At 42.8% G+C, this 121,896-nt stretch overlaps 1 protein-coding gene across 1 annotated transcript; it reads left to right on the forward strand.

Moving 5' to 3' along the window:
• The first annotated feature begins 45,961 nt into the window (after window positions 1-45,961).
• SLC1A4 (solute carrier family 1 member 4) lies at window positions 45,962-114,655 on the forward strand. The gene is made up of 8 exons (XM_082249753.1): window positions 45,962-46,694; window positions 82,364-82,406; window positions 91,404-91,466; window positions 96,114-96,280; window positions 103,326-103,559; window positions 108,775-108,969; window positions 109,761-109,895; window positions 113,764-114,655. Exons 1-8 carry the CDS (start codon window positions 46,165-46,167, stop codon window positions 113,996-113,998), a joined length of 1,602 nt encoding a protein of 533 aa, XP_082105879.1. The 5' UTR covers window positions 45,962-46,164; the 3' UTR covers window positions 113,999-114,655.
• The last annotated feature ends 7,241 nt before the right edge of the window (window positions 114,656-121,896 follow it).

Here is a 121,896-nt window from a genome sequence, read left to right on the forward strand (position 1 = left end):
TTGAAGTTCAATTTTCTTGAAGTTAAAAAGAACATGAACGATCCCTTCCAGTGATAAAGTGCCAGCAGTGCAAGGGTTACCTGCAATTTACCTTGTCTTAGCCTCTTCTATCCTGACAGAAAATGCCATTCAGCAGCGGGGTGTGCCTCCTCCCCCTCCTCCCCCCTCCTCCTCTCCCTCCTCCTCTGTGTACAGGAAGTAAACATCACAGCTTAAGGAGGAGGGGCGGCTTCAATGTACTCCGTACATACAGTGAGAAGTGAAGACTGGAGGCAGCTGGGGAGACATCCCGGGCCGGTGTCACCCCTCTGGCGGGTGTCACCTGGTGCGGACCGCCCCCACCGCACCCCCATAGTGACGCCACTGGCTGTAATAAAGTGTAGCCCTGCCCTCTTGAGGGTGGCTGGATTTCCCACCTTTTCGGGTCCCCTGGATTACCGATAGCAACTGCATTCAGAATCTTAACACTTTACTTTCTTGGCTCAGTCAATGAACAAGCAAAAACAAAAAGCAAAAATTGGGACTTTATATGAGGCGTGGCCAGCAACAGATAAATTGAGAATACGTCATAAGAAAGACCAGAGGGGTAATAATACATCTGTTTATTAAAAATCTATAGACCAGTTAACAGTAAAACTATAGTGTTCACAAATATTATGTTAACCCATGGTAATGGGATAGACATAAGTGATACACATGTAGGTGTACATGGTCCAAGATAATGATACAAAAAAATGTATACAGTGTAACCCTGGTACATCCTGATACCTAGTAAACAAGTAAATTAGGTCATAGAATACAATACATAATAGAAACTGGTAATGATTGGATTTGCCTATGTGAGACTCGACGCGTTTCGTGAAGATTCACTTCCTCAGGAGTATACATAGCTCAAATATCTAGGAAAAACATATATTCATAAAAAACAGTATATCAAATATATACATATACCTCAAAAACCTAACAAAGATGTAACTTACAGTAGGTATCAAATGTATTGTGGTCATGTTTGAACCGGGGGCAAGTCCACCATGGGCACTGAGGGAGCGAGGCCTGGATGCGCAAAGCAGATATAAGAGATATGAAGAGGGTGATATGATAACGATCTCCATGAGAGGATCTCAGAGCAGGACCATACAATTGACCATACAATTGTATTTCTAAAGAAATAATAATAAAATGTATATGTATAATAATATGGTAATATAAGTAAATAAAAGAGTATAACCATAATGGAGATCCCGGGAACCAAGGCATAAAGATCATGAAAAAGGAAGGAAAAAAAGGGAAAACACATGAATGTGTGGTAATAAGTGGGGCAACCACATGGATAATTGGTAGTGATAGTGAAAGTAACAAAATATAAAATTACGTGAGTCTCATAGATTACCATCAAAGAAAGAAAATTAGGGTGAAAAGAATTTAAGGTGCCGTATGATAGATATAGTGAACCTGGTATAAGCCATAGAAAGGATAGTGTCCTGAGGGTGGTACTGTAATGTTCTGGTACCTCTGGTACCCTTGTTCCATATTTCTCTCTTACTAAATTGCGTCCCATCTTGTTATCCAAGAGACGCATACACCTTTAAGACCGGATGACATCATTGCTGAGCGCCGCTATGAGTGGCTATTTCAATCGCCGGCTTTCTCTCACTCATTGCTCGTTCAAACCACATGTTCACCGCACCTTCTCCTGTGAAGTTGGAGCTGCTGACATTTCCCTTTGCTGAACTGAAGCCGGAACCTCGCTGCTGATCCGTATCTCGCTACGGGATAACCTCTCTCTAAAGGACACTGTTACTACTAACCTATCTAAGTGATAAATACCCCACAGGGGATTCCTTACTAACCAATCTCCTACTGTCATCTACTGCAATTACCAGGACTATCTGTATCTATCTATTGCCTATCATCTGCATAGACAGTTAGCTCTTGGGACTACCTTCAACTATCCTTGCACTAGGTTACTCTGTCTAAGTATACTCCATCTGTGTCCTCTTACCATCTGCACTATACTTGACATCAGAACCTATCTGCTTTACCATCACCTGCAACTCTCCTAATACTACTCTTAGTGCTCACCATACAATAGCCTGTCTCTCATCTATACATTCTCATATATTCTATCCCTCCATTAAACATCTGATTGAGTATATGTATATTGCATAACAGGCTGTGCACTGTGATGAAGTCCTGAGAGTTGGATATGTTTGTTCAACAGAATCTCTACAAGGCTACTGAGTGTAATAATTCTGCAGCTGTAAATCCATCCACTAACAAAAACGCATGAACGTTACAGATTGAACGAGCCTTAAAAAAAAATATGGATTCAGCAGAATTACCCACTCATGTACTACAATTAAAACAGCAAGTAGATGCATTGATCCTTGCACTTACAGAGGTACAAAACGAAAATCAGACCTTGAGACAGCAGGTTGGCCGTCTCACACAGCTTTCTGCTGCTCAGCCCCATGAGCCTAAGATAAACCCTCCTCTAGTGTTTTCTGGTGATCGGAGCAAATTTTGTGAATTTAAAAACGCATGTCGATTGCTTTTTTTGTTAAAACCTCTAACCTACACCACTGACCAAATTAAGGTTTGTACCGTCATCTCCTATTTAACGGGTGAACCCCGGGCCTGGGCAGACGCTCTCTTTGAAAAGGATGATCCACTCCTTAATTCTTACCCTTTATTCCTAGCACAACTCGCTAGTTTATATGAAGACCCCAATAAGCAGAGTACCGCTGATACCCAATTACGGGCCTTAAAACAAGGAAGGAGACCTGTTGAAGATTTCGTGGCAAATTTTAAAAGATGGTCCCCTGATTCAGGGTGGAACGACACATCTTTGCGAACGCAGTTTAGACTCGGCCTATCTGAGGCCGTTAAAGACGAGCTCGCCCGAGCGGATTTACCTGGCACTCTAGAGGGACTGATACAGACCAGTATCAATATTGACAGACGACTACGAGAAAGAAAGGCTGAGAAGATGGGCTCACCATTTTCCAGTCCTTCTCGGATGTTGCCTGCTGACCCTACTCCTATGGAAGTAGGAATGATACGCCCACCTCTGACCCTTTCTGAACGTGCCAGGAGGAAAACCGAACATCTTTGCATGTACTGCGCATCCCCGAATCATTTGATAAGCGGCTGTCCCCTTGTCCGCAGAAAAGAGGGTGAGTGTTCAAATGTCTTGCTAGGGGGACTCACAACTTCCTTTTCTAATCCTTATCTTTTTGTTCATTTAACATTGCAGTGGGACCAAACTAGGATCACCACCAAGGCTATGATCGACACAGGATCTTGTGGAAACTACATTGACATTTGTTTTGTCTCCCTTAATAAAATACCTATTGTTTCAAAACCCAAACCTGTCTCCGTTAGTTTTATTAACGGTACCCCTTTATCCTCTGGTCCTATCACCAGTCAGACACAGGCACTCCTTGTAACTGCTGACGAGTCTCATGTGGAGACCACCACCTTTGATGTATTAACTTCACCACATTTTCCAATCATTTTGGGACTTCCCTGGTTACACATACATCAACCAATCATCGATTGGAAAACAAGAACGCTAGCCTTCTCTTCTCACTATTGTGAAACGACGTGTAATCTCCCCACATATGATAGGATCCTGTCTGTAGTGCCGGATGACATTATACCCAAGTGTTATCAGGATTTATCGGAGGTTTTCCTTGAGAAAAACGCTCAAATGCTACCTCCCCATAGGGACTATGATTGTTGTATCGATCTACTCCCTAATAGCAAGTTGCCTTTCGGACATGTTTATCCTCTCTCACAGGATGAACTCTCTCATCTTAAGGAGTATCTGGATGAGAACTTGGCAAAAGGATTCATCCGACCTTCTACTTCCTCCACTGCTGCTGGACTCTTCTTTGTCCGCAATAAGGATTCTAGCCTTAGGCCTATCATTGATTTCAGACAATTAAATGCCATTACAATAAAGGATCGTTATCCTTTACCTCTTATTCCTGAACTTATCGAACAGGTGCGTGGAGCTTCTTTCTTTTCAAAATTGGACCTAAAAGGGGCATACAATTTAATTCGAATCCGTAAAGGGTATGAATGGAAGACGGCATTCAGAACCAGATACGGACTGTTTGAGTACCTTGTAATGCCATTTGGGCTATGTAATGCTCCCGCAGCCTTCCAACGGTTTATAAATGAGATATTCAGAGACTTGCTTGATGTTTGTGTTGTAGTATATTTGGACGATATACTTATCTATTCTCATTCCTTACCTGAGCACATAAAACATGTGAGACTTGTGTTGTCAAGGCTACTTGCACATAACTTATATGTTAAATCAAAAAAATGTTTGTTTCATAAAGAGGAAGTACTATTCCTAGGATATATTATATCTAAAAATGGAATCAAAATGGACATGAGCAAAATATCCTGCATTCTGGATTGGGCTGTGCCAACCACTCGCAAAGCATTACAAAGGTTCCTAGGATTCTCTAACTACTATAGGAAATTCATTAAGAACTTCTCTGCGATTTTGAAACCTCTCACACAACTCACAAGCACGAAGAAACCATTTAATTGGTCAACAGAAGCAAATGGAGCATTCTGTCTGCTGAAATCAAGCTTTACTACTGCCCCCATACTATGCCATCCAGACCCATCCCTTCAATACATCTTGGAGGTAGATGCGTCAAATATGGCAGTAGGAGCAGTTCTCTCCCAACGACCAACAAACACCTCACCTCTTCACCCAGTTGCTTTCTTCTCAAAGTCATTAAGCAGCCCCGAGGTGAACTACCCAGTAGGTGAGAAGGAGTTACTAGCCATAAAACTGGCGTTAGAGAATTGGCGACATCTACTTGAGGGCAATCAATTGCCAATCCTGATATATACTGATCACAAAAACCTTCAATACCTTCAGACTAATAGAACTCTTTCCCACCGGCAGGTACGGTGGTCATTATTCTTTCTGAGATTTAATTTTTTAGTGACTTACACGCCCGCAGACAAAAATAAAAAAGCGGATGCACTTTCACGACTAGCCGAGAAAGATTGTACCGAGGTTCCCTCAGTTCCTATAATACCACTTGAACGTATTATCGGTGTCGTTCGCTCCCTGAAGGAAGAGATTTTGCACAGCATAGGACTGGACTCACCTCCACCACAACTAACTACTGACGCAGAAGGCTTCCTCTACTACAACGATAAATTATACATACCCCCTACTATGCGAACCAAGATCTTGTAATTGTCGCATGATGTACCTATGGCAGGACATATGGGTATGACTAAAACTTTCAATCTACTTACTAGGCAGTTTTGGTGGCCAGACATGTAGACAACCGTAAAAAAGTTCGTTTCATCTTGGGATATCTGTGCAAGGTCTAAAATTGACAACACGAAACCATCGGGGTTACTTTGTAGTTTACCGATACCCCAGGTTCCGTGGGAAGTGGTATCCTTAGACTTCATAGTGGAACTACCACCTTCCAAAGGATTCAACACCATCTTGGTGTCAGTGGACCATCTGACCAAGATGGCACATTTCACTCCTATCCGAAAACTACCTTCATCCAAACAAACAGCGGAATTGCTTGTGAAACATGTCTTTAAGTTACATGGTATTCCAAAAACACTGCTGTCTGACCGTGGTTCACAATTCATCTCAAAGTTTTGGCTAGCTCTATGTCAGATACTACGAATAGAGCGTAAACTTACTTCTCCCTACCACCCTCAGACCAACGGACAGACAGAGAGAGTTAACCAGTGCAATGAACAGTATCTGCGTTGCTATACTTCGTATCTACAGGACGATTGGGCAGATCTCCTCCCGCTAGCGGAATTCGCCTATAACAAGGCGACTCATAGCACTACTAAACAAAGTCCATTTTACCTAAATTATGGGTTTCATCCCACACTCCTTCCTCCACGTATCTTGCCATCAAGTAATCCAGTGGCATCTGATTATCTTGCCCAGATAAAGGATTCTCTGGGATTACTCAACAATACCATATCCCATGCTCATAGCCAACAAAAGAAGTACTACGACCTCCGTAGGAAACCCTCTCCCCAATATGCCATTGGGGATCTTGTTTGGCTTTCTACAAAAAATCTGAGATTAAAAATCCCTAGTAAAAAACTTGGACCTCTATTTCTGGGACCTTTCCCAATAGAGAAGCTTATTGGAAAAGCTGCAGTACAACTCACATTACCAACGGACCTCAAGATACATCCCATCTTCCATGTGTCGCTACTGAAGCCCCATGTTCCTAACCAAGGAATAAGGCCTACTATCTCACCTCCACCTCCTGTACAAGTGGAAGGTGGAGAAGAATTTAAGATAAAAGAGATTTTGGATTCCCGTTTCCATAGAAGAAGACTCCAGTATCTTGTACGATGGAAGAACTATGGGCCCCAAGATGACACCTGGCTGGATACCTCCGATATACATGCCCCTAGACTGATTCGCAATTTCCACTCGAAATATCCAGAAAAAACAGTTCTAGAGGCCTTCCGGAGCCGGCCTTAAGGGGGGGGTACTGTAATGTTCTGGTACCTCTGGTACCCTTATTCCATATTTCTCTCTTACTAAATTGCGTCCCATCTTGTTATCCAAGAGACGCATACACCTTTAAGACCGGATGACATCATTGCTGAGCGCCGCTATGAGCGGCTATTTCAATCGCCGGCTTTCTCTCACTCATTGCTCGTTCAAACCACATGTTCACCGCACCTTCTCCTGTGAAGTCGGAGCTGCTGACATTTCCCTTTGCTGAACTGAAGCCGGAACCTCGCTGCTGATCCGTATCTCGCTACGGGATCACCTCTCTCTAAAGGACACTGTTACTACTAACCTATCTAAGTGATAAGTACCCCACAGGGGATTCCTTACTAACCAATCTCCTACTGTCATCTACTGCAATTACCAGGACTATCTGTATCTATCTATTCCCTGTCATCTGCATAGACAGTTAGCTCTTGGGACTACCTTCAACTATCCTTGCACTAGGTTACTCTGTCTAAGTATACTCCATCTGTGTCCTCTTACCATCTGCACTATACTTGACATCAGAACCTATCTGCTTTACCATCACCTGCAACTCTCCTAATACTACTCTTAGTGCTCACCATACAATAGCCTGTCTCTCATCTATACATTCTCATATATTCTATCCCTCCATTAAACATCTGATTGAGTATATGTATATTGCATAACAGGCTGTGCACTGTGATGAAGTCAGCAAACGTGTAGGGAGAGAGCGAACCGCTCAGGTGAGGGGATGATCCAAAGCACATCCAGCACAGGTGCAGGCAAGGATCCGCAATCCAGAACAGCAACAATGGGAGGAAGCAAGGAGCCGCACAACTAGGAGAAGATGTAAATTGTAAAAGTCCAAGTTTTATTGAATTCCAAAGTTAAAAACACATTCAAAGTGTGACCACAGCAGTCGGAGACATGGAAAAAAAGCACGGCGGTTGACGCGTTTCACGGACTTTACCGCTTAGTCGTAACCATGCTTAAACAATACAAAACAATGCTTTAAATAGGAAAAAATCATCTCAAGTGCACCTCCCAGATCTCACTTGATTAGGCACACACAGCTGTAGATAGTAATCCCCAATTGAGGGCTCACAGAGCAGCAGAAATTGTTTGTATGTTTTGAACACAGAAAGAAAAGGGAAAAAGAAAAAGAAATGAAAAAAGGAAAAAGGAAAAAAAAAAAAAAAAAAGAAGAGAAAAAAGAGAAAAAAGGACAAAAACTACACCGAATGTATACATAAAAAATATATAAAATATTACAATAATAACATATATATATTGACTGAAATGAATATATAAAAAAGGAAAAAATATGTATACATATCTGGTGTAGGGATGAGACCCAAAACAAAAGAAATAGAGTAGACTGAAAATATGAAGATGAAATAAAGATAATAAAAGAAGCAAGCAGTGGGTGAAGCCTAAAAGAATATAATGAATTATATCCACATATATATCAAGAATATATATACATATGTATAAAAGAATATATCTATGTCGTATAGCTCCATATATTGAGAGACATGACCACAGCTGTATGTGTAGGCAAGAGTTGACCTGAGAAGAGCCCCACATATTTAGTCCGACATAAAGGAGTGTACATGTATAGAATTCTCAATAAAACAGATGCATAAATATGGAATATACTGTCCACATGTAAAAAAAAAAAAAAAAAACAACACAATGTATTGAAAAAATAATGAAAGAAATATATTGAAAAAATAATAATAATAATGATAATGAAAAAGGGGTATTCACACAGCTGTGTAGATATATGAACAAAGACATGTATATAAATGCATATATGCGTGTATGTGCGGGACATCACTTTTAAATTTATAATGTCGCCCGATAACCATCAAACGAATGATGAATATATATATGCAGAATACTGGTACGGACCGCACACATATTCAAGCATATATGGAAAAAGAAAACAAAACAAATTATGCCTAGAACATGCCCGATGTGGGTATATATATATATCTAAACAAAGGAGACAAAGAAAAAACCTAAAAAGAAGAATAGCAAATGTAAATGGTCTTTGAGCACATAGGATTGGCCTATAATTGCAGGCTATTTATATCCTCAATTTTGACTAAAGTAAAAAACATAAAATGTATATATATACATGTGGACAAGTACATTCCTTTACAAATATCACATCACATATATATGTATTAACCCATCCGTAAAACATCTGTATATGATAAACAGAATATTCTTGATATTATAAAACATGTATATAACTATAAACAGAGACCAACTGAATGGTCCATTACACGTGTTGTCTATAAGTAAAGAATATCTTGGCTGGGCTAAATAGACTGAATCCCGAAGATTTAAAGCAAAAGGATGCGCACAAGAAAAAGGGAATAGAAAAAGGGGAAAGGGATGAAAGTGGGGGAAGTAAAAAATAGATAGAAAGAAAATAAGCGCTAGGAAAAGTGAGAAGACACAAAATGACCGATCAATAATAAAAAAGAAAGAAAAAGAGATACATGTATGCCAAAAAATGGAATGGAATGTGTATACCGCAAAATCTAGATTATTCTTGTGTATAAAAATGTGTAACATCCCATTCAAAATTTAAGCCCCCAGGTAAGCGGGTCTGGAGTCTATGGATCCAGAAAACTTCCCTCTTACATAGGAGGCGGAACACATCCCCCCCTCTTGTAGGGGCTGTGACACGTTCGATGATTTGTACCGATATTAAGGATAGGTCACCATTATGTTCCAAATTAAAGTGTCGAGCCACATTTGTAGATTTCTGCAGTCTGACATCACTAAGATGTTCTCTGAACCTATCTTTAAGTTTACGTGTCGTGAGACCTACCTACATACTGGACAAGACATTCCCTACAGGTGATAAGATAGATTAAAAATGAGCTGTTACAATTGAAAAACTTATCGATTTTGTATACTCTATTTGCAATGGAGGATCTGAAAGTATCTCCACCCAAAATATGGGGGCAAGTAATGCAGTCCCTCACACCACATTTAAAGTTGCCCTTTAAATGCAACCACGTTTCAGACGTCTTTTTATTGCTGCTAGTAAAAAGACTAGGAGAAAGATAATTACCTAGTGTTTTTGCCCTTTTAGCTACAATGTTCACTCCCCCCTCTAGAATTTTAGCACAATCCTTATCTCCATACAGGATAGGAATATGTTTGTTGATAATGTGTTTAATCCTATTAAATTCTAGACTGTATGGGATGGTAAGATTGATGGAATCACTCTTGCCATCGGTTATAAACGCTTAAGATTCTTTGAATTTTTTAGATTTTTTAAAGGATTTCTTTGGCAAAAGCAAACTTTTTCTATCTCTATTGAGGGCAATAAAATATGCCCTGTCCAGAGTCCATCTAGGGTACCCCCTAGCCAAAAAACGTTTGTATAATTGTACCGACTCTTTATTAAAGACAGCCAAATCACTGCATATCCTCCTAATACGGAGGAATTGGCCTACTGGAATACCTTTACGGGTATGGAAAGGGTGGCTGGAGTCAGCATGTAACAGGCTGTTGCCCGCTGTGGGCTTCCTATAGAGGCTGGTTTGACCTATTTCTTCCTATTTGACCCTGTCGATGTTCCAAGGTGACATCCAGAAAGTCAATTCTATCGGCACTGAATTGACCCGTGAATGTCAAATTGTATTCATTGTTGTTGAGATAGTTCAAAAATAAATCAAACGGGAGACCTTGTCTGCAGATGAAAATCAGGTCATCTATATACCGAAAAAACATAATGATATGGTTCCTATAGGGGTTTCCATCTCCAAAGATGTGGGTCCTCTCCCACCAACCCATATACAGGTTGGCTAGGGAGGGTGAAAAAATAGCCCCCATGGCTGCCCCACACCTCTGGAGATAGAAAACCCCATCGAACATGAAATAATTGTGTTTTAGAAGATATTCCAAAACCTCCAAGATGTACAATTTAATCGTTCCAGTTAGATTGGTATATTGGGTTAATGAAAAATGAACCGCTATTAGGGCCAAATTATGAGGGATTGAGGAGTAAAGACTCGCCACATCACACGTTAACCACTGATAGTCTGACTCCCAATGAATCTCATCTGTAACACGTAATAAATGCATAGTGTCTTTGAGATAGCTGGGCAGATTTTGTACAATGGGTTGAAGTTGGCCGTCCAACCATTCACCCATACGTTCATTGAGAGACCCAATGCCAAAGACAATGGGTCTCCCCTGAACTGGGTGAACCCCCTTGTGCACCTTGGGAAGGTGGTGGAAAATCGGGGTAATGGGAAATTCCGGCATGAGTTTGCCCGATTCACTGGGAATATATACACAAGAATAATCTAGATTTTGCGGTATACACATTCCATTCCATTTTTTGGCATACATGTATCTCTTTTTCTTTCTTTTTTATTATTGATCGGTCATTTTGTGTCTTCTCACTTTTCCTAGCGCTTATTTTCTTTCTATCTATTTTTTACTTCCCCCACTTTCATCCCTTTCCCCTTTTTCTATTCCCTTTTTCTTGTGCGCATCCTTTTGCTTTAAATCTTCGGGATTCAGTCTATTTAGCCCAGCCAAGATATTCTTTACTTATAGACAACACGTGTAATGGACCATTCAGTTGGTCTCTGTTTATAGTTATATACATGTTTTATAATATCAAGAATATTCTGTTTATCATATACAGATGTTTTACGGATGGGTTAATACATATATATGTGATGTGATATTTGTAAAGGAATGTACTTGTCCACATGTATATATATACATTTTATGTTTTTTACTTTAGTCAAAATTGAGGATATAAATAGCCTGCAATTATAGGCCAATCCTATGTGCTCAAAGACCATTTACATTTGCTATTCTTCTTTTTAGGTTTTTTCTTTGTCTCCTTTGTTTAGATATATATATATACCCACATCGGGCATGTTCTAGGCATAATTTGTTTTGTTTTCTTTTTCCATATATGCTTGAATATGTGTGCGGTCCGTACCAGTATTCTGCATATATATATTCATCATTCGTTTGATGGTTATCGGGCGACATTATAAATTTAAAAGTGATGTCCCGCACATACACGCATATATGCATTTATATACATGTCTTTGTTCATATATCTACACAGCTGTGTGAATACCCCTTTTTCATTATCATTATTATTATTATTTTTTCAATATATTTCTTTCATTATTTTTTCAATACATTGTGTTGTTTTTTTTTTTTTTTTTTACATGTGGACAGTATATTCCATATTTATGCATCTGTTTTATTGAGAATTCTATACATGTACACTCCTTTATGTCGGACTAAATATGTGGGGCTCTTCTCAGGTCAACTCTTGCCTACACATACAGCTGTGGTCATGTCTCTCAATATATGGAGCTATACGACATAGATATATTCTTTTATACATATGTATATATATTCTTGATATATATGTGGATATAATTCATTATATTCTTTTAGGCTTCACCCACTGCTTGCTTCTTTTATTATCTTTATTTCATCTTCATATTTTCAGTCTACTCTATTTCTTTTGTTTTGGGTCTCATCCCTACACCAGATATGTATACATATTTTTTCCTTTTTTATATATTCATTTCAGTCAATATATATGTTATTATTGTAATATTTTATATATTTTTTATGTATACATTCGGTGTAGTTTTTGTCCTTTTTTCTCTTCTTTTTTTTTTTTTTTTTCCTTTTTCCTTTTTTCATTTCTTTTTCTTTTTCCCTTTTCTTTCTGTGTTCAAAACATACAAACAATTTCTGCTGCTCTGTGAGCCCTCAATTGGGGATTACTATCTACAGCTGTGTGTGCCTAATCAAGTGAGATCTGGGAGGTGCACTTGAGATGATTTTTTCCTATTTAAAGCATTGTTTTGTATTGTTTAAGCATGGTTACGACTAAGCGGTAAAGTCCGTGAAACGCGTCAACCGCCGTGCTTTTTTTCCATGTCTCCGACTGCTGTGGTCACACTTTGAATGTGTTTTTAACTTTGGAATTCAATAAAACTTGGACTTTTACAATTTACATCTTCTCCTAGTTGTGCGGCTCCTTGCTTCCTCCCATTGTCACTGTGATGAAGTCCTGAGAGTTGGATATGTTTGTTCAACAGAATCTCTACAAGGCTACTGAGTGTAATAATTCTGCAGCTGTAAATCCATCCACTAACAAAAACGCATGAACGTTACAGGTACTGGCTAACTCAGCCAAGGACAATATAAATGACTGATAAATGAGAAGTGATAAAAGTGATGGAAAATAGGCCAAGGAAGAGTGTATACCTGCGAGAACGCCGTAACCAGAAACCGCTCCCAGAGTCACGCTAATGTTGGAGGATATGGGATGGAGACTCAATTGGTCACGAGTCTCAATTAAAGTCCCAAGTTTCTTCTCCCCCTTTCTCAGTCAATGAACAGTCTAGGGGTTGTTGTTTTGCTGTTTTATTTTATATGGGGATGGGAGAAGGGATGAGTGGGATACTCCAACACTTGAACTATTCACAATGCTGAGCACTTTTATCTGAGAATGCAGCAAGGCCTCAGTTTCATCCTGCCACTAAATGAATCTGAAATAATGTTCTTTAGCACTTATCTTCAGGGCACTCACCTAGTACCCCCTTTCTATCCACCAGCTGACACTGGTCCTCTGACTACTATACTCCAGAGTGGCCCCCTTCCTGGTCAGGCCCATAGACACGATCCCCTGTACTCACGATACCACTTTTCAGGTTCTCCAGTGTCTCAACTCCTCCTAGTCAGCTCCCCTGGACCTCTGGGTTCAGCTCCACACTTCTGGCTCACCAGGCCGACCGCCTGTGACCATACACCAACCACTGCAGAAGAGGAGGCAGCCGCCATCCTCCTTCTGGAACTCTGCTCACTAGCCAAAGACCTTGAGCACATGTGCTCCTGGCATTTTATATCACACCCCACAATGCACCGAGACAGCAGTCTGTGCCAATCCCTGAGGCTGTATCAAAGCCTGTGTACTCATTGGCCAGGTTTCCTCCACTATTCAATGTGCCTCCTCATTGGATCAGTGGGGAAACTCCCTCAGACCACATGAATCACACACTGAGCACATTGAGCAGACCTAACTCACAGATCCTGCTCCCTGTTAAGCAGAGAGAAATATAGAATTTACCTGCTGCTCCTCTGATAGGCAGACAGAGCCAAAAACGATACTCAATCTCTAGCACCTACCAAGGAGGGTGCTACAAAAGCAATAAAGATTTTCAGCAAATATTTTTAAAGTGCGGTAGCCAATGATAGAGAATACGATTTTAGATTACTATAGTCAATGGTGTAATGTTTATATGTTCTAGGCTAATGCACTATGCATGTTACCACTGCATAATTCTTCTTAACACTGCTCCACTTTAACTGCAAAAAATAAAAAATAAAATGCAAAATGAAAATGATAAACTTGCTGTGTACATTATGGGTCCCAGAAATACATGTTGGGGTTCTTTTCATGGAAACAAAAAGGGATCGTCTGCAGCATTTCAATAGAATTCTTGGAAAACTGTGCAGAAGAAAAAGGCCTAGGCATTATTCAACTGTTGCATAACTATGTAAATAGGCATTCCCTTGGCAACCACTGCAAAAATTTTCTTGGACAGAGCCCTATTCTTACTTTAGTTTATGGATGGTTAATAGGCCTGGTACTCTTACCAATGTTTAACAGCACAACTTTGAGCATTTGAACATAAACTCAATGTGGAACGATGCATTATATAAATATTTGCAACAAATATATTATATCAGAGAGAGGTAGTTTTCAGCATATAGGACATCAGGGAAAATGTATTATTGTTTCTTAAAAACATATAAATCTAACTAATTAATTATTATGGGTCATGACTTGTTTAGCATTGACCGCAGCCCAGCACCCTCAAAACATTGAAATTTGTCTGTTGCCTGTCTGCCTTCCTAAAGCAAGAGGCAGAGAGTAACAGTGTCCAGGTTGCCCAGCAGCATGGAGAGCTACACACACCTGGTATCGGAGCCAGCTGCTGAACGGAAGTGAACTGTGTGAAGGGGGTATAGAGATGATTAGAGATGAAAGGGAGGTACAAGGGTGATCAATGCTAAAGCAGGAGTGCATGGGATAATGGGGATAAGATGAGCAGTCATGGATAAGGGGTGCAGAGGTGTTTGGTGTTGGAGGATGGGTGCATGAGGTTAAGAGGTGACCAGTGGTAGAGAAGAAGTGCAGAGGTGAGCAGTGTTGGAGGAGTGCAGAGGATAAGAAGTGAGCAGTGGTGGAGGAGGGGTGCAGGGTGTTCAGAGGTGATCAGTGCTGAAGAAAGAGTGCGGAGGTGAGCTGGGTTGATGGAGGAGTGCAGAGGTGAGCAGTGAATGAGGAGGAGTGCAGAGATTAGTCGTGCACATGAGTTGCAGACATGAGGGATAGAGAAGAGGTGCAGAGGTAAGCAGTGACATTCCTGACTATTTTAATGAAGCTTTTCTTTATACCACTTAACCTAAAATTGACCCCCCTTCATGACCAGGCCATTTTTTGCTATACGGTTACTTTAACTGACAATTGTATGGTCATGCAATGCTGTGCATAAATTACATGTATGTCCTTTTTTTTCCCCACAAATGGAGCTTTCTTTTGGTGGTATTTGATCAAAAAAATTCTGACAATTTTGAAAAAAAAAACACTTTTTAAAAAACACTTTTTACTTTCTGCTACAAAACATATCCAATAAATAAAAAAAAGTAAAAAATAAAATTTCTTCATAAATGTAGGCCAATATGTATTCTGAGACATGTTTTGGTAAATCCCAATAAGTGTATATTGATTGTTTTTTTTTTATACTAGTAATGGCAGCAATCAGCAACTTATAATGGGACTATGATATTGTGGTGGACAATATGACACTAACTGACACTTTTGACACTTTGTGGGAACCAGTGACACTAATACAGTGATCAATGCTAAAAATATGCACCATACTAATGACACTGGCTGTGAAGGGGTTAAACATCTAGGGCTATCAAAGGGTTAAATGTGTGCCCAACCAGTGTTTTTGTGTTTACTATGTTGGGCTTTTACTCAAAATCTAGCACACCCCACTGACAGGACATAGTTCTGCCTTGTTTACATAGGCAGAGCTCTGTTCTATCATTTTCTTTGCCGATCAGCAGGCGCCAGCAAACATCCATTGGCTGGCACCCGCTGATCGGCTTCTGCTGTGACTAATCATAGCAGAAGCGGCGCACGCACATGCCCCCTACCAGGAAGTGCGGGATCAGGTACTAGGTACATGACCCTGCACAGGAGAGCCACTTTGCTGCCGTGTAACGTTGTTATGCTGTCGGCAAGGGGTTAAGGTAAGTTCATAGCATTAGCTCTCTATCTATATTGTTTGCAGAAAAGCACATATAATGGAAGAGTTTCAGTTTTTAAAAAGTATTGTGCTGAGGTTTAAATAAATGTTTATCAAATGTATCAAATAAACTTTTGTTGTGGTGTTCTATCAGAAAATGCCTCTACCCATCACATTGTGCAACGGAAGTGACGTTCGGAGCAAAAAACACTTACTATGCATGCGCAATGAGGGGTAGCAGTAATCTGATAGAACAGCCATGCGGAATCTTACTACACCCAGTTACGTCTTTCATTTCAGAGTAATTTTAGCAAATAAAGTGAGCGTATATAAATAGATATAGTTTACATCTGTGATGCTGTTTGAATGTTACATTTTGAAAGCATAAAGTGTTAGCAATGATCAGTTTGGAAGGGGAGGGGTGGGGGGGACCAACATGGCCTCTGCCAGCTTCCTACTGGTTATCAAGCAGCTTGCTATGGGGGCATGTCAGCCGAGCTGCTCTGTGTGTCCATTCAGACATGGAGCCATGGTTCGGCCCCACCCCCCTCTCCTCAATGGCTCACTGAGTTTGATTGACAGCAGCGGGAGCCAATGGTGCCACACTGCTGTCTTAGCCAATTAGGAGGGAGAGTCCTGGGCAGCTGAGAAACTCCTGCAACATCGCATGATTGAGATGGGTTTAGGTAAGTATTAGGGGGGGCTTCTGCACACTGATTATAATGCATAGAATAGTAACTCCACTTTTGTTGAGAAAAAAACATTCCCGTCTGGGTGATCCATGTACATTGCATGGATTATAACAACCTTTGCTGCAGATTCCAACCTTTTGTTATTCTAAAGAAATCCCTCTGTGTTTCTCTGTGCCCCTGTGGGAAAATTAATCTAATGGGAGTGGTTTCATAATTATCAATCAGCTGTGCACCTGCCGAGCACTAATGAGGAAATCCACTGGGCCTGCATCCCTTTAGACGTGTTCCTATTGGGAGTATCTCACCAAAAATGACATTTTTGTTGCAGGGGATGTCTGAAATCTGACATGTATCTTAGGGAAGACTTCCGGGAAAATCGGTGAGCCAATCACACAAGCAGAAAATTATGTTTCTGGGGTGTGTTCAGTACACATTCTATTCTGTGTACAAAACAGCTCCAGGTAGCCATATTGCATTGCATTGTCAGAAAATTACAGCGGCTGCAGATTGAAAAGGAAAGGAACTTTTAATAACATTCAATTACAATATGACTTGTGTCGCAATTGTATATATTATTTTTTCTTTATTTGCTATTTTTTTTCCCCATGAAAGTGGAGTTACCCTTTGGGATAAAAAAAACCTTCTGACTGTACAACCACTTTAAGCACTTCTGTTCTGCACTTCCACTTCACAGCAGTATATATGCAATGTGAGAACATCTATGCCACTGCTGCCTTTGATTGCTAGTCTCATTCACTAATTGGAGTGAGATTTGGCAATGTCACTAATGTGCAGTTAACTGTTCTACTCACTGAAGAGTAAACTGTACCTGAGGACCTGCACTACAGGGATGTCCCAGTTTTTGCTTTATTCATTCTGTGATCTGTCTTTTTATGAAATGGTTCTAAAGTCAGAAGGTTATAAATGTTACAGTGATTGTAAAGGTGCGTTTTTTTTTTTTTAAATAACAAACATATTATACTTACCTGTTCTGTGCAAGGATTTTGCACATAGCAGCCCTTTTCTGGCGCTCCTGGCACCTCCTCTTTATTGGGTGCCACCACGAAAAGCCGCTTTTCATGGAGGCACTCATGCAGGCATGCTCATGAGTTCTGCTGCTGCGTCCATTGACACAGACAGCAGGACTCGGCCTGGCCCCCGGCTCCCGTGTCACTGGATTTCCTTGACAGCAGCAGAAGCCAATGGCTCCTGCTGCTATCAATCTATCAATGAGAACCTAAGACAGCGCCTGGAGCCACTGGGCTCGTGCTCGTTGCTGAAACGATCGGGTTCAGATAAGAAAAAAAGGGGGGGGTCTGGGGGGAAGTTGAAGTTGTATAGATATAAAAGAAAATTATACAGGTAAATACATTTTTTTTCCTTTTTATAAGGGATCATATTCCCTCTGTTCTCAGCTGCATAAAAGCTGGGGGGGGGGGGGAAGCTGCAGTTTCCCAGTGACAGGCTGTGCAGGGGACATCATCCTACCCTCCAGCCCCCCCTTCTGATACTTACTTGAGCTGATGTCGATCCAGTGCATTGCCGCTCTGCCTGTCTCTCATCACCAGTGGTGTATTTTGGCTTTGTGCTGCCTTGGCAAGACTAAAATTGGGCGCCCCCTCCTGTGTAAATTTGCTCCACCCCTTCCTGTTTAACAGATGTGACTCCCTCCAAAATTGAAGGACTACAAGTCCCAGCAAGAACCCCTTAGATCTCATGAGAGGGGGGGTGAGAGAGGGGGGGAGAGAGGAAGGGGGTGGGTAAGGGAGGGAGAGGGGGGTATGAGAGAGAGAAAGGGGGTGGGAGAAAGAGAGAGAGAAGGTGTTGCGAGAGAGGGGGGGGAGTGAGAGAGAGAGAAAGAGGGTGGTGGGAGAGAGACAGGGAGGAATAAGAGAGAAAGAGGAGAATGAGAGAGGGGGGATGAGGGAGAGAGAGGGGAGATGAGAGAGAGGGGGAGATGAGAGAGAGAGGGGGGATACGAGAGAGAAGTTGGATGAGAAAGAGAGGGGGGATGAGAAAGAGAGAGGGGGAGAGAGAGGGGGGAGTGAGAGAGAGAGGGGGGAGTGAGAGAGAGAGGGGGGATGAGAGAGAGGGAGGGATGATAAAGAGAGGGGGGATGAGAGAGAGAGGGAGGGCGGGGGGAGAAAGAGAGGGATGGTGTGAGAAAGAGGGAGGGAGGTGTGAGAGAGGGGGGTGGGAGAGAGGGGAATGGAAAGAGAGAGAGGGTGAGTGGGAGTGAGAGGGGGTGGGAGAAGGGGGGGGTTGGAGAGAGAGGGAGGGGTGATGGGAGAGGGAGAGGGGGGTAGGAGAGAGAGGGAGGGGTTGGGAGACCCCCTATTCCAGCCTGCAGTCCCTCCTGTGCCCCCTGTCTGTGGGTAGGTGTGTGTGATGCACCTACCTCCCGCCCGTCCTCGTCCTCTGGGCCCTCGGTCAGCCTGTCTTCCTGTTGATATCCCAGCTGGGAGTGGAGAGGAGGTTTGAGAAGGAGTGCAGGCTCTTGGAGGCGGCAGGGATGTTCCATTACTTCCCCATTGATATCCCTATCGGCCTTTGGCGATGTGTTGGTCACCGTATTCAATTTTACTGCAAATACTGAGTTTAATCTCTAAATTCGCAATTGTACTGTATATTTATTACAACTATCAATAATGATCTTTTCTAGTATCCTGTATTTTTAATTGTAAATACTTGTAACTTTTTTTCTACATTTCCATTGAGGGCTGACATTTTCTCTAATCGATCCGCCCTCCCTGGGAAATCCGAATGACCTCCATAGGGGTGAAGTAATCCTTTACCTTTTTTCCAGCAAGGACATCTAGTGGCCATTAGAATTTATTACCTGCCATCTATATGCTAATTTGGACACAGATGCACCCAATTACTGGCCTCTATAAGATACCCGCAGGACACCCCCATCTCCAGCTCTGAGGAAACCGGTGATACGCCGGTGAAACGCGTCAGCACCGCGTCATTTGGAATCTGCCAACAGGACTTTGATCACGCTGACCTTCAGGCGCCCTACGGCCGCATCGGGTGTTCCCCGCCTCCTACGTCCGGCGTGAAGTCGGGCCACTATCCATTAGCCTGCCCACCTACTAGGAAGCTCCGTGGAGAGAAGGAGAACCGCCGAGAACACCAGGCCGGGCTGCACCGCTGCTGAGTCTGCTGTGTCTATCTTCCCATCCCTCTTAAACCTACCTTGTTTTCAACACATACGGAACTGTCCCTGTAACGACTTCACTACTCTCACATGCCATGCAGTTTTTGACTGCTGCTGCTGGGACTGTGTACTATTGTAACTTGGAATAGCATTTTCTGCTTGCTTAATCACACACAACCTCCACTTCATCTCCAATCCAGCTAGTTTTTAGCACTCAACTTGGGTTGATATTTTTGTCCTATTGTGCTTGTCCTGTTTTTAATTATTTTTTATCTGTGAGTCATGCTACACTTTGTATACACCATGTTTGATGAATTTCAGCTACTTGTGCATTAATAAAGTTATTTTTTCTTTTTCACCCAACCTTGGTGTCCCCAGTTGATCTTTTCAGGAGTACCTCTGTGTCTCCTAACCTCAACGGTCACCAACGTGGTGGGTCTGGAGGGGCTCAACTATTTTTCCTGCCACTAATCAGGAACCCCTATCCAGCGGCAATACTTGGGAGTCCACCCCCTTATCCTCAATTTTGCACCCATTGCTGCTCAGGACAGGGTGGCACCATGGCAGTGGAGGTCTTCTCCCTCCTGGGCTCTCACAAAGTGTAGAACAAGGCATGGGGCAATAATGAGGAAAAGATCAGTTGCAGGGAGCCTGCAGGTATTACTTGTACCTAATTCCTTTGCCCTCTGCTTGCCTTTTTGGGGCATTACTTTCACAGTACAGATCCTCCATAAAGCTTAGCTTCACTGTGACAGACCCAAGTGGGACAGGGGCTTTTGGAGGGGACTATGGGATTGCCTTCTACCCACTGATTGTGGCCCATGGAGAAGACCTGGGATTTTGTCTGCTTCTTTTGGTCAGAGCATGGAGGAACTGAGTCCTGAAACTTTTTTACTGGCCGGGAGTATCTACCGGGATTATACGGCCAGGAAGTACCAAGAACAGTGGTGCATCTGCGGGAACATTATGTCGGGCAGATCGTGCAAATTCCCCTTTCCTCAAGAGCTGCATAATGCAGGATTTGCCCATTTTTCCCCTGGTACTACGAACTTTATATTAACTTTCTATACTTTTTGCGCCAAAGATGTGCCATTTAGTAACTAGATCCGAGCTGGATCTGGGGTGGGACATTTAAAAGCAAGTGGTATAATAAACTTTATGTTCTTTATGCATATATTGAAAACTGTTTCTGGGCATCCTGGTGGATACGCCCTGGCTATCAAGACTTACCGTGGCCAAGTTTCCCAGCACATAGACAAGGGAGGCAGGGTGGGGAATTTCTGTGACTACTAGCCATACTTATAATACTTATAAGACTGGTCTAGGTGCCTAGCCGTTAATTAGATTAGTGTTTAAAGGTTGCATTGTCATGTTTTTACTGGTTGTATCTCTTATATCTATGCTAATGTCATCCCCAAGAGGGAATGCTTGGGGTAAAGGGCTGGTATTAGCTCCCAGTCTTCTGGAATTGTTTGGAGGGCACCGCTTGGAGGAGGCACCCAGACAGGGAGGGGGGGGGGGGGGCAGGTGGCTGCCACATTCACCCACACCTTTTTTTTTCATTTTGGATAACCTGTGGAAGAAGAAAGTAAAAAACTTTCTCTAGGTTGGGTGACAAAGGCCTGAGCATAAGTCCACCTTAATGAACCCCCCTTCTTTCCAGAGTCATCAGTAACTGCAAAAGGAATCTGTGAAGAAAGGCCTACTGGTGGTTCAATCAGCAGAGGCAATCAAAGTTGTATGTCTAAGAATAGGTAGGAGTCCTCTGTTGAAATATATATGTCCCCTCTTGTGGCCTCCATGAGTTCATCCATCACCAGACGACATCATCTCTGCATAATGGACACATTTACCCCCTTCCTGCCCAGGCCAATTTTCAGCTTTCAGCGCTGTCACACTTTGAATGACAATTGTGCGGTCACGCAACACTGTACCCAAATGAGATTTTTATAATTTTTTTCACACAAGTATAGCTTTCTTTTTCAAACAAATAATCAGCCAAGCGCTCACTCCGAAGGGGAAGACTGGCGTGCTGCTCTCCTCAGGCAGGGAACTCCAAACGGATGCATAAAAGAAAAGAAAAGGAGGCGCAAACACCTAGTGCATTACCCGTGGTACTGTTAAAATTGGTTTAATAAAAATGCTGAATGCATACTCACAAACATGAAGAATAAAAATCGTATTGCAAATTCCCGTCACCCATGTGTTGGACCATGTCCTGGAAATTGCGACATGTGTTGGACCATGTTTCGGGAGTCAAGCTCCCTTCCTCAGAGCTGGTCATGTCATAGCAGATTGAAGTTTATATAGAGAGTAGCTCAGTGTACCTCTGCCTCTTCCCCTCCCATGCTCCTCCCTCCCCCCCGGGAAGGAGGGGGCGGGACCATCCAGTGTCAACAAAAATACTCCTGATGGGCCTATGTCTCAGTCCTCATATCTCTATGGCCTCCAATAACATGTTTCACGCCTCTTACCACACATCCAATGGAGACTGTCACACAAGTACACAGCCACAACCTGCACATGTCACAACAGATGCCAAAACAAATGCTACAACACAGGGGACCCCAAGGCTGGGAATACGGTCCAGGAGCAACACCTGGACAACGTGCACACAAATGTCTCACGCTGTCACACAAGTCCGTGTACACTCCAGACATGCCCCCTCCAACAGGACCTGCAGTGCATGCACAACTCACCAGAACTCCCCTGCGAACACTCGTGTCCGATTGCACTGGAAGCGATAGCAGTGTCCAACTATTGGCCGCTCGCATCTTCATCCTCAGGGCCCTCTCAAGCCGGAATGTAGCTGGTAAAACTGATTGAGTGCGCCATGGCTCCTCAGAAGCCATGATTTCCTCGAGGGATTGTGGCTTCCTGGTCCCGGAACGCACGCCATCTCCTCTGCGTTCCAGGACCTGTGTTGCATCGTCATCTGTAGAGCGGGGCGGAAGCTCTATGTGAGGCCCGCCCCCAACCGTATCCATGGAAACGTGTATGCAGGCTCGACTGGAGCCCTGGTTAAATACACTGCCATCTAGCGGTCAAACTGAAAACTGCACTGCTCATATTACTTGTTGAAACTTGGACAACCCTGTCCATACGAACGGTTGTGTCCCCCAAGACATCATTGTCCCAGGTACCAAAATAAGGGCCACATCTGTTTGAAATTGGGTCCTATGTTGGTTAGTGGCCCTATTTACCCTCTGTATGTGAATGATGTTACTTAAAAACGGCCGTGCTATAAACTTGTGTACTTGAAGTACTAATTAATTTGAAAAAATGTGTTTATATTGTGTTTATAAGAGAATGGACATGAGACTGCGCATCCAAAATAGTTTCGTTGTACACTGGACAATCCCTCCTTATAAGGCCTCCTTATCGGATCTACTGGAGTGCAGGATTCCCAGCATCTCCAAAGGTGTGGGAACCTGATGCTACTCGCTACTGTGAACATCTCTTTAGACATACAATGTAATATACAATAGTAAAAATATATATATATATATATATATATATATATATGTATATATATAAATCTAAAATGGCCTATGTATGGCCGAACTCCTAATAAAATACCTGATGAAATGCATCCTTTAGACACATTAAATGATGAGTCTACTGTACACTTATTTCACACAACTGCTGACAGTGTCATGTTCAACAGTTCATATACTAAAATGGTACAATGAAAAAATGAAAAAGATAGAAAAAATAAAGAAGTAATGAAAATGGAAGAAAATGTGTGGTGCACCATGTACGTCCAATATTTTCATCCCTAGCCTCATAACCAATGGCCTATCTGGTAGGATGGGTGCTCCTACCTGTAAAGGTGACCACAAAACCTCGCCCTTATCGCAATTTCCAGGACATGGTCCAACACATGGGTGACGGGAATTTGCAATACGATTTTTATTCTTCATGTTTGTGAGTATGCATTCAGCATTTTTATTAAACCAATTTTAACAGTACCACGGGTAATGCACTAGGTGTCTGCGCCTCCTTTTCTTTTCTTATAGCTTTCTTTTTGTAGTATTTAATCACCGCTGTTTTTTATTTTTTTTGCAAAATAAATGAAAAAGACCAAAAATTTTGAAAAAAACAAATTTTTTTCACTTTTAAATTTCGATCAATCCTGATGTACTGCCGGCACATTTCCTGAGGCCTGAAAATACTAGAACAGTAAAAATATCACCCAATTTACCACTTATTGGAAAACAGACAGCCCAAGGCATTTAGTAAGAGGCATGATGAGTTTTATAAAGTTGTACTTTTTTGTCACAATTTTTTGGAAAATTAAGAAATTTAAAAAGATTTTTCCCACAATTTTTTACATATTGTTACCAGTGCAGTACAGAGTCATCATACGACTGGTGTGGTGGTTATCAGGGACACTGATTGGTGACAGTATGTGAAAAAAAAAAAACGTGAATAATTTTTAAATTTTTTTTATTTTTTATTACTTTTTTATTTTATTTTACAATTTTATTTTACATATAGTGACCAGACCGTTACACACTAGGTTTGCTTTCAACTGTGCATTTTACAGTTATAAGCAACCTTTTTTTCTGAATGAAAACTACTCATTCAGTGTTTTCTATTGTAAAAAGCTGTGATTAGCCACAGCTAATCACATGGTACAGATGGGATCTGCTTGGCCCTGTCTGTACCATGTGATGACTGTGATCAATCACAGGGCTCATCACAATGGTACACAATGAAAGGCATATAACAAAGCCTTTCATTGTGTACAACTGTCATGTGATCTGCTGTGATTGGCCACAGTGATCACATGGTACCGACAGTGGGCCAATACAATGATCTATCAGTGGCCGTGTCCGGTGGACACGGCGGGTAATAGATTGTGCCAAAATGCGGCCCGTGGGAAGTGCGGGAGGTGCAATTCTGAACAACAGAAGGGATTAAAGCCGTGAAACAGATTTTAAAACAGATGACTCCTACCTATTCTTAGACATAAAACTTGTGTCACCTCTGCCATTCGGAGCACCCCAGGCCTTTTTTCCACAGACTCTTCTTGCACTCACTGATTCCTTTTACCCATCTGAGAATTCCTAAAAAAATCTAGGATGGGAACCCTTGAAGCATAAACAGCGACCATCTTGATCCTGTGTGGAGACAGGTTTTCTCCACCCGCGCACTTGGAAGGTTGTGTCTTTCCCACCCATTTAGGTGACTGCAACCTCAGCAGATGTAAATCATTTTTTATCTCTCTTTATACCACTCCCCATGGTTTTTCCTGTTTTGAAGCAATTTGCTACACTATAAGGGCTCTCCTGCCTCCCTCTTTTCTTTTCCAGTGGACACCCTGAGCTATACCAGAGACTCCTGGCCAGCTCTTCAGAACTGAATCCTTCAGATCATGGTTGATCAATACAACCTAGGGCCATGCACCCATATCCACTTATGCCGCCCCTGCACAGCCTTTGCATATTGGCATATGAAATAGTGTACTGTGTACTTTCAGTTCATCTACTATGTGTTCAACCAACTAGAAGTGAAATAGTAGGGTGATAAATATCCGGGTTCCTCTCAACAGAAGTTCCAGGTGTACGAGTGCAATGAGATCAAACTGTTTCAGTTTCTGCTGCCAGCCCAATGTGGAGGTATGTATGTTTCAGATGGAGGGGGGGGGGTGGTGACAGTTAGCCTAGGGGGCAAAAATATAACTATGACCCTGCTGATAAATATAATCTCCTTTCTATTTATATTACAGAAGTGAATACCGAATTGTGTAACACAGTTATCCCGCTGGTGGCATGCAGAGCTATAATTACTTTAGACTTGGACTAAGCGTCAATAATAATGCTCTTTGTTTCTGTTTATCCTGTGAAACATGTGCCTGGCATTTTAAATATTTAATATAAGGAGACACAGAACTTGTCATTCAGCTGCAATAACATTTCCCTCCTCCCATACACCCCTCAGTATGAATTACCCTTAATCAGCAAATTTCAGTCTGGCAGAAAGCTTGGGAAAAAAGTATTTGTGTATTGTAAGGCTCATACTAAAGAAACAAAAAGAGCTGATGGTATGGTGGCAGGTTAATTAAACAGTATTAGACATTACATGGGACGTCTGCAAGGTTGATCATCTACAGTATTTATGTATGTTTTGAGAGGCCATCTGAAGTTGGTAAAATATTTGTACATATTTGAAGAATGCAGTTAATGCAATTTATGTGTAAAGTTAAATGCCACCAAGGGGCAGTTGACCAACCCTGTATTCTATATAAAGTGCCCATAGATACGTTTTTCCCACTCTGGTTGCTTTGTCCAGGATCAGTTGATCACCTTGAGTTTATGATTTCTGTAGGCAGCCATGAAAAAACATTATTTTGACAAGCCAACAGCGTTTCTACTCATCCTGTCCTTCTCCATTGACATAAAATTTTATGTTTGGCTGAGCCGAATCTACATGTTTATCAAGTGGTCTGAGGACAAATTTACCCCTTCCTGCTCACCCGACGTCTGGGGGACAGGGATGACCGTTGGTCGTGTGAATTCTCCTTCAGTGGTCAACTTATCGGAAACTGGTCCCGCTGGCTACCGATCTGTAGTCCGAACCAAGAGCTGTCTGCGAAAACCCAGTCTTTGTGCTCAAAGCGCACAGTAAGCACACTCTCAGCACATAAACAACAGTCGTCCAGTGACGCATTTATGTGGTGTGTGGGTGTTATTGCCCATCCTTTTGTGGTCTTATGGATCATGATAATATATTTTTGTTTGAAAGCTGATATGACTCTTACCAGTCAAGATGGTGCTGGACAGATAGCTGAGCTCTTTTTGTTTTATTGGAAACAAAAGGGACACAGAAACAGAAAGTTACATCACAACCATGTAGTTCCACATGGGAGAACAATGCATTATAATACTAATCATAGTATAATATATGAGAATGGTTGTTGCACCTGTGTCTGTATAAACAGTATGATAACAGACTGACTGCCCACCGAAGTCTATGGGTTCTTTTGAGAAACTCTGTCACTTTCCCCATTATGTAACATTCTGGCATCAAACTTCAGTAAGTCAAATTACTACCAACTAAAGTCTGCAGTAAAAAAGATCACACAAAGCAGTTGAAAACTACACTGCAGTAATGCTAGATTCCAACGCAGCACTGTTGTCATTTAAAGTGCTATTTGCAATTAAACCTGGAATCATAACAGCCCAAATTCATACTTCAACTCCACTTCACCCTCCAACCTCCTCCCAAAAGCCCTCTCCCATTATACATACATTTTTTTTTCTCTATACTTCTGGCTAATCTGGTGACATCACAGGTTCTTCCTGTCCTTCCTTGGGGACGGCAAGGGATTGTGCTTATTCCTAACCATACGGTACTGATGTGTTTAACCAAACTGTTCAAGAGTACTGTGAGCCCAGGCCGGCATAGTGTGTTTATAATGGCCTAGAAGCTATTCAACTTGGAAAGTGGTGGCATCTTGTGGTAAACAAGAGGTTCTGCTGGGGAAAGCTCCATATTGAAGTTGATTATTGCAGGCATAGTTGGGTTATTTATTGTTATACCCAATAGGCCTCACGTTTAGCTAACAAAATATAAAAGTTGGAAAAGAGCTTTAAAGAAACAAAAATGATCACAGGGTATAGGATACACTATGGGTAAGTTTCCATAGTGTATCCTTTACCCTGTGATCCATCTAAAATAGCACTGACCCAGTAGCAGTAAAAATTGGTTCTGACGGACATACTGTAAAGTGTGTTTTCCTTCAAAGATGCAAATCTGTGATGAAAATATAGATTGGGTGGACCTTGTCCTGGTCCTGGGCTGTTATCTCCCTGATGCCGACAAAGGGAGTCTCTCTCAGAGCTGTTAGGAGACACTAGTCTTTATCAAGCTCTGTCACAGGTCCCCTAGTGCATTCCATCACAATTCTATTAACATTGACTGCTCAAGTCCTAAAGAAGGGGAAGGCTTTTTCCCTGAAATGCGTTGACTGTATTTGACGTTCCTAAACCATTCAACAAAAAGGCTTTTAGGTGGAATGAACGTTTGTACCAGACACACTCAAGTACACCTACAACTTCTTAGTTACATCTGAAAGCTTTCAAACAATTAGAAGCTGCATGAGACCACATCTCTTCTCCTTCAGCACACCATGACTCCAGCAGGTCAAACCAGGAAAGACATTAGTTCCCATAGTGTATCCTATCTGTTCTAAACAGATCCTTATTTGAAAACAAACTCTTGGTTTCTATTTTAGGCCAGAGTTTTTTAAATGTAGAATTCCACCAAGAATAATACAATATACTGTATACAGTATAATACTAGGGCACTGGCACTGAATAATATTAAAGGACTTGTACAAGTTTTCATTATAGGCTAAATGCATAAACAGCATATTGTAATAGGGTCCAAGTATTTAATGTACCAATGTGTGGAAAAAATTGCACTATAGAGAACATCGAGATAGCAAGAGCTCTAGGAATGCACTTTAGGCTACATCAGCTGGGAAATTTAGAGTCAGATGCAGTAGTTCACATGGCATCCTCATAAGGAACAGGGAAGAACTTGGCTGATGTAATTTAGAGCCAAAGTTAACTTTAGGCAGTCTGTATTTGGCATCACTTCTAAAGGCTTGTAAAGGAAAGCACAAAGCAGGATGGGCAAGTTAACCTTTAGATACACGTGCCTCTCATAAAATTAGAATATCATCAAAAAGTTAATTTATTTCAGTAATTAAATTCAAAAGGTGAAACTCATATCGTATTTTATATAGATGCGTTACATATGGAGTAATATATTTCAAGCATTTCTTTCTTTTAATTTTGATGATTATGGCTTACAGCTAGTGGAAACCCAAAATTCAGTATCTCAGAAAATTAGAATATTACATAAGACCAATTAAAAAAAAGGATTTTTAATACAGAAATGTTGGCTTACTGAAAAGTATGTCTATGTACAGTATAGTATGCACTAGTGATGGATGAACATCGGCCGGGGCGGGTCGCGAACGTCAGCCGCAAGTTTTCTTAAATGTCCACGAATCGCAAGTTCGCGGCGGGCCCCATTGACTTTAATGGGAGGCGAACTTTAAAAACCTTTAGGTCATATTTGCAGCCACAAAAGACTTACTAGCTGTGCACAAATAGTCCCACACATGGACAATGTCATAACAAAAGTATTGCGATTGGAAAAGTTGCCCTAAAAAATATATATATTTTTTTTTTACAGCAAAAAAATGTTTTTTTTTTTCCTAAATCAAATACAAACAGGGTCCATTCACACATCTGTAAAATGGGTCCGCATCCATTCCACAATTTGGCGGAACGTTTACAGACCCATTGATTTTCAATTCCAGTCTGAAAAATTAGGCATTCACAGGATAAAGAAGTAAGTGTCAGCCATTCCAGACCCCAAAATTTAGCCTACATGCGTTTATCTTACAGCTAAGAACGTTGTATTCTGTGGCTGAAGGTACATAAGGCATTCACGGGATAAATAAGTAAGTGTTGGCCAGTATAGGCCCCAAAAATTAGCCCACATGGGTTTACCTGACAGCTCAGAATGTAGTATTCTGTGGCTGAAGGTACATTAGGCATTGACAGGATACAGAAGTAAGTGTCGGCCAGTATAGGCCCCAAAAATTTGCCCACATGGGTTTACCTGACAGCTAAGAACGTAGTATTCTGTGGCTAGAGGTACATTAGGCATTGACAAAAAAAATAATTGTAGGCCATGAAAGGCCCCAACAATTAGGCATTCAATGGACATGAAATGCCTTTTATGCCACTGTATAGGTGAGTGTGCTTATCGCTCACGATCCCCCCTGCTGCGCTGAACGTCCTTTCGGACAGGACACTGGACGGGGGGAGAGCCAACAGTTCCATTGCAAATTGTGCAAGCTCTGGCCAGAGGTCAAGCCTGCCCACCCAGTAGTCCAGGGGTTCATCACTCCTCAGAGTGTCCACATCGGCCATTAACCCGATGTAGTCGGACACCTGTCAGTCTAGGCGTTCCCTGATGCTGGATCTGGAGTACAGCTGTCGATGGGACAGAAAGAAGGATCTCATATCTGAAGTGACCAACACATCTTCAAACCGCCCTCTTCATGCAGGCGCTGTTGGATTGCTACCCACAACTGTCTCTCTGTGACTGGAAATTCCTCTGCCATTGCACGCAAAAGCAGAATGCAGCATTTCTTGCAGCAAGGCCTGGAAGTGCTGCATTTTGAGCGCCCTCTGTGATGGTGGTAACATTTCCGCCATTTTTTGTTTGTTCCGGGGGTCTAAGTACGTTGCCACCCAGTACTGGTCCTTGCCCTTTATGCTTTTTATACGGGGTCCCCCTTAAAACACTGGAGCATGAAGGCCCCCATTCACACTAAACTGGAAGCGATGTAGTGGCCTGGCTCCAGCTCATCATCCAGGATAATGTCATCCTCGTTCTCCTCCCCCCATCCACGGATAACCCTAGGGATCCCAGAAATGTTTAAAGCATGCTCTTCTTGCTCCTCCTCATCTCCCCCCCCCCGGCACCATCCTCCTCTGACTCCTCTTCAGACCCCTGTTGTTGACTTGTCTCAGATGGAGTCCCCCGGGAATTCATCCAACATTGCGACTTCCTCATCTTTCTGCTCCTGCTCCTCGACGGCTTGATCAATGACACGACGCAATGCACACTCCAGAAAGAAGGCGTAAGGTGCAATATCACTGATGGCGCCCTGGCCGTGACTGACCAGTTTAGTGATCTCATCAAATGGCCGCAGAAGTTAAAAAAAACCCAAGCTCCCCAGAACCTGTCCTGCCGCAGAGTTCGTACAGGTAATCGTTAACTGCACGTTTCTGCTGGAGCAGCCTATCAAGCATATGCAACGTTGAGTTCAATTGTGTCGGGCAGTCACAAATAAGACGCCTGACGGGCAGGTTGTATCGCCGCTGAATGTCAGCAAGGCGAGTCATGGCTGTGTAAGATCTTCTGAAATGGCCCAAGATTTTCCTGGCCTGCTGCCAGACATCCTGGACCCCAGGGTATTTGGCAATGAATTGCTGCACGACCAAGTTCAGGACATGTGCCATGCATGGCATGTGTGTTATTTTGCCCTGTTTCAGCGCGCTCAGCAGATTGGCACCGTTGTCGCACACCACTTTACCAACTGTCAAATTGAGCGGTGTCAGCCACTGATCTGCCTGTGAACGCAAAGCTGAAAGGAGTGCAGGACCAGTGTGGCTCTTGGCTTCCAGGCACAACAGACGCAGCACAGCATGGCAACGTCTTACCGCATGTGGAAAAGGTTCTGGGGATCTTGAGCGGCGCAGCGGAAGAGACGGTAGCAGCAGAAAAGGAGGAGTCAGCCAAGGAGGAGAGGGAGGATGGAGGAGGAGGAGAAGAAGAGGCAGGCCTGCATGCAAACCGTGGAAGTACAACCAAATCTACACGGGTGCCATGGGTTACATGCTTGACGGCCGTCAGAAGGTTCACCCAGTGGGCAGTATAAGTGATATACCTTCCCTGCCCGTGTTTGTTAGACCATGTGTCTGTGGTCAGATGTATCTTGGCACCAACACTGTGTGCCAGAGATATATTCACTTGCCGCTGAACATGGCCATACAGCTCTAGAATGCCCTCTGCGAGAAATATTTCCTGCCTGGGACCTTCCATTGTGGTGTTCCAATGGCCAAAAATTTCTCAAAGGCCTCAGAGTCCACCAGTTGATATGGCAATAGTTGGCGGGCTATCAGTTCCGACAAGCCAGCAGTCAAACGTTGGGCAAGAGGGTTATCCGGCGTCATCATTTTTTTACGCTAGAACATTTGGCCCCCGGAAGCCTGCCTTTTTCCAGAACAACGTGACAATGGCATCATGGAAGGTGGAGTGGAGGACAATTGTGAGGAGAGAGGAGAAGAGGCTGGATGGAGAGAGCCTGGAGTGTGGCTATGTGGGTTCTGATGGTGTTGCTCCCACTGGGCTCGGTGATGGGAGTTCAGGTGCCTTCTTAAGGCGTTCGCCCCTAGGTGAGTGTTTGGCTTACCGCGACTTATGCGCTGACTGCAAATGGCCATACTGTTGTCAGCAGTGGACACATTAAAAAAGCCCACACTGCGGAGCCATGTGCTGGCGTCCTGGGACCGCCAGATGTGACTGTACATGGTTGATGGCTCGCTCCTGATACATTTGAGGTCTGCTTTGTACCTCTTGTGCATTGCAAGTTCCGCCTGCTTCTCCTCCCTATCTGCTGGTACATCTCTCCCTCTGAACTTCCCTCCTCTTCCTCTCTTGTGGCCACCCACGTGATGTCCATAGACACGTCATCATCCACGTCACCTTCCCCACCACTAACATTCGAGATCTCGGAGTAGGCAGCAACAGCGGGGACCAACCTCCTTGGGCTGATCTGCGTACTGTCATCAGACTGCTAGGAAGACTAGGAAGGATCGCTATGACACATGGAAGGCAGGAAGGAAGGATCACTATGATACATGGAAGGCAGGAAGGGGAGATAATTATGGTACATTGAAGGCAGGAAGGAGGGATCACAATATTATGTGGAAGGAATGATTAGATGAAAGAAAGAATTCACTCATCTGAGGCTTGCTGGTCTCCAAAGGCTCAAGCAGTAACATCTGCTCAAGGCTCAAGCAGTAACATCATGTGCAGTGCTTTGTGGGTGGACACAGGGGGACATGGGAGCAGGTGGAGCTGACCAAGCCCACCTCCTCTTTCATTCGTAGGGGATGCAGAGAGGGCTGGCGAGCCGGCGGGCCGGTGATATGGGGACAGTGCTGGCTGGGCACTGAGTGAATCTCAGACTTGCCAGTTGCCAGCTGTAGCACGGCACGGTGCGCACCTGACAGGCCGGTTCATGGAGTCAAGTGCCAAAACTTGTTCCAGCACTGGGCTCCACTGTGGGATTCAGCCCAGATTCACGTGACTCAGGGATTTAATTGCAATCCCGGGATGATCCTGGCGAATCCAGGACGGTTGGGAGGTATGCTTTAGAAGGTACTGATCTTTGCTGCCTTTCTAATCCCAGGCTGAGTGACTGCCCTGCTGCATGGTGATTACATGATTGTTCTCTGATTGGACAAGGTGGAGAGGCGGGATGGTTATATCATGATCTCCACCTTGTCCAATCACAGAATGCCTTGCATTCACTGAGAAGAATGCAATGCGTCCTAGGAATGATGCCTTAAGTTAGCAGCAATGACTATAGTGTACGACAATCATGACAGATGCACCACATCTTTAGATGCCTTTAAAATAATGTCACCTGAAGGCACTGATATCCGATTTGATATTTTAACAGCGTATTTGAAATTGCCAGAAGAATTAAGGCGATTCCACCTGCTATTCAAAATGCCTATGTGTAAACGGAGCCTTAGAGATGAACGTACACCATGTACATTGGCACTGCAACTGTCCTCTAGTTAACCACTTGCCGACCGCCCCACGCAGATTTACTGCGGCAGGGCGGCTCAGCTGCCCACAATCACTTAGATCTATGTGATTGTGTGCATGCGGTTTTGTGATTAGACGCAGCAGGAGACAGACTGCGAGAGGAGCGGGCTCGATCGTCACTGGCCTCCTGCGATCTTCGGCAAAACTGACAGGAGAGCCGTCTGGTATGTAACCAAAGCAAGACGGCTCTCCTGTCAAAGAAGCTGGTGAAGATCGTGTGACTCAGCTAAGCTGATTTACCTATCTCTCTCTGCCTCTGTTGAATCCATCCCCAAAACAGTTAGGAAGCACATATAGGGAACAAGGGGCAATTTGTGGTGCTGAATCTAAAAGTGATGGTTCTATGAAAAGAAAATAATAACTAATAAATATAGTAAATATATATGCATAAATAATATTAAATAGTTCAACAATTCATAAAGTGCAAAAAATTCATACAGTGCACAAATTACATAATATATAAATTTAGCATAAAATCCAGTACTTTGGCGCAGGGAATATACTTTGTATATATCTTTCTACATAAAATCCAGTAGTCCATAAAGTGCAAAAATTCTTCCAGTGAAAGTATTCACCACAAAAGTGACAAAAAAGGTGCTGAGCAGAACTTCTTACTTAAAAAGTGCCCGTGCTTAAATTTTTCCTTCACCCACGAATGTGAGGGTGACTCACCAGAAATCAAAGGGCCTCCAGGACCCAGCTCACTCAACAATTAACAAATCGCCTCCTTAAATGAATGGTGTAATTTTGATGGATAGCCTCCTTGGGTTCAGAATGGTCTGGTTTACACTTGTCCCCCAGTCAGAATGATTAAACCGCTTCCCAAGAAAGATAGAAACATAGGATTGCGCAATAACGTTTTATAATTTATTGAAAGCAATACTAATCCAATGCATGGTACACTCACATTTAGAATTCGGCACATACAGACAGCAGAATAGCCAAGATTCCCGCTTGGCATCAAATATAAGCCTGAACTTAATATCAGCGTGCGTTCCAAGATGCGTTCCAACCGGTTGGAAGTGACGAACCAGAAGTAGTAGCCGGACCAACCTCAATGCATTTCGCGAGACCGGGTCATCACTTTTAGATTCGGCGCCTCAAATTGCTCCTTTCTCACATATTTTTGATTCATCCAAAATTGATGGCAGCCGCATCTATTTTTTTAGGCATATATATGTAGCAATATTTCGAGGCCTTGGGCCTGAGGTGGGTCTGCCATCGTTACCGGTAACACTTCCAACACATTTAAGTTATGAACCCAAGTTTGAGAACTGAGACAATGACCATTCCGGCATCTTTGGATTGTTTTGTTTATTGTATATTGGGGATGGGAGAAGGGAATGAGTGGAATACTCCTCTGGCTCTTCTAGGCTTAACTGGGACAAAGTACAGAAAAATGCCTGTTGGCGCTGTCTTAACGCCAGCTGGATGCCGGCCAACGCTTCCTGGCGCTTAAGGATACTGATTTGCTGAATAGTGCTAGAACTTCGACTTTAACTTGTTTGTTAACTCAGAAGGCATAGCATAGAATGCATTAAGATAAAAAAACCTTATGCCTTTACAACTGCTTTAACTCTTGGCTCCTGTGACAATGTATATGTCCTCTAAATGTAATGTGCATTTAGGAGGGACATGCTGAGCTCTGTCCATATCCACCTGTCCAGCATTTTCCATTACTACTCCCCAGTATCGGAGTGGGCCCCTTCATGCACTCTGCGCAGGTTGCACTTAAAGGGATTGTAAAGTCTTGTTTTTTTTTGTTTTTTTTTTCTAAATAACAAACATGTTATACCTACAGCATCTCACAAAAGTGAGTAGTACACCCCTCACATTTTTGTAAATATTTTATTATATCTTTTCATGTGACAATACTGAAGAAATTACACTTTGTTACAATGTAAAGTAGTGAAGTACAAAAATGTGAGTGGTGTACTCACTTTTGTGAGATACTGTACCTGCTCTGTGCAGTTGGTTTTGCACAGAGTGGCCCAGATCCTACTCTTCTCAGGTCCCTCTTCTGTGATCCTGGCCCCTCCCTCCTGTTGGGTGCTCCCACAGTAAGCAGCTTGCTATGGGGGCACCCGAGCCCAGTCTCAGCTCCCTGTGTTCATTCAAACATGAAACCTTGACCCGGCCACCCGCTCCCTCTTTCTCCTGATTGGCTGATTGACTTTGATTGAGAGCAGCGGGAGCCAATCGGGCCACACTGCTCTCTCAGCCAAAGAGGAGGGGAGTGGATGAAAGGTTTAGCGCTGCAAATCACTTTTTGAAAGATAAAAAGTGCATTTTATATACCAATATATAAATCAGACCAAAATGAGGGACAAATGAGGAGGAAAGAGGGACAGAGTGACTTTTTTCAAAATCAGGGACAGTCTATCGATATCAGGGACAGTCCCTCGAAATCAGGGACAGTTGGGAGCTATGATACACACCCACATACAGTATATGAGCAGGAACAACAAATAAATTCTAAAAAGTTTGCTACATCCCATAGCATAGCTGTAAAAGGTAAATATTAACCATCTGAATGTAAAATATAACATGACATAATCAAGTATCGTAGTATTTCCCCCCTCCTCCATTTTTCTCACTTTCCCTTTTATCTGATGATATATGTTGTTACAGTGCATACCGTACATTGCAACTTAAAATGTACCTGTAATAAAAAAAAAAAAAGTTGTGTTATCTTTCTTAGTTTTATGGTGCATTTCCCCTGTGAAATAAACAGGTGTGTTCTAATGGTTTACTGACCCTGGGCTGTCAGTATCACTCATAACGCACACTGCTTACTTGTTATAACCTGATAGTAGAGGTGAAACTATGAAGATGGAGTCTATTCGTTTAATGCCTGTTCGAAGGGATACCTATTTTTGAGACTTCAGCTGAGCTAGGTTACTTGCACACTGTAATGATGTATGAATATCAGATTCTTGGCAGAAAATTCCTGCATAAAAATTCAAGGATGGGCTTTGAGCTACATTTAGATAGGCATACAAATTTTACTGATCTTTTTATGCATTTTTTTTTTTTTTTTTAGCACAAAAGTAATGATCAGTGTGACAGAACCGTTTGGTACTCTGATTAGTTGCTTCCTTCCACCAAACAGTGCCTCCTGCCCTCCAAACCATTACTTCAGACCAAGAGCTAATACCAGCCCTGTTACCCAATCATCGCACACAGACAAGATGTTGCGGTAAACTCCAAAAGAATTGCTGTTTATTGAACAGAAATACAGGTCTTTATACACTTCAAAAGTAGGTCAGTCACCACATGAACAATAAAACCAAATATTTACCCAAAACATCACACAATAGTTTAGATAACGAGGTAGGTTCCATCATAGGAACCTCCCAAGAGTTAGGCTACGTTCACATGTGGGCATAGCGGATTACGGGCAGAATCACCGAGATTCTGCCCGCGACCCAGAAATCATTGCAAATCGCGGGACGCCTGTGCATTGCCCGTGATTTGCAATGGCACCCCAAACGCTGTGCGATGTTACTGCAATTTCCGCCTGCCGAATCGCGGTAACATTGCACAAACAAAATCGCGGGACGCATGACGCCCCAAAGAAGCTCTTGTACCTTTTTTGGGTGTCATGCGTCCCGCAATTTATTTTGCGTAATGTTACCGCGATTCGGCAGGCGGAAATCGTGGCAACATTGCACAGTGTTTGGGGTGCCATTGCAAATCACGGGCAACGCACAGGCGTTCCGCGATTTGCAATGATTTCCGGATCGCGGGCAGAATCGCTGTGATTTTGCCCGCGATCCGCTACGCCCACATGTGAACGTAGCCTAAGTCAAATTAGCTAATAGACAGAAACAATAGGTGAATGGGAATTCACACCTAGACAATGCCTTAATTACCGAATCCCAGACTGAATCCCAGACTGTCCAGCAACAGTATTCCAGAAGACCCAGGGCTATCCAAATCTCAATAAACAGCTTTTTTTTCACATACATCTGATTACTGAATTTCAAGTTGGCAGAGACCACTGTGGCTTCCTTGACTGTTAAATGTAATAATGTCCTCCTGCATTATATAACAGGACATCTTCCTAAATGCTTATAGCTCCTTCGAATACCAGGGCCCACCATAGTCAGTAGGCAAGAGGCTAGTCTGCAGTCCCCTCCAAAAGCCCCTGTCCTGGTTGGGTCTGTCACATTTCTCCCCCATCAAAAAAGAACTAACAAGGTCCCAGACCTCAACCTGGTCTGGACCTGCATTATGAAAATGTGGAGCCGCACACAGATAGATGAAATCAAAAAGGGTGTCTTTATTCTTCAAAATCATCCAGGACAAACAGACAGTTTGAGGAACAGAATATGTCCAAGGAAACGTGCCGTGAAACGCGTCTACCTTGGACATATTCTGTTCCTCACACTGTCTGTTTGTCCTGGATGATTTTGAAGAATAAAGACACCCTTTTTGATTTCATCTATCTGTGTGCGGCTCCACATTTTCATATGTATCTTTCCGGACGGCGGATCTAGCCAGCACCAGATTGGACGCACACCTGAGCGGCATTCCCTGCCCCTTCCCCCTTCACACTGGACCTGCATTAGTCAGGCAGAGTAAACCCACATAGGTGGTCCAAATGATCTCTATTCTGGGCCGCAGGGAATAGTTGTCATCAGTAGGTGTCGAACAGAGGTTGTGGAGACCCTAAAAACAATGGAGACACTATAGGTGCTAGGTAGAAGCCAGCTGAAATCTGCCCTGTTTCCAGAACTTCAGCTGGGTGGTCTTTACTGTTTCGGGTCTCGATTTGCTGCTGGGGAGAGGGGCCCACTGCCCCGGCTCCCTGAAACAGTTTAGACACTGTAGGTGCTAGGCAGAGGGATTTGCTGCTGGGGAGGAAGGATGACCAACTTCTCTCCAGAACTGTGTATCTGCCGCTGAGGAGATGAGCCGGCTGCTCCATCTCCTGTACCCTCATATGGCTGCTGAGACGACATTTGTCTGGTACTTTCTCCCAGTTGCAATGATCCTTTCTGCAGAGGTAAGACAGTTTCCTCCTCTCCGGCTGACTGTTGGGGAGGGACAATGGCTTCCTCTGCTTCCTGGTCCTTTATTCTGCCGTTAAGTAGGGGGAATGGCTTCCTTCCCTCCCTGCATCTCTGACTTCCGCTGGGGAAGAAGAAACACCACCTTTTATCCTGGGCCCCTAAAACGACTGCATGTGTGGGACAGAGATCTGTTGCACTCTGCCCTGATACCAGTGCTTCTGCTGGAGGTTCACCGGGTTGTTCCTCCTCTAGAGAAAAGTCTATTTAATCCCTAGTCTCTGGAAATGGTCACTGAAAATCTGGGGCATGGGCAGGCAGCACTTTGGCCCAGTGCCATCCTCTAATGAAAAGTCAACTAAAGCCATGCTTTCTGTGATCTGTGGCTGGGAATTGAGGATGGCTTCCTCTTCTGCCGAGTCCTTGAACTGCAGCTGGGGAGATGAGCCGGCTGCTCCATCTCCCGTACCCTCATCGTGCTGCTGGATGGATGTATTCCTCCATCTAAGCTCATCCTGTGCAGAATCATGCTCATCAAGGGGAGTCAGCACTTGCTGCTTCTGCCATATAAGCTCTGCTTCCATAGCTGGAGGTGGACAAAGCATAATGTTACTTTCCCCATTGCCAAGACTTCAGCCAGGATTTCAGAGCTGTCGGCTGGTACTTCCTGATAGTCCCAGGCAAAGCGAACCATGCCCTGCTTCTGAGCAGAGTCTAGTAGCCATCTGTAGGCAATCTCCAGCTTCCATTCCTGAATGGATAGAAACTCCAAGTCTTCCTGTGCCCAGAGCACTTCTGAGACATTCAGCCTCCAGTCTCTGTACTCCATGATTTCCTCCAAACACCACTCCAGATCACTCCCAAAGTCAGGGTCCTTGAGCAGCCTCAAGTACAACAGCCCAAGGCCACTATAGCCAAAGCCTTTCATTGGGCTGTTGTTTGCTGTCCATGGGCACACTTGGGCTACATACCAGTGGAGGGCTCAGTAGCTCTCGTCCAACCGCATTTCTGCCTAGACCAGCCTCCTAAACTCAGCTGTCCACTCCTTTTGCAATTGTTTCCTCAATAACAGCATTCACACTATGCACTGCGACCAGTACCTTTTCTGGATGGTGTTGAGAATTCTTACATGGTGGGACTGCTCACAGGTTAGCACTTCCTTCCAGAGTTGGACAGAATCATACCATCCTAGCTAGACCTGCACTGACATTGGTCCCCTGTGCTTTATATGCATCTCTCGCAGCCTCCTTCCGAATTTTTCATCCATAGCGGCTGGTATCTGTACCTCTGTATCCCCTGTGGTGGTTTGGATGTCCCAAACTGCAGGAGGCATTCCACTGCTTGCCACCAAATGTGACAGAACCGCTTAGCATCCTAATTAGGTGCTTCCTGCTGCCAAACAGTGCCTCCTACTCTCCAAACAGTTACAGCAAACCGAGAGCTAATGACAGCCATGTTACCCTAATCATCCTACACAGACAAGATGTTGAGGGAAACTCCAAAAGAATGACTGTTTATTGAACAGAAATACAGGTCTTTATACACTTCAAAAGTAGGTTAGTCACCACATGAGCAATAAAACCAAGTATTTATTCAAAACATCACACAATGATTTCGATAACATTGTAGAGCTGACAAAAAACTAATCCCATCATAGGAACCTCCAGAAAATGGTCAAATTAGCAAACAGACAGAAACAATAGGTGAATGAGAATTCACACCTAGACAAAGCTTTGATTACTCAGGAATCCCAGACTGTCCGGCAACAGTATTCCAGAAGACCAAGGGCTGTCCAAATCACTATAAACAGCTTTCTTCTCACATGCATCTGCTTACTAAGTTTCAAGTTGGCAGAGACCATCATGGCTTCCTTGATTGTTAAAAGTAATGTTCCTAAATGCATGTAGCTCCCTCGAATGCCAGGACCCATAGTCAGTAGGCAAGAGGCTAACCTGCAGTCTCCTCCAAAAGCCCCTGTACTGGTTGGGTCTGTCACATTCAGTGAATAATTTAGTGCAATTGTCCTGTTTTTCCAATACCTGCATCTGTCATACGTGTATCTGTATGCCCTGAGAGGCAGATTTCTGGATTTTCTCTTATGGATCTGAATGCAGTGCATGTTTATACATCTGTGGGAATGTCTCATTGAAACAAATGCAGCTGCCTTTAGATCTGTAAAAAAAAAAAAACAACCTCATAAAAATGCCTTTTTGATGGCCGTGTGAATAAAGGCATAAGCCATAAATGAGCATAATTGCATGTAAAAGCTCTTCTAGCTTTTCTTGGAGTGCTGATCTAAGAAAAAATTTCCATCAAGTCGGTTTGAGTGAAATCCATCATTAGATCAACTTCTCTGGAATGGGAACAGTCATAGATAGATTGAAATTTGGCCAGTCCCAACTGAACCACCTGAAGTTCAATCCATCTATGGTCAGCTTAAAGAGGAGCTCCAGTCTGTAAAAAAAAATTAAAGTCAGCAGCTACAAATACTGTAGCTGCTGACTTTTAATATAAGGACACTTACCTGTCCAGGGATCCCACAATGTCAGCACCCCGAGTTGATTCGTCAAACGGCTTTGTGTGCCGGCACTGACAATGTAAGTAAGGGAAACCGCTTTAAAGTCAACACAGTCAATTGATTCAGCACTCAGCGTATGATGGAACAAGGTAAAGTTTAGTCCAAATTTAGAAGAAAGATGTATTTAGAGGCAATGTGATTAATCACACACAGTCAAAGTTAGCTTCTCAGGATGGATCGGGACATCCCACGTGGACATGCAAAAGATAGATGAAGAGGGCGCCAGATCAGCATGGATAAAAACAGCACTTTAATTTAATAGCCCACTTCTATGTAAAACTCTGATACCTCAATCCGGTGTGTGTGAGTCATGTCACTACTATGGTCAAGTGGATGGAGCAATGGCTGGAGAGTGTAAGTAGGGAACAGCAGCCCGAGCAGGAACGGCGGCGGCATCTCAAGCCTTCACAACACTGCTGACAGGGATTGAGATGGACAAGAGGGGGCCGGCCGCAACGCGCTTCCAAGGCCCGCCTCCTTCATCAGGCAAATCAAAGAAGCAAAGGGATTTCCAGTCACTACTTACCAACCAGCCAGCAACCAGCCAAATGAACCTGTCTAACAGTATGCGTTAAAAACAGAGGTTTAGTTGCACACATTTGCAAATACATGCGTAAGCTGCAGGCCGCGACAAGGCACCCTGATATCTGCAGTCCCTAACTCTACCTTTAAAGAGTCTCCACAGTGGGAGCACATGCATTCTGATGAGATAGATGGAGGACAGGTGACTGGAGGGAGCCCACCCCTCCTTAAAGGCACAGGGTCACACTGAACACCCAGCACATAGCACAATGGCAGCAAAGGTGTCAGTGCGTTGCCTGACCAATATAAACGTTTTAGCAAAAAGTGGTCACCTCCCCCACCTATAACTGGTCTTAATAGTAAGGAGCACTGGAAGGGCAAATGCAGATCAAAGAAGCAAAGGGATTTCCAGTCACTACTTACCAACCAGCCAGCAACCAGCCAAATGAACCTGTCTAACAGTATGCGTTAAAAACAGGGGTTTAGTTGCACACATTTGCAAATACATGCGTAAGCTGCAGGCCGCGACAAGGCACCCTGATATCTGCAGTCCCTAACTCTACCTTTAAAGAGTCTCCACAGTGGGAGCACATGCATTCTGATGAGATAGATGGAGGACAGGTGACTGGAGGGAGCCCACCCCTCCTTAAAGGCACAGGGTCACACTGAACACCCAGCACATAGCACAATGGCAGCAAAGGTGTCAGTGCGTTGCCTGACCAATATAAACGTTATAGCAAAAAGTGGTCACCTCCCTCACCAAAACTGGTCTTAATAGTAAGGCTCCATGTACACGGGACGCTGGAAATGGACGTTTAGGAGCAGTTGGGCGTTTTTTTCAGAAGTCCCTGAACGCAGCTCCATGTTATCTTATCTGTCCATGTACACATGGTAGTTTACAGTCATTTGCAGGCAGTTGCGTTCAGGGACTTTTTTTAGAACGCAATTATATTGCGTTTGAACGTGTGTTTCCCGACGTTTCAAACGCAGAAACGCGGCCGAACGTGACTAAACGTGACTGAACGTGATGAACCTACGTTCAGCCACGTTATACGTTTTTTTTCTTCCATTCAAAATCAATGGTTCCCTATGGGAGCCTATTGATTTGAATGGAAGTCGCACCGCAAGTCGGATCCGACTTGCGGCGCGACCTGCACTGTGAGAATCTTGAGGGGGAACTCCACGCCAAAAATGGGAAAAAAAACTGTGTGGGGTTCCCCCCCAGGTTCCAAACCAGGCCCTTCGGGTCCGGCATGGAATTTGAGGGTAGCCCCACGCCGAAAAAACGGCGTGGGGTCCCCCCCAAAATCCATACCAGACCCTTATCCGAGCATGCAGCCCGGCAGGCCAGGAAAGGGGAGGGGACGAGCGAGCGGCCCCACCCCCCCTGGACCACACCAGGCCACATGCCCTCAACATGGGGGGGTGTTGGTGCTTTGGGGCAGGGGGAGCTCTGCACCCCCCACCTCAAAGCACCCTGCCCCCATGTTGATGAGGACAAGGGCCTCATCCCCACAACCCTGGCCGGTGGTTGTGGGGGTCTGCGGGCAGGGGGCTGATCGGAATCTGGAAGCCCCCTTTAACAAGAGGGTCCCCCAGATCCCGGACCCCCTCCCTGTGTGAATGGGTATTGAGGTACACTGTACCCCTACCCATTCACCCCATAAAAGATAGTGTATGTAAATAAGGACAGGAGACGTTTTGGAAAGTTTATTAAAAATCTTCATCCGGCTCTTCGGGGTCTTCTCCCCTCCGGGGGTCTTCTGCTCTTTTGCTGTCCGCCCTTCTGCTGTCCTCTCTTCTTGTCTTCTCCTCTCCGGGGGTCTTCTGCTGTCTTCTCTCCGTGGGGTCTTCTGCTCTTTTGCTGTCCGCCCTTCTGCTGTCCTCTCCTCTCCGGGGGTCTTCTGCTGTCTTCTCTCCGTGGGGTCTCCTGCTCTTTTGCTGTCCGCCTTTCTGATGTCCGCCCTTCTGATGTCCTCTCTTCTTGTCTTCTCCTCTCCGGTCTTCTGCTCTTGTGCTGTCGGCTGTCGGCTCTCCTTCTTCCTCCGGTCCTCCTCCGACGACGTCTCCAGCGATTATGCCGGCCTCTGGTCTCTGCAGCTTATTATATAGCCATTAGGGGCGTGGCCGCCAGATGACATCATCGGGAGACCACGCCCCTTGTGTCACATGTGACGTCACATGTGACACAAGGGGCGTGGTCTCCCGATGATGTCATCTGGCGGCCACGCCCCTAATGGCTATATAATAAGCTGCAGAGACCAGAGGCCGGCATAATCGCTGGAGACGTCGTCGGAGGAGGACCGGAGGAAGAAGGAGAGCCGACAGCCGACAGCACAAGAGCAGAAGACCGGAGAGGAGAAGACAAGAAGAGAGGACATCAGAAGGGCGGACAGCAAAAGAGCAGAAGACCCCACGGAGAGAAGACAGCAGAAGACCCCCGGAGAGGAGAAGACAAGAAGAGAGGACAGCAGAAGGGCGGACAGCAAAAGAGCAGAAGACCCCCGGAGAGGAGAAGACCCCGAAGAGCCGGATGAAGATTTTTAATAAACTTTCCAAAACGTCTCCTGTCATTATTTACATACACTATCTTTTATGGGGTGAATGGGTAGGGGTACAGTGTACCCCAATACCCATTCACACAGGGAGGGGGTCCGGGATCTGGGGGGCCCCCTTGTTAAAGGGGGCTTCCAGATTCCGATCAGCCCCCTGCCCGCAGACCCCCACAACCACCGGCCAGGGTTGTGGGGATGAGGCCCTTGTCCTCATCAACATGGGGGCAGGGTGCTTTGAGGTGGGGGGTGCAGAGCTCCCCCTGCCCCAAAGCACCAACACCCCCCCATGTTGAGGGCATGTGGCCTGGTGTGGTCCAGGGGGGGTGGGGCCGCTCGCTCGTCCCCTCCCCTTTCCTGGCCTGCCGGGCTGCATGCTCGGATAAGGGTCTGGTATGGATTTTGGGGGGGACCCCACGCCGTTTTTTCGGCGTGGGGCTACCCTCAAATTCCATACCGGACCCGAAGGGCCTGGTTTGGAACCTGGGGGGGGAACCCCACGCAATTTTTTTCCCATTTTTGGGTGGAGTTCCCCCTTAAGATTCTCACAGTGCAGGTCGCGCCGCAAGTCGGATCATCCTGATCTGACTTGCGGTGCGCCTTCCATTCAAATCAATAGGCTCCCATAGGGAGCCATTGATTTTGAATGGAGGCAGAAAAACGCTGCTAAAAGCAACGTGGCCAAACGTGCAATAACGCAAATGGAAAAAGCTACTGAAAGCACGTTTAACAGCTGCTTTTTCCCGGCGTCAGAAATAGCTTTGCAGGACGTTTTTTCTAACGTCCCGTGTACATGGAGCCTAAGGAGCACTGGAAGGGCAAACGCAGATGAAAGAAGCAAAGGGATTTCCAGTCAGTACTTACCAACCAGCCAGCAACCAGCCAAATGAACATGTCTAACAGTATGCGTTAAAAACAGGGGTTTAGTTGCAACTAAACTCCTGTTTTTAACGCATACTGTTAGACAGGTTCATTTGGCTGGTTGCTGGCTGGTTGGTAAGTAGTGACTGGAAATCCCTTTGCTTCTTTCATCTGCGTTTGCCCTTCCAGTGCTCCTTACTATTAAGACCAGTTATAGGTGGGGGAGGTGACCCCTTTTTGCTATAACTCCTTCATCAGGCAAGCCTGCCCAGGGAAAAAGGGAACACTTAACTCTGGGTAAGATCGGAGATCTTACCCGGAAGTGGGAGCGGGTAGCTGTCAAAACCAGGCAGTGGAGGGGGGAGGGTGCGAACAAGTGGAGCTTCCCCTTTTGGGTAGAGGTCCTCTTTAGGAAAGGGGTGTGTGGCTGCAGAACTTTGTTGACCAGTGCTGAAGTTAGCCGAGAATAATACATTAAACTATGCATCGCTGCTCAGTGTACATTCTAAAAAAGATTGCAAATAGGCAGATACGTTTGTTTTACTGTTTCTTCTGCATTAAAAATCTGTCTACTTGCTGCTTTGATTTGTTAACTTTAAGCTAGCCATACGCATGTTGAAAGTTATTCAGTCCAGCAAGAACCAGCAAGTTAAGATTGGTGTGTAGGTTCCCCCGCTTGACTGACGTTGATTGTTTAATTGACTTTTGTCGAAGGAACATGCTGGAAAATTTTCCACTGATCAGTGGCTACAGCCAATCAGCTACAGCTGTTAATTAGTGTATTCTTACGGTTACTGCTGTCAGAACACAATGTCCTGGTAGGGAGATTCCTTCATTGATGAAGAAATCTGTTTAACAGGCTGAACGAAAAACAAAACTAACAGTGTGGACAAGTTTTGTTCTGCTTTAGGTTCTATTCCAGTCTCCTGTGAAATATGTATATGCAAATCAATACTCTGATTTCAGATATCCTGAACATCTGTAAAAAAAAAAAAGTGATGCAACAAAGCAATAAATGATGTATATTGAGCAGTGCTGAGATCCTGTGCATGGTTCTGCTTCTACCTTCCAGTAAAGGTGTGAGCAGCCCATCACCTGCTCTATGCCTGCCTTGCTCAGCCATTCTGTCCCTCGTCCTTCTGTAGTTGGGTACTGCATATGTGAGAGGGCAGCAAGCCAGACAGTGAAGAGCGAAATCAAGGGGTGATGAGGGAGATTTGGCACACACAGTGGCCAGGAGGGAGGGCTATACAGACACATTTGAGGGTGGGAGGGAGAGGAGGGAGCTCTGTTGCATCAGCTGCAGCTTTTTTAGATGATGTGAGAGCCCCAGAGTAGAGCAGTTAGAGTCTGGAAGCAGAGAGAGCACAAAGCACTGTCAGCAGCTCCCTCTCTGCCATTGTGTGCTGAAGCCTCTCATACCTATTACACAGCACAGCGAGCTCCCAGCTCTAATCATCATCACCTCCACACCAAAGTGTCACCAATGATGGAGAAGCCTTGCGAAACCAATGGCCACATTGACAAATATACTGATTTCAACATCTACCCAATGGAAGAAACTAGAAAACCTGCAAAGAAAAGTGCAGGTGCAAAATGTGCCCAGTTCCTGAAGAAGAATGCCATTGTCATCCTCACAGTGTCTGGGGTGCTGGTAGGGGTTGGTTTGGGCACAGCAGTGAGGACCATGAACTTAACCAAGGCTCAGATGACCTACTTTGCCTTTCCTGGAGAGATGCTGCTGAGGATGCTGAAGATGATTATCCTTCCGCTGGTGGTGTGCAGCTTGATCTCTGGCGCTGCCAGTCTGGATACCAGGTCACTGGGCAAGTTGGGTGGCATTGCTGTGGCTTACTTCTTAGTCACCACTCTAATGGCTTCTGGGTTAGCTATAGCCTTAGGCTTCATAATTAAACCAGGAGCTGAAGCAAGTGCTCTGAACTCTAATGCCCTGGGTATTGAAACCACAATCAGCACCAATAAGGAGACAGTGGATTCATTCCTGGACCTTGCCAGGTAAAATCTTTTCTCTACATTAGCCTTTTTTCATTAGGATCCTGTTAACCCTAATGTCCCTTCTGAGGTGTTTAGGGGTTCCTTAAGCAGTAAGCATTGGCCACTAATTTTAAGGGAAGCCACAACTTTTAGTGTCTGCATTCCTTTTCTGTTATTTATGTAATTTTATGACTATTACTTAAAATGTGGCTGTATAGAGTAAGAGGTTGTAAAAAACTATCTGCCCTGGGTGTCAAATATACAGACTATGCCTTATTAATTATTCTTATATTTAAAGCATTTTACAATTTAGTGATCATGCTAATGTACCTCGACCTGTAGGTAAAAAAAAAAATTACCAAGAGTTCCCCAAAACCAAAAAAATATTTCAAGGGTTCCTCCGAGGTAAAAAATGTTGAATAAGGCTGCTGTACACTGTCACTGAATACTGAGGGAGAGCTATGCTGTTGGAGAAGGAAATCAATTTGAATTATGATTTCAATTACTGTATGTATACATATATGTTATTAGTACGTGCCAGGATTTCTTTAATAGTAATAGTCCTAGATGAGGAAACGCCTTCTAGAGTATATTTTAGTTGGTAGTATTGCCAGGAGTTGAAGATTTACAACAGCTGGATGTCGGTTGTGTAATTTGGCCATGGGCAGGGAGATCTTCCATTGATAACTATACTTGGGTAATCGCCAAACTCATAGGGACAATTTCTTCCGCTTTTTTTTTTATTGAATTTAATTTTATTAGGGGTTTCACAGATTAACAGAAAAATGGATCATATAAAGTGTCATAAAGTGGATGCATGGTATGGATTCTAACAGATAATCTAGTACAAGCTGGTAAAAATAAAAAAAAGTTTTCCATTGCCCCTATTTTTTGCACTTTATCTGTATGAAAACGTCTAGCCAGTGAAAATATCTTCTTTTTCCTTTTGTCGCTATTGACTGGTTCCAAAAAAGTTATACTACAATTTTCAGCTTCTAAACCTAAACAGGTTCTTTGCTTGTAGAATTAATGTAATTCTTATTTTTCAAAGAATATTTTAGGCAAAAAACTTTTTTGTTTTCTATAGAGTAGGGTTAAAACCCTGGTCATTTATTTATATATATATATATATATATATATATATATATATATATATATATATATATATATATATATATATATATATATATATATATATATAACATATGTGATGAAATCTCTCCAAAGGAAGATCCCCTTTTAGGATTGCCATACAAGTTACAATCTGACGATACGATCTATGTACAATCAACTTTTAAAAAACATTGTTAGAAACATCAAACTATGGATTTAGTAAGCTTTCCCACATTGGGTAAACATGTGCTGTACTATATTTCATGGTATGAAATTCACATGGATGTTTATACATTACTGGCAGGGTAGGTATTTGTTTCTAACCATGCTTCCTTATATATTGCATTATAAAATTGAATCTCACTGTTTTACATTGGCGCACCCTGTAGAGTAATATTCTGTATGATTTCCATATAAAGCAATGCACCAATGCATGGTTAGCAGCATCCTCATACATTTAGCGCTTCCAAATAAAGAACTTACATTAGCAGGGTTATAGCTGCTCTGATATGATGCAATCCCACTACAGGTTTGCATGTATATAGTGGGAGCACAATGCATATGTATTACTCATAAGCCACTTCGAGACTTTTGAACAACCGTTCACAGTGCTGATAAAACAATCATTTAAATTCATCAGAGCTGATGTATTTTACTGGCACATAATTACAGCTAAACCGATCCAGGGACAGAGAGCAATGATCAGACACGTGTTACAATGTTACATGGTTTCAGTGCTGAATTCCAGAAGTCCAACAAACAATTTAGCAGTAAATATATACATTTTCTGCTTGAATGTGTATGTATTCTAACATAATTTTTCTTATTTGCTTCCGTTTGGTCTGTTAAATATACCATTGATATCAATTCATTACATTTGTTCGAAAAGTGCAAATAAAAAAAGCCAGAAATCTTGTGAACTGATGACTCCCTGCATTTTCTTCTTCTAGGCTGTTATTAGTTAGCATTGTTCTCTGCTATCTAGACTACAAAACACTTTCCCTGTTATGGAGATGAGAGGGAGGTGTTCAGTGGCTGACTGGGAAAAACTTTCGGCCCAGGGAGCAAGTACAAATGGTGCCTCTTCCCACTCTCCCTCTTCTGTGCCTTCTCCTGACCCCCATTCCAGGCTGAAGCTCCACTCCAGGTACTCTCTACTAACTGGCCGAATCCTGGTTCCAGACCTGGCCACCAGGGTGGAGCTGAGACAGCTCAGTCGGGGCTGGCCAGGGGAGGAGAGTCTCCAGTGGGGCATGGAACCCGCCTCAGCTCAGACACAGTTTACACTCTCCATGTTAGGGGGGGAGGCCTGCGCTCTGTCATGTCTTCATTCCACACTCAGTAGGTCAGTGGTGGGAAATTTTTACTTCTCTTCACCAGGAATCCTTTAAACATGTCTGTGGCAGAAGCAGTGCAGCCTTTTTAGGGGGCATCAGAGCTGTCCGGGGGGGGGGGGCAATTGCCCCCCTCCCCCATGGCCCAGTCCTCCCTTGGAGGTGTTAGGTATGTCTTAACACACTCCCTTTCCTACAATAACAACATTACTAAGTATGGTTGGCACCCTAGGACAGGAAGTGTGGTAGTGGCACGATTACTAGGTTAAAATAAAGAAAAAACGTGTGGAAAAAAGAAAACTAACACAGCCACCACGTCTAAGGATAGGTAAGATGCAATCCTATCAATTTTTTTGTTCTTGTGTTCAGATACTTTTTAAGCTTTATTTTCCTATAAGACCTTTACTTCCACTTGGGGGTGGTAAAAAACAGCTCACATGCCACGGTCAAAAACTTGCTTTTGAACCGCTTTAAAGCAAATGGAGCTGTGCCACAACCACCCTGCATAGTGAAGGTAGAGTCAATCACAGCCCCCACATTAAATTGCTGATGAATTGGATTATAAGCTTACCACTATGTTTATTTGCACTGGAAATGGAAAGGTTCACTGTAATGCACAGCCAATCCATGTAGCCACTGGGAGGAATCAGAAAGTTCTTTGTAAGCAACAAGTTGCTGTATTCAAAGCTTACACAGGTAGATGGAGTGATTGGCCAAGCGCTGTCACATGGAGTCACATGCTCCTCCATACCCAGAAGTATTAGGTATTTCCTTTGGTCTCTAGTGCTTAAAAGGGACAAACCTGGGTCATTGCTGAACCAATGAGCTGTGGGGGGCAAATTCTCCTCTTGCAGCTGAATATAAACAAAGAGGTGGGGCCATATGTCTATAATAGGTCAATGATGTCCCAGGTGTCTTTGTGTACATCAGTTGTGTGGCGGGGAATTTCCTACATGCAGCTCATTGTCCTGGCAATGACAGCTAACTTCCAGGGAAGGATTGAACCCAAACTCATCATTAGTACTGGATAGACTGGCAGGGAAGCAAAGAAAAAGTAGGCATGTGTGCCTGGTGATTGGGAGATAAATTAAAACCTGTTGCTTTTCATTGAATGAGTAAGGGCTCTTTCACACACTGTGTCCGTCAAACGGACTCCGCTTTTCTCAGCAGGGGAGACACAGCTGTCAGTTCCCCATGCATCTCTATGGGGGAAATCAGATGGGAACGGACCGCCGGTCCGTTCTCATCCGATCCCATCCGATCTGCTGGACGGATTGAAAATAGGGTTTCCATCCGTCCAGATTTGACGGATCGGATGTCAGCGGACATGTCTCCGCTGACATCCGATGACCCATAGGAATGCATGGGGGGACCGTTGAGATCCGCCAAAAAAACGAACAAGCGGATCTGAACGGTCCGCCTGTGTGAAAGGGGCCTAAGTCTCTGTTCACACCAGTGCAATTTGCCATGCAATTTGGCAGTTCCAAACCGCATGACAAGTGGCACCTCATTGTTGGCAATGAAACCAATGAAAAGGTTCCAGCACTACTTTTTGCCTATTTCATTACAACTTGCATAGACGTCTGTTGTATGAATTCACAAGCCGGAAGGAAATCGGCAGTGAAAGTTGCACTGGTGGGAACGGGGGCTTAATTTTACTTTAGTGTTCACATGCAGGAATATTTGAGGAAGTACACAAAGTGTTATCTTAATGAGAACAGTAAACAGAGTATACCTAGCATTGATCAGAATATTCTTTGTTAAAAGAATTTACGTAATATAACATGGCTCATCAAATAATGAAATGCACAAAGCCCTACTAAGAGCTCAACAGTGAGTGGCTTGATAGCAAATAAGAACTTGCAGAACCTCCATATCGTTTTCTTCATCCCTCCCTACTACAAAGCACTCCGTGTAGCAGTACAAAGCTCCCTATTCTGTTCAGTATGCTGCCCTAATGACTTCCAAGAATTCCTGAATTGCTTACCTGGGGCAATTATACATACTAGTAAAATGAGATCAAAGTGAAGTCAAATATCATGATGAACATGCTAGCATAGTGATGCTCAGTACTGAAGCAAATGGATTGAAATGACATCCAGGCTACTAGCATTAGCAGTAAGAAGACAGCAATGGCAGCCGCTGGAAGGGTTTTTCCAGTTCATCATTTTTTCATGCTGTGAAATCCTTTCATTTAACATACTTCCTCTTCTATTTTTGTATAATTGGAATTGTTAAACAGAGCCATGCTTTTCTCATTTCAAGAGAAACTCTAAAGCTGGTCATACACTGTGCGAATTTCAGCCAGTTCCTAAGGAACCGGAAGAAGTTCGCTCAGTTGGTGGCTGTGCGGCTCCACTCCGTTCAGTGAAAGTCAAAAGTTTGAATGGATTTGTCCATCCATGTAGCCATTGTACGGTAATTTCATAGCCAGCCCAACCGTCTGTCAAAATACAACAGCTGCTGCAAGAAAATTCATTAATTCACACTGTATGGCATAGATAGAGGAGATGCTTATTTTTTTATATTCAGCCTGCAGGTCAAAGGAAAAAAAACTATCAGTTTATGGTAAGCTTAAGGCACCTTTCATAGGCAGTTCGTTGACATTCGATCGTTCATAGAGGAGCTGCGTCTGTGTCTGCTCTGCATAAGCGGAGCGAATATGGACCTGTCATCCACCTGCACAGCGGGGACCAGTGGCCCTGTGTGAAAGGACCCCAGGGTCCTAGGCATTGCAATCAGATTCACCTGTTCCCTTGCTGATTGGTAGGAATGCCACCCATGTGACAGGGCCTTAAGGTCAGTTTCACATGGGCTTCAGCATGTATGCAAGCTTTTACAAAGCATTTTTCAGAGCTTTCAGGAAGCTTTGTTGAAGCTTTTAAAATGGCCTTCTGCTCCAGTTTGTAAATGCTGAACACAGATCCTAATGGGAGTGCTAAAGGCCACTGTAAACAAGCTTCTAGCAGATTTCTTTACTACTTGAAGCATGTTGAAAACCCAATGAAGCCTGCTAGCAGCTTCTTTAACCACTTGCCACCTGCCTACTGCACTTTTACTGTGGCAGGTCGGCTCTATTGCGCAAAACAAAAAACCTGTACGTCATTTCCTGCAATAGAAACTGGGGGGGCTCACGCGCATCTCTGGAGGAGCAATCGCATGCTGATTGGACACAGGGGATGCCAATCAGCAACCCCATGTCCGTCGACTACCTGCGATCATGCCCGAGACAGGAAGAATGGTGATCTGCCTATGTAAATGGCAAATCGCCCTTCTGACAGGAGAGAAGATAGAGATCTTGTGTTCCTGCTAAGAAGGAACACCAAGCTCTGTCTTCACCCAGTCAGAGCATCCCCCACACAGTTAGCAAGCACCAGCTAGGCACAAAGTTAACCCTTTTAGTGCCCCTGATGTTAACCCCTTCCCTGCCAGTGTCATTATTTCAGTAACAGGGCATATTTTTAGCACTGATTAATGTAATATTGTCACTGGTTCCCAAAAAAGTGTCAGTTAGGGGTCCGATTTGTCCGCCGCAATCTTGCAGTCCTGCTAAAAATCATTGATCACTGCCATTACTATTAAAAAGAAAATAAATAAATAAAAATGCCATAAAAATATCCCATAGTTTGTAGACGCAACACCTTTTAAACAAACTAGGGACGCACTGAAATGAAAATTCTGGGCCGAAACAGAAACCGAAAATTTAGGATGCCCTTGTCTGAAAACCGAAACCGAAATCGAAAAATTACTTTTTTCCCCCAAATGATTTTAAAATAGTAGGGGAGGTTAATTACCAATGGTATTTGTATTATGCAGCTCGAGGGGGTTAATGTATTGCCACTGGTCACTGATGCATTAGTGACTGACCAGTGGTAGTTAATTAACCCCTTTGTGCTGCATTAGTTCAACCAGTATTAGTGTCAGTGCAACCAGTGTAAATTAACACTGATACTGGTGCCACTAATGCAGCATAAAGGGGTTAATTAACTGACACTGGTCGGTCACTAATGCATCAGTGACCAGTGGCAATACATTAACCTCCTCATGCTGCATAATACAAATACCATTGTAATTAACCTCACCTTGCATGGGTTATAGAAGACATTACACTGGTATTGGGTTATAGAAGACATTATACTAGTCCTGGCTGGTATATAGAAGACATTATACTGGTCCTGGGATATAGAAGACATTATACTGCCCCTGGCTTGGATATAGAAGACATTATACTGGTCCTGGCTGGGATATAGAAGACATTATACTGGTCCTGGCTGAGATATAGAAGACATTATACTGGTACTGGCTGGGATATATAAGAGATTTTACTGGTCCTGGGATATAGAAGACATTATACTGGTACTGGCTGGGATAAGAAGACATTATACTGGTCCTGGCTGGGATATAGAAGACATTATACTGGTCCTGGTATATAGAAGACATTATACTGGTACTGGCTGGGATAAAGAAGACATTATACTGGTCCTGGGATATAGAAGATATTATACTGGTACTGGCTGGGATATAGAAAAAGTTATACTGGTCTTGGGATATAGGAGACATTATACTGGGTCTAGAGGGCACTGTACTGGTATTGTGTTCTAGAGGAGAATGCCATAATCCCAGTACAATAGAGAGACAGAGACAATACAGGAGTTGGCCGTCCTGGTCTTCTCCTAGTCCTATGATAGGTGCTGTCAGTCCCTGCACGGTCCAGCCTGCACCCACCTATCAGTGAAATGTATAGAGCCGTTCTATGACACCGGGGAGCTGTAGTCTCGCAGTAGGGCAGTCTCTCGTGTATACACAGCTCTGGTGGTAAAACATGGGGGCGCAGTAACTCGGTTCACTATAGTAACATCAGATCCCGCACACCACTTACCCAGCACTTCCCCACTCTGGCAGAACTCAGGACGGAAAAAAGCGTGTACACACGGCATGACGTTACATCAATTCCACAAGGAAGGGGGGCGCAGCACAGGTGAAGTGTGTATGAAGTAGCACACTGGGCGGGCGGCCGCTAATAGCTGTAACAAAGTGAGCCCAGTCACCCGCCTGACAGGGAAGTGAAGGGCTCATTTCGTTACAGCTATTAGCGCCCACTCGCCCGCCCGGTGTGTTACTTCATACACACTTCACCTGTGCTGCGCTGCGCTGCTCCCCCCTTCCTTGCGGTGGCCATTAATTTTGGCATCTTTTACCCGTTTTCGGCCGAAATGGGATAGGCCCAATTTCGGCCGAAAATTTTGGTTGCCGAAATTTCGGTGCACCACTAGCACAAACCAATAAATATACGCCTGTTAGGGATTTTCTTTACCAAACATATGTAGCAGAATACATATTGGCCTAAATTGATGAAGAATTTTGATTTTTTACATTTTTTTATTGGATGTGTTTTATAGCAGAAAGCAAAAAATATTGTTTTTCTTTTTTGAATTGTCGCTATTTATTTTTTTTATAGCACAAGAAATAAAAAGAGGTAATCAAATACCACCAAAATAAAGCTCTATTTGTGGAAAAAAAGGACGTACATTTTATTCGGGTACAGCATCGCATGACTGCGCAATTGTCAGTTAAAGTAATGCAGTGCCGTATCGCAAAAAATGGCCTGGTCATTAGTGGGGATAAAACCTTCCGGGGCTGAAGTGGATAAAGTGACAATCAGCACTCTCACTGGATCTGTGTATAACATTTCCAAACAGGATCTGAACAGCGCTTTAAAGGCTTAGAGAAAGCTGGTGTGAAAACGGCCTTATCACATAGTAAGCTTATCAGTAAATTAAGTCTAAAACAGGCATAAAAATTTGGGTATGTCAAATTTGACCATTCCTAGGTGTAGCACTACTCCCATAGGAGCTGCTGAGTGTGGGTTCCCCTGGGTTACCATTAGCAACAGTAGAACATTCAGACATATTTCCAAGTGTTTTTACCTCAGAAAAGGACCAGTCCAGTTTCTTTGGTTCTGTTATGATTTATTGAGAACTTGGGTAGGAGAAGGGATGAGTGGGATACTCCAATAACTGAACTATGCACAAAAAGAGGCAGGGACTGTATAGAAATGCTAATTGATGCTGGTTAACGCTGACTGACGCTGGTTAACACTATGTAGAGCTAGTAACGGCTGGGCCACTTACTTTAGTTCACCTTTGACTGTGAAATAGTCCTTTTAGCTTCCTAAGGCACTCATTTCCTGAGGTAGCTGACTTGTAGCATTGACTGTACTGCTGAACAACTTCATGGCCCTTCCTGGCGCCCCCTTTACCCCTAATCTTCAGGGCTTTATTACTTGGCACCCCCTTTACTGTAACACTCCGGGTTAGCTGGCTCCTTGATTCCCTTGACCTCTCTGGAGTGATCCCCTTTCTTAGGCAGACCCCTGGGCAGATACTTGAGTACTCACGATACTGTTTTTCCAGAAGAACTCTGCCCAGCAGCTCCACTCGGTCAGCACACACTGGATCCTCTCAGCACAGCTCAACCTCTGGTCCCTAGGCCAACTGCCTAGACCACCTTCTTCACTTCAGCAGGAGGAGAGACAGCTGTCACCTCCTCCTGGGACTTTGCTCCCGCCAAAAGACGCCCTGTCACATGCTCCCTCAGGATTTATTTCCAATCTCAGGATGCATTGCAGCAATGCACACCCACTGGGACAGTCATAAACCCTGGTGTGCTATTGGCTAGGGTTCCTCCACTGTCCAACAAGATCCCTCATTGGATACAGTGAGGAGACTCCCCAGACTCAACAGGTCACACCTGGAAGCATGTAACAGGCTAACTAACAGATCAGACCCTCCTGATAAGCAGAACAGGGCCATAACTGTGCTTTGCCTAGCACCTACCTGGGAGGGTGCTACATCGGTTTATGGCCAAATCCAAAAATATCAAGCAGCTGGACCTTATCCCATCACATTGCTAGTATAGGTGGCCTGATCTTAGCATGTGAGGGCAGTTTACATTAATAGTGCAGTTACTTTAAAAGCTTCTTGTTTATTGGTTTAGAATTTCTTTATATCAGAAGCTGTGCTTATATTCACTTCAATTCACGTTGGGCAGTCTGTCCCCTGCCTGTTATGGTTTCATGCACCTCAGTATAATGATAATAGGACAAACCCCTGCGTGCAGTAATATGTTGTAATTGATTTGTGCTGTCATCCTGAACAACGTTCCTGAAATAGATGAGGAATCCTGGGTAGACTGTCACACTCAGGGATGTTAAATCATTTACTGGCCCCCAGCAGTGAGTGGCCAGTGATCCAATAAATCAGTTCTTATTCCTACAGCCGGAAGTACTTTACTCTGTGAATATAAATGTTTAATATTTCCTATTATGTTTATATAGGATAACAAAACACAACTGAACAGACTATTCCAAATTTAAAAGGGGTATCCAGTTTGAATAGAAGTTTGTCATCTAGATATGATTTTTCCTTACATTAACATGTAAGGTTTACATTCCCACAGATCTCAAGAGGGAATTTTACTCCTCCTTTTTTCTTTCCTTGTCCACTAGGTTGTCCTCAGGACAGTGGCTTAGGGGTCAGCACTTCTGTGTTGCAGAACTAGGGTCCTTGGTTTGTATCCCAACCATCTGCATTGAGTTTTGATGTTCTCTGTGAGCTTGCATGTGTCGCTCCCTCCAGAGGCATAACTAGAACCTTCAGGGCCATGGAGGGCCCCCCAGTCCCCTGGCCGGGGCCCTTCCCTTCAAGCCCGGGGCTCTTCCCACTAATCCTGGGGCTCTTTACTCTTGTTGCATGGCCTTTTATTATGGTCCCGCAGCAGGATCCTTTCACAAGTTCTGCAGTGGGCCCCCTTCCTGCAATCTTGGGGCCTCCCCACAGTGGTGCAATGCCAGGGCCCGGTCGCAAGTGTGACCTTTGAGATCCTGGAAGTTCACCCACTGGTTTGCTACCGGGCCCCCTGGAGCATGGGGCCCGGTAGCAATTGCAACCCCTGCAACCCCTGTAGTTACACCCCTGGCTCCCTCGCTCCAAAGATATGTTGGTAGGTTGCTTGGCTCAACTGAGTATGTCCAAGCTGGCTGTCTCACGTCAAGTGCTTTGAGTCCCCAAGGAAAAAAATTCTATAGAAATACAAATTCAAAAATTCAAATAGAAAACATAAATGCTCATCTAATCCTGCATAGCTCTGCTGATCTGTTGCTGCAGGCGGAAAGAAAAAAAAAATGTCAGTATATGGTCAGTTTAAGGGTCTTTTCACACAGACTTTTCAATCAGATCAACTTTTTTTTTTTTTTTTTGCGGATCTTAACACAAGCTGAATGTTAGTCTATGGGCAGGCAGACAGCTGTGCGTCCATTAACATCCGATTAGCTCTGAATCTGTCTAGGTCTGCAAAATTTTTTTTTTAAATATTTGCATCTTTTCAAGGTTTTTAAAACCTAAACATGCCAGATCAGAGTTGGCAGGATTAAATAGGCGTATGTCCATTTCCATCCACGTACCAACAGACCTATTAATGGTCTGTTAATTTCTTTGTGGGCTTGCGTGAGTTGCCCCCAAACTGGAAAGACATGTTGATAGGTTGATTGGTTCAACTTAGTGTGTCCAAGCTGGCTGCCTTACCTCCTAAGTGCTTTGAGTCCCCAAGGAGAAAAGCGCTATAAAACTTCCCCTTCTTCCTCTATGATGTCAATGGGAGCCGACTGTCTCTTTCTGGTTCAGGCAGCTGGCCCCTGATGATGGTCTGCCATCCAGCCTCTGTATTCAAGCTGATTATCATCTGTGCCCCATTGGGGAGATTTCCTTTAACTTCCTGTCCTATAGCCACAGCATTGGAAGGGAATCCCTCCAAATATAGGGTAATCCCTGGTTGTCACTAGGACCACCAGAAATAGTCTCCACTATTCTTGTTCAGATGACAACTCAAAATTTGGCATTTCCATTAACTTTCGTTCTCTGTGATAATGGTCACCAGGACAAACAGAGAAGTTGAATCTTCCTAATGGGGACACAAACAGCAATAGAACCCTAACAGGTTCTATTGCTGTTCTATCCAAAAAAAAAGAAAAAAGATTTTGCCTTTAGTTTATAGAATGATTATAAGACTGATAAAGCAAGGACTGAGAAAACGCAAGGATGTGCTTTATTTTTTAACGTGTTCATGAAAAAGAAGGGTTAATAAATGCCAGAAAGGGACACCTATGAGGACATCACAGGACAAAATGTGTTAGATATGACATGCTGACATTCTCAGGTCCACTTGCAATTTGCTTTTATATATATTTTTGGTTTTTATCTGCTAGTTTTTATTAAACTTGTTGCATGACGATCTGATTTTTCTTCATATATTTCTTTGGAATTTGAGATCTATTTTAGCTGGAAAGCGAGTCGGAGGAGATGATTTTCCTTGTTTTGGAGCTAGACAGACTGTCCTCACAAGGACAGATGATGCCCTTTTAGCAGGTTGGGCCATGATGCCCTTCATTCACTGTATTTCCTCCGATTCCAGATTAAGTGGCACTAAGGGTGTCTTGTGGTCATACAGACGTAATGTGCTCTAGGGTGAATATTGCAGCGTAAGCTTAAGCAGATAGTGGATGCATTGCTACCATTCATTACAGTACTTTCTCATTCACCCACTGTTATGCACTGTCAGCCAAAGTAAAGTGGACCTGATGGGGTCTCTAAGTTCCCCATCATGCTCCACCCATCAAGTGACACGTGTCATTTCCCAAATATGAGCATTGACATATTTGGGTAATGACATCACCACTATACACCATCCACCACTATCCACTAAGCCCCTTTGTTTACATTAAGCTTTCAGCCAGGGAATCTCCCAGCATCTGCATGCTCCACTCTGGTTACTGGTGTACCTCCATAAACTAATTTAGAGCTAGTGTATGGAGTAAACTTTATCTTTAATATTTAAATTGATGGTAATTCTTTAGGAATCAATCGCAACAAGTTCTTAAAGTGGCAATAGTATGGCTACCTGAATTTATTGCCTGTGTTGGCTATATTACTGAAACTGGCACAAATGCTTGCCTGCATTGGGTGGTCCGCACGGCCGATATATATTCAAATTGTGAAAGAAGGTGCAGGGAGAGGATCCCCTGCCCACAGTCACAATGTGGAGATCGTCAGTGCCATGGGAGATTGCTGAACATAGAACATGTTAGACCCATAATACGGGAAATGTTCAGAAAGGTGAACTTATCCTTTAAATTACAGTATATGACAAATAAAAAAGTTAACTAAAATGAATGATAAATCACATTTGTTCTAATATCTAAACTAGGTTCTGAAGAAGACACTTGTCTGATTTTCTTCTCGCAATGTTATTGACTGTAAGAATATACGCTACACATGTAATTGGAACTGGCAAGTCATACATCACAGTTATCATCATACTACAATATTTACAAAAAGTCTTGTTCCAGAACTTAGCATCTGCAAAATTTTTAACTAACTCATCAAACTGTATCATCTTGAGCAGAGGTCCCCAACCCCTGGGCCAAGGACCGGTAGTGGTCCTTGGCGTGCTGTGGGCTGGGCCGTACAGCGGGGGGTAAGCAGTGGGCGAGTGGGCCAGCACAACCTGCAATTACACTTTTTAATCACCAGAGAGTGCCCGCTTACTTTCTCCGAGCACCACCACTACCTTCTCTCTCTTTGATGACTTCGGCTACACGCCGGAAGAAAAGGAAGAGAGATGAGGAAAAGAGGAGGGAGGAGAGCCAGGCAGAGACAGGATCCTAACTGGTGAGACCCATAGAAACATAGAATGTGTCGGCAGATAAGAACCATTTGGCCCATCTAGTCTGCCCAATATATCTGAATCCTATGAATAGTCCCTGGCCCTATCTTATATGAAGGATAGCCTTATGCCTATCCTATGCATGCTTAAACTCCTTCACTGTATTTGCAGCTACCACTTCTGCAGGAAGGTTATTCCATGCATCCACTACTCTCTCAGTAAAGTAATACTTCCTTATATTACTTTTAAACCTTTGCCCCTCTAATTTAAAACTGTGTCCTCTTGTGGTAGTTTTTCTTCTTTTAAATATGCTCTCCTCCTTTACCGAGTTGATTCCCTTTATGTATTTAAAAGTTTCTATCATATCCCCTCTGTCTCTTCTTTCTTCCAAGCTATACATGATAAGGTCCTTTAACCTTTCCTGGTAAGTTTTTTTCTGCAATCCATGTACTAGTTTAGTAGCTCTTCTCTGAACTCTCTCTAGAGTATCTATATCCTTCTGGAGATATGGCCTCCAGTACTGCGCACAATACTCCAAGTGAGGTCTCACCAGTGTTCTGTACAGCGGCATAAGCACTTCTCTCTTTCTACTGCTTATACCTCTCCCTATACATCCAAGTATTCTGCTGGCATTTCGTGCTGCTCTATTACATTGTCTTCCCACCTTTAAGTCTTCTGAAATAATTACTCCTAAATCCCTTTCCTCAGATACTGAGGTCCGGACTGTGTCAAATATTCTATATTCTGCCCTTGGGTTTTTACGCCCCAGGTGCATTATCTTGCACTTATCCACATTAAATTTCAGTTGCCAGAGTTCTGACCATTCTTCTAGTTTTCCTAAATCCTTTTCCATTTGGCGTTTCCCTCCAGGAACATCAACCCTGTTACATATCTTTGTGTCATACACTGTAACAGTGACATACACTGTAACAGACCCATACACTGTAACAGTCTATAGGAGAGAGAGATCACGATGTACTGGGCGTTTATACTGGGCGGACTTCAGATTAAAGGCTGCACCCCCCCCCCCATGTGAAAGGTTGCACCTCTATCACCCCCCCCCCCCCATCTGTAGCGGAGTTGTCTTTTGCGAGGTGGTCCTGTGTGCAGGAGAGTTTGGGGACTGCTAATCTTGGGAGCACTACTCTTGACAGCCAGTAGCCACAGACCACTTAGTCTTCAATGGATCATCGTGATTCTCAGATATTTCTTTATCAGTGCCAATTTGCTAAATGATTCTTCTCTCTGGAAGTCTGGGGCCCGGTTAATTGCATCTCTTGCCCCCTTATCAATCTGGCACTGCCCATAGGCACCGCCTAGATTGACCAGTTTCTTCCCACAACAGTGCGAAGGCAGCCAGGCACACACTCTGGCTCATTAATCAGTACAGGGGTTTGCCTTTTTCTGTATTTTATTGCTCAGAGGAACAGGGGAGGGGATTTGGGGTTGTGTAGAATACTCTCAAATTCTTGGATATAGTTTTATGAACTTCTTCTCTAAGAAGCACAGTTTCTTTTCACTTCCAGCTGGGAACTGTGAGATTTTTTGTAAATCAGATGCAGAAAGACTGGAACAGTCTATGGGTTCACGGCTAGGGATGAAGTAACTTGTAGAACAGATAGGCTAGACTGTAACAGTCTATAGGTTCACAGCTGGAGACCATGAAGCAGCTTGTAGAACAAACAGACTAGACTGGTACAGTCTATGGGTTCATGGCTGGGGACCATGAAGCAGCTTGTAGAAAAAATGGATTAGACTGAAACATTCTATAGGTTCATGGCTGGGGACCATGAAGCAGCTTGTAAAACAGATAGGAGGCTCTACTCAAAGAACCTTGGAACAGGATTTGTCCAGCTTGGCATTCAGTCCTCATCCAGGTAGCCCCTCTTTTCCGCAGCTCACTAATCCATTCCCTCATGGAGAAAACAGACAATCTCCTTAGAGCTCCAAACTATTCAACGGCTTTCCCAGCCACCATGTGGGCACACGTCTGCAGGGATTGGCTAGGCCCTGCTCGCTATTCAGGCTGGTCATTTTATTCTCCCTCCCTAAACTCTAGAAATTTCTTCTAGTGGCAGGGGGAAGCAATCAAATTCCTAGTCAGTGCAGCCCTGAGCAGACCAAAATAAACAATCATTGCTCCTTTGGCTACAGTAGGAACCAAAAACTGCATTTGCCTAGCAACCTAACTAGGGGGGTGCTAAAAGAGTAATTTTAATTTTCACGTTATGCTCAAAATAACATTGTGCATAGAAGATCTAACAAGGCTATCATACAGCATAACTTTAAAGGGGTATAGTCCCTGTGGCAGGCAACCAAAGGGAAGAAAATAGACTGTCAGATTTAATTACTTTAATATTTTGATAAGGGTGTTTACTGATGAGATTTTTTGGATGAGCGTTTGTACAAAAATCTACTCGTGTATAGCCAGCTTAAGTTGCTTTTTTTCACATGTATATCTAAAAACATTATAAAAGCCATAGTTCAACTTTAAGTGAATTAGTCACATGACCAGAATGGCAGAGCAGATTGAGAGAATGTAGAAATCACGTTTTACTCAAGCGGCAGTAGTGGAGTAATCAGCAATGGAATTTATTTCGTTTTGATGCATTTTATTTCATTCTCTAGGAATCGGCATAAAATGGCACAGAATCAGTGCCTAGACCTGTTCACACAATTTGTTAGGTCAAATCGCATGACAACTTGCAGCCTATTGCTGGCAATGGCACCGTTTGCGGCGCCCCACTGATTTGCAAAAGTAGTTCCCGCACTACTTTTGCCGATTTCGGGTGCGATTTCAATAGACATCTGTGCATGAACCTGCACAGATGTCTTTCAAATCACACCCGAAATTACACTGACATGCGACTTTGAAATAGTGCGATTTCAGATGAAGTCGCACAATTCCAAAACCGCATTAATGTGAACGAAGGCTTACCCTGGTTGGGCTGTGCTGTTGTTAACCTGGGTATTACAAAATAGTTATTCAGTGTGCCTGCACCACAAGTTAATTTTTTATTACATTGCACTATTGACTCTGGACAATGTCAGCCTCAGTAGAAACATATTACTTTTTCTAACCTTTGATTCACAGCATGTCCAAGTGGTTTTTTGTCGGTGACAGATTCCTCTAAACTCTCAAGTACCAAAGTTAGTGTAGAATGCAACCTGACGTGCTGGGGTATTTACAACATACTGACGTTATTTTTGTCACGGATATATAAGAATGGCTGACACATAATTCAAGGACTAACAGCAAACATGTTCACAGGCTAGAAAGCATAGTCAGTCAAGCTCAGATTTAGCCACAGCTCTCAACTCCCCTTATTTGGAGAGACGTTCCTTCATTTGGGACCAAATTCCTCTTTTTGTCTTTCCTTTTAAGTTGTTACTGTTTTTGGTTTGATGTATATTATTATTATACAGAATTAGTATAGCACCAACAGTTTGCGCATGCTTTACAAAATGGAAGGAGACAGTACAGTTACAATATAATTCCATACGAGCGGGATCAGAATGCCCTGCTCAATAGATCTTGAAATATAAAGGGGTCAAGAGATGCAAAAGGTAAAAAAGAGGTACAAAAGAAGATGGGCTGACGGAGAAAGTAAAAGTGCAGTTTGCTCGTTAGAGGCGAGATAGGCCTTTCTAAAGAGATAGAATAGTCAGTAAGCACAGAGTAGAGGATAGTCAGATAAAATTGGGGTAAGGAGTTCCAGAGAATGGGAGAGGCTCTGGAGAAGTCCTAAAGGTGAGCATGAAAAGAGTAACGGAGAGCAGGAGGTGTGAAAAGAATGGTTTCAGAAAAACATGTATATATACATATATAAGAAAAATGGGACCAACAGTTACCACCCTGAGGGGTTGCATGCAAGATATAAATATCAAATACATATGTAAATAAAACAGTCCATACAAAAGTCCATATGTATGTATTCACTCCTCCTATGCACGGAGGGCTGCTCTGATGGCAAGTAAGAAGAAAACTTGAGGAAAACTGTAAAAGGAACCCAGGCGCCACTCTAAGTGCAGTAAGAAGGTTTTAATGTGAAATAAATATCAAACACCAATATAATCACAAACGAGTATGTAAAGCATGGGTGTCCAACCTTTTGGCTTCTCTGGGCCACACTGAGTGTAGAGAAATTTTCTCGGGCCGTATATAAAATATATACTATAGTTAAGATATATAAGTAATAAAATGCCGCTGCACCCTTCCCGCGCCGCAAAACACCCCCGCACTAATTTAACACAACTAGAGGATGATGAAATTAAATGGAATCAGTATACAGAGGTTTACTTCTTCTGAGCGATAATAAAGGAACACTCTAACCACCATGACCCCTTCAGTGATTTAAAGTGGTCATGGTGGTAGGAGTCAGAAACACTGCACATGCTCCCCTCCCCTCTGAGGAGCCTCTGCCTACCGTTAGTTGGCAGCTGCTGTGGCCGTGCCCCCGACCCGACTTCCTTCCTCCCCAGCAAAAATAAAAAAAAAAATTGTTCCGGGCCGCATGCGTCCCTCGGGCGGCAGGTTGGACATGCCTGATGTAAAGGGAGCATCATGTATTAATGTAAATGGTCCGTCCATTCGGATTGTGATTCAGGATGGCTCTGGCGGTCTCAGGTAATCGGTAACAGCCGATGGATGTCGGTGCTTCCTAGTAGCTGGAACGCAGGGGCACTCTCCGACGTCACTTCCCGGACGTGACGTAATGGCACAGGCGGCGACGCATTTGCGGAGCCTGCGCTCCTTCCTCAGGTCTCAATGGCGCCATCTTAGACAAGGGAATATATAGGAGAGATGCCAATGCACAGTAACTGGGTCCTAGAAACCACAGATTACACCGCAACGGGCACAAAAGCGACGGCTAACGATACACTATGCTATATGCAGATGGAAAGTTACTAATTGTGCATGGTTCATATAAAACAAGAGGGGAACTATGAAAATACATTAAAATACAGATTATTCACACACCAGAAACTGTCTAACGGAAACGCAATACTAGTGATTATCATGAAAATACATAATCATAAACACAAGACTAAAGCTAATACTAATTTATAAGATGGTATAGATGACTCACAGAATGGTGTTATAAATTAGCTTTATACATCTTTAATTCTACTTACACCTAACAATGTACCGTTGAAAATCATGAAAATTATGTGTGACATATGGATGTTGTATATACACATCCTTCTCTCATCTTCCTTCTAATTTTGTTTTTTTATTTTTATTTCTATTTTTATTTTTATTTTCACATTTATTTTTATTTTTTTATTTTTATTTTCATTTTCTTTCATTTTCACTTTTATTATTTTTATATTTATATTTATTTTTATTTTATTTCTATTCTTATTTTTCATTATCATTATTTATAGTTATGTTCATTTATTATTTTCTTTCAGCCTACAGCTTTATGCCCTTACCTCTGTACAGGCTTTCTGTTTAAAAGCTGTAGTAAATGTAAATGAAGTATAAGAGCTCTCACCAGCACCCTCACAGTTCATTGAGAACTATAAGCCGTCTGCTGCAGTGGCCTTCAGATGGGACTTCATAGATTCACAGATTCCTGTGAATGAGTGATGTGGCTGTGTGGGTGGAGCCTCACATAGCCATGCTGTTTTTGAATTGTGACAGTGGCCGAAGGGAAAAGAGAACCCCTGCCTGTATGACAGGGGGTGGGATCAGGGGGTGCGGGCAGGTGCTGTATAGTAACTTGTTACATGTTTACTCCCAAAATACGGGTGTAACATATTACTAAAAGTAAACTTAGCCTTTAAACTGCAAATGCTTTGGCAGTCATAAAGTGTATAAAGTATAAAAAAGAAGCCGGCAAATAGGAACAGTGAGGTGGGTGGTAAGGGACTAAGGGGTCAAGTTAATTGATGGCTAATAAAATGCAGTAAAATAACGCTTGCAGCAAATCGGTTGTAAAAGTGCCCCCCTGCCCCAAAGCACCCACCCCCCATGTTAACAGCATGTGGCCTGGTATGGTTCAGGAGGGGGGGGGGGGGGCACTCGCTCATTCCCCTCCTTTCCTGACCTGCCGGGCTGCAAGCTCAGATAAAGGTCTTTGGGGGGGACCATGCCAAAAAAAAAAAAAAACGGCGTGGGGTTCCCCTAAAATCCATCCCAGTACATGAAGGAACTAGTATGCATGGCAGCTGACAGCTGAGGAGTCGTCTGTTTTTGAGGACGCTGTCATCTGTTTCCCGGCCCGCTCCTTAGCAACCAGCGGTTGAGGGGGGAACCCCACGCTGTTTTTTGACAAATATTGCATGTGAGATCACCAGCAAAACCCTGGTGATAAATGGCGCAAGTTTTTTTACTCTCTAGTCCATTTGTGAATTGGACTTAAGAGCTTACCGCACGGTTTTAAACGATATTTACTGGCACATTTTTTATTTTGCGGAAAATAATGCATAATTTTTTTTTTGATAAATTGGACTTAATTTACCACATACAATAATTGATGCAAATGAGCCATGTGTTATCGCATGCGGTAAACCTTAATGAATTGACCCCTAAGTAAGGGTCCATTCCCACCATACCGCACATAAGAACTCACTGCAATGATTTTAAGATGCATGAGCATCTATGTGCATTAACATGGGTTTTCATGCTCGTTGCTTTGGTTTTGAAGCCTTTTAATGTCATCTGTTGTCTAGCATTTTCCAGTAATTTTTATTTCCCTTTTCCCTCAGTTCCTATGCACGCATTAACATGCATTGCAGTAAAATGCATACATGCTACAACGCAACTCACTGGAATGTACAGAACAGCAATTTTGCACAACCTTCGTTGATCGGATGCGGGAAAAAACAGGTCACTGCACATGATGTGAACGGGCCTTAAGAATAATCTGTTGATTTGCATTCCAACATGCACACCAAAATGTAGAGGTGTGAATGGGACCTAAGGCTTCTAACTGGCTATGTAGGAGTATCAGCATTATCCTACGGTTGGGGGTTCAAAGATCCAACAGGAAAAGGAGACTGATAGAATACATAATAGTACATTTTCCCTTTACTCCAAAACCTTTCAGTTTAAATTACATATTGCATACACTTAGATGCACGACCAAGGCCTAACCCTATTTTATTGATTTGAAGCATACTGTATTGTACTTGTCCACTTGAATAATAAACAATTGAAAAAAGAGAAGAATGCGGACAAAACGGTCCAGTTTCATTCAGCCTTCCAGTCCTACTTCAAATTATTACTCCACCTCCTTCTGGGAGTAACGGTGGGGGGGGGGGGGGTATGCATGTTTTTTTTTTCTTAGGCAAAACTTTAGGCAGACGCCCCACCACACTTCTGCACATAAACAGTAGACCTCAAAGCAGAACTTCACCCAAAAGGAGAGATTCCACTTGTTTGCATCCTCCCCCCCCCCCCCACTGCCATTTGGCACTTTTTGGGGGAGAGGGAAGTGGGTACCTGGTTTTGACAGGTACCTACTCCCACTTCTGGTAAGAGGGCTGTGGCGATCTCAGCGGAAGTTTGGCCCCCCTCCTCCCCTCCTTCCCCACAGCATTCTGGGAAATATCAGAGATCCAAGAAGACTGCGGGGCCATTCACAAAGCACAGTGCAGCTCGCACATGCACAGTAGGAAACCGGCTGTGAAACAAGTGAATACAACAGAGCATAGATGTGCACAGCCTATTGCATTATAGTGTGCACCTCAAAGATCAAACACATTAGCCTTTCTCTGCAGCCTTAGCTGCACTAGACAGTGAATAAATGATAAGTGCTCTGGGCTGAGCAGCTTCCTATTTATTCAAACACTGAAGCATAGTAAACAGAGCCAGTAAAGTACATATTGATAAGCCCCTTCCCTCACTCTCCATCCTGAAATATCCCCCACAGCAGCTGAGGGGAGAGGAGAGGAGGAAAGCCAGCAGCACTGTGGTTGGGGGGGCAACAAGGGGGAAGCCTGGGCAGTAGGGGGAATCGGCACAACAGTGAGTGACTAAGGCACACCTACACAACAGAGATTAGGAAAAACTAGGACAAGCAGTAGAAGCAATATGTTTATAAAATATTAATAATTAAATTATGATTTAATTAAAAGGTGACATTTGAAAACACCTCTGGCAAATGTACAATTTGTTCGGAGGTATTTTCTAATGGCACCTTTTAAAGAAATTGCATAAAATCCCGTCACAGTCACCTTTAATGCTCAGTGTGAATTTAAATATGGAGTCAAATATAAGAGAGAAAGAGAAAGCAAAGGACTCGGTACTTCTTTTTTTATTTGGTGTTAGTATGCTTTTGCATTTTGGGGAATGAAATGATGGAATAAGGGCAAACCCTGCTAATTATAACTTTCTTGGGTGACTCTACACTGCTTTTTAACCAAGTGATACTCAGACTGTTTGAATGGGTTTAGTGGGGTTAGATCCAGAGTTGTTGATGCTATAACCAATATGAAGACCAGTAAAATTTTGGTAAACAGGTAAACCTATTCAGGATGATGTTATTTAATATTTGAGTTACCCAATCAAGTGAACCTATACATGCAAGATATTATGCCTGCAACCTGTATTGTTATATTATCATGATAGGAATTTGTAATGAATAACTGGTATGTGTGTCTTTAAATATAGGAAATGTAATGGGAGTCCTATTTTAAATTGGTGCACAGTGTAGTACAGACTAAGAACTGAGAAAGAGCCAGGCTAGAAACGGAGAGCCTTTCAAAGAACGGGAACTTTGCCAGATGCCCCGAGTTTCAGCTCTTTGTTCTCTAGAAAGCACACTGCTACTGTATGAATAGACTTCCAAAATACGGCTGCTGAATGCTGAGAGTTTTACTGCACCAAAGAAAGCAGTACACTTCTGACACAGAACAAATGAAGGAGACATTATTCCCTAAAGAGAATATTCTGAACAGAACAAAAACATACCACCCGAATGTTCTGTTTTCTCGACTTATCTTATGGACCATGGGCTTCTTGTCAGCAATTCTTTATTGTATTCTAGTTATTTTGCTTACATGACAATATACATTTATAAAACACTCCTTGCATCCAGAAATTTCAACCTACTAGTAAAATTTCTAAATGCATTGATTTACATGGAGTTAAGCCAAGACGTGGATAAAGTAGGTTAGCACCGCCATTATAGATTGTGCTAAGGCTTAAAAAAAGGAGGAACACTGTTAATTCATCAAACAGAGTTTCCCATAGCCATTACATTTCTTAATTATAAGTATTATCAGCATTTAACCTCCATTAATATATTTTAAAAAAATGTAATTGGATGCTTTCGCTGGGAACACCCAAACTGTTTTCACTAATGTTTCCAATGGGCATTTTCGTAACTTAGGACCACGTTTGTATTGGGCTAAAAACTGTAAAACTTTTGTCTTCTACTCAGTGATTGGTTATTTTGGGCAAATACATTCAATTTCATTAATTAGAAGGGACATACTGTATTTGTAGGCTTAAGAGGAGCCAGAAGCACCCTTGTAGGGGGTCCCTGGACTTGAAGAATATTGAGTAGCACGTGGATGACCATTGTGATACATTCTAAGCTCTGAGTGGATGTTGAGCCAATCCTACAAAGTATTATGTAGAAGCAGTGTGGGGTCTTCTCTGCCTGTAACTGGTGCTGAATTATTATTAATGGTAGACCATTTGTCTTCAAGTTGAGGTTTGCTTTACAAAAAAAATGTAAAATCAATAATAGGAGGCAGTAACAAACAAGCAATCTATACTGTGTCTGTAGATTAGTTGCTGTTCAGTGTTGACTTGGATAGGGGACATCTGTAAGGAAGGCTCTAGTGTTTGTGTGGCCTGGCACAGAGCAATGCTGTCATCTCAGTTCAAAATAATAAAAAGCTCAGGTGGATTTTATGCAACACAAACTACCTTCCTTGTAAAAAAAAGAAAAAAAAAAAGTTTGCTCTTCAGCACGAACAAGTATCTTCCCCAGGAAAAGTGTCAGCTTCCTAGTCTGATAACATTTTGGGGCTGCAAATTAAGCACCCAATGACCATGCTATTATGGTAAATGGCAAGATCTAAAACAGTTGAAGAGAAAAACTAATGCTGTACCCCGTATAAAGGGGTTTGAGGTGATAATTTGGATCAGTACTGTTAACCACCCTGTTGTTCAGAAAGCTCTTGCCAAGGTTCAGAACCTTTGCTTTAATTTTTGGAATTAAAGTGATTGTAAATGATCCCCCTAGTAAAACAACCCATTCAGTTAAAAATAGAATGAAAGGCAAAACATTTTTTGTATATATATATATATATATGAAAATACATTATGAATATCTTTTTTCCATTTTTTTATAAGTGATCACATTCCCTCTGTTCTCAGCTGCATAAGAGCTGGAGGGGAGGAGAAGCAGCAGCTCACTGAGCTTGCCAGTGAATGGCTGTGCAGCTGGGGCGTGTCAGGACAAGACTTATTATTGGAGGAGAGCACGCTGAGTTCCCAGAATAGCTAGAGAATTGACCACGTTGGGCTCTCCTGCTTAGTGTAGTCAGTATTCAATTAACCGCTTGCCGACTGCCGCATGACTATTTACTGCGGCGGTCAGCCCCCTCACAGGCAAAGCGACGTAGGACTACGTCACTAGCCTGTGAGGCTCTAGGGAGTGAGCGCTTCTGTGCGGTCACAGACCCCCCCCCCGTGCGTGTGCCCGGCGGATCCAATGTCCGCCGGGCACTCGCGATCGTCCGTTACACCGGAAGAAAGGCCGGCGGCTAATGTAAACAAAGCCACCTGTCATTCTTCCCTGTGTAAGAATGGAGATCACACGGTTCTACTATGTAGGACCATTGATCTCTGTTCTTACACTAGTAGCCACAGCCAATCACAGTTAGAAACACGCCCCTAGGGACACACTTAACCCCTCCCTCTCCAATAAAGTTAACTCCTTCACTGCCAGTGTAATTTTTACAGTAACAGTGCATATGTATAGCACTGATTTCTGCAGTAATGTCACTGGTAACCCCAAAAGTGTCAAAAATGTCAGTCAAGGGTCCGATCTGTCCGCCGCAATCTCACAGTCCCGCAAAAAAAATCGCAGATCGCCGCCATTACTCGTTAAAAAAAAATGACAAAAATCTTTCCCTTAGTTAGTAAACGCAATAACTTTTGCGCAAACCAATCAAAATATGCTTTTTGCGATTTTTTTTACCAAACATAGGTAGCATAAAACAAATTGGCCTAAAATGTTAAAGAATTTAGATTTTTACATTTTTTTGGGGAATTTCATATAAAAAAATGTGAAAAATATTGTTATTTTTGCAAAATTTACGCTCTTTTTTTGTTTATAGCGCATGATCAAAAAATTGCACAGGTGATCAAATACCACCAAAAGAAAGCTCTGTTTGTGGGAAAAAAGGACATCAAATTTGTTTAGGTACAGCGTCGCACGACCACGCAATTGTCCGTTAAAGTCACGCAGTGCCGAATTGCAAAATAGGCCCTGGTCAGGAAGGGGGTAAAATCTTACGGGGCTTAAGTGGTTAAAAAGCAGAGGGACTGGCAGGAAAATCAGGATACTTTCTCATACAAGGACATGGCACAGCAGGTACATATCAGGAATATGAAATGTAACAAACACTTTAGGTAGATCCTGAATTTACAAACAGAATTATCACTTAGCTATGGAATGGTTATGTTATTCCATGAAATGTGCATTTACTGTTTGAAAGTCCTAAAGTGGTTGTAAAAGCTCCAGGATGTTTACCTTTAGGGCTGGTGGGACTGCGTGGAGCAGCTATTCAAGCGCAGTTCCACTGCATGGACAAGGCAAAATGCCTTGTCTGCTATGTGCACGGTTCACACCACTGCGTTGCGGTGGTGCGTGGGCATGTTGGGCTGAAAGAAAGCACTTTATGCAGTAATTTTTTTCAGCACAGTGCAGTGCAAGGCAAGCCACTGCCTTGCACTGCACAGCCAGCAATTAAACTTTTTTTTTTTTTTTTGAAAATCTTTTTATTGAAATATAAACATAGAAAAACAGTTAAACAAACAATGGTGCAAAGGCTCAGACGGGAGCCGAGAATACCAGGCATGTAGGCATGTAAGGCATAGTACCCGCGCAGGGGTCCAATATAAAGCACAGTAGATATATCATCACACAGGCCTTGAGAAGAAGGCATATATAAACAAACTACATATCATAAAGCTAGTGCAAAGGGCCCCACGAGACCCACCCAAGTGGCCATGTAGGAGACCTGAAAAGGCCCCCCCACTCCGGGGAGCATCGAGACCCACGGACTAGGAACCGCAAACAGAGTGGAGCCGTATGGCACAGGTCTCCTCAATCACTACCAGCTGTGGCGGAGTCCGCCAACCACCTGGACCATACTCTGTCAAACTTTTTGGGACACCCCCTGTGGGCATATGTGTCTTTGTAGAGGGGAAGAACTGAGTTCACCAGAACTCGCCAGTGGTGTACCGTGGGTGGGGAGCGTTGACGCCAATGAAGTGCAATGGATTTTCTGGCATAAAAGAGTAAGAGACCGAGCAACGTCCGGTCCGCCACCCGGGTCACCAAGTCATCGAGCAGCCCCAAAAGACAAATCCTCGGGGAGGGATCTAGCGATACAGAGGAGATGCGATTGATCATATGGAGCACCCCGGACCAGAAGGCAGAAAGGTGAGGGCAGGTCCAGAAAATATGGAGGAAATCCCCCGGGACCTGGCCACACCGCCAGCACTCCGGAGAGTGGGAAGCGTGAATTTTATGCATCCGGTGCGGGGTGAGATAGGCCCTGTGGGCAATTTTGAATTGGATAAGCCTATCACGGAGAGAAACTAGCACTTGAAACGGTTGTTCCCACATGTTAACCCAGTCCTCCTGGTCCAAGTCCGGAACATCCCTGGTCCAACGAGCAAGGAGACCAGTGAGCTCCGGAGAATGGACCCGAAGGAGATGTGTATAAAGGGTCGACACCGCCTTCTCCGAGCAATCGTACCTCAAAACCCTCTCCAGGTCCGATTGGACCATCTGAGAACTGCCGGACGGAAACTGGGACCTGAAGGCATGGGAGAGTTGTAGGTATCTGAAAACCAGCGACGAAGGGACCTGGAACCTATCTGTAAAGAAACTAAAGGGGGGAAAGGAGAGATCCGAGGAGATATCCGAAATCCTTTTAACATTGTGCAGCGTCCAGACCACCGGGTCTGGGAGGGAGTAAAGATGAGACAGGGTGGGGTTGTGCCACAACGGCGCATTTGGGGAGACGGCAGCGTCCGGATAGCCCTCAAGCTGCAAGCCAGTGTTCCAGGCCCGCATAACCGCGGTCATGGAAGACGTGGGCCCGTGGGGGGCTTTAGGTCCCCTAAAAAGCAAATGTGAGAGAGCTTCCACTGATCCGAGCACCGCCGCCTCCACCGCCGTCGCCGAGTTATGGAGGTCCGGATTGAGCCACCAAACAGCCGAGACTAGCTGGGACGCCAGGAAATACTTGTGGCAGTCAGGGAATGCAAGTCCCCCCTGGGAGAGGGGGCGCATCAGGGTGGACAGTTTATATCTCGGGGGGCGAGGCCCCCATAGAAAAGAGGAGAACAATTTGTTCAGGGAATGGAAGAAGGACTTCGGTATCCACCTGGGAGAGTGGCGGAAGAGATAAGTGAGCTTAGGTAGCACCTTCATTTTAATCAGATTGACCCTCCCCAGGAGGAAAAGGGGCAGATTCTCCCATGCCTTCAGTTTAGCCCTGATCGCCACCACCACCGGGTCCAGATTAAGAGCAATAAAATTCGCCACATCACTAGAGATGCGCACCCCCAAATAGACCAGCTCCTCCACCCACTCCAATGGAATGTCAGCCGGTGCCGAGGAGCGGGCCCCCTGGTCGATCGCCAACAGTTGCGATTTGGTCCAGTTGACCCTCAACCCCGTCACCCGTGCGAACTCCTCCAAGACATGCAGCGCCCCCTTGAGCGAAGAGTCGGCGTCGTTAAGGAATAACAGGAGGTCGTCGGCGTACAAGGCCACCCTCTCCTCCAGCCCGGCAATCCGCAGACCCCGAATCAGCGGGGAAATATGGAGTGCCTCGGCGATGGCAAACAAGGCCGGGGAGAGAGGGCAGCCCTGCCGCGTACCCCGAGACAGGGTAAACCAGGACGACACCTGTCCACCCAAACGTATGGCCGCCCTTGGCGAACTATAAATGATTTTCAACCATTCAATAAAGAGCAGAGGGAACCCCATCTCCGAAGAGTCTCCCACAAAAAGGGCCACTCAACGGAGTCGAAGGCTTTTTCAATATCCAAGGAGGCCACCACCCTCGTGCCCACATTGATATGGCGTGCCTGAATGTTAGTGTAAAGTCTGCGTAGATTCACGTCCGTGGACCTGTTGGGCATAAAGCCGGTTTGGTCCTGATCGACCACCGAGGGTAACATGGGCTGGAGTCTGGTGGCCAACAACTTAGTCAGGATTTTCAGGTCAGTATTAAGCAACGCAATAGGTCTGTAGGAGGCGCACAATTTGGGGTCCTTAGGGGGTTTATAAATGAGGATGATATGCGCCTCCGCCATCGAAGGAGGGAGGGATCCCTCCGCAAGGCACCTGGAGAATGTCTCGGCCAGCAGAGGAGCCAAAAGTCCGGAGTGGGCCTTATAGAAATCCACAGGAAGACCGTCTGGACCCAGGGCCCTGCCACCCGGGATGGTCGAGAGGATAGCTGCAACCTCCGCCGGGGTGATGGGCCTCACCAGCCATTGTCGCTCACTGTCAGAGAGCCAGCCCAGGGCCACCGGATCCAGAAGGGGGTACAAGTCTGTCGGCCTAAAGTCCGGGGGGAGGGTAGTAGAGTATAGGCAACTGTAGTATGAGCAAAAGGCCTCCAAGATGTCCTCTGGGGTGGCCAAGGCCTCCCCCGTGGGAGCAGTGATCTCAGGGATCACTGTCAAGGGCGCATCATGTTAGGAAATAAGAGCCAAAAACCGACCATTCCTATCCCCCTGTTAAAACACGGTCTGGCGGGCGCCATGCATGGATAACCTGGTGACCTCCGACATGTGTAAATGGAGGTCCCTCTTCACCGCCTGCAAGGCTTCGAAGTTGGAGACTGAGGGGTCCGAGCCATAAGTAGACGAGGCCCCCTCCACCTCCCCCTCCAGCCGGGTCAGCTCAGAGGCCTGGCGCCTCTTCAGCAATTAAACTTTATGTGTGACATCTCAATAAAGTTTGTTTAAAAAGAAAAAGGAAACCGTGTGATCTGCCAAGAACAGTGCATGATGGTGTGAACGAGCCTAAACACATTCTTTACATTAACTTAAAAACCTTTTATGTGCAGCTCCCCCTACATACTTAACTGAGCTTGATCTTGTTCCAGAGCTGTGTCCTAGAATAGCGGCACTGCTCTCTCTCTCCCACCTCACTGGACTTAGCAGGAGTCATTGGCTCCTGCTGCTGACAATCAAATCCAGTGATGAAGGGGGTGGGGCCGAGTAGCAAATTGTGTGTCAGTAGTGCAGCTCAGGATCGAGCCTTCATGCGTGCCACCATAGGAAACGGCTTTCTATTGTGGCACACAGAGAACTGGAGGAGCCAGGAGCTCCAGACCCCAGAAAAGAAGGATCCGCTCTGTGAAAAACCATTGCAGAGAAGGCAAATATGACATATTTGTTATTTAAAAAAAAAAAGAAAAGAAAAAGAAGGCCTGTAAATACGAACCTTTAGAGCCCATTCACACTAGCGCGACTTGTGAGGCAACTTGTGTCGCCCCAGGTCGCCCCAGGTCGCTTGACATAACAAAAGCAATGTTAATCAATCAGTGCTGTCTTAATTGGCACTACTGAAGTCGCTCCGACTTCAGAAAAGGGTCCTGTACTACTTTGAGGCGAACTGTGATCCGACTTGTCCCATATACTTCAATGGGAGTCGCCTCCTTATCTTAATTGAAGCGACTTGTTATCAGACTTTCCAGGAAGAAGAAAGAGATTAGCCAGGCATTCCCCACATTGCAGCCATGCCTATATGGTATATATATATATGTATATATATATATATATATATATGATATATATATATTATATATATATAATATATTTTATATATATATATATATATATATATATATATATATATATATATATATATATATATATATATGTAATGGTATATATATATTCCATTATCTCTGCTTGGTCTGTGTGAGTGGCACTGGTGGACACAGATAAGTGGCACTGGTGGACACTGATTCATGGCACTGATACGTGGCACTGATTCGTGGCACTGGTGGACACTGATTCGTGGCACTGGTGGACACTGATTCGTGGCACTGATACGTGGCACTGATACGTGGCACTGGTGGACACTGATTCGTGCCACTGATATGTGGCATTGGTGGACACTGATTCGTGGCACTGATATGTGGCACTGATACGTGACAATGGTGGACACTGATACGTGGCACTGATATGTGGCACTGATACGTGGCACTGGTGGACACTGATTCGTGGCACTGATATGTGGCACTGGTGGACACTGATACGTGGCACTGGTGGGCAGTGGCACTGGTGGACACATACGTGGCACTGGTGGGCAGTGGCACTGGTGGACACTGATACGTGGCACTGGTGGGCAATGAGGAAATGAGTAAAAAAAAAACAGAAAAGGGGAATTAGGTCACAACACATCATATTCTGATTGGCCAAACACAAAGTCATCTGTCATATAAGTCACGCAAAATAATTCACAAGTCGCGGTAAAGTCGCGGTAAAATCGCTGTAAAGTCGCGGTAAAAAGTCGCTCCGACATGGGGCGACTTTATGGTCGCGGCAGTGTGAACCGGCACTTACAATCAATTTCATTTTACACAATTTGTTCTTATTTTTGCCACTAGCAAAGTTGTCTTCTTTTCCTGCTTTTCTCAATAGACTCCTTGTTTAAAATGTTACTAAACCCTTGTTTTTGTTTACATTAAAATACAAACATGGTATACTTACCTGCTCTGTGCAATGGCTTTGCACAGAGCAGCCCGGATCCTCTTCTTCTCAGGCCCCATGGTGGTGCCCCTGGCCCCTCCCTCCTGCTGGGTGCCCCAACACTAAGCAGCTTGTTCTGAGGGCACCCAAGCAAGCGTGCTCCTGAGCCACGGCTCTGTTCCCATTCACACGCAGAGCCACAGCTCAGCCTCTGCCCCCTCTATCACCTGATTGGCTGACTGGCTGTGATTGACAGTAAAAAAGCCAATAAGGAGTGCGAGTCTCCAGAGAGATGGGGTTCTCATGGACATTGCTGGATTAAGAGGAGACTCAGGTAGGTATTAGGGGGGCTGGGGGGCTGCTGCACACAGAAGGTTTATTACCACTTTAAGCGCACAATTATTGCCAGCCAGAAGCTAGTAATATGTTAAGGAGTAATAACCTTTATGATCATCTTCCTAAACCAACTTTTACCATAAAAGAAACCTAAAGAAGTGATAATATAATTACATTTAACAATTTTGCTGATCTGTGTATGATGTTGTGAAAGAAAGTATTTTGTATGTAAAAATAAAAATGAAATAATACAAGGGTATTAAAAATGCTGCATGTGTTACGCTTTGGTGATTTTAGCCTTGATGACACCAGGCTTCCTAATACCATAGTATATCAGTCCTGAATTCTTTCTTCATAACCTTTTACCCCATTTGGTAAAGATGTCTTCTTACATTTGCACTGTTGAACCTGATGAAAGGGTATTTGTCAGAGATTATCATTTTGGGTCAGATTGCCCTGAGCTGCAGCTTGATTAAACATGATCCAAAATACAAATACTGATCATTCTGATGTGTGCTCCGTCATATTTACACAGACATTTACCAGACAAGACACATTTATTAAAGTCTATTGTTAGAGAAAAAGTGATTTTTATCTACTGAATTGGACACAGTTCACCATGTCATGCAAGAGAGGGTTCATGTGTGAGGGCACTGCTGTGTGGCTGTGTCCTACTGTACTCTGTTCTGTTTTCCATTAGGTGAACAAGGTTTAGCTGGCACTTTTTTCCATAGGGATGAATTAACTAAATTATAGTACATGAAACATGGGGACTCAGAATCTATACATATAAGAGCTGTAAAGTATATTTGCTCTTTCAAAGTCAAATTTGAGAAAATGTTTGTTATGTTTTCCGATTCATACAGCATTTTTTTATATTTCCCACCTTTTAGATTTTTTTCTTAGGAGGTGGTGTCATGGCTGACAATTTTTTGAACAATGTTAGAATGAGTCTGTCCCAGGTCTGTCCTCATTAACATACAATGCAAGCAGCCCAGTTTACAAACCTTTGACCCTTTGTTAAAACAGTGTTCTAGTTACAATTGATAATGAAGATCTACCTTTACAGTACAGACGGGGTTAATTAAAGCAAACACAGATGCACAGCCTCCTCATACACAAAGAACACTAATTAGCATTTTTTCACGCTAGAGGGTCCAGAACAGAACCATTTTTTAAAGCGGACCTTCAGTCATTTTTTCATCTTTCCATCTATTAAATCCTCTGCCCTTTTTGTTTTAACTTTGGATAGTAAAACATTTTTTTTTTTCTGCCAGTAAATACCTTATACACTTCCTCTTTCTTGTCTAGTAAAAATCCTAGGCCAGTGATGGCGAACCTTGGACCCCAGATGTTTTGGAACTACATTTCCCATGATGCTCATGCACTCTGCAGTGTAGTTGAGCATCATGAGAAATGTAGTTCAACACATCTGGGGTGCCAAGGTTCCCCATTACCGGCCTAGGCAATGGCATCCTGCACAGCTCTCTCTCTCTCACTCTTGTGAGAGTTTGCCAGAAAGGGAGGGAGGGATGAGTCATAGGTAAGCCAATGAGAGCTGCAAAGCTGGAGGAGGCTGGATGAGGGCAGCAATAACAGCAGAGTTCAGAGATCCATGAGGAGAAATGTGCAGGCAAGCAGTGGTGTGAGTGTGTGTGTGTGTGTGTGTGTGTGTGTGTGTGTGTGTGCCTCTGTGTGTTTGTGTAAATCCAGAAAGTGAACTGGCAGTAGCTTCAGCTGCCCACAGTTAAAATGGCTGTAGCCAGACTTAGTGGAGGGAGATTTCTACAGCATATTTGGAAAGTACAGAATCACAATATATATAAAATATTATGCAATGTGGTTGGAGGGAAGCTACAGAAGGGCAAATATGTTTTTATTACAAATAATATGAGCAGACTGCAGTTCCTCTTTAAGTTATGCTATGGGAATGGGGATACATAACAAACATTAAGTAGATGTTCTCTCAAAATTGGCTGCAAAAGTGGAAATCCACTTTAAAGGAAATCTTTTCATTGAAAAATATAGGACTGTTTTAGTTGACTTTCTTTGGAAAATACTAAGCACTTGTCTGTCTCCGGCTTCAATACATTCCAAGTCACTAATCCAGAGCAAGCATGGAGCTAATTAATTAGGTGCACAACGAGAACTGCTGAAATACATACTTAAGCCTGGTACACACTATTAGTTTTTTTCCATTCAACCCAGTGGGTTGAACGAAGTAAAAACCTGCCAGCTCCGATCAGAGCCACTGTACTCACTATACGAAGAAAGTACAGTGATCTCCCCCTCTGAGCTGTTGTGTTCTGACAGGGGGGTAGATATTGGCATTGCCATTGGCTGAGAGCGCTGACCGAGAGTCGGTAGGCTGCTGGTTTTCCAGCATGCTCAGCCAACTTCTGTCAGATAGACCAACATGCACACAGGCCGAATAATAATAATAATAATTACAAGTCGCGCTAAAAATGATCAAACATTGATTGAAATGTGTCAAACAGTAAATTGATAGTCCATAGAGTCCATAGAGACCAGATAATGTAGACGTGACTAAGGGGTACCCGTGTAGATGGAAGGCTTACCAGAATTCAATAAAAATCGTGCCAAATGAAAACAACGATTCCAAAGATTCAGCAAGGGCTATACACGATCAATCTCACATTCCAAAACGATCCCCTCAATGGTATGGTTATATGTGAAATAATAATAGGAACGCCATAGCGTAAAACCAAAAAACAAATAGAAAACAAAATAGAAGAAATAGCACTTTATAGGGATGTGAATCACCAAAAAATCCAGTGATAATAAAGTGCTAATAGAAAATAAATATATGTGATGTGAAGAAAGTGAAACATCCACCACCAGACAGACCAATAAGGTACTCCTTACCAGATGCAAAAGATGACAGGCTAAATAATAGACTAATAATATATCTAGACTCCTCCACCGATAGGAATGCAGCTTACCAGAAAACTCTAACAAAAACGCCCATAGAAAAATCCACAAAGGATCCCAAACGTGCTAGAGCTGTGTCATCACCAATCCTAAATGACCTTACCAGATGATGGTATATGGTAGGCAGATAACGATGGCTGGCGTTTGCAGAGGATTGAGGACCAGATTTCATATGACAGCAAATGGAGGCTCAGGATGATGTGGACAGAATCCAGCCATAGAATAAAAGAAGGGGCGCCAATAGCATAAAATCCCACAAATTTATTAAGATAAAAAGAATCACACTTACAGTAAAAAGATGAACAATCGGCAAGGGAGAGGAATGATAGCCGCCGGCCGGACGGCTTTGCTCGCCCGTACTTCCTGGACGCTAGTGAGGGTGACGTCAGCACGCCGTGACCCGACGCTTTTCGTCAGAGATGACGTTATCAAAGGTTATTGGCATTGCCATTGGCTGAGAGTGCTGACTGAGAGTCGGTAGGCTGCTGGTTTTCCAGCATGCTCAGCCAACTTCTTTGAGATAGACCAACATGCACACAGGCCGAATGTCGGTTTTTTTTTTAACCGAAAAATGTCTCCCGACATTCGGCCCGTGTGTACCCGGCTTTATTCAGGTTCAGTAACATAAACAAAGTCTGTGGATAAGCATGATAAGAATCTAACAGAAATAAAAAGTGGCAGCTTCTAACAGTACAGGTGTATCCAAAGGCCCAATTTTTATTTTGACATTTTTTAATAGTAGTGAGTGGTGAGGAGTTAGAGCTATTTTTTGTGTTCTGTGTCCCCATTATGGAGATTCACTCTCTTCCCTAAGGAAGCTGTCCTTCCCTTTGGATAGATTTACTTTCACTTCCTGTTGTGTCTACAGTAGAGGAAGTGAAGAAAAATCTTCTCAATGGGACATTGTAAAGGGACTATACAATAGCATTTTAAACAAAAGGGGGCTGCCAATGCCCCAGTTATTTTAACAGCAGTCAGGCTTCCACTAAAAATCCCGTGAACAGCAGACAAATGGTGGAATCAACAGGTAATTTTATTGGAATGCAAATAAGAGAAAAAAGATGGTATCATTAAATGTGCATTGTTCTTCACTTATGTTGATTACATATTAGCCTGGAGATGATGTGCTTCAGCATTGATTGCAGTGATATCAAGATAGACAGATGACAACGGTAACAACGGGCCTGTTCTCAACCTCCTACTCCTGGGTCATTCCTCCTATCCACCAACCTGAATCCAACTGCTATTGAATCCTCTGACAAATGTTGAAATGTATTATTAAAGTAATGTTTGTAACCTTTTGCAAGCATATCAAGGCACTTTAATGTTTCTGTGATCAAATAAGGTCAAAGTAACGAAGAAGAACCCAAAATAACTGCATGGAAAGGTTTTGGTCTGGCTGTTGTCCTATATAAATAAAATGTAGCTCTTGGCAAAAATGTTCTTGTTTTGGATAGAATGGGGAAATGTAGACCCTCTTTCAAGCTTTTATTGATGTCTCTGTCTACTCTACCTGTATTGGTGACCAAGGTTACCGAGAAGAAAGTGAAGGGAAATCCAACATTTTTGAGTTGTCCCCAGAACAAGAGGTGAGGGGTCACAAATGTCCAATCATATTTTATTACCGTTTTGTTGTTTTTGGAGAGTTGTCTTCTCCCTTCCTGTCCAAAATCCAACGAGTGAAGTGGGGACAAAGAAAAGAATAAAAGCCTTAGAAAAGATTAAACCCTTGTCTATTCCACACAAGGCATCAAAAAAGTTTCAGCTGGGCTTTAAATTTTATAAGATAAGTTATGGTTTACACATTACTTCAGCCTGCGTTTACATAAATGGATATACTGATAGTTTTGGCATGCAGTTTTCACTGAAGGAAGCTCAACTTTTGTATTCTCCTATCATATGTGAGCTTTTTGGCTGAAGATCCTGAGCTTTCCTACCCTTAGGGCCATCACTGCAGCATTTGGTTTAAGGCCTAACACAGCATTCCTTCCTTCCTTCCTTCTTACATTTTCTGTCTCTATGAAGAATTCAAGAGCAAACTTGATGATCAGGTTAAATCCAATAGTGGTACCCGGGGTGGGAAAATCTTGACCTTCCTCTAACAGATCTCAAAACAGGATCCTGAAAGGTGAGCTTGGTATGGATATAAAGTAATAAATATTATATGCTAGGAGTTACAAAGATTATTATTGTTTAGGATCTTAATAGTAATAAAACTAACTGAAAAGGAGAGTTCAATTAAACTATTTTCTGACTTACATAATGTTTCACTTGGCTAAATTATATTAAAAGAAAAATGTTCCTTCTTTCATTTACAGAAACCTGATGCCTGCAAACCTTGTTTCTGCAGCCTTTAGATCGGTAAGACTCTCACGATGTGTATGATATGGCGATGTAGACCACTATGGCGATGTAGATCACCAAAACTGTAACAGATGGGATATCTACCTGTCCTCTGAACAGATATATTAAAGTAGAAATATAGGCAAAACTTTTGTTTTCATTTTGGATAGAGCAAAGGAGATTTATAACCTCTGTCAGATTTTTCTTTTTTACCATCTGTGTCCCATTGTGATGATTTCCCTACAATTCCTGTCCCATACCCAAACAGGAAGTGAGAGGAAACCCCTGCAAATTACAGCGATAGTAAACTCAATACAAGCAATCCACTTAAAGCATTATACTAGAAATGTATGCACTTCCAAACCCCAAATAATAATCTAAAGCATCATGTAATTGTTCTTACAATTTCGACAGTTTATTATTCATGTAGCCCGCTCTTTCTGAAGCCATCACCATCCTCTCGCTCCCTTCCTCACCCGAACCTCTACTCTTCTTGCACGTCAGTGTAGTAATCTCGCACATGTGCAGTAAGGTAAACAGAGAAACTGGTGAATGATCTGCAATCCCGAAGAATTACAATGTAATGCTGTGGTCAAAAGAAGAGGGTGTTGGGCACTTCCGACCAAGCCAAAGAGGAGAAACAGGGGGATTCACCGCTGTAAGAGGGATGCAGGGGATGTCTCCAAAGTCTTGTAAGGAACCGTCACAAAAGGCTGAATACTAGGCTGCGCTGGCGGGAGAAACTCAGAGGAATCCGCTAGTGAGCATGAAAAGAGAAACAGGCGCCATGTAATAAGCCATAAAATTTATTGCACAATGAATAACATAGTATCTTACACTGTGGTAAGCTTCAATCCGTATCTCAGCGAGTCCAGCTGCACGATCCGGCCGTCCACCGGCCCGGAGGTGATGTCACAGGAAGCTGGTCCGGAGGGTTGGTTACATCGGAAGCCGCGGTGAAACGCAAGCTCCCGGAAATGACGCAACGCGTTTCGGAGCATGCGCACTCGGCTCCTTTCTCAAGCGTAAAGGGCTGCCACCTAGAGTCCGGTTTAAATACGGCAGCCTTCAATCAATTCATGGTGGAAACCAGGGGAAGGGGCGGCGCAATACTCTGCGGGACCAGCTGCATAACCAACCCACTACAGGATGCGCTCATAATAGTAATGGTAATGAGACTTTTGGACTGGGGCTTTTTTCTAGTGTACAATACAACAATTATTGCAAACAAAAACACACTATTAGCATTTATAGCATATACGTTATCCAGGACGGACGCTTGTTGACATAACTAACACTTATACCATATTAACTAAAAAATAAAAATAAGAAACAAAGGGAAGGGGAAGGAGATATGTATATGCATATATATATCCACATGTAATTGTAAAAAATACACACACATATGTATATAATTTTAAAAAGGAAAAAAGGACTGAGAAAAGGAAAACAAGCTACCTCATTACACTGGTTGTAGGTTCGTGAATAAATTCACGGATTAGTACTATGTACTCACGAGGGGGGGGGGGGGGAAGAAAAGGAGGCTCGTTTTTTTGTAATCCATGGAGAGTTAAAATCTTATATCATAAAAAGCACCTCAACATATTTATAACGTAAACATGTGGGATAGCTATGATATATATAAAAGCTTATTAAATATTAAAAATAGTACATACATTTATATATGTATACACCATGTGATACATACACAAAAGGTACTGGGGGAAGGAGGGTAAAGGGAGGGGGAGGGGAAATGGAACAGAGAATAGAAATGGTTAAGAGTAAACTGACTCATAAAATCGTATTTATATCTAGCTCCTCATTCAGTCCCCTGGGCGAGAGAACGTTCAGAGCGTATATCCAGTAGGTTTCCCTACTGCACAGACGCCTGAACCTCTCAGCCTCGGAGGGACCTTTGGGAATAGCCTCAATCACCCAGACATATAGTCCCTCAGTGGATTTGTCATGGTGATGGAGGAAGTGTCTGGGGACACTATGGTGATCTTTGCCCTCCTGAATATAGCGTCGGTGCTGACCGAAGCGTGCTCTAAGAGTCCGTATGGTCCTGCCTACGTAGTGCAGGCCACACGGGCATACCAGGCAGTATACCACAAATTCCGACGAACAGGTATGGAATTCATTAATTCCATACCTGTTGCCTCCAATCACAAAATCCTTCTGTCCATGCTTCACATATTCGCATGTCAAACATTGTTTTTTACGGCACTGATACATGCCAATAACATTAAAAAAGGTTAAGGAAGGGGAAGCATGTTTTTTGGATTTTAGTTTACTAGGTGCAATTTTTGTTTTTATGTTCGGGGCCTTTCTATATGAAAAACAAGGTTTTTCAGGAAGCACTGTTTTCAAGTGAGGATCTTGGAGCTATATAAAGATATATACATCTATCCCACATGCAGTAGGCATGAGGGCTCTAGAGTTCTATCTGAGCCAGGATGATACTATCCACCCAAAACAGGCTGACTTTATCTTGCAGGCCACTTTATTTTGTCTTTCACATAATTATTTTTTGTTCAATGATGACTATTATCTACAAACTACGGGCACAGCGATGGGAGCCAACTTCGCTCCATCGTACGCTAATCTCACTATGGGACACTGGGAAACCCGATATGTGCTGAACAATAACCCGTATACTTCTCATATAGTGTTTTTCGGACGATATATTGACGATATCGTCATTATCTGGGATGGAGAGGCTGCAGAGGTTTCAACCTTTGTTTCCCATTGTAATAACAATGACATGGGACTAAGGTTCACCTCTGTGGTCGACCCTGATCATTTGGCTTTTCTTGACCTAGACCTCCATCATTGACAACCAGCACATACTAGCCAAGAATTATATAAAACCGACCGCAGGCAATTCCTTGTTGCATTACCAGAGTTGTCACCACCCTCGTTGGTTAGACAACATCCCGAAAAGCCAATTCTGTAGACTTAGACATAATTGCACTAAGACCTCAGATTATGAAATACAAGGTACAGCCCTTAAACAAAAATTCCTGGAAAAAGGGTATCCAGACACTATTGTAGAGCAGGCTTTTTCCCAATATTTAGCACCACAGAATGTGAAGCCGGAAAAAACTGGAGTTGATGGCTCACAGATGAGGTTTACAACCCAGTTTCATAACCACCATCGACAGATGGAGCAGGTGGTCAAAAAGCATTGGCCACTTCTGCTCCAAGATCCTCACTTGAAAATAGTGCTTCCTGAAAAACCTTGTTTTTCATATAGAAAGGCCCCGAACATAAAAACAAAAATTGCACCTAGTAAACTAAAATCCAAAAAACATGCTTCCCCTTCCTTAACCTTTTTTAATGTTATTGGCATGTATCAGTGCCGTAAAAAACAATGTTTGACATGCGAATATGTGAAGCATGGACAGAAGGATTTTGTGATTGGAGGCAACAGGTATGGAATTAATGAATTCCATACCTGTTCGTCGGAATTTGTGGTATACTGCCTGGTATGCCCGTGTGGCCTGCACTATGTAGGCAGGACCATACGGACTCTTAGAGCACGCTTCGGTCAGCACCGACGCTATATTCAGGAGGGCAAAGATCACCATAGAGTCCCCAGACACTTCCTCCATCACCATGACAAATCCACTGAGGGACTTTATGTCTGGGTGATTGAGGCTATTCCCAAAGGTCCCTCCGAGGCTGAGAGGTTCAGTCGTCTGTGCAGTAGGGAAACCTACTGGATATACGCTCTGAATGTTCTCTCGCCTGGGGGACTGAATGAGGAGCTAGATATAAATACGATTTTATGAGTCAGTTTACTTTTAACCATTTCTATTCTCTGTTCCATTTCCCCTCCCCCCCTTTTACCCTCCTTCCCCCAGTACCTTTTGTGTATGTATCACATGGTATATACATATATAAATGTATGTACTATTTTTAATATTTAATAGGCTTTTATATATATTATAGCTATCCCACATGTTTACGTTATAAATATGTTGAGGTGCTTTTTATGATATAAGATTTTAACTCTCCATGGATTACAAAAAAACTAGCCTCCTTTTCTTCCCCCCCCCCCCCCCCCCCTCGTGAGTACATAGTACTAATCCGTGAATTTATTCACGAACCTACAACCATTGTCATGAGGTAGCTCGTTTTCCTTTTCTCAGTCCTTTTTTCCTTTTTAAACTTATATACATATGTGTGTGTATTTTTTACAATTACATGTGGATATATATATGCATATACATATATGTATTCTTCTCCTTCCCCTTCCCTTTGTTTCTTATTTTTATTTTTTAGTTAATATGGTATAAGTGTTAGTTATGTCAACAAGCGTCCGTCCTGGATAACGTATATGCTATAAATGCTAATAGTGTGTTTTTGTTTGCAATAATTGTTGTATTGTATACTAGAAAAAAGCCCCAGTCCAAAAGTCTCATTACCATTACTATTATGAGCGCATCCTGTAGTGGGCTGGTTATGCAGCTGGTCCCGCAGAGTATTGCCCTGGTTTCCACCATGAATTGATTGAAGGCTGCCGTATTTAAACCGGACTCTAGGTGGCAGCCCTTTACGCTTGAGAAAGGAGCCGAGTGCGCATGCTCCGAAACGCGTTGCGTCATTTCCGGGAGCTTGCGTTTCACCGCGGCTTCCGATGTAACCAACCCTCCGGACCAGCTTCCTGTGACGTCACCTCCGGGCCGGTGGATGGCCGGATCGTGCAGCTGGACTCGCTGAGATACGGATTGAAGCTTACCACAGTGTAAGATACTATGTTATTCGTTGTGCAATAAATTTTATGGCTTATTACATGGCGCCTGTTTCTCTTTTCATGTAATGCTGTGGAGTAATGCTGACACAGACACGGCACGTAGCTGAATTGATTGACGTATTTGTAACAAGGAGTGGGCGATATCTTGTAAACAGTGCGCCTGTAAGAACTTTTAAAGACATCTACTAGTAAGTCTTGTTTTACTGCTTTACATGATGCTGACTTGACCTAAGGGGTTTACTACCACTTTAAGGCAAGTCTTAGGGGTCCCCCAGCTCACAAGAGTTAGTGCTCCCTTTTGAAGATTCCCCCTCTATTTCTTTTCAGGGGACAACCCAAAATGTAAGATTTTCTTTTGCTTTCACTTTCAAAGATAATGATAAACCAGATAAATAAAGAGGGTGAATCACCTTAACGAGGGCACAGACAATGCAAACTGACAGGTGTTCTAATCCCTCCGCATTCCATCCAAAACTAAAAAAAAAAGTTTTGCCTTTAGTTGTACTTTGAGTTCTGGCATTTAGCACCATGTTACTTACTAAGTAAGACAAATAAAATGCCCAGATAGCATGGATAACATGCCACAAGTTTATGGCAGTGTTGAATTGTAAGTCTGTTAACTTGCTGCACATTTTCACTGGCATGTTGTACACTTGCAGAGCACTTTAAGCACAAGTTCTTGTTGACACTTTTCCAAAGTTGCAGTGGTGAGTCGTCAGCATGAAAATTTAGTGACCCTGTGGTGGGATGACTATTGAACAACATAACTGAACCAGAACTTGCAGCAGACTTGCAGAACATTTGCAAAGAAAGTTGATCTTGAGTCATGCAATGCAGACTTGCTGCAATTGTGCAACAAACTTGTAAAGCCTGGCAAGTCTAGCAATAGCTTAGCAAGTCATTTTCAAACATGCAGCACAATTGCTTGCTATCTAGGTGAGAGCACCAGCAAGGTAGTTTATGTCCACAATACTTTTTTTTTTTGTCCTAGAACATTCATTACAGAGCCAATGCGTTTCGGTGCCCATCTTATCCGGGCTCCAAAACAAAACTGGTTTGAGCTGTTTAAATGGTTCTCCTAAAGGTTGTATCTCAGTGAACTGTGTTGCTAAACCAGCGACTGGAGAAGGTTCACAGAACCATCTACAATGTCTAGAATTTACTCAAACCCGTTTAGAGTTCTTTCTAACCCCCAAAAAATGTGTCTGATTTGTATTGAATGTTTTTTGGACAAATACAATCTATTCAAAATGAGCTTGCTGAGGCTCTCATCTTGTATTCCTTCCTGGTCATTTTTGAAACATAAACCATGTCATGGCTTTTGGTATATTTAGAAGAAAAAAATGAGGTCCTCCAAGAAGTTGGAAAATGTAGTTGTGCAACAATGAGTACTTATTATCACCCCCTTGGAAGGTGACAGGTAGCCTGTATGTCCCAAGGGAAACTTAAATCAGGGGCATTGCTTGTAATAACTGGGCCGCCAATTGCCATCCTGTAAGTGCCTACAGACACTAGATGGCCGGTCAGCAATGTATGATCTGCCTGCTGAAAATTGTTCCTTTGAAAGGTTGCTGTACAACCATTCACCATTGCAACAGGTAAATGTGCATGTTTTGACCTATGGAGGAGGGAGCGCCTCAATTGCTGGCTTCTCTTATGGAAATTTAACAGAAATTGGCAAAGAAAGTTCATTCTAGTAAATTCGTTTGTTCCAAAAAGCAAATACTGGAAAATGGTGACATAAAACCCTAGCGATATAAAATCACTGCCTGATCCCGCTGTGATGGGCTGGATCAGGGGAACGTTTACTCATGTCTGCAGGCCCTTTAAGCATGAAAATATTTCTGCATTTAACAGGTTTGCTTTTATTGGACTGGTCATTTGCAATACTTGGCTATCAATACGCTTTATCTTTGGTATCTTTTCCCTTTCCAAACACAAAAAAGAACAGAACTCAAAACAAGGGATACTGTAAATATCTTAGGAAAATATCATGGCCATTGATTTAAATCTGAAAATCATATGGTTGCTTCCCTGTTCTCCTGCAGCTAATTGCTGTGGATGATAAACATATTGTGCCCTTTTTAGAAGAAACGATAAAAAAGCTTAGTCATGCTGCTTACCAGACAAGAGATATTGAACTGAAAGGATTGCTTTCATCTCAGGGTAGAGGGGTTGTGCCATAGTGGAATAGGTTCTGTTGTTACATCTAAATCTTTAGTGCAGTGATCCATAAACTGATGGATAGAACAGAGACGAATGTTAAGACTTGGAGATTATGAGATTATTGTGGGGCCTCGCATGATTAGATAGTTTAGTAAACTATATTCTGGTACTCATATACATTATCCCATTTGACCATTGGGACTCAATTTGTAGCCCTCTAGTGGTCTTCATCAGTAAAGAAATATACTTGGTTTAAGTGTATAGGCAAAATAGAAAAAAAAAAACATATTTAGTAAATAGCTACAAAACATTCATATTTCCCATGTTTTGTCTCTTAAAAAAGCTGCAAGTATCAGGCGCATTACCCAGAAATTTAGAAATTGAGAGATTCCATGGGATTCAGCATTCTTTTTGCTCCACCATCACTATATTCCTGGAAAGAAGTACAGAAGTTATATTATACTATTACTAGTGAATGCAATGAAAAGCTGCATTCTGATTTTCTGGAAACAGCAACAAGTACCCCCGATCCCCCCATGGCTGACGAAAGGGAGGGGAATTAATGAGATTGGGGACTTGATTGCAACAGAGAGAGGCACAAGAGAAAATTTCTGCAAAAATGGTTTTACTGGCTTGATTTAGAATACTCTTTGGCTTACTCATCCCTAATAAACTCAGTCTCCACTAATAGTACCAGTTGAGGCTTCTGGGTCGTATAGGACCTGGAGGTATGGAGGATTAGAGTTTTTGTGTCTCCCTTTTAACCAACTAATAGGTGCAGAGATTACCAAGACCCATGGTGTATGGAACGCATGATTTCTTGTCTAAAATCAACTGTTTTGACCTAGTCAACCTGGACCAATAGTTTGGTCATGTTCTTCCTTAATGGATTATACTATTGTCATACTGTGACGTAATCTGGCGTGTATTTTGTAGTATTGTTAAATTGGACCTCTGTACTCATTATTTTGCCAAATAATGAATTAAAAAAAAAAGCTGTAAGTACCGAAAAATACCTAAAAATACCTAATGATCCTGCCAGAAATCCAGTGGGTTTCCAAAATCCTGTTTGAGCTGGCAATTCTGCCTCTGTTTCACTGAAATCCCAATTCGTGTTGTCAGCCCTGCCTGAGTTTTAGCATTCTACACTATAGTAGAACAGCTCCACCATGTTGTGGAGATGAAGAGAAAGAGAGCTGTTATGATGGATTCATCAGGAGAGAAATTAGGCAGAGGTGACAACGCTATTTGGGATTTTGGTGCAGCAAAGGCACTGTGTTGTCAGATTAAGGCCCCATGCACAATGGGTGTTTAGCCTTGTTACATGGGGCTCCTGCATTTAGCACTGCCAGCAGGCTTTCAAACTCCATGAGAGGCTGATAGATGCTGCTGGATGGGGCTGTGGGTGCACCTAGCTGTACTTACACTATATTACCAAGAGCATTGGGAAGCCTGCCTCTACACTCACGTGAACTTTAATGGCATCTCAATCTTACTCCACAAGGTTCAGTATTGAGTTGGCCCACCCTTTGCAGCCGCAAGCCAGACTTTCTCTCCAACATCAGTGCCTGACCTCACAAATGCGCTTCTGGAAGAATAGTCAAACATTCCCATAGACAAACTCTGAAACATTGTGGACAGCCTTTCCAGAAGAGTTGAAGCTGTTATAGCTGCAAAGGGTGGGCCAACTCAATATTGAACCATACAGACTAAGACTGGGGTGCCATTATTGTTCATGTGCTTGTAAAGGCAGGCGTCCAAATGCAATACAGGGAGCTTACTTGAATTCTGGCAGATCAACAGGTAATTTTCTGAACATGTAACAGAAAGAGAGAAAATCATGTGGAAATTTGCATGTATTGTAGTGATGAACTGAATGTTTCTAATACCACATTTTGGTGACCAGTGGTGTGTCCTGTAACCTGCAATCCCATGAATCATGGTCCATCCCAAATAAAAGGGACAACATAGGTTGTCTGATGTTCCTCTCATTACAAAAAATTTGCTGCATAAAATGTAAACATATTAAAACATATAGTCAATAACTTCTTCAGTGTGGGTGTAATGGGAATTCTTTATTCTTTTTTCAGTATGCCACAGACTATATAACCTACACAAGAAACACAACAAATGGAAACATCACCATTGAACGGGTGAGTTAATCTACCAGCAGGAGTAATTTCTATCAAAATATTATGTCAACCGTAATTAACTTAAAGAGTAACTTTTGTTGAGAAAAAAACATTCCCCTTTGGGTGATTACAAGGATTTTAAACTTTGTTGCAGATTCCTACCTTTTGTTATTCTGAAGAAATCCCTGTTCGCTCCTCTGTGCCTCTGTGTTGAGTGGGTCAATGGGAGTGGTTTCATAATTATCCATCAGCTGTGGCAGCTGCAGGGCTCTAATGAGGAAAGCTGCTGGGCCTGAAACCCTATAGATGTGTTCCTATTGGGAGTATCTCACAAAAAAATACATTTTATTTGCAGGGGATGCCAGAAATCTGACTTGTATCTTAGGCAGCTTTCTGGGAAAATTGGTTAACAAGCAGGAAATTATGTTTCTGGGGGGTGGCCAGTACACATTCTATGTACAAAACAGCTCCAGGCAGCCATATTGCATTGCATTTTCAGAAAATTGAAACAGCTACAGAATGAAAAGGAAAGGTAATTTTTAATAACATTCAATCACAATATGATTTGTGTTGCAATTGTACACGCTATACTGTTTTTTTCTTTATTTGCAGATTTTTTTCCCTACAAAAGTGGAGTTACCCTTAAACATAAGGCTATGTACAGTATATAAGATTATTAGACAAGAATTTGTCTTGGAGACATTTTTGGTGTTTTTATAGATTCCAAGAGTGGGGGCTGTCATGTTAGGGATGGCTGTGAGATTAGGAAACCTAAATAATTTTTTAACAGGCTTTTAATAGGCTACAACTCTACTTCCCCCTTCTCATTATAAATCAACCCTATTTACTCCTGTAGTTTTAACTGTTTTTGTAATTCTTGTACCCCTGTCAAACTTATGATGGAACGTTGTTGAAGCAGTAGCTTAGCTTAGTCAATAACATGCCCCTATCTGTTCACTGGTCAGTGAAGGAGAAGCACACTAAGGAGTCATCAACTGTGCTCATTCTGCTCTCCTGCAAAGCACGTTCCCCATCAAAATATGTTCTTTTTCCAGAGCCTGACTGGTTCTTAGTGCTGACACTGAGTGAGTCTGAAAGCTGCTGAGCGGGGGGTAACAGGAGGCTAATATAGAGACAAATTTAGATTCTCTTACTGTTACATTTAAACATACATGTAATGATTTTAAACACATACATGCATATTTTTTTTTCCTTCTAGTTTACAGCTTTATATTTATACATTTTACGAGTAAGGCTCCATGCACACTGGGCTTACAAAAATGCCAGTTCCCTTGGCAGAAAAAAAATGCTCATATAGACCGTTTTTGTACACATGTTTAGGCGCGTTTAGCAGTGTTTGGCATTCTTTCTGTCATAAAGCTCCAATGAAAAACACAAACCAGAAGGGGGCTTTTTTTCCTGCTTCTAAACACTGAGCCTAAAATATACCTCTAAACGTCCTAATGTAAATGGGCACATAGGATAACATTGAGCTGCTTCTACAGGCAATACACAAAACTCATTTAGAAACAGCATTCTTTAAGCCAGTGTGCATGGACCCTAAATAGAAAAAGTGAAACTATGTAATTCAACAGACCAATATCCAAAAAAATACCTTTGTAAATATTATTACAGTTGGACTCCAGGCATCCTTTTTTGTATTTCAGTGCTCCTCATCTCTTTCTGTCTCCTTTAGCCATTTCCTGTCTACATGCGCTCGCTCCATCATGCTCATCAACAATAAGCTGTACATCATTGTTCCGCAGTGGCTTACTCATAGCTACTAGGGATGAGCTCAGTTATGTTCGAATCCTAGTCCAAACCCACCTGAACGAGCCCACTAGGAAGGTGTCACTGTACTAGGCAAATCTTAAGTAGCCAAGGCATTCCCTGCCCCACAGCCATATGTATACCCGCCTCTTATGAAGTGACAACTTTATGACGGGCTCGCTCAGGTGGGTTTGGACTTGGCTCCAAACACACCTCAGCCCATACTTAAAAGCTAGAATAGTGGACAGTGCCTGCACGGGGGGCATAGGCATGAAGCCTGTAATCTCTATCAGGGGTGCAGGTGACAGGTAACAATTCAGGAGCACAGTTAGGAGATTGCTGTCACCCCATATTAGCAAATGCTTGAACAAGGAACTTCCTGACAGAATCACCAGGTATTTTTTAATAAAAGCAGCAGAGTTAAAAATATTAAAAACAGAAATCCATTTATGTATCAAAGCTTATTTGAGATTAAGCGATTGTGTTTAGATCTGTTAGAAACCAGAATTGCAGACATATTTAATAGGGCCAAACCTAGAATATGGATTTGGTGCAAAGTGTAGTACCCCATAACCTACAGATGTCAGTTTACTGAAAGATTAGTGAGAATGGATTCTGGTTGCTGTTGGCTGATGTACATTACATTGTTCTTTGCCTTTCTAAAGTAAGGGCTCATTTACAATCACTGCGTTGGGGTGTGTTGTGCACAGTTCAGGCACAAAGACAAGACAAGTAGGCTTATGTCACAAGGCTTTAGTTCACACCAACACACAACATATGGTAAAACGCATTGCAGCCTGGCGCAGCATGAGTTAAAGAATGCATGCCAACAAACAGATTTTATGCGCACGCTAGTGCATGCACTCTGGTACGAACGAGGACTAAACCTGCCATGCCAGTGATAGAGGGTCTACCATTGCTTACCTCTTTCTGAAAATGGCAGTAGGGCTATTAAGCTACCCCTCTGGCTTTAATACGTCAAAGTCATTGACCTGTAACAAGTATGCAGATATGGAAAGTCAAAAGTCCTTATCTGTACACAGTTTCCAAGTAAGTGACTGAAACTATCAGGGGGTCAGGATGAAAGTCTGTCACCTAGCATTTTTAGAATGAGATATTAAAGCGGAGTTCCAGTCATCTTTTTGTTTATTAAAAGTCAGCAGCTACAAAAAGTGTAGCTGCTGCCTTTAAAAAATAGCCACTCACCTGTCCCACGATCCAGTGGTGTACTCCCCCCAGCCGTGTTCTCCCTGTGTCCTCCCTCGGTGGCGCCGGCATCTCTACTATGGGCATCCGGCTGTGACAGCTTGCGGCTTCACAGCCAGGTGCCCACTACGCATGAGCGAGTGGAGCTGCATTCTGTGACTGGTCCTGAAGTCTCCTAGGATCTGTCATATGTCCCAGAAGACTTCAGGAAGGAGAACTTCTGCTTCCTATCACCTAAGGAGACTGGAACTGAAGTGGGAGCAGGTACCTGTCAAAATCAAGTACCTGCTAAGCCCCCACACCTCTCCCCACCTCTCCAAAAGCTTCTTTTCACAAACAGGAGCCAAGGAGGAGGCCCTAAAGCAGAAGTTCTACTTTTGGCTGGAACTTCGCTTTAACACGTCTCTCTCATGGCAAGTTTCCTTTCAATAAATTGGACATTAATATTGTATGATTTGCACTTTCAGATTACTATGTCATTCCGTAAATTATTGGACCTACAAATACAGCCTGACAAAGTGCACCACATTATTTTGCATTGAATAAGTTAGATTTAGTTAATTTCCAACATTTCATTCATGAAATCTATCAATTAGGTGTTATAGAACTTGCACACTAATTTAAAGAACATAATGCATATTTTGTATTTCCTGATAAAAGTATATTTGACATGATATGTCCCTTGACTCACCTCCTAGTCTCAGTAAGTTTCCTTCTATCTGCATACTAATGATGAATTTGGCATACAGACAAACATCACAATTATCTCATTAGAATCTTGTCTGCTGTAGCAAATGATTTAGTGTCTGCTGTATTACAGGAAACAGGGAATTAATATGCATTTATTACCATTCCACAATGTTCTTGTTGGATTTCCTTAGAGATTATCAGTATTTATTTATTTTTTTAATTTTGAGATTGGAACAGTAGAAGCAAAGTTCAGATAATTGGCACCACTAGTAAAGGAAACTCTTATTTAATGACCTGCCATTTCCTTATAAATAAGATACAACCATAAATGTTGAAATAAAAGTCTCTCTGAAGACTTTTTAATCTATGGTTTGTCAGAGGCTTTAAGCTCATTGTCAAAAGATAACAAACAAAAATTCACAGCTCCTTTACCAGCCAGCCTGCAACAAACCAAATTGTCCTCTCTACCTGTTCATATTAAAACCAAGGGGTTTAGTTTGAACACATTTGCAAATAGTACATGTATAAGCTGCATCGGCCACGGCACCCAAGTGTATACTGCAGTCCTAACTCTATCATTTTGAGGAGTTGAAGCACATATATAACAATAGATAGAATATGGGCAGGTATGCCTGGAGAAAGCCCACCCATTCTTAAAGGTACAGGGACTCAGTGGACACCAAACAATGGCACAATGGCAGCAAAGGTATCCAATGTGCCCCCTCACTAATTCACCAACAGCACAAACAGTTGGCAACCACCCCAACCTATAACTGGCCTTTGCCGCAAGTAGCACATGGAAGGGTGATGCATGTCAAAAAAACAACAAACAAATATTCCTGGATCACTTACTAGCCAGCCTGCAACAAACCAAATTGTTTTTGTTTCTCTTAACAATCTGTAGAAAAATAAAATTCAAAAAAAAAAACATGATTTTCCTAACCGTAAGTTCAGATAATAAGGAACAAAGGATGATATTTGACATTAAAAATCTATTCACAGGTGCCTGTTGGTACAGAGGTCGAAGGAATGAATATTTTGGGACTGGTTCTCTTTGCTCTTGTCCTGGGAGTGGCCTTGAAAAAGCTGGGACCAGAAGGAGAGGAGCTCATCCGATTTTTCAATGCCTTTAATGAGGCTACAATGGTTATTGTGTCTTGGATTATGTGGTAAGTGCTCTCAGATGCTTTAGTTCCCTACACAACTACAGAAAAAAAAAATGAAATCAATGAAAGATCTTCCTTCTAAATCAGGGGTCTCCTAATATTTTAAATAAAGGGCCAGTTTATTATCCTTCAGACTTTAGAAGGGCCGAATTGTGGCCCACAGGGGCAGTAAATGTCCCGGGCTCAGCATCAATGAGAATAAATATGGCCTCAGGTTTGGTGGTCAATAGGAGAAAGGAGCAGTGCCCCTATTAGTAGTGATGTCGCGAACATAAAATTCGCCGTTCGCGAACGGCGAACGCGAACATCAGCGAATGTTCGCGAACCGGCGAACATTGCGAACCGCCATAGACTTTAATAGGCAGGCGAATTTTAAAACCCACAGGGACTCTTTCTGGCCACAATAGTAATGGAAAAGTTGTTTCAAGGGGACAAACCTGGACTGTGGCATGCCGGAGGGGGATCCATGGCAAAACTCCCATGGAAAATTACGTAGTTGACGCAGAGTCGGGTTTTATTCCATAAAGGGCATAAATCACCTAACATTCCTAAATTGTTTGGAATAACGTGCTTTAAAACATCCAGTGTGTGTATACGATCAGGTATGATGTTGTTTCGATCAGGTAGTGTAAGGGTTACGCCCGCTTCACAGTGACAGACCAAACTCCCCGTTTAACGCACCGCAAACAAACGCAAACAGACCAGAACCGACCAAAATGGGACAGGAACTGGGCTTTAAGGGTTAGGGTTAGGTTTAGTGTTAGGGGCTAGGGTTAGGGTTACGGTGAGATACTTAGGGTTAGAGTTAGTAACCCTACCCCTACGCCTCTAACCCTAACTGTCTAACCCTAAGCACTAAAAATAACCCTAACCCTAGCCCTAACCCTAATTCTAATTTTTTTTTCTGGTTCTGGACATGCTACAGAGCTGAAACTTCACAAGTACACTTTTTAGACCCCCAGACACTGAATCACACAAAAAAAAAAAAGTTCTTAAAAATTGTAATTTTTTGATAGAGAGCCAATTATTGGAAAAATTAAAAAAAAATAAATAAAAATAAAAAAAATAAAAGCAATAAATAGCATCTGGGGGGTCTAAAAAGTGTACCTGTGAAGTTTCAGCTCTGTCGCATGTCCGGAACCAGAAAAAATTACGAATTAGGGTTAGGGCTAGGGTTAGGCTTAGGGTTAGGGCTAGGGTTAGGGTTATTTTTATGGCTAGGCTTAGAGGGTTAGGGTTAAGGTTAGAGGGTTAGGGTTATGGTTAGAGGGTTAGGGTTAGGTTTAGTGTTAGGGGCTAGGGTTAGGGTTACGGTGAGATACTTAGGGTTAGAGTTAGTAGCCCTACCCCTACCCCTCTAACTCTAACCCTCTAACTCTACCCCTACGCCTCTAACCCTAACTGTCTAACCCTAAGCACTAAAAATAACCCTAACCCTAGCCCTAACCCTAACCCTAGCCCTAACCCTAATTCTAATTTTTTTTTCTGGTTCTGGACATGCTACAGAGCTGAAACTTCACAAGTACACTTTTTAGACCCCCAGACACTGAATCACACAAAAAACCCTAACCTTAGCCCTGACCCTAACCCTAGCCCTAACCCTAACCCTAATTCTATTTTTTTTTCTGGTTCTGGACATGCTACAGAGCTGAAACTTCACAGGTACACTTTTTAGACCCCCCCCCAGACACTAAATCACACAAAAAAAAGTTATTAAAAATTGTCCTTTTTGATAGAGAGCCAATGATTGGAAAAATTAAAAAATAAATAAAAATAAAAAATTTCTTTGGATTTAGCATCTGGGGGGTCTAAAAAGTGTACCTGTGATGTTTCAGCTCTGTAGCATGTCCAGAACCAGAAAAAAAAGATAATTTTTCAGTAGAGCAGGGATGGTGGGAACCCCTTTTACACCTATATGATCTTTTTTTTCTGGTTCTGGACATGCTACAGAGCTGAAACTTCACAGGTACGCTTTTTAGACTCCCCCAGACACTAATCCAAAAAAAGTCATGCCTGCAGTGGGCACAGTACACTCTGTGGACCTGACAGTCACTGGCAGCCCAGGCAACTGCAATAATAAAAAATATTTTTTTTTTTCAATTTGCAACAAGATGCTGTGCCACCGTATATATATCAGTGGTGGGCAGTGCACTGCAGTGGGTACAGTGCACTCTGTGGACCTGACACAGCACTCACTGCAATTATGACAGAGGAAAAGAAAAAATACTTTTTAAAATGCAAGGTACTGTGCCTGTGCCACCCGAAATGAGTGTGGTGTGCACATAGTACAGTCTGTGGTGGGTCTGTGGCCTCTCACACACAGCGGGCAGGTAACTGCAGTGCACAATAGATATATATATATATATATATATATATATATATATATATATAAAATACTCAAATGCCAGCCCTCAAAAGGGCTTTTGGGGACAATAGATATATATATATATATATATATATATATATCACAGAACAAAAAAAATTACACAAATACCAGCCCTCAAAAGGGCTTTTGGGGACAATAGATATATATATATATATATATATATATCACAGAACAAAAAAAATTACACAAATAAGAGCCCTCAAAAGGGCTTTTTGGGGACAATAGATATATATATATATCCAAAAAAAACCTCAAATACCAGCCCTAGGAAGGGCTTTTTGGGGTGCTGTCCTTACAGCAGGAGTGTACCAAGAACACTGGCTAACAAGACCGGGAACACTGACTAACTGTCCCTAGCTATAACAGCAGCAGCAGCACTTTCCCTGCTCTCAGTAACACAGAAATTATCTAAGATGGATGCTGCCCTTGCTTATTTATAGGAGGTGGGAGGGTGTGGGAGGGAGGTATGCTGATTGGCCTGGAATGTGTCTGCTGACTGTGAGATTCAGGGTCAAAGTTTGCCTCAATGATGATGTATAGGAGGTGGACCGAACATCGCATATGTTCGCCCGCAGCGGCGAACGCGAACATGCGAAGTTCGCCGGGAACTGTTCGCCGGCGAACAGTTCGGGACATCTCTACCTATTAGTAGGGGGAATAGTATCCCATCATTGGTATCGGTGGAATAATTTTAAGAATAGCGCCTCATACCAGTAGGAGGAAAAGTGCCCCGAGGGCCAGATAAAGACTAGCAAAGGGCCACATCTGGCCCTCGGGCCGCAGTTTGGAGACCCCTGTTCTAAATTATTTCTCCTTAAGCACACATATACTGATCATTTAAAGCTGGCCATACACTTATATATATTTTTTTCATTCAAAAATCTAACATTCCCTCATCTATGCTAAACAGATGGATGGATGAATCCCCCCTCTGCCAGCTATTGTATTCTGACAGTGGCTCCAGCTGCTGTCAGAATACTGGAACAGTGTCTGCATCTGATTGAATGTAGGCCCTGCTTGGCCATCAATTTTTTTACCCAGCTCCTTCAACAAAAGTCAACTGTTCAGATAACTTTTGGCGAGATGGTGTTGATGACAGGGGCACGCACAACTTAAATTTCACCCAATTCAGCATGAATCTGTGGAAATACAAGCCATGAATGGTAGCCTTAGGTGTATATGTTTAGAGAAAAAAAATACATCTCAATATGGGTTAATCTTAATAGGAAACACTGATGTTTGACCATTAAAATCCAAACAATTTATAAAGGCGGAATCAGCTGAGAATCAAGTTTATAGGTAATATAAAGCAGATCTGAACTTTAAAGTTAGGTTTACTTTAATAGACTACCAAGGCCTTAGGGAAGCAAGCTAGGAAAGTAAATTGTCAAACCTGAGTTGTAAAGTAGGTCCTGCCTCTTTCTGGTTTTAGGTCAGGTGTTCTTGAACTGCAGCAGCTTCTCCTGGGACATGGCAGAATATTTAGGATACGTTCACACCGCCGGTGTGGGTGGTGCCGCTGCGTGACTTGGATGAATTCCCGCAGCAGCAACCACCCGCACAGTGAAATGCAGGACCTGCGGGTGGGGGCCGTTAATCCTAATGGCATGCTGTACTTGCGGTTCCCGTGCAGGCTGTGATTTTCAAAGTAGTGCAGGGACTTCATTCCTGCATTTAATGGGGCATGGCAGCCCATTCAAATGAATGGGCTGTCATGCCCGAGCAAACGCGGGAAGCACAGCCCGCACAAGTGTGAACCTAACCTTAGTGAAAATTAAAAAATTGTCACCCTGGTGACAATTTCACCCACAATTCAGAGATGTTGTGGGTCAAGTGACTTATAGTGTAGACTTCAGGTCTCATTATTTGAACTAGAGCATCACAGAACCTGTTTTTTATAGTTCTGACATAGCTTGCCTCCATAAAGCCTGGGTAATTTCTTAAAGTGGACCTATTTTAACAGTTTAGGTGTGCTTGAATAACTCAACTCAATGTAACTCAAATTCTTACTGTTATAATGCAAGAAATAAGCATTGATACAAATAAACAGTGACATTGGACACCTTGTACCCTCCCCTGCACTCAGCCCAGGTAGATAAAGAGTCCACAATCTGCTACTTAGCCTTCCTGCTAGGATTTGATAGCCCCAAAGTCAGAACTGTTTGGAGCTGAACTCTTCTGGATTTGCATTCAGAGAGATCAGGGAATGGAAGTCTCTTGATCTCCTATCAATCTTTATTCTTGTTACGCTTATACCTAACCCAGGTTATCAGACACTATAGCTAGCTTCTGTGTTCTTCACCTATAGCAGCCCTCTTTCCCATAAGGCTAGCAGGCCTGCTGGTACTTGGATGCCTCCAGATCTTATACATAATACTATAGTGCCTGGCCACCAAGCTGGGGCAGGTGAAAACTGAGCAAACCAAACAGGTACTTGCAGTTGGCAGACAGGCAGATTTTAGAGAATAGTCGATATCCGATCTAAGGTCAAAAATAGGGTAATCCGATCAGCATAGCAGATAAACAGGGAGCTTGGAACACGTGTTACAAATGCAGTCACAAGCATGAGACTGCAGGCTTGGCTGGCTGAAATCAGGTTTGGTCTCCATCCAGAGACTGGCTGCAGCAATTACTTTGTAGGTGGACAGACAAGCAGGGAGAATGCATCATACCCAAAACAAGGATGCTGGAATGAGAGCATCAGCTGTCAAAGAACAGGAGCGTTTACAATTCTAATGTCATATTAATTTTTGTTTCTGGGCTCCGAGGAATAGCAGGCATGATGGGGAACTTTTAAGGGGATGGTTCTGTGCCTTGCAAAAGTTTACAAGAAAAAGCAGAGCTGGCTCTTACATTGAAAAAAAAATGTCTAACGACCCTCCTGTAGCAGTTTTGGCTGTGGCTGTAAAAGTGTAAAGAAAAATAAAGATGCAAAAAGATTACAAAAAATTATGAATAATTGTAATAAAACTGTACAGGACTAGCTATACTCTGATTTAAGAACTAAGAATGTAGTTATTGCCTATCTACTCAAAGATTACAATTACCGTTCAGGAGTCTTCGGAGTTCAAATGCCACTACATAGTTCAGTTGATACTTTTAAATGTCCTAGCTTTTGCAGCCCACATGGTCAGCTGTGTACATTTCTAATTCCAAAAGCCGATTCATTGCCTCACTAATTCATACCAAAAGAATTCAAACTCCCACTTCCTGTGTAATCAGATTGGAGCATTTGAATTAAATTGTTCAGGTCAGCTAAGATATAACTCATGGCAGTTAGACACTACATTAGCATTTAAAAAGGCCCTGCCCCCATACTTTTAATCTCCTCATAATTATTGATAGATATTACGATATTGAACAGGTCCAAGACTGCTGTAGGGTGCCACCATCTTGGATGTGACATCCACCCCAAACAGATTCAGACCTGCCATTCAAATAATACTCTGTAGTATTCCTCTGTTATCATTTATGTTTGAGGCCCACTAAACAGCCTCTCATTTATCTGATGGCAGGGCAGAGAGGCTGAAATCATAACAATGACAGCAGTCAAAATGTGAGCATGTTTGTCCATACAAGAGCCACAGGTGCTGCATATAGCTGCCCATAAAAAACAATGGTTGTACATGGGCATATGCTGATACTTGTGAGAATATATGCATGCATATGGGTGTACGAAAAAACCTAGAATATGTTCCCATAAATGGCCTTAAGTGGTTAGATCAGTGAAAAAATACACTAGAAAATTGAGTCCCCGGTAAGGTGGCCGTTGATCAAGCACAATAACATTAAAAAAAGAACTTGTGGGAGATAAAGAATCTTCCACAATAGAAGGGATCAACTAAAGGCACCCACGAGGCAGACTACAAACATATATTTTGAAAAAACTTTATTAGGCACTTATGCCGATATAGAAAAGTGGATATACATGTGACGAGATGTGGCACAACAATGGTCCATTACTACTGTTTGTTTTTAATTTCTTTTATTGTACATTGTTGTGCCACATCTCGTCACATGTATATCCACTTTTCTATATTGGCATAAGTGCCTAATAAAGTTTTTTCAAAATATATGTTTGTAGTCTGCCTCGTGGGTGCCCTAAGTTGATCCCTTCTATTGTGGAAGATTCTTTATCTCCCACAAGTTCTTTTTTCAATATGGGTGTACGACCCTGGCCCTTGCTCCAACTGGTGCTCCTGTTTAATTAGTTTATGAGTGCACATAAATAACAAATTGGTGATCATGCCTAAAATCCTAATGTTTGCTAACCGGTAACATAGCAAAAGCCAGAGGTAGTAGGAGCAGGGGCCAGTGCAGACAGGAACTGACACATCCAGAAAATGGCTAGATTCCTACTAAAGGTACATGGGTCAAAACAATGGAAAAGAAAATAGTGGGTAAAGCATGCAAGTGCTTATTTTCTTCTACTGCAAGGGCTTTATTTAAAAAGTAAGGTCTAGTTACAGGGTCTCTTTTAAAAACATAACCTAAAAGTAACACTGAAACACAGCTAAAATTTCTAATGGAATTTACTGTTTTTTCTATCATTCAAGGCATTTGCCTTTAATTTACTGAAACAAATGGTAAATGTCTTTTCTTAGACTGTGCTGTTTTGTAAAATTCCAAAAAAATAATTCATCTCGCATTGTTGTTATTTAGGTATGTCCCTATTGGAATTATGTTCCTAGTGGGCAGCAAGATTGTTGAGATGGGAAATATCGTGCTTCTGGTGACCAGCCTTGGGAAGTACATCATAGCATCTATCCTGGGCCACATTATTCATGGAGGAATAGTACTTCCACTTATCTATTTTGCCTTTACTCGCAAAAACCCCTATACATTCTTACTTGGGCTGATAACTCCTTTTGCAACTGCCTTTGCAACATCCTCAAGGTAAGTCATTGCATGCTCATTCAGCATCCTCAGACTCTCAGTCTGAAGTAGTATCATGTGTAATAACATTAGAGGGCTTTATTAAGTGCTTATCTCTGACTGGTATTTAGCCCTTTAGTTATTGGTCTAAAAATATAGCCACAACACTTCGCATTTAGCCCAACTAACTTGAACTGAATCATGTGCAGCTCATAGATAATTACAGAAATATATGCCCTATCCTATGAATAACCATTCAGTGAGAACATCAGTTGGTTTGCATTTAATATATTTTTGTATATACATTGTAATAGGGCAGTAGAAAATGGAATTAACAGCCAAGCTATAAAACATGTACAGGATAAATAGCTTGTTTTTATGCAGGCTTGCTTGTATACTGGAGTTTAGTGTGTGTTAAAGTGTGTTACTGTACTACTGACATGCTCATAGCATTTTGAGACTGTATAGGTTTTCGTGTTTTAGCTCCTCTTATCAACATTCTCACAGCTACCTGCCCCTGACCCCCACACATTCTTCCCAACCCATCTCTCCCCTAAATTGTCCTATCTTGCAGACCCTTTGTTGTCATGAGTGAGGGAAATCCAGCCCAGGGGCCCAGTGACAATCCTATAAAAAAGCAAGACTAGCTTTTTTGATGTTAGTTTAGTTGTAGGTTAGTTGTAGGTTTCCTGCCTGGAGAAAATTACCAGTTCATTGACAGACTATACTTGTTACCTTAAGCCCCGTACACACGCGTCGAAAATTGGCAGGGAATTTTCGTCCGACGACCGATCTGCCGATTTTCGGCTTGTTAGTATGATGCTTCCGACAACCAACTCCGACTTTTCGGCCGAAAAAAATCTGGTGTGCAGACTATAAAATTTTTGTTTGCCGTCAACACAACGGCCGATTTTCGTGCAGTCAGTACAGATTTCGACAGGGGAAAATCTGATGAGCAAGTCTGGGCATGCTCAGTGAAGAAAGAACACAAAGAAAGAAGTAAAATTTTGTTGGGTGAGAAAATTCGTGGGCAGTCTAGGCACATTCCAACCAACAAAACACAACTCTGGACAAAAGACGGACGATCGGTTGGCCGATAATCGTTGCGTGTGTACGGGGCTTTAGGCTGGACATGCAGTAGTAGAATTTCTTTTGAATGTTCAGAAGGAAATTCAGAAAATCATTTGTCAGAGTAATCGATAATACAATTACAGACTTCACAAGGTTCATATTGAAAATATTTGTCTGATTGCTATTGCTATTGAAATTGTGTTTGAAAAAAAAAAGTATTCTACATTTTACCAATTTAGAAAATCAAACAAATGTTCCAAAAAATATTTTTGAACAAAATTCTACTGGTAAAAAAGGAGCAGGCACTTAGATATTAGTTTTTAGTATCTTATAGTGGTCAAAAGAAAGATTATAAGTCTCTTAGCAGTTTACCTTACTTTTGTTTTGTTTTTTTATATAATAAGTTATGCCTAGATTGAGCAAGGCTTTGGGGGTTATTTGTTGGAGAGGTAACTATTTACATTTCTGGACGAAATGGTTTACTTTGGCATGCCAGAATATTACACCTTCCTCTGCACTCTTGTTATGGGGCAAAGGTTGGTCGCATTTTCTTTTTTTAGTGACTTCTAAATTTTTATCATTAGGATTTGTGTAATAATTGTTTTTTCAATGATTAATTATTTAAAAAAAAATTGGTGTGTTCGTATACAAGCTTGTTACATCATAGATATATATAAAGAGGAGCTGCGATCTACCTAGCTATAATTAAAATCTTTGCCCTGATAATTGTCCCTGCATGGGGAAAAAAAAAACAAAAAACTTACTAGCCTATGGAGTTTAGCGAGGGAGCAATTCTCCCTCATTGCTCTTCTCCAGTGCTGCCATGTTGTAACAAGATCCCGTGCATGTGCAAACATGCTACAAATCTGACAGAGACCTGTGTTGTGTCTGCCCACACACAAGATCCCCTGCGTATGCACAGAAAACCGTGGGTCTCTGCCACATCCCATAGACTGCCAGAGTTTCAAGGCTTTTCTGTACATGCACAAGAGGATCACATGCACGTGCAGACATGTCACAGGTCTTCAACAGGTCCCATAGTTCTGGCAGAAATCCACAACATGTCTGCACATGTGAGATTTTGGGCTGAGCTCTGAGGCTAGGTGAGGTATCAAAAGTAAAATAAATCAGAAGTTGAACAGTATTTATGATTTGAAAAAAAATTGTCCCAGGTATTTAGGAGGGAGGGAAAGGGAAAAAAGAAGAGATGAAGTGCTATAAATAAGTAAAGTTCTGCTTTAAAGCAAGCCCTGCATGTGATTTTGTTGAATACATAGTGTGCATGTTCCCCAAAGTATTATTGGCAAATTTTAGATGCATCTGAAGTAAAGTTGGCTATCATTTTTAGATGTAGCACCCTTCTAGCATTGGATGCTAGGTAAATTTAGTTCTTTGTTCCTTCTGTAATCAAGGGAGTAGTAGTCATTTGTTTTGTCCTGTACAGGGTTTCACAGGCTGGGAGTTTGATTGCTTTCCACTACCTCTGAAATAAGCTTTGAGAGCTTTGGGCGGGAGATTCAAATACCAAACCTAAACATCTATCGGGTTCCAGCTGATCCCGGGAGAGGAGTGTCCCGTAGGAGGCTAGAATGGTGATAAATAGTCTAAGACACTGGAAAGTGAGGTTCCTTCTCTTCAGGGGGGTTCCAGAGCCAGAGGGCCTACTGCCCACAGACTGAAAAGCTGCTCTCGAGGCCTCAGCAGTGCCAGAACTGAGGGTTTGGATGAACTTTACCTGGAGCTGATTGTAGAACCTCACCACAAGGGATCTGGTTTTGAGAAGTGCCATCTCCCTCACTGCACCATGTCCGGAGGAGGCTGGAAGGTGGCAGCTGTCCCAGAGAATTAGTGACCTTAAGCTGATCTTTGCGACTGGGTAGTGCACTTGAAGCTGCACTGGGTACTGGCAGATGCCAAAAATACTTGCCTCGTGGTCTTCAGCTGTGGGGTCTTAGACTGTTCAATACTCAATAGAGATTGCTCTCTAACTACTGCGTGTTTCTGAGTTTCCTATGTTCAAGTACCCCTCTCCTGTTGAAGTTTTGCAAGAAATAAAATAAAAAAAAGACATCCTCTAGACCGGATTATTGAAGGAGATACTGATATGAATAATGTTATATTAACCACTTAAGCCCCGGAAGACTTTACCCCCTTCCTGACCAGGTCCTATTTTGCGATTCGGCACTGCGTGACTTTAACGGACAATTGCGCGGTCGTGCGATGCTGTACCTAAACGAATTTGACGTCCTTTTTTTCCCACAAACAGAGCTTTCTTTTGGTGGTATTTGATCACCTGTGCGATTTTTTGATCATGCGCTATAAACAAAAAAAGAGCGTCAATTTTCCAAAAATAACAATATTTTTCACATTTTTTTATATGAAATTCCCCCAAAAAAATGTAAAAATCCAAATTTTTTAACATTTTAGGCCAATTTGTTTTCTGCTACATATTTTTGGTAAAAAAAATAGCAAAAAGCGTATTTTGATTGGTTTGCACAAAAGTTATTGTGTTTACTAACTAAGGGAAAGATTTTTGTAATTTTTGTTGTTTTTTTTTTATTAACGTGTAATGGCGGCGATCTGCGATTTTTTTTGCGGGACTGCGACATTGGGGGCGGACAGATCGGACCCTTGACTGACATTTTTGACACTTTTGGGGTTACCAGTGACATTACTACAGTAATCAGTGCTATACATATGCACTGTTACTGTAAAATTACACTGGCAGTGAAGGGGTTAACTTTTTTTGAGAGGGAGGGGTTGTGTGTGTCTCTATGGGCGTGTTTCTAACTGTGATTGGCTGTGGCTTGAGGTGTAGGAACAGTGATCAACGGTCCTACATAGTAGAACCGTATGATCACTTTTCTTACACAGGGGAGAATGACAGGCGGCTTGTTTACACTAGCCGCCTGCCTTTTTCCCGCTGTCACGGATGATCGCGAGTGCCCGGCGGACATCGGGTCCGCCGGGCACGCGCGCGGGGGGTCCGTGACCGAGCGGGAGCGCGCATTCGGCGGCGCGCGCGCGCTCCCCAGAGCCTCACAGGCTAGCGACGTAGACCTACGTCGCTTTGCCTGTGAGGGGCTGACTGCCGCAGTAAATATACTGTGGGCAGTCGGCAAGTGGTTAAAGTTTCGCTTTCTTTTTTATTAATTTAAAAAAATAAATATGTTATACTTACCTTCTCTGTGCAATGGTTTTGCACAGAGCAGCCCCGATTTTCTTCTTCTGGGGTTCCTCGTTGGTGCTCCTGGCTCCTTGTCTTCTGCGAGTGCCCTCATTTTGAAAGCCACTTTCTATGGGGGCACACATGTGTGCTTGCTCTGAAGCCCTGAGACAGCATCTGCTCTCATGCACAGCGCTCAATCAAAATCAGGTTTAGGGAAGTATAAGGGGGGGCTGGGAGGGGAAACTGCAGCACAGAAGGTTTTTTACCTTAATGCATTGAATGCATAAATGCATAGGTGTGCGCAGCCTAATGCATTAGGGTGTGCACACCAAAGCTCAAACACACACTACCGATCACTCACGATGTTCATTCAGAAAGGGAGGGGGCCGGCAAATTATATATTTACCGGCCCCTTTCCCCACTTATCCTAAAACATCCCCACAGCAACAGCCAGCTGGAGAGGAGAGGAGGGAAGCCGGAAGAGCTGTGGGGTAAGAGGGAAGGGAGCCAGGGCAGTAGGGGGAATCTTTGCTGCACAGGGTGATTAGGGTGTGCCTGGGCACACCTGGCACACCCTGTGCGCACACCTATGCATAAATGTAAGAAACATTAGGGTTTAAGGACCACTTTAATTAAATATAGATATTAACATTACCATATATATCTAGAGATTTTAAAAGGCTTTAGAAACTCTCTAACTTATCTTCACCCCTCTGTGTCTCTGGTGAGCCAGTCTTTTTAGTCCAGGGGTCTCCAAACTGTGGTCCTCCAGTTGTTCAGGAACCATAATTCCCATCATGCCTAATCATGTCTGTGAATGTCAGAGTTTTACAGTGGCTCGTGGGATGTGTAGTTCCACAACAGATGCTCTATTTAGTATTTCTACACAAGCACAGCCTGTGGCTCAGAGCTTTTTTAATAGTATATCCATGTGATTTTTTGCAAGCATGTCTTGTGTTTGTGATAACTAACAAGCATTTTATTTCCTGACCTTAGCTCTGCAACTCTCCCAACTATGATCAAGTGCATTGAAGAGAACAATGGAGTGGACAAAAGAATTAGCAGGTTCATCCTCCCTATTGGGGCAACGGTGAACATGGATGGTGCAGCAATATTTCAATGTATGGCAGCTGTATTCATTGCCCAGATGAACAACACTGACCTAAACGCTGGACAGATCTTCACTATTCTGTGAGATAACAATCTATGTTATTACTCTCCTCCCCAATACAGGAAAATAGTGGAAATGTTTATATGTAATGCAACTATAATTATGGAGACAGCCATTATATATATATATATATATATATATATATATATACAGTATATTGAACTGCGTGAGAGTATCCTGCAGTAAGCAGCCGCAGATGAAGATGCTTTGATATGCAATATACAGTTGGCAGATACTACAAGCTCCATCTTCGTAGACCCTATTCTTATATTTCATTATACATAAAAACTGGTAGCCAGAATACATTATACTTGTCGGCATTTTATGGAGGCAGAAGTTTACTTGGTGTAGGCATCCTTTTATAAATGCTAAACCATTTTTTTTAGGGGTGAAGAACCCCATTTCTATCTTTTTGGGTGTAAATGCTAAACCATGTCTGATCTACACAAGTTTGTAAAATAGTCTTGAGAATACCAGTCCCAGATATCTAGTGTAAAGCAGGGTTCTTAATCTCTGGTGTCCCCATGCTATATAGTGTGTTCATGCTTTGGTGGCCATGGCCACTGATATGTAGAAATCAGAACATACATGATGTAACCCATATAGCTTTATACACTGTTGGAGTGTTCTCTGCTATTCTACTGCCCTGGAGAAAATATTTATATTATGTGTAGAATGCTTGTTCCCAGGTCAATTTCTTCCTATTAATATATTATACAATAGATACAAAAAGTAACCCCCCCTAACTAGTTGTGTGAAAATTTAATCTGGAGGTCAAGGTGGGTGTCTAATTCTCCTTTATTATTCTTAGTGTGACAGCAACAGCCTCAAGTGTGGGAGCAGCTGGAATTCCTGCCGGAGGTGTCCTCACTATCGCTATTATTTTAGAGGCGATTGGCCTTCCAACTAATGATTTGTCACTGATCCTGGCGGTAGATTGGATTGTGTGAGTATTCCTGTGATAGAATTATCTCTTCTGACATCCTTTTATTAATTCAACACACTACTGTCAAGTCAACAAGAGAATTCAGCATATTCATTAGGCCAGGATCATGAATAAAACTCTATCCGATTAATATCATTTAGAGGCTCATTTACAATGGAAAGGGAATATAACTATCCTATATGCTCTGCAGGGTTATGTCATACAGTTGGATGCATGTATATTCCAATTATTAAATGCAGTCTACAGTGTAGATGGAGCCCTCTCTGCTTAACTCAACAGTTTGGAGGAGACCTGGTCACGTGGTTTTGTCAGGTCCCGTGACTAGGCTCTCCTGCTGGCTTTTTTAAATCAATATGTATTGCCCTCTGCAGAATGCAATACACATTTCTAAATCAAACTGCTAACTAAGCTTTATAAATATGCGTTAGCAAGGCCAGACTGCTGCTTTATAAATGGACCGTTACAAAGAGTTATCAGACAAAAGTAATAAAATTGGCTTTTATGCTGAAGTTTAACCACTTGCCTTCTGTGCACTTAAACCCCCTTCCCATCCAGGCCAATTTTCAGCTTTCAGCGCTCTAACACTTTGAATGACAATTGCGCGGTCATGCTACACTGTACCCATATGAAATTTTTATCATTTTTTTCACACAAATAGAGCTTTCTTTTGGTGGTATTTAATCATCTCTGGGTTTTTTATTTTTTACAAAAAAAAAGAAAAAAGACAGAAAATTTTGAAAAAAAAAAAAAAGTTTTTCTTATTTTCTGCGAGTAAATTTTGAAAATAAATTTTTCTCCCTCACTGATGTGCGCTGATGAGGCGGCACTGATGGGCACTGATAGGCTGCACTTATGGGCACTGATAGGCTGCACTTATGGGCACTGATGAGGTGGCACTTATGGGCACTGATGAGGTGGCACTTATGGGCACTGATGAGGAGGTACTAATATGCCGCACTGATGAGCACTGATAGGTGGCACTGATAGGCGGCACTGATAGGCGGCACTGATAGGCGGCACTGATAGGCACTGAGAGGTGGCACTGCTGGGTACTGAGAGGTGGCACTGCTGGGCACTGAGAGGTGGCACTGACGGGTGGCACTGATGGGCACTGATAGGCGGCACTGATGGACACTAACGGGTGGCACTGATGGACACTGACGGGTGGCACTGATGAGCACTGATGGGCGGCACTGATGAGCACTGATGGGCAGCACCATCAGTGCCCACACTCAGTGCCCATAGTGCTGCCAGTCAGTGCTCATCAGTGCCTAGATGAGCAGGCACTGATGGGCACTGACTGGCAGCACTATGGGCACTGATTGTGGGCATTGATGGGGGCACTGATGGCGGGCACTGTGGGCACTGATGGGGGGGCACTGTGTATGTTTTTTTTTACCTTCAGTAATCAGGGCACTGGTGATCAGTGCCCTGATTACATGTCTCTGTGTCCCCAGCGGCTGTCGGCTCCCCCTCCTTCCTCACACTGCAGGCTCCGTGTGAGGAAGGAGCGCCGGCGATGAGAGATGATCTCATATGTTTACATATGAGATCATCTCTCATTGGACGGCTTGATCACGTGGTGAATGGCCGCTGTGATTGGCCATTCACCACGATCTGTGATCGGCCGTGTCCAAGGGACACAGATTCTCCCCGCTGCGCGCTCGCAGGAGCGCGCGGGGGGGCGTGTCACTGGAGGCCGTTTAAAAACGGCCTCCCGAAAATTCGAGTCCGCGCTGCAGCCGTATATAGGCTGTAGCGCGGATGTGAGGAGGTTAAAGGAAATGTCTGTCACATTTCCTGGTTTCCCCTATTCCACACCATAAAATTAGGTGTTAGTACAGCAATCTCCTCTGCTGAGCGTGTTCTGACAGGGGGGACAGTCCCCCGCCAGAACACTCCTGTCAGCAGACCTTTTTTGTTTATGGTCAGCTTATGTCAGACCTGCTGCCGTACACACAGGCCGAATTTCTATTGAGCCAGCTATTGCCAGCCAACATTCGCCCGTGTGTACTAGGCTTGAAAACTGAGCAATCAAACACTGATGATTGCTCAGTTCTCCCCTCTACTATAAGCAGAGAGCGGGGACTGTTAGTCACCAGGTCTCTGCTCTGCCCCTCCAGTGAGCACTGGGTTGGGGAAGGGAGGGAGCTGCTAGCGCAGGTTCTCAGTGGCACAGCTTAGAGGCTGATCCTGCTGCTGGTACGCATATCTGGGTGGATCCTGACTGTAAAGTTGGGATCTTTCCCCATCCTAGACTGGTTGAGTGGCATCAACAGACAGTGGGCTTTAGCGTCAGCTGAAAACAGGTCACCAAAGTGCAGAACGAACTGCACTTCTGTAATCCACAGGAGAAGTATAGCTCAAAAAGTTTTGGCCATACTTCTCCTTTAAAGTGATTGTATACTGCTGCACTTTTTTTTTTCCAATACCTGCAAGGCAAAGGCATATTGTGCTAGTATGCATCGCATACAAGCACATTATGTTAAAGTTACCTGAAAACGAAGCAGTCCAGCGATGCAATGTCATCGCTGGAGACTGCGTCCATCTATAACCGGTCTTCCTTCTGGGTTCACGGCTCCGGCTCTGTGACTGGCCCGGAGCCACAATGACGTCACTCTGGCGCATGCGCGCAGGGGCCGCCAGTCACGGCACACTGCCCTGAAGAAACGGCACGGGCGGCTGTTCCTTCAGAGCACATGCCCCAGTGACGTAACTGGCTACTAGGACAGTAAATATCTCCTAAACGGTGCAAGTTTAGGAGATATTCACACTACCTAAGGTAAGCCTTAATATAGGTTTACCGATCGGTAAAACTTAAAGATGGAAGTTTACTTCCTCTTTAATCTTAAAAATCTTACTGCCTTTTCTCATTTATTATTCAACAACTCCATGGTTTCTCTGCCTTGAAATGATGGGCATGATGTCTGCTTTTTAAATTGCAACAGCTCTGGTGGACCTTCCTCTAGCCAGCATGCCAATTGCACGCTCCCTCAAAACGTGTGACATCTGTGTGCTGTGTGTTAAAACTGCACATTTTAGAGTGGCCCTTTTATTGTGACCAGCCTAAGGCACACCTGTGCAATAATCATGCTGTCTAATCAGCATCTTGATATGCCACCCCTGTGAGGTGGATGGATTATCTCGGCAAAGGAAAAGTGCTCACTAACACAGATTTAGCCAGATTTGTGAACAATATTTGAGAGAAATAGGACTTTTGTCTACATAGAAAATGTCTTATATCTTATAACTCATGAAAAATGGGGGCAAAAACAAAAGTGTTGCGTTTATAATTTTGTTCAGGGTATATATATAATTTTTCCTAACTAAAAAGACTACAGATTCCATTTAAAGTGGCTGTAAACGATCACCTTTTAAAACGACCCATTCAGTTTCAAACTTCAACTAAAGCAAAACATTTGTGTATAGATATAAAAAAAAACATAATGAATACCTTTTTTCCCCTTGTGATCACATACCCTCTGCTCTCAACTGCATTAGAGCTGAGGGAGCTGAAGCAACAACAGACTGTGTTTCCCAGTGAAAGGTTGTGCAGGGTGGGGGAGGTGTCAGGACAAGTCTGATCATTGGAGAACTGCACACTGAGTTGCCAGCATAGCTAGAGAACTGACCATGGTGTGTTCTCCTGCTTAGTGTAGTCAGTTTTTAGCAGGAAAGCAGAGGGACTAACAGGAACACTAGGGATTTCACTCAAAGGAAACAATACAAAGAGAACAGAGTACTTTCTAATACACGTACATTGTACAGCAGGAACATATCACGAATATGAAATGCTGGGGTAACAAACACTGTAATCGCATACATGCTTCCATCAATGCTGATACATTCTCTATGTTATTGTTAACAGAGACCGGACGACTACAGTAGTAAATGTTGAAGGAGATGCTCTTGGGGCAGGAATTCTTCATCATCTCAACCAGAAGGAAGTAGCAAAAAATCAACAGGAGCTGAATGATGTGTATGTTGATGCTGTGCCAAACTTCAAGTCAGAAGAAGAAACCTCTCCTCTTGTAATGCCCAGAGACGGGACCACAAAACCCACGAGCATGGCTGTGCCAGAATCAAAGGAATCCCTACTGTAATGTGCCATGTGATGCTGCTGTTTTGATAAGACTGCAAATTGTTTTTTTAGACCAGATGTTGCCCACTGCCAGTATGGACTGCTAGTCTAAAATGGTGACTCATTCCTGAATCTGCCAGTATTCACAGGAGTTATTGTTTGAGCTCCAAATCACTAATAAGCAAAGCACCCTAATCAATACACAGTCCACTCCATATGGAAATATTCATCATACCAGAGACGATATATTTCCTTTATTTGTGGGATTTTTCTTCATGTATCATTACTTGAGAATCCTTTTCTATAACCATAGGGCTAGTATCACATATAGCATTGACAGGAGTGATAGTGGTCTGATGTCATTCTTTTGCCAGAGATTTTATCTCTATTGTATGCCAATTTGCCGATACAAGGCTATCCCGTAGTATTGAGATCAGGTCTGATCCTTGAAGGATTCTTATTTAAAAGGACAATAAAAAGTAAGCTGGATGGGGACTCGCTAGGGCTAAGTTACAGAATCAATGGTCTATGGGACCTGGAATGTTTGTCTGTCTGCTTATGTATACCAGTTTAGATTGCTTTACAATATTGCACTCTGCTTTACGGTGTGGTACAGGAACCTTATTAATACATTCAAGAAAACCCTAAAGTTTGTTTTGGGCAGAAATTTAGGTAGAACTATGGCCACTCATTTAAATATATGTGTAGCAATATATATATATATATATATATATATATATATATATATATATATATTGTTGTTTCAGAGAGCTTGGCTATCAGTGTTGTTATAAATTGAGGAATTGTCCCAACCAGGGAAAGCAAAGTAAAGTGTTTTACTTCATGAATCTTTTCCATCACATAGCAACTGAATTTTGAACCTGTTTAGACTGTCACACAAAAGCCTTTAAATGTCCTTTAATTTGAAATAGGAGTATATTCACATACTGAGAATGGGAAGACATGCAAGAAGGGAAAAAGGCAAATGCTCCAGAAGGCATTCTTGTTGAAGACAGCACTTTGGTTGAGTGGTTGAACTGGTCTCCTTCAGGACTGTTCCACGAAGAATCATTAAAGCTAAACTCCAACTTTCTTTTCACTAGAACTTAATGGAATGATCAGTCCCAGCAAAGATCATACCCATGTATCGTGTTGCTCTGCTGTCTGCAGATTTCCTGATATTTTAGGTTTAGTGTTGGTTTTCTATCATGTGACACTCTGTATAGTCTGGATGTAGACTGAGGGCCTTCCAGCCACTTCCTGCTTCTTCTCTAGCCTAGAACACAACCCTCTGTAGTCTGCAAATGATGTAACTTCCTTCATAGCTCTGATGGTGGGTTGAAATAAATACATCCTAATTAGCATTCAGTCCCACCCAGTTACACCTACAGGAATAGTCCAAACCTCCCAAGTCCCTCTTCACAGATCCCAGCATTATACAAAAAAAGGAAAGCCCTCTATATAATATACACAGCCTGCTGGGAAAGCTGTGCTGCTGCTGGGAGAAATTAATAAATAGCCCTAGGTTACACAACACCACTTGAAAGTCACATGACTTCCAGCGCCACTATCACAGACTATCACTATCACACAGAAAATGCTTGCCTTTTCTTGCAGATTGCCCTTTGTTCGGAAGCTTGCAGATGTGAACCAATGGTAACCCAAGCACAATGTACATTGCCACGTGTTTTCGAAATGCACAGCAAATCACACGTTTTTTTGTGTGGTTGCCACTCGTTTGGAAATATAAAGATGCGAATGCAGCCTATGGTAACACAAGCATGACGCACATTACTAAAAAACAAAACACATGGCAAAGCACGCGTTTTCTTGTAGCTTGCTGTGCATTTGGCAACACGCAACTAATGTAATGCAAGTGCACTGCGCATTTTCTAAACGCACACAAAAACATACTTTTTCTTGCGGGTTGCTGTGCATCTGGAAATGCGCAGATGCAAACGAATGGTGACGCACGCACGATTAGCGTTGCCGTGCGTTTTTTAAAAGCAGGGCATGGTGTGCATTTTCTTGTGGGTTCAGATTCAGAAAAGCGCAAATGCAAAAGAAAAGTAACACAAACATGCCGTGTGTTTTCTTGTGGATTTCCGTGCATTTGGAAATGTGTAGATGTGAACGAATGGTAACACAAACGCAACGCACATTGACATTTGTTTATGAAACCCATGACAAAGCATATATTTGTGTTTTTGATATGCAAGGCAAAGCGTGTGTTTTTTATTGCAGGTTGCTGTGCGCTTGCAGTCGATTCTCCTCCTGGCAAATCAGGAGTTAGGACTCGTGACCAATTAGGTCTTAGGACTCCCGGCCAATCAGGACTCAGGACTTGCGTTTCCTGATTAGCCAGGAGGAAAAAACAGGGAGACATTAGCAAATATGAATTCGCTAATGTCACACAACTGAGTGGGCTTTGGGCACAGTGCTCTGTGCCCAGAGCCTGCCCTTTTTTAAGCCAATTAGACCCTCTGGCTCTAATCATGTGCTTTTTAAAAAAAAAAAGACCCATTGAAATCCATGCGTTCGGCGCCCTGCATGTAGAGTAGGGGCCGGGCGCATGGATTAGGGGGGCGGGCCCCTCCGCCCTGTATGGACGAGCCGCCACTGAATATAAGGAACACACTTTCCGAAGGTCAGCCCATAGTAGAGCCCAGGAGGCAGTGTGACTGTGAGATCTTCCTTTTGTGGTCACAAACAATAGCAATGACCCAGAGTGAATCAAGCCCCCATTATTCCAAACAAACCAAAAATATGTCTTAACCTGTTTTTTTAGTTTATTGAATTTCACTGCTTCAGAATTCCATTAATATTTGGCATTTAATTTTGGCTCCAATTTCATTATGAATCAAAGATGTTTTCCAGCTCCATATGCTTAGTGGATAATGATATTGTTACTAAAAATATAAAATATTTACTATATCTGTACTTTTATTGCAATAGATGTAGTTGTTTTGAGCATTGATGACCACCACCTCCTAAATTTACCTTGGATGAATAATCTCTGTCTCTCTCAATAGCACAGCAGCTATTTGAGGGTCCTGATCTCCTTTACTATGTGCTCTTTTATGGACACTTCTCTTGTTTAATGCATAAGCTCATCATGCCCACACCATCTTTCAAAATGGAGGACAAGTCTTTTGGGATACGTTTCTCTAGGTAAATTGGTTTCCATTCTTAAATGGTCCCACCTGCCATAGCAGTAGAAGTAGCACTTTTTTACTGATGCCACTGACCTGCCAGGCCAGAAGGCCCTCTAGAGGCTCCTGCTCCTATGCTACTCATTTTTAATCAAATGATAAACAGAAGCACTCAATTTAATGAAAAAGGTCAAATTTGGGGTGACTCTTTGTAAATAAGAATTTTGAGTTGTTTTAGGGCCTCATACACACAGGATGTAAAAAAAAACATTTGATGCTTTTTTTCAGTCTCCAAAGACACCTCTCTGTTAACAAACAAAGAGCTGGGGGGGCACACCCTGAACATGCATTTCTAAAGCTGGTGCAGCTATGAACCAAGCGACATGCATATTTACAGAGAATAGCGCACACATGCAAAATAAATGACTATCAAATATAAAGGCAAAAAATGGGGATTTGGTCCCACCATATGGCCATATCGTGCTCAAGCTCACCACTATGCCAAAGTACCCCATTGTCAGTGGGTCCTACACTATCCATAAAAAGAAGGATGAATCCAATCCAATTTTTATGGATAGTGTAGGACCCACTGACAATGGGGTACTTTGGCATAGTGGTGGGCTTGAGCACGATATGGCCATATGGTGGGACCAAATCCCCATTTTTTGCCTTTGTATTAGATAGTCATTTCTTTTGCATGTGTGCGCTATTCTCTGTAAATATACACCTCTCTGTTAGTCTATGTGGACATTCATACAAACGCATCTACAGGGGTATTAGAAGAGGAGCTTTTAGAGGCTGAAAAATAAACATTACTTATGCATTCAGGAGAGGAGCGTTTGAGCAGAAAAAATGTGCATTTCCACATGTAAACGTGTGTAACACGCCTGAACGCTAAATGCGTTTAACACTTGAGTGTTTATTCATTCCAATGACCAGAATATATTTATATTCTGGCCAATGAAATTAATGAACTCCCAAACGCTTGGCGCACCTAAACCCGTGTGCAAAACTAGTGTATTTTCAGCTGCTTTCTTCCTGCCAGGAGCAAAGGTGTTCAGAGGAGCTGGGCAAATGCCCAGTAGGCACGACACCTAAGGGATCCTTAACTCAACCTCTGTGGGGCACACACTGTGGGTTCCAGTTCCCCCTGCTTCATTTTGTGTAATGTAATACAGTATAAATGCAACATTCAGGTTCGCCTGTCAGTTTTTCAGGGGAACCTGATCGGACCAGCCTTTGTTCTCTATGGAACGGCGGATGTCAATGGACATGTGTCCGTTGATACCCACTGGCATCCGATCCTGGCAACCAAAAACAGATGGATGGGGGATCCATTCTCCATCCATTCAGCGGATCAATTCAGATGACAGTCAGATGGAAACGGACAGCTGGTTTGTTTTCATCCGACCGCCCATAGAGAACAGGGATCAGTGGAGAGATCCCCCGCTGAGCAGGCGGATGCGCTTTATGGAGTCTGCCCCGTATGAAAGGGGCTTTAAGTATGTGAACTGCTTTTCTTTCTAATGGGGGAGCAGCTAAGCTGCAGAATGACACCAAAAAGAAAATAAAAGGTGCCAATAGGAGGAAACCTGTCATGTGACTTTGACAGGTCAAGTGGCTAGTATTTTCTCCTGTCTGGGAATGTTTTTTTTGCAGGGCTATGCACAGAAGACACCACAGGACATTGAAGACTACACACTGTGGATATAAAAATTGTAGTCACAGCATAGCGCGATGTCCTATGGTCTGCTTCCCGCACATGTACAACACTCTTTTTAAAATAAAGTTTTCTACACTTGAAAGGGTTGAAACTTCTTAAAATTCTTTTGGAGTTCGTTGTTTAGAGTAAATAGCTCCTACTGTTCTTTTTACAAGGCACTCTGGGGAGGAATTGTGTTTTTACCTGATTTTATAAGGTATTTTTGAGTGGTGGACAGTGTCTTCTTACCAAAATAAACTTTAGGCCTGGGGATTTCAATACAAGGCTTTTTTTTTTCAGATTATCATTTATAATGGTAAGCATCATGTATGGTACAGGCTACAAATACAGCATGCTTATTTATGTAAGCTGTTAGGAATCACATAGTGCCTATACCTTCTAAACTATTTCTTATGTACAGCGCTTAAGAAAGATTGTAAAACATTTGCTAGTGAAAAAGTTGTGAATAAAAAAATCAGATACTGCAGGTTTTTGATATACTTATGACATTGTCCATTCTATGTCCATACTTTCCTCAAATGGAAATACGCATTTAAGCTATTTGTATAGCAATGACATTGTAGATGTCATGTGACTATACATGTAATTCTGTGGGACTTTGTGATAAGGTTGCATTTTCAGGAGTTGATCGATCCAGTGAGCAACAGTTTGGCTCGGCAGTGAGGAAATAGAATGGAATTTTTGGGTGCATCAATAGAGGGGTCACCAGAAGGAGGTCCTGATTCCCCTATATACAGTAGATCTTTAGTTAGACCTCATTGAGAATACTGTTTCCAGTTCTGGTGACCCCACTTATAAAAAAAAATATTGATAAGATAGAATGAGTCCAAAGTTGGGAACAAAAATGGTGAAAGGTCTTAGGGATAAAACCTATCAGGACAGAGTACAGGTACTTAACCTCCCTGGCGGTATGATTCTTTTGGATTTTAGGTGCTGAAAGCGGTACCATTATTTTGCATGTAATTCTTGTGAATGAGCAGTCCAAACCAACTGTATACATTTATTATATATATTATATATATATATATGTATGTATACATATATTATGTATACATATATTATATATATATATTATATATATATATACGTATATATAGATATATATATATATAATGTATGCAGTTGGTTTGGGCTGCTCATTCACAAGAATTACGTGTGTATATATATATATATATATATATATACGTGTATATATATATATATATATATACACACACACATATATATATATATATATGTGTGTGTGTGTGTATATATATATATATATATATATATATATATATACTGAATATATATATATATATGTATATATATATATATATATATATATACATATATTTACATAAAAAGTACAGTAAAACTGCAGGAAAGGGCACTGGGGGGCAATGTAATGTGATTTTATTTTATTTTGAACGGTATCAGTGTGTTTGGTGCATTTTACATTTGAATTTGCCGCCAGTTCCACCCCCCGGCAGACGTCACGTCGTCGGAGACGGAAGCCGGGGCTCGCAGACGATCGGGAGGAAGCTCCGCCGCCGCACACCGCTCGCAGTCTTCGCTGGATCCCGGAGAAAAGGTAAGTAAAACCTCCTCCAGCATCCAGCGATCTTCTTAGCGCTACCCCGAGTGTGACTCGGGGTTACCGCTTTTGGCACTAAAATCTTACCCCGAGTCACACTCGGGAATACCGCTAGGAAGGTTAATATAAACAGTCTGGGGGAAAGAAGGGAAAGAGGGGACATGACTGAAACCTTTAAGAACATCATGGGAGTGAATAAGGTTCAGGACTCAGGAGGGCAGTATTTTCAGTATGCAGATAGGATGAAGAACATTGGGACATATGACCTTAAACTAGCAGGAGGAAAGTTCAATCTTAGAAATAATGTTTTTACTGAAAGAGTAGTTGATGCTTGGAACAGATTTTCAGCAAATATAGTGAGTAGGTCAACAGTAAATGGATTTAAATATGCTTGAGACAAAAATAGATCTGTATTCAAACAAAAAGGAAAAAAAAAAACATAAAATTAAAAAAAAGAAAAAAAGTGAACCACTTGGTCTTTTACTGCCGTCATTCTTCAATGTTTTTATTGTACTGTCTATGACACTAGTCATACATCTGTGATAGTATATGTTTAGAATGTATGTCCATGATGAAATGTGCATTGTACTGACGTGAATAAAAATTTTTTTTTTTTATGCCTCTAGAATGTTATTTACATGTTACATAAGTAAAGCTACATTTGATTACATTAGTCTTTTTTTATACACAGTACATGTGTGTATCCATGTACAATATATATCCATACTGCATATGTAAAAACTTATGGTGCTATATGCATGTCGCTGCAGAGACTGTCACCTGTCGGATTTGCAACAATTTTTCCTGTTTTCATTCATAATTCAGCCATCCTATGTCCCCTGTAAGCCTCATTTCACTGTTTTTAGTTGACAAAGGTGGAACCCGGAATAGTCTTCTGTTGCTGTAGATCCTCCTTTTCAAGGTCCTGCAAGCAAGGCCATGCTCCTATTACCACTGCACCACCATGACTAGTTCTAATATTTTTCTAGAGTAAAGGTTGCTAAGATCACAAAAAATTCCCATTCTTGTGCTTAAGTAAAAATAAAAATCTTGTCCTAATTTTTTATTTATTGTGTTGTGGCAGCCTGTCTTGTTATTTGGCTGTGAGCATTATTGAGCACATAAAGCCAAACTTGGGACTTGTGATCTCCACCATCCTTGGGAGCAATATTGTGTGTATAGCTTTTTTCTAGGTTTCTTCAATCAGGTCTGATGACATTATAGGTTCACTTCGCTCTCTTCTTCTGGCAGTGGCTGAATAACAATGCTGTAGAGCAGGGATCCTCAAACTACGGCCCTCCAGCTGTTGCGGAACTACACGTCCTATGAGGCAATGGAAAACTCTGATATTCACAGACATGACTAGGTATGATGGGAATTCTAGTTCCTGAACAACTGGAGGGCCATAGTTTGAAGACCCCTGCTGTAGAGGATGCCACCATTCTCTGCAGCTTGCTCTTATGTGT

This window comes from Pelophylax lessonae (genome assembly GCF_965119305.1).
Source record: "Pelophylax lessonae genome assembly, chromosome: 3".
NCBI lineage: Eukaryota > Metazoa > Chordata > Amphibia > Anura > Ranidae > Pelophylax > Pelophylax lessonae.

Excerpts from the sequence above, each read along its gene's own strand:
- SLC1A4 (XM_082249753.1), top strand. The coding sequence starts at position 46,165 with ATGATGGAGAAGCCTTGCGAAACCAATGGCCACATTGACAAATATACT. Across the intron at positions 96,281-103,325 it reads ATTGTGTCTTGGATTATGTG|GTATGTCCCTATTGGAATTA; the intron begins GTAAGTGCTCTC and ends GTTGTTATTTAG. Across the intron at positions 108,970-109,760 it reads GGACAGATCTTCACTATTCT|TGTGACAGCAACAGCCTCAA; the intron begins GTGAGATAACAA and ends TATTATTCTTAG.